Source organism: Urocitellus parryii, chromosome 2 (genome assembly GCF_045843805.1).
Source record: "Urocitellus parryii isolate mUroPar1 chromosome 2, mUroPar1.hap1, whole genome shotgun sequence".
Lineage (NCBI taxonomy): Eukaryota > Metazoa > Chordata > Mammalia > Rodentia > Sciuridae > Urocitellus > Urocitellus parryii.
The window spans coordinates 44838386-44966856 of NC_135532.1; the positions used below are offsets into that span (position 1 = coordinate 44838386).

General features: G+C 37.5%; 1 protein-coding gene across 2 annotated transcripts; it reads right to left on the minus strand.

Moving 5' to 3' along the window:
• Positions 1–10397: 10397 nt before the first annotated feature.
• Positions 10398–100872, minus strand: Epsti1 (epithelial stromal interaction 1). Of its 2 annotated transcripts, XM_077795202.1 has the most exons (13): positions 100634–100872; positions 83104–83162; positions 81146–81229; positions 77791–77864; positions 77014–77097; positions 66085–66158; positions 45900–45993; positions 39929–39961; positions 37942–38025; positions 33175–33348; positions 23729–23802; positions 17470–17569; positions 10398–10510 (listed from the first exon to the last, which is right to left on the minus strand). In XM_077795202.1, the coding sequence occupies exons 1-13, from the start codon at positions 100801–100803 to the stop codon at positions 10502–10504; spliced, it is 1113 nt and encodes a 370-aa protein (XP_077651328.1). In that variant the 5' UTR covers positions 100804–100872; the 3' UTR covers positions 10398–10501. The 2 variants fall into 2 exon arrangements, with proteins under 2 accessions (XP_077651328.1, XP_077651329.1); XM_077795203.1 differs by lacking the exons at positions 37942–38025; positions 39929–39961.
• Positions 100873–128471: the final 27599 nt, after the last annotated feature.

The window sequence follows — 128471 nt, forward strand, 5'->3', positions numbered from 1 at the left end:
GACTTGTGGGAGAGAAAAAAGGAAAACTGAAGGAAGTGGATGTTAAATGAATGTAACTGCCCACCACATACCATCCCATCCTCTGCCTCACTTCATTGGTCCATTAAACTCAGGGCTGAAATCTTTGGTCCCAATTTGTCAAGGAGGAAAAAAATTGACTTGAGAATATCATTCACTTAACAAAATTGGTTCTGATCCTATTAAGTATGCTAGTGAGAACTGGTCTACAGAGGTCAACTGAAGGTTCCCTCAGATTTATTAGTCATAAAATGCAACTTTGAAGAAAATTCAGATAATTTGGTTTAAAGATTTGACATAGCAAGACCACATTGAGGGGAAAACACATTCTTTAGAAAAATACAGTGACATGGTATTTTTGAGACAATTTTTTTTTAAATTAACTGATTTAAGGTGGTAATTGTTTTGATCTTATGTTCTAATTTCTACTTTTCAATATGCAGACATTTTAAAAGTTTATTTTGATGTACACAGATATGTTATCCCACTTTTTTAGAAAAATAATTTAAATTTTGAATTAGTGCTTGAATATAACCCTTCTATGAGTCCATTAATGTAAGGAAACTAACCTGTCAGTTAATAAATAAATATTTCAAAAACTAGTAATTTTTAGTACCTCCTTTCACTCTCAAAAGTGTCCTGGTTTGAAAGATAAATTCTTTTGTCATTCTAATTATAGGGGCATCAGATGCCCACACATGAAAGAAAATAACTGCTTCTAGTTCTTCTTTCTAGGATGTTATAGGATCAGAGGCTTCCAGCCTTGGTAAGGCTCTCAAAGAAAATGTGCATTAATCCTCCCTAAAGTTTTTAAATTTCAATGTATATGATGTTTTCTTGGGAGTTTATTATAATATAAATTCCTGGTCCTTGTAGGAGAGAAAAAAGGAAAACAGAAGGAAGTGGATGTTAAATGAATTCAACTGTCCATCACATACCATCCCATCCTCTGCCTCACTTCATTGGTCCATTGGGCTCAAGGCTGAAATCTTTGAATTTGTGGTACAAATTTGATTTTGATATAAATTTGATTTTAGATTTGTGATATAAATCCAGGGTGGGGTCCAGAGGTAGGTATATTTATCAAGACCTCCCCGTCTCTCCAAGAGATTCATTTGAGAAATATACCTGGTCAGTACTCAAATAACTTCTAAAAGCTTTTCCTGGAACAGAAGTCTCCTGAAGTACCATATGCCAGTACTAAGAGTCACATATACAATAGATTTCTTTTCCCCTGTGATGAACTTCTAAATAGGGGAGACAACTATCATCTGATTCCAAAGTTTCTTCTTTCAATTCTTCTTCAAAACACAATACAACACACACATGCACAGACTCATACAATGATGAGATTTAACAGGATTATGGCTTAAATGTGAGGTGCCTCCCCAACACTCATGTGTGAAACAATGCAAGAAAGTTTAAGAGGTAAAATGATGGGGTTATGAGAGCCTTCGATGCATTAATTCCCTGATAGGAATTAACTGGGTGGAAAGTGTAGGTAGGTGGGGTGTGGCTGGAGGAAGGTGGGTCCCTGAGGGCATGCCTTTGAGGTTTATATTTTGTCTGTGGTGAGGAAAGCTCCCTCTCTGCTTCCTAGTGGCCTTGTCCTGAGCTGCTTTCTTCCACCAACTCTTCTGCCATGATGCTCTGCCTCACCTTGAGCCCAGAACAATGGAGCCTAGGTCTATGGACAGAGTCTCACTCCATAGTTCAGTCTATGGATTGAGACCTCTGAAACCATGAGCTCCGGATAAACTTTTCTTCCTCTAAAATTTTTCTTGTCAGCTCTTTTGGTTACAGCAGCAAAAAAAAAAAAAAAAAAAAAAAAAAAACTGACTAAAACAGTATTCCAACAAATAAGGTGCATTAACTCTCTGTTGCCATGACAACATATCAGAGATAAATCAACTTAAAGGAGGAAAAGTATATTTCGGCTCACAGTTTCAGAGATTTCAATCTATGGTCAGATGACTCCATGTGCATCTGTGGAGAGGCATAAAGACAAGGTGAGATGCACAAAGTAGTACAAAGCTGCTCACCTCACATCAGCCAGGAAGAGAGGGAGAGAGTGGGATAAAGAGATATATCCTTCAAGGGCATGCACCCAGTGACCTAGTTCCTCCAGTGAGGCCCCACCTTGTAAGCTGTACCATGTCCCAGTAGCCCATGAATCCATAAATCTATAAATGGATTAATTCATTGAAGAGGTCGGAGCCCTTAGGCCCCACATCTGAACACTGTTGCATCAAAGACCAAGTCCTCAACATATGAGTTGGGTGGGGGGCAGATATTTCAGATCCAAACCATAACATAAAAAAAATAGAGTGAAAAAGTTCGAGAGCATTGTGTGTAGGAAAGCTTCGATATTTTAGCTGATGGTAAGCTCAATGAACCAACAGGATCACTCACGAAGAGTGGAGAAAAGGATAAGAGGAAAGAAAGGAGAGGAAAAGAAAGGACAAGAAAACATAAAAATCCCTATCGCTATCTATTGGCAGTTATCAAATGACATGATGTCAAATACACAGATTTCCCCTAATGTACCCTGCTGCCATTTCCACTCCTTTGATCAAATATCTTGTGCATCCTAGTTTACCAGCCCCATTCCTCCCCAAAGCAACCATTCTCAAAACCATTTATCTTTTAGGATTTATCTCAAGCATCCAATCCTAAAGTGCCCTGGAAGATTTACCCCTCTCTCCTTTGGGCATCCAAAAAGTTTACATATTTTATACATAATTGTTTACACATGCATTTTTCATTCTAACTTGCTGTGTTATTTTCTTAGGTTGTTTTATTGTTAGGTGTCTATGTTCCTAGAACATAAACTTCATAAGGACAGGATTTCTGTTTTATGTAATGCCTATCCCCAGTGTATGGAAGAGTACCTAGCACATAACGGTTACTGTTGGAGAAATATTGTTTAAAACAAAATCTTCCAACTCAGAAAACCTTTCCATAAAGGAAGAAGAGAAAGAAAACAATTTGATTATTGAATAATAATTAAACCATAAAGTGATACACATCACCGACAATCTGCTGAAGAGATTGTAAAAATAGACTGCTTTCTTTCTTTCTTTCTTTCTTTCTTTTTTTTTTTTTAATAGATACAGACTGTTATGTTGGGTAAGTTTAATGATCTGGATGCTGGTGACAGCTGAAGTCAGTTCTCTCCTCTCTTAGGAATTATAAATGGGAGTTAGATCCTTGTCTTCCATAATAGCCACATTTCAAGAGATGATTCTCAGGCCTAGGAGCAAACACTCCAGGCCAGAAACTTATTTCACCACTAAAAAGATTTACATACACAGAGAAGGACAGAGAAAAGAATTCTGAAGAGAGAAGGGGAAGTGTCTTCCCTTATTTTCAACAGGGAGAATTAAGACTTTCAATTCTATTTTAAGTTTGTATTTGCCCTTTCTTCACTTAATATTTGTTGAGTAAACAACTAAATTCCGATGTTTTCCCTGTAATTGTAAGCACCCAAGGGCAAGAAATATGTTGTATTTATTTTCCTACACAACACCGGCGTAGTATGCACTCAACAAATATTTGGGAAAAGAAAAGAGGAAAAAAGGAATGAATAATTTTGGCAGCTATAAAACAATCTCCACGTTAAAGACTCAGCATTAAGGAAGAGAATAAAATACTAACAGAGAACGCTGAGCCTGTCATATGAGTATTCTTGAATATCCATAAAAAAACACCTTTACATGTATATTTAATTATGCACCAGGTAAGGGTTGAACTAGATACCCAGGATCTTTTCCAAATATGGCACCTACAATTTCAGGGTCAGGGCATTTGCTTATCTCCCCTCCTCCATCATCAGGTCTCTCCGCTTAGATGAGTAAACCCATTCATACCTCTTTTTCAGAGCCCTTCTCTGTAATTCATTCTGAGCCAGAACCTTCGGCTCATTTACAGGGGATGCATGCTCTCGCATAATCTCTTCACCCATCTTGGGCTTCAATTTTCTCTTAACAATGTTCGCTGTACCCTATTCAGTCCAGAGATCACTCTCCTTGACAGAGAAGACAGGAGCAAATGGGAGGAAAGGAGTTCTGCTTTCTTCTTGCCATCCATCAACATCACACAGTTGGCCTCAAGCAGCAGGCCTCTTCCTTGTTCCTGCTCTACACTTAAAAGCCCTCTTATCTTAGCCTTTTCTTCCTCGTAAGCCTTGGTTCACTCTGCCCTTGGGTCCTCCTGATCTGTTCCTGGTCCTTGCTCTCACATACCTTGCCAACAGCCTCTCTTTCTACTTTTTGGCAGGTGTCCCTTCTGAGTGCCTTGGTGGGGATGCACGGCTACATGGACTCTTGATGTTGTCTTCTTGTCTTCGGCATGAACAACATCAGTGATGGCAAAGACAGAACTGTAATTTTGAAAGCTCAACAGATTCCTCTGAGTCCCCTGATCAGGAGTAGAACTGAGTCTTGAATTCCTTAATATTTGCTTTTCCAAGGGTGGAGCACCTATCTTAGCCTTCCAAGCCTTCTCTCTGCCGGGGCTGGCACAAATTCTAAAGTTAGTTACCTCCATCATACCATAGAAGTGAGGTCCAAGAGGCAGGACCACCAGGGAGTTTTTTCTGTCTTTAAAATATCCCAAGGCATGACATAAGGGTATAGCTGCTATAAATATTGTAGAAGAGGAATGCCTGCTAATCAATCAAGCAAGGATGAGAAAGAAAGAAGACTGATGGCTAGGTGATCTCAGAACCAGTGGCAGGGGAAGGGGGAAGAACTTTTTAATAATAAAGAGCATCGGTTGAGAAAGCATACTTTCATTTATTGTTAATTTAGCATTTCCCTGGCTGTTTTTCTACTTCTGATTTGTCTTTTAAGATCATTTACATCATTCAGTTTGTCACAAAAACCTCTTCTGAGAAGTAGATATAGAAGTATGAGAGATTTGTTCAAGGTTTCAACACTAATGGACGACAGGGCAAGACCCTCAGACCTCCCAGCACCCCAGTGGTTCCTCTTTCTCTTCCAGGCTGTTACTAAGTGTGGCTTTGCTAACCATCCACAGGAATTAAAGGATAGGCATTGACAACACTATTTTTATATCACAAGTGGGCAAAGCTAGTCTTTGTTCTATGCTAGCTATACTATGTGTCTTGCATTTTAAACTGTAGGGTATATTTCTTGGGGTAGTCATTGGTGCTATTTACAAATTTTCTAGATTTCTTCCTGAGAACATTGAAGAATTTTATTTCCAAATCCCCTGAAAGTTAGAGATGGCCACACGATTTGTTCTGGTCAATGAAATTGCCTGTGTCACTCCCTGGAGCAAGCACTTAATTCCCCTTTGTGAGATGCTCCTGTTATCTCCTCTTCTTTTTATAGGGGAAGTTCGAGAGGAGGAAAGAGTCTTCATCCTTGAGAGACTAAGGTAAGCAGAGCTTCTGGCTGTGCCTCAAGTGTCTCATGGGCAAGAAACAAATTACTAAAGCACGGAGATGTGGGCATCATTAATTGTGCTCACATGAGGTAGCCAGTGGCTGCCTTCTCTGAGCACATGCTGTATACCCTTATCCTTCTGTCTCTGTAGTGCTATATTCAAAATGGACTGGAATAGAAATAATGTATTTTAGTGTTGATTTCTGATTTTTTTCTTAATTCACAACGTCCAATTTCAAATGTCCCTGGCCTAGCTGCTTTTGCTCTCAGTACTAGAACACAATTTCTGCTTGTTTTAGTCCAACTATGGTATCTAAAATATAAAAATTAAAATTTTTTACCAAATCATAATGTGGTGTTGATTACACGAGTGACAATTTGTGCAGAATGAAATGTCATCTTTTGATGACTGACTTAACAATCCCTACAGCTCAGCTGTTGCTGGTGCTCTTTGGGGACGGAGGAAAGGGGGGCACTGGCACATGCCCTGCAGCTGAGCTGCAAAGCTAAGGGGCTGTAATAAATTAGCTGACTAGGGGATGTGCGTGCTGCAGTATAAGTCTCTCTGTCTCCTCTGTCCCAGCAGATGGCACAATAACATGCCAATAAATGTAATGAAAGTGTCTCTCCATTTGTCTTTATATGCCTTGAAATATCCCTCACTTTGGAGCATATAATTCTATGAGCAGAAAAAAAAAATCCTCTCTGATCCTTTTTAAACTCCATTGTAAAACAATGGAGTATTCAAAAAAGAAAAGAATCTCAAAAGCAGAGACTGTTTCTTAAAGATACACTATTTATTCTCTGCCATCCTTATGGTTACTCAAAAGGCCTGATTTTAATTTTCATGCAAATTTATCATACATCTCTCCAATCTTACTTCATGCGCATCAACACAGAGCTAGTTACTTTATGCACTAGTTCGTTAGCCTTCTGTTTTCTTCCACCTACTAACAGTTCTAACAATTCCTGTCACCTCCTCTGGCAGCTGCATTTCCAGACATGCCTTTTCACAGTAATAGGTCCAGCTAATCATGACCCATCTGCTTAATATCTGGAAACTGAAAATTAAGCAGGCAGGTATTGTTTCTATGATTATATGTTTTCCAAAATCAATTATAATGTTTAGCCCAAGTTATCACCAAACTTTGAATTTTGACTTGAAGTATTCATATTTATAAAGGTCAAGTGTTTTGTTTTGGGGGAAAATGCATCTATTTACTATAACTACAATGTAATTTCCTAAAGGAACTTTCTGAAAAACAACAAACTCCCCAACGTAAATATAAGCTTGTAGGCTTCTTAAAATGTTTAACAAAAGCAATCTGAAGGAAAAAATCCAATGCTTTCTTTTAACCTACACAGAGTATTTAGGGACCACAGGAGTAAAAACATAAGAGTGTTCTGGCCTCTGCTATGAAAGGAATGAACTCTCCTGTCCTTTGTTGCCCATAACTAAGCCCAAAGGTAGGGGAAGTTCTTTGTTTTGTGACTACGGGTCACCAGCCAGATTCGTGTGTTACACATTTTAAGATCTTACAACATAATATTAAGAAAAAACCACAAAGGAAAAGAGATTAATAAATCCAATACACAAATATTTACGACTTCAATTCAAATTAACACTTAAAGATATATAAAAATTAGTATATCTTTATACATAGAGAGCTCTTTCATAAATTTGCCACACACACACACACACAGAGCCTTTCCCTTGCAAAAGAGATGAAAGATAATAATGACCAGTGAACATATGGAAAAAAGAAGGGCTGACCTCTCCAATGACATGTGTAAGTCAGCATATGGGCAAAGATTTAAAAATCAGAAACAGTCACATGTAATCCTTTAATGTTAATTTTAAGAATGCTTTAAAGAAGAATTCTCTTGTTTGCTAGTTGCTGCCCCCCACTCATGTTAATTTATTAAACTTCACTGTGAAAACACTTTGATTTTCCAAGAGGAAGCTACCTTGTTCTTAAGCTCCGCAATGGAGACAGAGCTGCACTATGTCAAACTGAGAGCAGCTTTTCTTCCTCTCTGCTCATTTTGGGTTAACATGTTTAAGTAACTAGTGATGGCCCTTTGAGGTGTTTCAGGCACTGTTTCATACCTGCTCTTGAAGGTCACAGGACTGAATTACTCCAAATTCAGTTATGACCACATCATCATATCCTAGTTGTATTTACAGAACCAAAAAATAATGACTGTCATACAACCATTTTTAATCTTGGTGAAGGAGATTGAACCTGCTCAGGTACTATTTTATGGGATAAAGTCATCTTGATGAGAAAGAATTTAAACAATAGTTTATTTTGTTACCTACCAGAACAACTCTTATCTTGAATTTGTTTCTTTTGACAGTTCTACACAAAATTGTTTAATGTGTTAATAAATGTCTGCTTTGCTAAAAAAAAAAAATCAGGAATAATATTAGGTAGGGCATAGATAGGGACAAAAGCACTATTGTATTCTTTTGGTGGTCATAAATATTGGTGCTGTCCTTTGAGAATGTAATCTAACCAGATCTATCAAAACTCTATGCTATAGTCTGCATGTTTTTGTCCCCCCCCAAAAAAAATTCATCTGCTGAAATCCTCACTCCAAGATGAAGGCATTAGGAGATGGGGGACTTTGAGAGGTGATTAGATCATAAGGATGGACCCTCAGCAAGGGATTACTGCCCTCATAAAAGAGACGCAAGAGAAACCCTTTGCTTCTTCCACCATGTGAGGACACAGTCAAAAGGTACTATCAGCCTGAAAGTGGGCTCTCGCCAGATAATGGAATCTGTAGACATCTTGATCTTGGGATTCCAGCCTCCATAACTGTAGAAATAAGTTTATTGTTTACAGGCTACCCAGTCTGAGGCATTTTGTTACAGCAGCCTGAATGGACTAAGATACCCAACTGGTTTGTGTCCCCTCTAATCACCAATTCTAATTCTAGGTTGTTCATCCTCATCCAATCATTAGACAAGTGTCTATAAAGATTTTGACACACATGAATAGAAAAGAATCTGGAAGGATATGCACAAAAATATGATTATCTATGAATAAAACTTGAAAGATTTCTAGTTTGTTCATTACTTATCTGTATAGTCTCATGTTTCTATAACACATTACTTTAAAAATTATTCTTCTTGTTTTTATTTTCTTTTTCAGAAAAAGAAAGCACTGTAAAAGCATAGAAATGGTGCCTGGAACTTTGGGATTTCCTATCCAGAGTTACCTTCCTGTCAAATTTCATTCCAGTTGCTTCAAGAGGGCTGATTAAATGTGAAAAACATAGTAGTAAGCTCCTAAGGGTAACAACTCTTTGTTTCTTTCCTCTTTACTCCCGCCCACATAGAAATGGCTTAAGAAAGACATACAGCCTATAGCATATTCAGTTAGGAAGTCATAATTTTCCATAGCTACACAATGTTTTTTCCGTGGAACTAGATTCCTGAGCAAAATCTTTTTGTGGGAGTGCAAGATACACCAAGCGGTAGAAGAGAAATTGATGATGACTTCCCTGAGAAGCCTCCAAAGTGAAAAAGCATCCCTTTCTCCTACTCCTGGTTACACAGTGGGAAATGCAGCAAGAGAGGAACACCAATCCTTGAAACCAAAAACGAAACGTGACTTTAAGGTAGCCAGGCGGACAGGTGTGGGGTTGAAATGGCTGCTTGCCACCACAGTAAAAGGCCTGCGACAGCCTCACATTTACAATCCGTTTGGCGGTGTTTCCAACACAGGCTGAGGGATTTCATTTTTCCCATATAAGGCAACAACAAGGATTTCAAATGGACCAAACATTTTATATTAGTGTCAACAGCCCTAACACAGCTTCAGCTGGCAGAGAACAGGGAAATCAAGAATATCTGCATTTTTTATTCCAGAGAAACTGCCTGAACACCATCTGTTCTCAGCCACCCTTATTCCACCCAACGTGACCCTTTCTGCAGGACACCCTTGCCCCAGTCATGTGTCCTGACCCAAGAATTTTAAATCACAATGCTCCCCTGAATACAGAGATTTGGAAAGTTAATTTCAACACAACAATTACTGCAATAAATTTAAAAATAAATAAAAATAAAGACTTGCTCCTCCAACCTTTATTCTGAGAATACATGCCATGCTTTGCTTATAAATCATGGGGGTGGTGGCAGGATGGGGCTCAGGTTACACAGCATAGAAAAATCAATACTCTTTTACTCTAGGATCTATGAACAGGCTCAAGGTCACAGAAATTGAATAGGAAAGCCCACTGAATTAGCAACAGGAAATACGTTGCATAGAACAAAGACAAAACAAGTTTCCAACATACCTTCAAAACACTATGATGTCTATATTTGTTGTTAGTTGACTTTAATGAAAAATGGCCATTTACAAAATTAACTGTCTCACTCTGAAAATAAGGGGGAACCATTATTTAAATAAATATGGAACAAAGTAAGGCACAAATAGTGATTACATTAATATATTTGATCTTATGAACTCTAAAAAGGAATAAGATGATACCCTCTCAAAAGAGAAAAAGCCAAGAGCTTGTCATTAAAAATAAAAACAATCTACTGATATAGAAATAGAGCTTTATTTATAAATTTGTTAAAAGAATACAAAAAAATTGTTTCCTTCGTTCATATTGTTATTCTAGATTAAGAAACTGAATTGATTAAGATCTTAAAAGACCCCAAAGCTTCCCCAAACCTGTAATTTAGTTAAGAATTAGTCAGTTACAGAGACACAAGCCTGAAGCACCCATAGCTCTTGCTAACATGAAAAAAGTGATTCCCTCTTTTTCTGTCTTACTAACATTGCTCTAATTATTCTTCTAATAAGAGGCAAAACCAATTAGAAAAATAAAGTAACATTTTGCTGGCAGTAGAGATAAAATATGAGTTCAGTAATCAGCTCCTGCAAACATGCATAACTAATGACTGGAGAAATCGGCCATCCCGAACCACTCTGTTGAGTACATCGGCAGTTGAAGTTAAAGTAAAAAATAGTGAGGCTGAGCAAAACTACATGAAGAAGTAGTGGGGGTTTTTCAAGGTCAGTTGACGAGAGCCAGATGGAAATAAGTATTTCTCATATATCCTAGAAGGAAAAGGAAACAAAAATTACCAAAAGGAGCAAAATACAATTCAAAACCTTTGTAGTCCAAAATAAAATTCCTTCAAAGAATACTTTTACTGCATCAGGTAAGAAAGACCAGATTTTAATGATGAAAAGTACCAGTGAAATGGTTTAATTTTCAAGTCACACTGTATTTAGCTTACAACAGTCTCTGTCAAGAATGGAACAGCTTATCCAAGGACAGCTTGTTGGTTGTGTTCTTAGAGAGAGGCTAACACAGGCCCCAAATAATAGAGTTCACAAATGTTGTCACCCTCCTCCAAGGTTACATCAAGGACAGAAGGAACCCAATATGGAGCAATTTAAATGAAAGTGTATCAAGAGGAGGTATACTGCTCTATGCAGCAGGAAGATGACTTCCAAAGGGACTGGGAGGTAGGGAGATAAACTAATAAGTCCCCACCCTCACTGTGTGCAAGGGGTCAAGGAAATCTCCATCAAGACTTCCACAGCGCTAGGCCACTTAGAATACAGACAATTGCTGTTTTTTCTAACACTTTGGGAAACTAATCTCAGGTGACCTCATAGGTCATGGTAAGTGTTTAATTGTCCTTGGAGACATAGGATTTAGAGTTTCCACAGCATCCCTGAAGGTACTCCCTACTATTAACCAGAGAAAATATTTAAAGTGATAAAGTGCCCCACCCTAAAGAAACCTAATGGGGACTCTTGAAAAACCAAAATGCATTTATTAAAATATAAAGTCAATTTTAAAATTATTGAAAACTAAATGTATATATTAAGCAATATGAGAAGACTGGAATTTAATTTTTAAACAATTTAAAAAATGAAAACCAATCCAGTTTGTCTACACAACATATTCTTATTGGGGTCCTGCTGCTTAAGTGTCTACAAGACACTATTAAAAACAACTTCCGGGGTTTTCATCATAGTTGTATGTTTTATGTCTTTCTCCTTTTCATCTCTATCTTTGGCTTTCTACTGGTTTCAGTGTTTTCTCCAAGCCCCATCTGTGGTTTGGAACATAGCTCTCCTCCCACATTCCTTGGGTAAGAGAGAAGCCCAGTCTTCATCGATCAACTTCTAGATAAATGACACACAAGCAATATACTCTAAATACCAATCTATCCATTTGCTCTGTATAAAATAGATCCTGAATAAAAATATACTCCGTGGCTTCTCTTCTGACTTTTGCATGGTGTCCTTTGATGAGCAGATGTTTTAAATTTAAATGTAGATATTTTTATCATTTCTTTTTGGTTTATACTTTGAGTTTATACTGACCCAAGACTTTTAAATCACAATGCATCCTCGAATACAGAGATTTGGAAAGTTAATTTCAACACAAAAATTGCTGTGTTGAAATCCTTCCCTAGCTCCATTTTATTAGTTTGAATACTTATTTATTTATTTTTGTATTGGGCGCTTAATTACTGAGCTACATCTCCAGAGGCCCTTTCTTATTTTTTACTTTGAGACAGGGTCATGTTAAATTACTTAGGGCCTTGATAAGTTGCTGAGGCTAGCCTTGAACTTACAGTTCTCCTGCCTCAGCCTCTGGAGCCACTGGGATTACAGGTATGCACCACCTTGCCTGACTCCTAGCTCCATTTCATAAGTAGTTTCTTTTTCTTCTAAAATGTAAAAAAGTCTTCCTCTCTATTTGTAAGTTTTAATCTACCTGGAGTTTTCATGAATGGTTATCAGGAAGCACCTAATTTAAGGTGTGTTCAACAGCACATGTTGAAAAATCTATTTTCTCCCAGGGATGTGTTTTGCCTCTCAATCATAGATCAAAATCCCAGAAACAGTGTATCTGTATCTGAAAAATGCATACATATTAACTATGTAATTAATATCCCATATATATTTCTTTATCTTTAGAAGTGAGTTAGCTATTCCTGATTCTTTGCTTTGATTATAATTTAATTAAATCAATATATTACTTAGGAGAACTCAGTCCTATCTATTAACAAGGTATAGTTCTCCATGTATTTACTCCCTAGTGTCTTTAAAACTTGTATATATTTTTTTTAAAGTTCCTGATATCTTTGGTTGGACCTTTTTATTAGGTTTCTTGTTTATTCCCAATGTACATAAATGAAGTTAGTTTTTATATATTGATCCTATATCCATCAACACTGCCAAGTCCCTACTTATTCTAATAATCTAATTATAACTTTTCTTGGATTTTTGATGCAGATAATTGTATCATCTGTGATATAATAAATACTTTTTTCTTTTCAATCTTTAAATCTGATTTAAATGTTTTTGATGTATTTTCATTATAGAGTTATGATCCCTTTTTAGATAAATTTCCTTTCTATTCATAGATTGTTAGAAGTTTTTATTTTTTAGTACACATGAGTTTTAAAATTTATCAAGTTATTTCCCTGTATCTATTGAGATGATCATATGGAGGTTCTCCTATAATGTACTAGGCAACTTATCTTAGTAGTTCTTTATGTTTTGTTCATGATAAGCCAAGTTTGTGTTTCTGGGATTAATCCAATTTTATCAGGATATATTATGCCTTTCAAAATATTTGCTATTGACTTCATCAAAATTTCATGTTTTTTTTAAATCTATGTTTATGGGTGAATCTTTTTTATTTTCTGTATAGTTGTTGATTTTATTTCAAAGTTACATTCATCTAATCATTTTAGAAAATATGCCCTTCTTTTTCATTTTTCAGAAAAACATTACAGACACTTGAAGTAGTCATCCCTTGAAAAGTTTAATAAAATGTGAATAAAATGTGAAAGTTTAATAAAACTGTAACATGTCTAAGTCTGGTTTATATTTTATGGGAATATATGAACAAATGGATCTCGATAATGTATACATCACTTTTCATTTCTAGCAATAATGTATAAAGTACCTGTTGCCCCATAGCTTTGCAAACAGAATAAATTATTTATCTTTTGAGGTTTTTTTTAAACAAGTAATAAATAAGAAATAGTATTTCTTAATTTCTTTTATTATGATAAATTCATTGAGTTTCTTAATTTCAAATATTATGTCATTTATTTTCAGAGCTCTATTTTATTCTTTTAAAAGTTTTAGTTGTGTCTTTAACTGTCTGTTGGTTTTTTCCTCATTATTCCAAATCAAATTTTTATTTCATCAAATGTTTTATGCATAGCTGTTTTAAATTCAAGTATCAAATCATTTTAGTTTATCAAATCATTTGACTAAATCTCTTTGTTCTGTTTGTGATGTTCAATCACAACTACTTGTTTCCTTGTGTATACATGAATTTCCAATTATTGCTTTATGCTTGGGATACACTGTTAAAAAAAAAACAATTAAAGGAACCTATCCTTAAGAATATACATTACCATGTGGAAAAACTAAGAATTAGTAGCCAACAAAACATACAAATAAGTTGTGCTAGAAAATATGTTAGACGTTGAAGAGCACTATGGGAAAAGAAAGTGGAGTCATGGATAGGGAGATTGCAGGAGCCAGGAGAAGGCACAGGTGGCAGTCTTAAAATAGGATAGCCAAGATAACCCCACTGAGATGGTGGGATTAAGAAAGTACTTAAAAGGGAACAAACCATTTGGATATTCTGAAGAAGAGTACAAAAGGAGCAGCAGATACAAGGGCCCTGCTTGTAGGTGAGGACAGCCAGTGTCGAAACCATTCTAAGAAGTGCAAGAAAGCTAGCTAAGATGAAAAGGGAAAACGGAAGTAGGAGACAGCCAGAGGGGAGATGAAGTCCACATCGTGCAGCACCTTGGGAAGCCACCTTCAGGACTTTGGCTTTTACTCCAAGTGACTTGGAAATTATAAGACTCATGTAGGGTTTTAAACAGAGAAGGGACAGGAGTCAGATTCTCTCCTACTGAGAACAGATTCCAGACGGGTAAGTGTGGAAGCAAGAAAGTGACCTAGGAGACGACTACCAAGACCTGGATGAGCAGTGATAGAGGGCAGAAGCAAGGTGATGGTAGTGAAGGAGGTGAGATGCTGTTGGATTGGATCTGTTTGGAAGGAAGACTTGAGAGTATTTGCTGATGGATCTGCTGTAAGTGATGCGAGAAACAGGTTGTACCATGATGGAATCAGGGAAAACTTCGGTAGAGCACTAGGATGGGAGAAATCAAAAGTTTAAATTTTAGGTATGTTAAGGTTGGAAAGTCCGTTACACATCTAATTAGAGATGCTAAGTGAACAACTAGATGTGCTTGGGCTCTCTCTCCTCCAGCAAGGAGGTCCACAGAGCAGGATAGAGGAAAGTGTGGCTACAGAGTCACTAATCAGGACCTCCTGAGACTAAGCAGGAAGCAGGTCTGATTTTATTGTGCAGTTACCATGTATATATACTCATGCAGTAGCTAAGCAGATTACAGATGGCCATCAATACAATGTCTTGCTAACTATCCTTGCAGCGACCAACCAAGGAATGAAGGGGTCATGGACAAGCACAGGGACCACAACATGTGGCCTTGCTTCCAAGGCTGTGCCTATGGGGTAAACAGTTTGCCGCTCATGTGCCTAGCTCGAGGGGAGTGGCCTGCCACTCAGATGCCCTTAAGTATGCCTTGTATGCAGTACTCCATGCACTTGTCCCCACATAGATGGGCAAGTATGGAGTCTGTAGGAAGAACACAAACAGAAATTTGGGAATAATAAACATGAAGAAAGTATTTAATTTCATTAGAATGCATGAAAACACCAAGGTATTAGTAAAACAAAGCTTAAAACACGGATCCCTGGGGCAGTTCAGTGTCAAAGAGGACAGGCAGGTGCAGAGGATTCAGCAAAGCAGGATGGAAAGAAATGACCACTGAGACATGTGGAAACCCAGGAAATGTCCCAGAAGTCAAATAAAGGAAGAGGATGATTCATCATGACAAATGATGCTGATAGTCAAAGACAAAGACTGAAAAATAACCATTGGATTTTGCAAAGTGATGTTGCCAGTGACCATTAAAAAAAGAGCGTTTATTTATTTATTTATACTTTTAAGACTGGTAGAGTCTAAACCCTGATTTGAGTAAGTATAAGAAAAAAAAGGGATAAAAGAAACTAGAGGTGCAAGGATGGTCACACTTCTTGCAGTTGTGCTCTAAAGAGGAACAAAGAAACAGGGGTGAAGTGAGAGGAAAGTGGGGTATCAACAGAATTTATATTCATTTATATTTTATGTTGATGGAATTTTCTATTTGAGATGAAGCATCTGGTGATTCGGGAGAGGAGAGAGAGCATGATTAGAACAAAGTGTCTCCACAGGTTGAAGTGATAGAACATGGCCCATAAGGAAAAGCAAGCATGGAAGTCCAGCCATCTGTGGGTAAGAGGAGGTAGAGGTAGGAGCATGAGGAAGTTCTTATCTTTCTGTCACGGTTTCTTACAAGTATGGGAAGAGCCAACAACCACTTTGGACTTGGATATGCCTGTCATACTTAAAAAAAAATAAATAAACCCAACCAATCATCCTCACCATTACATCATAAGAAAATGGCAATACTCTGTCATCTGTTATGGAGTCTAGTAGAGATTTGTAGCTCACTCTCTAAGGCCTACTAATAGTCACCATTGAGCCAGGTAGCCAAATCCTCATTTCCTTAGCTGACTCCCATAGTGTATGCATTTACAGTCTTCATCATCATCTCCTCAAACCCAGGTATAACTCCATGTTGTTAAATAGTGAAGAAGTGACAAATCAAGTTCTGACCAAAATCTGAATTTCCATCACATTTCACAACCAAGTTATATGAACTAGGATAAAGCCTTCAATTCACAATGCCCCACTTTCCATAAGACTCCTACTCACATATTCTCATGAATAAGTCAATATTGTGTATATCATATTAAACAGCACAAAGACACTATGTTTTGATTATTTTCTCTCTCTCTTCCATGTTGTCCTTATTCTGAATGCCACAGCAAAGCAAATAAACATACATTATGGATAAAACAGACACATCCAAAATGCATTCTCTGCAAATTTTCCTTATGTTCAATTATCTTAGTATGTACCCTTATAAAATTCATCTATCAGTTTTAACGTCTAGATGCCTTCCCAGGAAACATGCATAGAAGATTTCTAATAGACTGATTTCTCAAAAATGATACAAAAACTTATTAAAGAGTAATCTGTAGCTTCCATTAACTCTTGATTATTTTGTTGAATTTTAATAGTTTAAAAATGCCTATCTGATATCTCTCTTGTGCGTGTGCATCTCTTTATAAATACATGCATATTTATATGCATATATCTATATGTATTTTTAGTACGTACCTGTGCATTTGGGCTTTAATCAATCTGTAAAACTTACTGTAGTTAGTTCTGATTCTATGCACAATACAATCTTCACAATCAGATACATGTCAGAGTTTGATGCTAGTTCAATAATATATTGTGCACAAAAAATACATTAAACACATATTACAATACAATTGCAAGGTTTCTGTCATGGAAATATGTAAGGGCATTTCATTTTCAAAGAGTGCCTTTTGCTGTAGGGTTTTTTAAAAAACCATTTTGTGGTGAAAAATTAAATACTAGTTTCTTTGATGTGCTAGTTTCACTGAAAAGAATATATTATTAGAGAAAATTGCTTACTATTTTTATAACCATATTTTACTTAAGATTTTCTCAGGGAAAAAAAATGTTCATTTGTTTTTGTAGTGGGTCTGAGAAAGGGGTGATAAAAAGCCTTATAGTCCAGGCAATCAAGCTGAGAACAAAGGGCAGGTGTCATTTTTTATTGTGATTGGTCAGAGCTAAAATCAGGACACTCTCTCCATCTCCCTCTTCCTCTCACCAGAAGCTGTTGTGGAATTTACAGTAATCACCCTGGCTGACTACCCAACACACTGCTGAACAGCACACCAAAAAAATAATATCTGGGGAGAGGGCCACAACATATTTTTTAAATTCTCATTGTTTTTATCCTTCAACTTGGAAAGATGATTTTTTTTTTAAGAGGAAAGAAAATACTCACCCAGCTGTTGCCGCAATTCGTATTCCAATAGCCTCCAGACTGCCCGAGGCCACCTGGTTGACTTTTGCCTTGGAGTCGGTCCAGAAAAGCATTATTTACCCTTTAAAACAATGAAAAATGTGTGTAAGTAGAAAGCTTGCTGCAGGGCTAAGAGATTTCTGAGAACCTAATGTGCTGTATGAACTGACTGTGGGGATTGCTTGCTCCCTTCAGCTTAGCAGAAATCTACAGAAACCACTTTCCACAGTCACCACATAGCATGCTGGTCACAGTCCTTTTCTGGAGCTGGTGCCAGTCTTGGCTCAAGCCAACGGGGGCACAGATACTTAAACTTGAGAATTTTATTCACCCATTTTGCACTAGTTCATCAAGAGTCTTGGCTATTCAAGCAACTGCAGTCCTTAGGGTTACGAAACCCAGAGGCTAAGGGAAAATGGAAATTTCAGCAGGAGGCAAAGCAAAAGAATTAAAAAAAATGGCTCTCCAGAGTACTCATGTTGCTCCACAGATGTGTACCCCATTGCCAGTCTTGCTAAATCACGAGTGAAAAGTAGGAAAAAAATGGGAAGTAAGTAGAGGAAAAGGGAAATATCAGAGGAGAGAGAAGCTCAAACTTTAGAAAAAAGGAATGGGTATATCTTTTTCTGATATTCTGTCATACTTGAAATGGCCCTTTCAGAAATTAAATCCTGATTAAGAAAATTATTATCATCAAGGCCAAGATAAAGGCGACCTGTACAGAGATGTTCATAGAGTCATCCCTCAAAATCCACAGGAGACTAGGTCCAGGATTCCCAGGGATACCTGAATCCACTCCTGCCCAAGTCCCTTATGTAAAATGACATAGTTATTTGCATATATCTGATGCACATCCTTCCATACACTTTATCAACTCTGATTTTATACAATACTTAATATAAGATCTATATCAAGGGTTGTTTTAGAGAATGACAAGAAAAAAGGGTCTGTAGATATTTCAGTAAAGGCACAATGCTTTTTCCAAATATTTTCAACACATATCTGGTTGAATCCATGGATATGAAACCTATAGATATGGAGAGCTGACTGTATTCTATTTCTGAAACTGGATATGTGGGGGTTCACTTTACAATCATCATTGTGTATTTTTATGGACTGTTCTGTTTCATATTATAGTTTTTAAAATTAAAAAATACATCATCATCAGCCTATGCACGGCTGAGTATGGTTAGGGTCTTGGAAGCTAGAGAAATAGCAATGGATGACTTAGGAACTGTGCAAATAAGACTAGAAGCTTCTAGGGAGCAGAAAAAGAACCTAGTGCACTACAACCACATGTATATGTAAAGAAGACAGGAAGCAGACATGGTAGACTCCTTTCCAGTCATAAGGACTGGTCATAGTGAGTGTCTGCAAGTCCTTTACTGTGGGAGATTTGGGCATTTTGAGGAAAATAATGGTTGAGTAGCAAAGTCAAAAGCTGGAGATTGTTTGTCTCTATGCTTGCTCAGTGCTAGCCAAGATGCCAACGGTGTTTTGACTCATTTTGACCTCTGAGTTACTGAGTTGCTGTTTCTGCACAACTCTGTCACATGGAGGTTCCATCTCAGCTGTGCTACAGCTTTTTCCCCTTCTGCCATGAAATCTACCCAAGTGCCAAACCCTGGTCAGCCTGGCTCACTGCAGGACTCAATGTGTAAGTCACCTTTTCTCAATCTCTCAGCAGACAGGTTGAACAGTATCTTACTGAGCTGAAGACTTGAAATATGAAGGAAGAGGAAACTGACCCAGACTCCCCTTAAGCAACACAACCAATGGAATTCTGGACTGCCTATAAGTCTGGGGCTGTTTAGATCTGGTTCTTTTGTTAGACAAAGGGACTTCCTCTCATTATCCCCCACCCATCTCACCCTACATCCAAACCAATAGAGGCCTTGTGTGCTTTCCCTACTGAATACACCCTGAATTCACTTGCTTCTTTCCATGGACTCCATTCTGGTTCTAATCTACATCACCTCTCCTGGATACTGCCCCACTCTCATCCTCTGGAATGCACTCTCCACACAACCACCTCCCTAAGTTATAAGGCTTGCTTCTACTTTAACCCTCCCATGACTTCCCATTGGCCCCTTAGGCCATCTTGTATTGCCTTACTCCTGCCTACTTTTTCTACCTCAATACAATAATCCAACCATTTGGGATTCAAAGTCCATTCCCATGTTAGAGCCTTGCAATTGCTCCTCTCTTGATCAAAAGGCACCATACAAGTACATGTTTCTGCCTGAATCTGTGTGTCTCTGACTGTCCCTTGTACTTGGAGGCCAGCTCTTCAATGAGGCCTTCTTCAGTCTATCACCTCTGATGGCTCATCACCTGTGATATCGTCCTCACAGTACTTATTTTTCCCCTTCTAAAATAATCCTGCAGTTTAATTGTTGCCTTCTGTTTCTCTCTTCCGGATTGCAGTGTCCAGGTGGTGTGATATCTTTTCTGCCTTATTTACCCCATTTTTTTTTGGGGGGGGCAGGGGTTACTGGGAATTTAACTCAGGGGCACTCGACCACTGAGCCACATCCCTAGTCCTATTTTGCATTTTATTTAGAGACAGAGTCTCACTGAGTTACTTAGTGCCTCACTTTTGCTGAGGCTGGCTTTGAACTCGCTATCCTCCTGCCTCAGGCTCCCGAGCTGCTGGGATTACAGAAATATGCCTCTGTGCCCAGCTTACCCCATTCTTGAACTTGAACAAAGCCTTGGCAGAGTGAGCCATGATAATGTACTTATTGAATAAATGAATTTTCTTGGCACTTGTCTGTTTCTGTGAAAACAGCTGCACTGTGAAAACCCCACTACTAGAAAGGATAACACGCAATACAGCTCACTGTCCACCATTCTCACTGCCTCATCAGGAAGCAAGGTACTATGTTCACTCCTGAGCATCAGTAACTAAGAGGGTCCTGGTGGTTGAGCTCTCCTTAATGCTTAGGAGTGTCTTCAATTGGGCTATCCACTGAAGAATGGGTCAACCAGAAATGGTGGGTGGTAAAGAGATTTTTTCTCTCTCAAACTCCTATCAAGAATACAAACAGGATACACACCCGTAATCCCAATGGCTCAGGAGGCTGACGCAGGAGGATCATGAGTTCAAAGCCAGCCTCAGCTACTTTAGTGAATCCCTAAGCAACTAAGTGAGACCCTTGTCTCTAAATAAAATATTTTTAAAGGGCTGAGGATGTGGCTCAGTGCTTAAGCACCCCTGGGTTCAATCTCAGGTACAAGAAAAAAAATTACAAGTAGGGTGGGGAGGAAGGAGAGAAGTAGTGTTAGGGAGTGATATTGGCCAAACAATATTGTACAAGTATATAACAACAAATCCCTCATTGTTTATAACTATAATACACCAATTTTTTAAAATGTGGGAAAAAATACTAATAGGAGCCAGGCTTCAAGGCACTTCCTATAATTCCTGCAACTCTGGAGGTTGAAGCAGAAGGACTGCAAGTTTGAGGCCAGCCTAGGCAACTTAATGACTGTCTCAAAATAAAAAGGGCTGTAGCTATAGCTCACTGGTAGAGTATCTCTGGGTTCAATTCCCAGTGTTGTAAAAACAAAACTAAAGAATACAAATAAGGGGAAGTTCCACTTTATATTTTTGTTATCTAGTTTGTTAGCTTTAGATTACATATATTAACATGTGTATTATAATATTACTATATGTTATGTTGCCAAACTTGCCCTCTAGGTTTTCTTCTGAGGGTTAATATGGATATTAATAAGAGATGGTTCAAATTTCAATACATCAATTTGATTCACTCTGGCATTCAACTTGTGGCCCAGATCCTTTCAAGGCTTTGACCACTACTTCCCCCTAAACCCTGGCTCCGTCTGTTCTCTCTGGAGTCCCTGCCTGTCTTCTCTTGCTCAAATAATTATACTGGGTCAGGTTCAAGGGCGGGGGCAAGTTCAAGCTCATTACAGGACTCATTGAAGAGCTCATGAGGAATCCCACCAACTTTCTGTTATAAAACTCAGGATAAAGTTTTATACTATGTGAACTTCTAAACAGGAGAAAGCATGTTGCCTTTTCAACTCAAAATTATGCCCTTGGAGAACACTAATCTAGGTCCCCTACACACATACTATATAGCTTTTGGTATGCTATTTGTTCATTAAGAGGATATTGAGTATTGAGTCTTCTCTTATGATACCATAGGGAAGCTCTCTACAAACTCTAGGGACAATCCAAAAGTAAGCACTTTTCAAAAACTGATTAAGAACATAAAAATTTGTGTTTAATATTTCAAAACTGATTTCTGAGTTTATTACCCAGAGACACTTCCTCATGGAATAAATTTTGATTTACTTTCATTAGAACCAATAAAAGAGAAAATAAGGTATCAAAAATAAACAGCCCCACCAATATTTAGGTATTCAGTGGTGTGGAAATTAAATCTACAGAATGAAGGCCAAGATTCTATAACAAAAATGTAATCCTTTCCACCTCTAATCAAATAACTTGTCTTTTATTGGGTGCTATGAAAGATAAGGTTTTTTTTTTTTTTTTTTTAAGCAATGGGGCCTGTTAAAGTGACACATCACTATTTTTAAAATGCTTAAAGCTTCCCAATCTAATCATTCCTCAGAAATCCAGAGAAATAATTGGCAAGTACTAGCAAATCAGTGTTATATAAACATAATACCATTTTTTAACAGAAGTTCTTGTAAACAGTAAATGAGCAAAACCAATAAAAAGGACTAAATTTATGGCCTATTTTATAATAAACAGATAACCATAAGGATCTCCTCCCCGCATCAGCTTACTCAACAAACAGCTAATATCTCAAAGTTTTCAGGTTTTCCTTAAGACCAGAGAAACACATAAATTCACATTTGAGATTTTAAAACTATTTTGATTGGACGATGGAGGCAGCATATCCATACTGCACTTAGCTAGTGTAATATTTCACTTTTGAAACTTTTACTTAAGTACTATTTGGATGTGAAATTATTTTCCTATGTAAGTACGTAGAAAAAATAATTGTGGCTTAGTCAAACAGAATAGCTCCATGAGTGAAAAACTGTCAGATTAAAAAGCCAATGTGCATGGTGGTCAAGAAATTAGACCAGGAGGTACAAGATACAGAGAGGAGAGCATGAGAGCCCTACCCATCATAAGTGGCACCATCAGAACAGGGAGTTTTGCTGGATACATTTTATGGTCTCTTATTTATAAAATGAAATCAACACAACTCAAAAATACACCTTAGTGGTAGCAGAAAGGTTAAATACAAAAGAAAAGCTATTACTTTCAAAAGAAGAATTTGCTGCTTTAAATCATGAAAGCCATTACGTTAAATTCTTCCCCTAACACACACAAGCACCCTCCAGTGAATTCAAATAGCCTAAGCGCCTCTGGGGAAAATCCTAGCACAGCAATGACAGACGACATGGCGGCCATTAGCACTGTCACACCATGCACATGATTTTACTGGGTACTCTCAAGTGCTTATACCAGGTATTACAAATAACAGAGAGTACTTACACTTCTAAAATTCACTTACTGGTTCTATCTTGAGGCATTTCCCCCCTATTTTCCATGTAAAATAGCTTTGACAAGCTTTAGTACTCAGGTACTACTTATTCTGAAGTAGCCTAGAAATGGTACAGCATCATTGCAAAGGATTATTATGATGTTCTATTCATGGAAGGCAAATTAAAAGTAACCTAATGTAAATAAATAAGAAAAAAAAGTAACCCAATGTGTTTATAATGCCATCTATCCAGGCAAATGGGATGTTGTATGTTAGAGTCTGTAAACAAGTCTGGATGGCGCCTGGCATTTTGCCAGAGGGAGTGGTTTGTGAAGTAATGTCATCTAGCCATTAAGTGTGGAGATTCCTTATTTGTTGACTGCTGTATCTAGTTTATGTTAATTAAGATAAGCTGTGTGGAATGTGTATATACCACTCCTGTCCTACAATAAACGGCTCCCACTCCTGCTGTATCAATGTACACAAGTTGTTCGTCACCCCCCGGTTATTTTGCTGCAGCCGGACTGCGGCAGTTGTGTGTCATGTATGTATATATGTACACATGTGCATATAGATATGTCACAGTTGACATATCTCATACATACACCATAACTCAATGACAAAGAGTTAAAGGCAATGAGTATCCCTAAACCATATTTAATATTATTACTGTAGTGTTTTCCTAAACACTGCAAAACTTAAAGGTAATTGATTTTACCAAGGATGCTTATTTTATTAGCCAGTTATACCTCCTGTGCTCGGCTTGAAGGATTCTGGCTCTTTCCTCTTCTTGCTGCTGTCGTTTAGGTTCCAGTAATTTATTCTAGGAACAATAAAAGTTTTAAAATATGGTTTTCAATTAACATGACTGTACAAAAGACATCCAAATCAATTTCATATTTAACCTTAGCTGGTGCAATATTTCACTTTTGAAACTTTTACTTAAGTACTATTTGGATGTGAAATTATTTTCCTGTATAAGTAGGTAGCAAAAATAATTGTGGCTTAGTCAAACAGAATAGCTCCATGAGTGAAAAACTGTCAGTTAAATAGCCAATGTGCAATGGTCAAGAAATTAGACCAGGAGGTACAAGATATGGAGAGGAAAATACAATGTGACTCAAACTCATCTGTGTCTTACAAAAAAAAAATCAAATTAGTTCCTTTCAGAGTATCACACAATGCTATTTCTTATTATTTCTATGGCACTTCTTTCCTAATAAATTCATAGCAACTTACAAATAAATATTGGGTTCACTTGATGCAATTCTATTGGTGAAGCATTTTCCTTCCTGGATAACAAGCACTTGTCTGTTATTGGTTAGATACTAGCAGAATTTTGAGTTCCCTCAAAGGAATACTTTGCTTCAAATAGATCACATTACTATAACTAAATCTCTAGCTTTCAACGTCCTGATTATCTCTTGAAAGAGGCAACTTCTTCCAGACTCAGTTACTACATTTATAGTCTCATTCCAAAGAACTAGGTGCCATGAGTTCTCTAGCCTTTAAACTTCCTGGAGAAAAGTCTAAAATAAACTTAAAATTCAGATTGACATTTTAAAAACTTTATTCAAAGGCCATCTATATTCCATAGTTCCCCAAATAAAAACACCTGTTACTTACACTGTGATTTTTTTTCAAATATGTCGCTTGTCTGATCAGTCCCTGATGTATAATAAATAATCCTAATTCTTATATAGCTCCAGAGCAAGGGAAAATTAGAACATTTTCAAAATAATTGAATAATACTTATTCATTCTTAATAAGCCTGAAGAACCTAGATGCCAAACCTTGTGCTAGGGTCTCACTATTCCATAATGGCCTGAAGTGTTCTGTTTAACTTTTATCACTTTAACATATGATATACCTTTAAAAGCCCACCAAGTATCAATACAATTTATTAACACTACCAAGACTTACACTAAAATAAAACCAGATCCTGTGCTCTCCTATTCCTCTACAACCACCTTCAACTCCTGTGTATGGTTTTATCTGTTAAAATTATCTCCTCAATAGCATGTAGATTCTTCTATTTATTCATTTTTAATGGCATTTTTTTACTTCCTACTGTAGAAAAAGATTTCTCTATTTCAACCTCTACCCCAACCCCAACTTCCCCTCCTGGTGTACCTCATTCTCAGCCTTACAACTTTTTTAATGTTCACTGTGGTGGTGGTGGTGGTGGAATCTATAGCTCCTGGCTTTAGGTTTCCAATTCATCCTCCTGTTTTCAGGTCCAGCTTACAGAGGTGCTGGGTACCTCCAACACCTGAACTTTAATCAACTTGTGTTTTACTGCTCCTTGCACAATAGTTCTGGCTTTTCCTGTTTCACTAATTATCTACTTCCACCTCTTACACTGACCATCTACTTTCCGCCATCAAAAATTTGGCTGTTTTGTTTCTTTTTTCTATAGTTTCTTTGTCTGTTCTTTTGTTCTTATAAGTTTATGCCTTTAAAAAAATTTCTGTATTGTTTTTTTCTTGGTGGAACATGTGGAGAGGAGAACTGGATATAAGGAAATAATGTATTTTTAAAGTATGATATTTAACTAGAAGATGTTATCATTTTCAAATAATTTTTTCCCCAAAATTCTGTTACTGGACCCTCACAAAAATTCTCAAAGGTAGGCAGGTAAACAAGTATTATTTGATAAGTGAAAAAGTAATATTAGGCTTGTATTCCAGATGAGAAAACAGGTTGAAGATACAGTTTAGGTTGTCAAAAGCTAAACAGCTTACTAGTAGCAAAATAAAACTGGGGCTTAGGTTTTCTTGTATCTAATCATTTTCTACAAGATGCATCCAAAATAAGCAATTAGGAATAAGGATAACTTCATAGCAGTTTATGGTACTCAAGTATGAACATCCATGTCCAGGATTTTGGGATCCATTCACACTTAAATGTATTAGCAGAACATATCTAACTGTGTCTAAGTCAAAATCCTTCTTGCCAAACGATGCTAATTCTTCTTATATCCATTAACCCATTTTATTTTTGAGAAACAACTTTAATAGCCAGTCCATTCTACATTTAATACCATGAAGACTGAACAAACTAAGCCCTGGAATGTGACACAAAGAACTATAAGACACTTATTATGTATTTATATATGCAAATATGCACATATATGTATGCATATAGTTACATTTTACTTTAAAATAATTTAAGATAATCTTTCACACTTGGTAAAAGGATTACATAATCTATCTCGAAAAACAAAAACAACTATGCAATTATAGCCATGAAAAATCCTGTAAAAGAAAATAAATGAGAAAGAACAGTTCCAGCAAATACTAAAACATCATGAAAGTTAGTAATTAAAACAGTTTGAGTCTAAAAATAGAAGTAACGCATGGAAATATAGCTTCTCCTTAAGTAGTTGTGTTGAACGAATGCAAAGAGGGATAGTCGGTAAATGATGGTAGATTAAGCAGCTACTGAAAGAAAATCGAAATTAGATCTCCTTTATTTGATGTATAAAAAAGAATTATAAAGGTCTTTAATATTTGGACCTAAAAGACTGAGCCATACATGTTTCCAAAGGATACAGAGGTATATACTTATAAATTTATAGTGATGAAGGTCCAGAAATCATAAATGAGAAAAGAATAATAAATCTGAATAAGAAAACCCAGCTGGGCATAATGGTGCACACTTTCAATCTCAGCTACTCCGGAGGCTGAGATAGGAGAATCACAAGTTTCAAAGCCAGCCTTGGCAACTTAATAAGACTCTGTCTCAAAACTTTTTAAAAAGGGCTGGGTGTATATCTCAATGGTAGAGTATTTGCCTAGCATCATGAGGCCCTGGGTTCAATCCCCAGCACCACCACCACCACCAACAACAACAACACACACACACACAAACACACACACCCACACACACAAATCATCATCATCATCATCATCCTTAGTTTTCATTTGGATAAAATAGCATAAACAAAATAAAAACATAAACTGTTAAGAAATATTTATGACACAGGTTCATTCATTTTTCTTTCATTCATTTGCTGAACAAATAGGAGACAGGCTTGGATCAATGGAATAGAGCTACAATGGTGAACAAGATAGATGAGATCCTTGCTTTGTTTATTTTATAAAGAAAAGAAACCCATAAACGATTGAGAAAAACATCCTATCATAAAGCTGGCAGGGCATTTAGGCACACTGATATGAGACTAGTGGCTCAGTGAGTATTTTAGGTTGAGGACCAAAGAAGAAGCTAAGACCTCATACAACCAATAAGGAAATGACGAACCAAGCAGAACAAGGGTCAAAAATAGGAACAGGCAGCTCTTGAATAAAAGGCAGATTACCATTCAAAATCATCATCATTTTTACTCAAAAAAATGAGTGATAAGATAAATATTTTTCTATCATTTTGGAAAAAAAATCAGAAAACTTTGACAGAAAATCAGATACATTCAAGTGTACCTAGATAAGTGAAAAAGATAAGCGAAAACTAATTCTGTTTGTGGAGAAAAAATTAGCAGTAACCATCAAAATTTAAAATGTGCACACTTTTTGCATAAGTGTTTTTAAAGTACATGTATATGATATAGTATATGGATATTGTCATTGAAACTGTAAATGTTCAGGGAAAAATGTTAATGTCCACAAATAAGGACAACTTAGACCATCCACACAATGGAATAGTATGAAACTGTTACAAAGAATAAGAGAGGTCTGGTTTGGGGAGAGGGGCAGAAAGGGCCTATGGAGAAATCTCTAAATTATATTAAGCCATCAAAGGTAAATCCAGAGCATTTTCTTGTGATCCCTCCATATAAGTAGAAAATATATGCATACATCTATTTCAACTTTTATATGTTGCCATATATTTTATTTAAAATGTTTTATGGGAAAATACACAAGAAAATGTTAGCTATAATTACCACCGAGCAGAGGAACTTGGAGGGCAGGGGAAGAAAGCTTTAATATCAGATACAGTTTTTGTTTGTTAATGTTACAACTTATTACTTCTTCATTCCATCACTAAAGATTTACTGCCCGGATACTGGCCAAATTATGTTGTTCTATTGTGTGCATCTATGAATATGTAACAACACATCCTATCATTATGTACAGCTACAATGCACCAATTAAAACAATGTGGAAAGAAAAAAAGGATGTCCTGCCCACGTGGAAGGCCATTTGTTTCTTTCTGCTCTCCTTTATTTAAAAATTCCAATATATATGTATCTTTTAATATTTAGAGATGTAAAAGAGGAAGACTATTGTTATAAAGCTAAGAACTGCTAGAAAGGAAGAAAAGAGGAAGGGAAGAGAAGAACAGACATCATCCCATTATGAGGCAGGGATGGGTGACAACAGATAAAAATCTGGTGGGAAAGGGGACAGGGTGCTGATGAGGCATCACCATGAAAGAACATTGCTGTAGATGGCAGAAGGGAGGTGCTGGCATAACCGCACTCAGGATTATTATAGCTAGCAAGGCATATTTACTAGGAAAAGGACAGTTTTTTGTACCAAAAAGGTTACTTTCAAAGATAATTTGATCCACTGAACTGACAGCCACCAAGGATGTATCTGCATGCCTTATAAGCGTATTCTTGGTTCATTTACTGGGTTCTCACATGAAAGTGCAGTATCTAGTTGGACAAATGCAAAATAAGTTGCTCTTGTTCCAAGGACTGAGCTGGAAACATTAAGAGAATCAAAACACTGTAGGCAGTGGGGAGATGACGTACAACATCGGAGACAGTGTTCCACTCACCACAAATTTGCTAAGCACCAACCACCTTCCAAACACTAGATTCGTGCTGAAGGCATGGATACAAATGAGACAGAGCTCTCCACAAAAGAAATCACATTATAATGAGGAAGGCAGACCCTGAGACAACTGTGATACGAAGCAAAAAGAAATGCATTGCTGAGCGTGAGTTCAAACAATGATGTGGAAATACAAAGACGCAAACAAGAGAAATGGGTGTTCAACATTTTATTTATATCCACCAACGCTCTCCAAGGAGAGGAAGCATGGCTTATCACTGTGCTACACAACTCTCTACATTCAGGCAGAGCTCTCTGCACAAAGATGGCACTTCAGTGAAACACCACCTTGGAGATGCCAAGAACAGAACTTCCTGTAAATGTTGTCCAGGTGATCTATGGTAAATGAGGACAACACTGCACACAGTGCCACTGCCTGCGCATGCCAGGGGAGGTGTGGGATAGCACCAAGGGTCTGTGCTTAGAGCCCAAGCTACCAGCAAGAAGTAGAGGGGTTGCCATTTCCCCATAGAGGTTGTGAGAATCAATGCTCTGGGCTCCAATTTGCTAGTAGTGCCCTGCTGTATCCAAGGGTCAGCTACACAACAGACAGGTGAGTACAAGTCTGACGGCTTGAGAAATCTGATGAGGCTAGAGTGAAAATCTTGCTCAAAAGCAACACTCTAGTATAGCAATTGAAGACGAAGATTGAGCCATTTTAAAATCATGTCTGAATCCCACTGGGGCATGTTCTGACATGGTTCAGCCTGACTGCTTCAAGTAAACATTAAAGTGCCATCGCCTGGCAGGACAAACTTCTCCCAGGAGAGGATGCTTTCTCAACTCAACAAGAGGAAAAGGATGGTGAAAGCAGGAGGGGAAAGGCCAAGAAGTTTAAAAAAAAAAAAAAAAAAAACTACTGCCTTTGAATGTTAAATCCAGAAGAACTTTTAGGGGAAGGAGAAACCTTAAAGAAACCCTGTTCTGAGGATCTTCACAGTGACACTCCCCAACCCCAAAGATGACCTTAGCTAGCAAGAATGAGAAGAAAACAGGGAAACACACTCAAAAATTAAGAGAAGACAAGCCAAATCAAAGGAAATAGATACTAATGGGTGAAGTAGGAAATTTTTTTAAAAATAGCACAAATATGTCATTTTAATGTAAATATAAATAAATGCACTCCAGCTACAATAATCACATGTGTAGTTCTGTATCTCCCACCAAGAAATAATCCCTATCAACTTTCTCCTCTTTAAAAAAAAAAAAAACTCTTTCATTAAAGTCATTTTTGATTTAGTGTGAAAAATGTAGCTACTACAGAAACTATCAAGAAAAACAAAATAGCTGGTACAGTGGTGCACCCCTGTAATCCTAGCCTCTTGGGAGGCCGAGGCAAGATGATCATGAGTTCAAAGCCAGCCTCAGCAATTTAGCAAGGCCCTAAGCAACACAGCAAGACCCTGTCTCTAAATAAAATACAAAAAAAAAAAAAAAATGGCTGAGGATGTGGCTCAGTGGTTAAGCATTGGGTTGAATCCCTGGTACCAAAGGAAAAAAAAAAAAAAAGAAAAAGAAAAACAAAACGATCACTCATAAAATTCCCCACACAGAGATAAGCTCCTTTAACATGCCAGTATATTTTCTTCTTGATTTACACACATAGATTATAACTTCTTATCACCTTGGGTCACATTTTCAGGCTTACCACGTGTTAGGCGTTAGGATAAATTCTACATGCTTTCTCTCATTTGATCCTAGAAACAATGTCATGAGGCAAATAACATCACTATCAGCTCTAACAGATGAGGCTTAGAGAAATGAAGTAATTTGCACAAAGTGCAATAAGAAAAGGAGGTAGGTTGTAACATTTGTCTGCACTCTGTTTTATAATCTATTTTCCATGTACGTGAGCATATTTCCATGTCATTAAAATATGGTAGTAACTGCTGCAAAGATTTCTCAACTCTTAAAAACTTCAAATCCTCTATCACTGAAAAATTGCTTCAAAGTTTCCATTAATCTCATTTTTAAAATGATCAAACTTGTACATCCATCTTGTATACATCTTTGCTTATTTCCTAAGAACTAATGTATACCTTTTAGAACTAACATTTTAACTTTGAGGAAACTTCAGAATTTGATATTGCCAAAGAGACTTCCAGTTTATTTTGTCCCTTGAGTTATTACTGGATGAGTTTGCAATAGTCTACATTAATAGCTACTAGTGTAAGTCCTTGCTCCAGAAAAGTGCACAAATGATTCACATTTTTTCTAGAGTTTCTTATTTAATTTCATAATTATTCTCCAGGTTAAAATTTAAAAATAATTTTTCAAACTAACTCAAGGTCCACTGAAAATTTTATTAGAATTGCATTAAATTCACCCTTAATTTGGACAGAACTATAATTACTGCAATATTGAGTTTTACCACTCAGGAGCATTAGCCATCTCTGCTGTATTCAAATTGATTTTTATGCATTCTAGGAAAGCTTTTGTTTTTCAGCTATTGAGCAATTTTTTACATAGTTGGTCTTTGATGGGATCTTTTTTATCCCATTATATTTTTCTAATTAATTTTGCTGGTATTTAAGAAAGCTGATTCATGTGTGTGTGTGTGTGTGTGTGTGTGTGTGTGTGTGTGTGTGTGTGTGTTTTACACATTTTGTAACCAAGTCTCCTTTATTGAACTCATTTTCTTCTACCATGTCTCAGCTAATTCTCCTGGCTTACAGGCAAATTGCTCTTGTTCATAAATATAATTCCAATTGAAAAACTGATTTTGAATTTTTGTTTCTTATCAAGCTGGCTAAAATAATCTCCAAACTTTGTTCCAGGCAATATTAATAGTCTTCCTCCAAATAACTTTGCATTAAGGGTTTCCCATCAAATACCTTTGAGAAGCACTAAGTTAGAACTTCCAGAATACGGATTCATGTAGGGATTGCAAACAACCTTATGTTTTTCACTGTTCTAGAACCTCTAAAGATAATGTTGGTTATTGCTTTGGAAAAATATGTATGTCAAGAATATCCTTTTTTTTCATAGTTCACTGAAGTGTTATGGGTGTTTTTTTGTGGTTTTTTTTTTGACAAAAGTTAAAATTTATCAATGTCTTTTTTGTTACTAAAGAGATGGCCAAACATTTTTTCTCTCAATTTTTTTTCCTATCGCAGTGATAAGATATCGTAAGTTATAGATGGCTAATTATCTTTGTATTCCTAGAATAAACTCTACTTTGCCTTGGTAAAATACTATTTCAGAGAAAAATTCCAGTAATTGAATTTTCTTTTTCTTTTTTTTTTTTTTTTTTTTTTTTGCGGGGGGCAGGTTACTGGGGATTGAACTCTGGGGTAATCGACCACTGAACCACATCCCCAGCCTTATTTTGTATTTTATTTAGAGACAGGGTCTCACTGTGTTGCTTAGGGTCTCACTAGTTGCTGAAGCTGGCTTTAAACTCAGGATCCTCCTACCTCAGCCTTCAGAGCCACTGGGATTACAGGCATGTGCCACTATGCCCAGCTGAATTTTCTTTCAGAACTCAATCTCTGTCCTTATGAGACCATGTATCTACAAGGGGTGTGTAGGGGGGGGCACACACATGCACATGTGCTTCGTTTATCAGACTGTAACATCATGGGGATGATAGTTAAATAAAATACTAAAGTGTTTCATCTTTTCCTTAGTCTGAAACATTTATAAAGCACACACGAAAAAAAAAAAGTCTGTTCTTGAACATTTGAAAGAACTTGCTTCTAAAATTATCCAAGTTCAGTCCACTGGGGAAAGTAATTCTCAGAAAACTTTCCAAATCGTGTATTTTCATTAGCCTTTGCGTATTTTAATTCTTTGAGTCATTTTATAGTTATATTTTCCTGGAAAAAAAATTCACATAATCCAGATTTTCAGTATATTAGCACACCATTACCTGTAGGAATTTATATGTAATCTTTTCCAAATCTATGGTTCCAGTTCTTTACTTATAATGTTGTGTATTTGCTAATCTCTTCTCAATTAGACTTCCTGCAGATTTATTTTGACTTTATCAAAAAGTAAGTGGCTGGATTTTTACAACAGCTATTTCTTCAAGTTTTATTATTAATTTCTGTTCTTATCATAATTACTTCCTTCAGTATCATTTAATATTCTTTCTCTAAATTCTTGGATTGGATGCTTAATTCATTTCTTTCCTTTTTTAGTACTGAATGGATTAAAGTTTTAGTTTTCTTTCTCTGAGCACAGCTTTGATGCATTCCCCATAAAATGTTTTTACTAAAATTTTTTATGGGTTCCTCAAAAATTTTGTCACCCAAAATATTTTCTGATTTTTTTTTGGTGTTTTGCTTTCTAAACAACTATAAAATTAATAACCATGCAAAAATCAATAAGTGCAATCAGCCTATCAGAGATTTTAAGAAATTCCTGAAAGGTAAAGGGAAGATAGAATAAGTTACCTGGGAAAGCACATGCGTAGGATCAACTGGAGCTGAGTTGGCAGTGCTTCTGAAGGAGCTCTCAGAGGGAATGCTGGGGTGACCAACTGGAGATCTGTATTGACAGCAGCCTGGTGGTGGGCTCTGTCCCCTCCCACTCTTCTGCTGCACAGCAGGAAGCACCGACACAACTCTCTGGGTAAGCAGGAAAAGGGTCAGGAGAGATGGTCTCAGAGGAAAAGGGTAAGGTCCCTAGAACCCACTGGCCACAGGAAAAAAGAGGAGCTACCACACCCAGAAGACAAGCTCCCCATTCACCACACTTAGCAACATGTCCAAATAAACATGAGAAGAATCACCAAACATTTGAGGCACAAAATCACGGGCAATAAAAAATTTAAAAGGAAAAACAAAAAAATATACAGTTAGTGTATTAAATATAAAACTTTAATGTTTGTATAGTTACCATCAATGGCGAAATGAGAAAGAATATTGTAATCCGAAAGCAGAACCCTGCTATGAAAAAGTAAATCAGTTATCTTGGTGAGTAAACAGATTTTTCAATACAGGTGCCAAATAAGTATGGCAGAGTTTTGAAATAATCTACTGAGTAGGATGACCTAGCTAAGGACTTCTACCAGAATAAAAGGAAAAAAAGGGAAGAGAGGAAATATAAGAAACAATGAAGAGATATGGAGAAGAGATCTGGAATGTCTGAAATCCATTTGATAGATGTCCCGAGAATGGCAAGCAGGGACAGTGCAGGGGAATAAACATAAAAGGGAAAAGGAAAACTGAAGAGATACGCATATGTTCCGATTAAGAGAGACAACCAAAGGCTAGGCAAGATTAAAAACAAAAACACACACCGTAAAATTTCTGGTCGCAGAGAAAGGGAGGGAGAAAAACTGAAAGAGAGGCAATAAATAAATGGAACCAGAGAAAATGCAACCAGAGAGTCAGAAAAATAAAGTATCATTAATGAAAAGTAAATTATGCGACAAGAATACAAACGTGAAATTACACTAGCAACCATAATAAATAAGAACAAATCAAATCTACCTTTACTATAAAACTGAATAAAAGGAAAACCATCCATTTTGGTCACTAGAAATCTATTTTAAACCAGGTGACACAGGTTAAAATTAAATGAGAAAAGAAAATGCCACATAAATGATAACAACAAAAACAAAAAACAGGTACAGGAAATATCAGAATGAGAAAATAGACAAAAAAAAAGGAATCAAGCTGAAAAATCATTAAATGGAAAGAACAGAATACTTGAAATCAATAAAAAATCTATTCTGAAAGACTTTTGCCTTAGTCTCAATACAGTTCATGTCCATAGGAGAACCCATCACAATCTAGGAGAAAGGAACTCCTGCGAACCACTTGAGACTGAATCCTAGGGCTGGGATGGAGTCCCTTTTCTCTCACACACAGACTGTGCAAAGTGGGATAGATGCCTGAAAAAAAAACAGGGTTGTAGGAGAGAAAGAGGCAATTAACATTATTATAGCTCCCTGAAGTCATCACTACCCATAATTCATTTCCTTACAACATTAATTACTATACAGAGGTGAATCACTATAAAACAAAATGTGCAATGTTTTCTTTCTTTGCCTCATTTTAATTGCTATCTCCTCCATTAAAATGTAAATTTCAGGAGGGCCAGGACCTTGTCTATATTGTTCTTTTTTAAATTATTATTTTACTTTATCGATGATCTTTATTAAGTGGAGAAGGCTTCTATTTCTTTTATTAAATCAATTTTAACTGACACAAAAGAACATAAAAATTGTGCACATTAACAAGGCATCATGTGACATTTTAATGAATGTGTACATTATATAATGTTTAAAGCAAGCTAAACACATCTATCTCCTCAAACACTTTATGGTTAAAGTGTTTCTTTATGGTTAAAGTGTTTACATTTCTTTATGGTTGAAACTTCAGTCCTTTTCCTCTATGTTTCTGAAATTCAGAGTATACTACTGGTGTGTATAGTCAACATCCTGTTCATAACCAGGTGACACAGGTTAAAATAAACTAACTATAACTTAGTATCTGATGATCAACATTTCCCCCTCCCGCCACCCCCAGCTTATTCTGTTTTTAATTGTAGCTTCAGCATCTTGTGCAAAGTTCAACACATAATAGGAATTCGAGTTGACAGAATGAATGAATGAACAAATACTGAGATGGATTACTCTGAGGTAGATCAACCAGAAGAGCACAGTTTTGTTTTGTTTTGTTTTTTAAGTCAGAAAAAGAAACCTTTAAAGGTTATCACATAGTGTTACAGAGTTATAGAGAGATAGGTATTGCAAAAAAGACCACTGAATTGTATATTCAGAAGCTACTTTACCTTTAGAGAGCAATTTCAGTAAAAGCATTTGTGAATATGAACCAGATCATAAGGAATTAAGAATAAAATGCATAATAAACAAGTGGTTGCAGTAAGATTTTGTCTTTCTTCTCCCTTGTAAAAACAGAAGAAGGGGTTACTCTGAGGATAGCAGAATCAAGGAAGGAGTGAGTTGGTTGGTTTATTTTAGAATGGTAGGAGAGAGCATACTCACTGACAAGAAAAAAAAAACAGTCAGTGAAGAAGAATATATAGAAGGGATAGGAAAAAAGAAAATTCTAAATAAATATCTAGAAGAGGGAACTGAATCAAATTAAAATACTAAGAGGTTAACCTTAAGGATAAACCTATTGTCCTCAGAGGCCAAGAAGAACATGAAAGTCAGAGATGCCTAGAGCTAAATAAATGTATTGAGACCTTAATTTAATTTAAATTATCTCTCTCTGAATTACTCCATAGCATGCATTCAATGCATGTTTGTTGAATGAAAGTAATGAATAAACAGGAATAGTTGCAATGACACAAATGTATTGTTTTATCTCTCTCCTTACCATAAACATGATATTATTGCTTTCTTAGGGTAAATCACTGAGTGATAAGAAAGGAGAGAGTCTACCCATTGGGAAATGCCTTCAGTGGATACTTCCCAATGACAGATTGAGCAAGGAGGGAGGAGAAGCAAAAATAAAGTAGAACAGATGGGTAAATATCCTTATATATTTTACTGTTATAAGTCCCTAAAGAAGGAATTATCTAGGTACTAAATTTATTCATTTCACTGACAGCCATATCCAATAATCTAGATAAAAGGAGAGGTAATAAAAATGTGTTCAATCAATAACCAGAAAACACATATGTCCCAAAATTTGTCTAAATCTAGACTAAAAACAAGATTAAGAAATAAAATGTTTAATTTTCAGTGTTCAAGAGCTCAATCTGAAAATGAAATCTGATTTTCTAAAGTCTTTAGTATTCACCTTGTGAAATGTTCTACTTTTAGTAGTTTTCATGTCCCAAATATATAACCAAACTTTATAAAACACTACTTAAAATCCACAAGAAGTTCCTTTAGAGGAAATCATGCCTACAACTGACTACAGTCTCCTTAGTAACTAAGTACCTCAGAACATGATATTAAGTTGGAAGCTCACATTAAGAGTCAAACAATTTCACATCATTTGTCAGACATTATTGAAAATACAATATGAATATACACCAGATTTAGCTTCTACTTAACAATTATTAGAATCTTGCTATAATGCTGTTTATTTAACTGGGGATTTTAAGATGAAGAGATTGTCAAAACAAAAAGATAGTCGCTTACTAAAAAATACTAAGAGGTAAAAATGTTTCATTGTTCTTTATTACTTACATAGTAGCTTAATCACTAAATTTTCAACTCAATGTTATTTTTCTCAATGGTTTAATGACCACCCACAAGGTACAATATGATCACTAAAGTCATTTATACTGCCTGCTTCATGAAACATGAGTGAGGAAGGGGTTGACCACTATTAGGACGACTGTGGCACTTAAAAGGATCAAATTACTTCACAACGTGATTTTTACATCTAATGGCTATAATAAATATCCTTGTGAAGCAAATGACATAACTAAAAATAAATTCAACCAAGGAAATCAGAATGAGAGTTAGAATTCTAGTTAATTGTATAATTGGAAAAAAACAGGTTTGAGAGATGTTCTAGAAGAAGGTTTTTATCAACCACCAATATAGCAAGAAGAATATTAGGACAGGAGAATACGCTATTCATCTGATGGCTGGTCTTCCTCAGCATTCTCATCTCATGCTAAAGAGCTTCTGACCCTCTGAACCTATTCATCAAAGGTGAGAGCCACCATCGTTTGCATTCGAGAAATTTCATTTGGTTGATGTGAATGGGCCCTTCAGCACTTGGAGATATCTAATTTATTTCACTTATTTTTATTGCTTAAACTATTTGTAAAGCCTCACATTATTTGTGTACATATGTAGTATATCTTTATGCATTGTTTTAGGTGAATACTGAAGCCAGTTTCATAACTCTGTATGCCTACTTTGCTATGTATCATAGTATTCTTTGGCCACCATCTATAATTTCACATAAAATGTCAGTGATGTTGGCTATGTTTTATTTTGCAGATCAGAAGTCCACATTTGCTCCATGGTCTTTTCCATGAATTGCCATCACCAGCTGTGTAGCACACCGCAGCCTGCAATGGAGGCTAGGTATGCCAATGATGTTGACCAGAAGGATCCATCCCTATACTCTTAAAATATGCCTAGAATTCACCTCTTATTGATGCTTGTGTTATTTTTTCAAAATTTTCATGTATCTAAATATTTCTGCTTAGAAGCCCTTAAAAAATACCCACTACTTCAAGCAAACAATTAGCAATAACTAGTAGGGTCTCGTAAATACCTTCTGCTTTTGTTCATCTTTTATCTTTTGCAATCGTTGGTTTTCCTTCTCTCTTAGAGAATCTTTATAAGCTCGGTTACCAGCCTGTAAAGATACAGTGGGGAAAAGTCCATAGGAAAAACATCACCACAGTACATCAATCTGCTCACGATGGACTGGTGCTAATAATTCAACCTCTGTACTGAGCAAACACTAAGCTCTCCACATACACTGGCTTATTGAGTGATTTATGCATGCATCTGAAGACATCCCTTGGGATATATAAAAAGAAGGCTAGTATAAGCACAATCATCCAGCACATTTTAAAGGATGATTTAACTGTTTGTTTAATTAAGCTTTAAAATTTTCCCCTCAGAGATAACCAACATAATTTATTCCTTCTGGTAGAAGTTGAAGATATTTTCAAGAATATCCAACTAGCTGATGAGTCCCTATCAGAGACAGGCAATAGTGGCACTGACATTAGAATCAATGACATGTCCACTGCTCATTAATGATCTCCTATTAAATTTGTCAACTGGCAATTGATACCATATAATTCCAACGATGCTTTTTTTTTCTGAATTTTTGCAACCCTAATCTGTACCTGAAGCACATTTCTAGTTCTGAGAGGGAAAGCAAAGCCTGTTCTGGAGCACAGGAGCCTCAGGAGAGCCAGGACCTGCTGTAGGATGTCCTTCTGTCATTCTGACCCACCAACCACATCAGGGTTCCACACATCTAGTGACCACATATTCTGAAATGTATGAGATTTCAATTACAGAGGGTCCCTGATTTACAATGGTTCGACTTGTGATTTTTCAAGTCCATAATGGTGCAAAAGCAGTACACATTCTAGAGAAATTGTATTTCAAAGTTTCATCTTTTCCCAGGCTAGCAATATGCAGTAAAATACTATCTCTACATGCTTAGCAGGGGCAGTGAGCTGCAGCTCCCGTCAGACCCACGATCACAAGGATAAACCACTGGCACTCTACACTGTGTGTGTTGCTAAGCTAGGCTGTTCAATGGAACAGAAGTATTAAATGAATTTTCAATCTTGTGATATTTTCAACTTAGGGTGGGTTTATTGGGATATAACCCCATCAAGAACATCTGTATTCTATTCATTTGTCATGTACTTCTTCTCCCTCACATTGATTTGTAGGCCCAGCTCCTGAAAGGCAGAGAGGCCAGCCTAAAATCCAATCCTTAGGAAATTCTACTCTTCTCATAAAACTCCCAGCAGCACCATGGCATCAAGCTACATATTTCAGGCCTCGTTCTCTGAACTAATAATCCATAAAGTTCATGTAGGCTGTTTCCCCCTTTTTCCTTACTGTAATTTTTCTCAAGCACTTCTTAGTTCATTCTCCCATTCCTGTCACTATAAAAACCCATATATCATCAAACAGTAAGAACCACTTTCCAGTGAGAGAGAGAAGCTTTTGGAATTGTACCATCTCCAGGAATACCAATGAGAATAGAGGAGCTCCATGTGTTCAGAAATCCCTCATATCTCCAAAGTCTACTACATCAGATAGGTAAAACTACAAACTATGATTGTCTTTTATCCATATGCAAACACAAGGGGACTGTGAAAAGCTACTGAAGGTAGGGAGTAGCTCTCTGATGACCCCTTCTTTTTTATATTACAGAAGGTGAATCTTCATCGCAAATATTTTACATAAGATTCGGCAAGCAGGCAAGAAAGGAAACTGAGGGAAGAAGACAGTTTCTGTTTAGGAAATTCAAAACCAGAGTATTATATATCATTAAAGTAAATATTATGACTTAAGCAAAGAATTGAAATTCTATTTGAATACCTTCCTTTTAAACTTACTGCTTTGTTCTTATATCAGAATATGGGTCCTAGTTTTTTATTGAGAAATATAATGGTTATTAGACATAAAAGGTATCATTTAAAAGGCCACAGAAACTAGGAAGTCACATGGTGCCTTTAGATATGGAGTGTTTAAAGTCACTTGCAGTCTTAATGCATGCTTACCCAGCTGTAATCTGTAGGCAGGGCAGGAAGTTTCTGTTCAAAAATAATAAGAGGGGAGAGAAAAAACTTTTGATCTCTATTTTTCTTAGTTCTTAATACCAGAAATGTCTAAGTTACTATATCAACAAAATTTTTCTAGCATTAAATATTCATTTAATATAATATTTATGCTCAACTTTTGTCATTCAACAAAATACATTTTGCTCATCTTCCCCCAAAGCTATGCTGATGATACATTTATTCAATAAACAATATTTAAGTGTCTCATCTGCAAGCACTGTATCAAGACACAATCCTGGGGCCTCAAGCAGTTAGAGCCTCCTGTGGAAGTCAGACAAAGAGAGCAAGCATTTCAGTACTGTAATACTATACTGTCACAATACAGGAAAACATTTAATTAAACTAGATCAAGGACATCTTCTCCAAGTGGGTGAAACTAAGCTGTGTTTAAAAAAATAAGTAGGAATCAGACTAAGAATGGAAAATACCACCAAAGCAATAAATGGAAATTAACACTGTAAGAGTTTGCTAGGGAAAGAGAGAGAGCCAGCAAGACAGCACTCGAGAGAGTTTGCTAGGGCTTCCAGAACAAAGTGCCACAGACTTGTATCTTAAAGATCAAAAATTTACTATCTCATGACTCTGGAGGATAGAAATAAAAAATCGAGGTTTCTTCAGGTTGATTGCTTCTGTGAGGGGAGGATCTATCTGTTCCAGGCCTTTCTCCTTGACTTGTAGATGGCCATCTTTACCCTGTCTCTCCACATCATGTTCTTTTTATGCATGTCTCTAGGTCCAACTAGCTCTTTTTATAAGGATCCCTTTCATCCTCATTAGAATCTACCCTAATGGACTCATTTTAATTTAATTACCTATATGAAGATCCAATCTCCAAATAAGGTCACATTCTGAGATGCTGGGGGTTAGCCCTCAAACATATAAACTGAGATGGGGGCACAAGGCAGCCCATGATAACTGTTACATTCTCAAGACGGAGTAAGCAGAGTTTTGTTCTTTTCTTCTCCCAGAAATTACCCTGAAGAGAGGAGAAAATGAACACAAACTCTATCTTCAAAACCCAAGAGACATCTGTATTCACAGGTGAAAATCTGTGAAGACACAGAAGATGAAGAGATAGTATAAAATCCAGGTGGTCTGGAATTTGAATTATCGGAATTCCATAAAGAGAAAATGAAGGTTAATAAATCGAAGAAAAAACACAAATCATCTAGAACTACTGATTAATTTCTAGATTGAAAGTGAATTTTTAAAGACCCCCCAGACTAAGCTACATCATTACAGAGTATCAGAAAAATAAATGGAGATATTAACATATTTTCAGGAGAAGCAGAGAGAAACCCTCATATAAGAGCTAAAATTCAGCTGAACTTGGAGTTCTCATGAACCAACCTTTCCTTCTCCAAAACTAGAAGAGTAATGTCTTCAAAATTCTGAGGGAAAATTACTTCCAAATTGGAAGAGTTACCAGTTAAATTTCAAGCAAAATATAAGGGCTCAATAAAGATAATTTCAGATATGGAAGGACCTGAACATGTTTGCCTTCCATACATCTTCTCTGGGGAAGCTACTAAATAATATGTTCCACCAAAACAAGGAAATAAAGCAGGAAAATAAAAGAAATGAGGTCCAGAAATTGGAAGATTCAAGATAAGAAAGCAATAAAAGAAATTCCCAGGATGGCTTCAAGGCAGTGATTCTCAACCTTGGCTGCACTTTAGAACCACCTGGGGAGCTTTTCAAAATCCTGAGACCTAGACCACAATATGGCAGGATCCCTGGGGGTGAGACCCAGGCAGCGGCAATTTTTAAAGCTCCCCAGGTTAGTCCACTGTGCAGAGGAGACTGAGGACCATTATGTTCAGGGAAAGTCCCAAAATAATATCTGTGTAGCAGCACTATAGAAAAACCAATGCAGTTTAGAGGGGGTGGTAAGAGGAACCCAACTGGGAGGGGAGGGCAGAATTGACAAGCTATCTGGCATAAAATGAAAAATCTTACAGAAATTTCAATCGATTGAAAAGTCACAAAAGCCAAAGACAGTCAGATATGCAAAGGAAACTAAGAAAATGTAAAAAATAAAGGAAAACACTTAAAAAGTTCAAAAGAAAGAAAATGTAACCAGAATATACTAACTGGCCAGGTAGCAAGAAAAGGGAAATCATGAAATACTGAAAAATTACACTGGGAGAATGAGAAGAAAAAAATGAATTAATAAGGTTTAAAATGGATCAGAGATAGCAATTTACATGTTCATAGACACTGAGCACCAAATAACAAAAGAAACAACTAGGAGAGTGAGGTGGGATAAATAATGCTACCTCCCAAAGATGTTCCCAGGCAAAAGGGATTCTGTAGAAATTAAAGATCTTGGGATGGGGAGATGGGCTTGGATTGTCCTGATGGACCCAGTGTAATCAATATGATCCTTATAGCAGGAAGACAAAAGGTCAAAGAATAGAGAGAAGATGACATGAAGCAGAAGCAGAGATTAGAGCATTGAAGCCATGGGACAAGAAGCCAAGGAATGCCTGACACCAAGAGAGGCAAGGAACAGATGCCCCAGAAGAAGCCACCAGCAGGTACTCTGCTAACCACTTGATTTTAGTTAGCACCCTAAGACTCATTCCAAATTTCTGGGCCCCAGAAATTAAAGTGAATAAATTTATGTTGAATTAAATCACTAAGTTTGTGATAATTAGTTATACAGCAATAGGAAATACAAAGAGTCTGAAGTATTGGAGGAGAAGTAGAATCAAAGGGGTGCAAGAGGGACATAGATATTTGAGTGTCATTTGCAATCTTGAAAGAAAGAATACATGACACATGAATTAAAATAACCAAATTGCATAGAGTGTGCAGGGCAGTATGAGAGCATGAGTACAGGACAGTCTCTGAAACACTAATGTGCACCCAGATCACCCATGGATGGTGTTAAAAATGCAGGTTCTGACTCAGGGGTCTAGAGTGGGGCCTATGATTTGTTTGTATTTCCATAAGTTCTCAGGTGATGGCCATGTGACTGGTCCAAGGACCACATTTAAAGGAGCAAAGATCTAGACTGGAGGCCAGTCCTCCAGGCCCTAGAAGACTGAGGAGAAGCAGGCGGCGGAGGGGGAGGGATAGGGAGGGAGGGAATGAGAATATATCAAGAAGCAGGTAGGTAATGAAGGAGGGAGAAAAGGAGAGGCAAGACAGGGACAAGAGGAGGGACAGAGAGTAGAAAGCAGATATATAAGCTAAGGCATTTTGATCTTATCCTTGAAGATATAGGGAGCCACTCAATGATCTGGGGAAGTGGAACAAGAAGATACATTAAAAAAAAAAAAAGAAGAAATGGCTATTCTTTGTAGAAGAAAAAGAAGATACAACCCAGGAATTGGAAACCATTTATTATGCAACTGGAAATATTCAGTGATGATGACTGAGGAAGGTATGATCTTCTGCCCCTCACACACACACAATACAGAGAAGTCCATCAATACGCATGTAAGTGAGCTCTGTAAATACCTGTGGTCTGAAGTCCTAAACTTGAAGGACTTTTTCATCAACATAACAATATAGTATTAATTAAACTCCCATCTGCCAATGTCAGATCCACATTTAAATAAAAAAAAGAATTTTTTTATTTTATTAATTTTTTAAATATATGATAGCAGAATGCATTATAATTCATACTATGCATATAGAGCACAATTTTTTATATTTCTGGTTGTATACAAAGTATTTTCATAGCAATTCATGTCTTAAGAAGAAAAATTTTCTCAGAAAAATTGTGTTAGGTAGTATAATTAAAATTAGCAAAAAGAAAAGCAAATCCTCCCAGCTACTCATATCCCATAGAGATGGGAATCACACATTTTCCACACTATACATTAACCACAGCTAAGGCAAACCCCAAGTGCCCTCTTTTAACAGAGAAGAAATGCTCTTCACAGAAGTGCAATGTACATATTTGATTTTCCTAAAGCATTAGAAATGGTTCCACAAAGCATTCTCAGAAGAATTCTATGCATATGGATTAGACAGAATAAGAAGAGTAAAATATGGGTAAAAAGTCAGCTAAATATATTGAACACCAAAAACTTATTAATAGTTTGGTGTCAAAATGAGAGCAGCTATTGCAAGCAGTTCATAAGGAACCATCCTGGGGCCAATCCTGCTCTATATTTTCCATTGATAGCTCTGAGGATTGTGTGACAAATGCACTAATCAATCCACAGAATATGCAGCTCTGGGAGCACTGCTAATGCTTTGGATGATAATATTAAAATTCAGGATGATCTTGTTAAATTGAAGAAATAAGCCAAGATCAATAGAGCAAGCTCACGCAGTTCTGCCAGGTGTTGCAAAGCACAGGATTCAGAAGCTCTCAAACAGAAAGCAAAACCACCCTGGCAAACAAAACCCCAGCTGGTAGAGCCCCCCAACTCCTGTCACCCTCCACTCCCTTTCAGCCACAAGGATATCCAGATAGATGACGAAGAGTGTCATCTACACATGATTTAACCCCATTACCTACAGCTTCTCAATTCTTTCCCCAGATCCTGCAATGAGGGGACAGAAATGAGGGATTTCAATTGATATGACTCATGGAAGAGCCACACTGGCAAATTTAGACTTTGAAACACCACATCAGAGACAGTGGCAGGAGGAGGGGACACATAAAACTTTGTAGGAAGGAGTACCATGAACTTTTTCTAAGGTGTCATAATGTCCTCGTAACATTCTAAAACATGGTTCCTAATGAGAAAGGGATGGGGATGGGGGAAGATGAAGATCAAGTTTCTCTAATGACATAAGTTTTCCAGGTTTGGGGCAGATCAATATTAAGACTTTTTGAAACTTATATCCATATTTTCCTTTCCAGGGGCATCCTTAGTGACATTTATTTTCTTATCCCTGATTAGCTGGTCAATAACCAAGCCCTAGCTGCTTTCATCTTCTAAGCTCTCTTTCCTTTCCTTTGCATCCCTTCACCTGCTGTCCTAGTTGACATCTTCATCACTCCTCACCCAGACTGGGGCAGAAGCCTTAGCGACTTCCTTCTCTCTCTATTCCTTTAGATCCATCCTCTACACAGTTATCAGCGTGATGCAGTCAAAACTCTTAAATCTGACCTTGAGCCCTCCTGGTTTACAACATTTCTGTACTCACAGAATGAGGTGCAAGTCCTCCAACGTGGCATACAAACATCTTCAGGGGGTTTTCTACCAGCAACTCCATCAGCTTCTTGTGTGGGGATTTCTAAATGCCTCAATGTCTGGGTGGTGCTATTAATATTTTGTGCCCATGGGCCATGGATGCCCTTGAGACTCTATAGGATAAACTCTCCCACACAAGTAGCTACTGGTACCCTAATTGAGCAAAGCCTCTTATGGCTCCTGATTGCTTCTGCAGCCTTCTAGTTCCCTTCTCCTCTGCAGCTCCTCCTCTTCTTCCCCAAATGAGCCATGCTTTTTTTCTTGCCTTTATACCTGTTTTTGCTTCTGTGTCTTAATTAACTCTGATACCTGGAGTGATTCTTGGCTTTACTAACTCACCTTTAAAACATCAGCTCAGGTGTCCCTTTACTAGGAAATGTCCCTACACACACAGTCTGACACAAATGCTTCTTCCTGACCAAGCAATGGTGCTTTCTGACTGTTTTTCTCCCTCATTCTACTAGAGTGCTCTGTGCACACAGTAGACTTTAAGTTGACATAAGAATTTGAGGGAAAGATGGGTGATGACTGGGCGAGGACAATGACTTTACAGATGACCGTTGTGTAGGTAATAAATATCTGCATGATTTTTTAGCTCATTGAGCAGTTGAGGTCAAAGTTTCAGATCAGGCCATCTGCCTTTACTTCCAGAGTTCTATGCTGTCCCCGTCACTCAATGACCTTAACCACAGTCTCTATACAGTTCTTTGGAAGATGCCAAACAGCACTCCACCTGATGTTCTACTTACCTGTGTAGAGAACTGCAGGTCACGAGGAGCAGTTTGGCAGGCACTTCTGTTTGGCAACTCTGCATCCAGTTTGCTCAAGAATGCAGCAGTTGTGCTACCAGAAACACAAATAGGTGTTAGTGCCTTCATAAAAATAGAGATCCTGTTGTTTATTGTGGCTTTGGATACTAACCTAGACTTTCATTGGGAGATGACTGAAAGTATCCCAGGGAAAACAAAAGGTTAGGTGGAGAGCAAGTTACAGTCTAAAATCAAAACAAAACTGCATTCTTGAAGAACATTAGTTTGAAAAATAGAAAAATAGGTTTGTGAAATGCGAACCTATGATTTCATTTTTCCCACTCTGTGTTACTGATGTGGAGATGACACTCTCTCAGACTCCACAGTACAGGGCCTAATTTCCTATGTGAACATTTTAAGTCAAACACCAAACTCCAGTATGGCACTGTGCAACATGAATCCCCTACAACACCTCATTTCACACCATTCTTACGTTAAGCCCTTCACCCACCAGGAGTCTTTCTCCCCATCTTCCTCATGGCTTTGACTACCTACAGGATATATGTACCCTCTATTTCAGCAGCTCTTTCCCATCTATTGAGATTCTGAAAGTAGAAATGAACCCTCTGTCTCCAGACACACACTCAGATGTGCATTTGAGTCAAGGCATGCAGAGAACTTCCATCCGCAGAGGTTAAAAAGTGATGCTGATTCTGGCCTGCATTTCTGACATTTCCTTAGAGCTCTGAAAGGTTGACCTAGAAATTTCTTTAGTGAGAAATTTCTTCTTATTAATGAGAAGTTCTTTGTTTTTCCTTTAATCCAAGCCACCACCCCGATTTCTCCTCTCACCTAATGTCAGTCACAGACCATTAAAATTAGTTCCCATTCCTTTCTGTAATGACTGCTCCATTCTGTTTGGGTTATTTTCTACTCCCTTGTCCTTTTCCCATGTAATTTATGGGATTTTTTTAACCTCTTATTCCACATTTATAACCAAACACCTCATTGAGGCCTGATTTATATTGTGGTAGACTCTTGCAGCCTGCTCCCATCTCCTTCCTGATGTCCTGCTGTTTCTGTACTGCTAAGATCAGAGTCACCAAGTACTTAGGAAGTGAGCACGAAACACAAGGGGTTCAGTAAGAACCAATATCATCCAGTGCGGGGTGGGGGAATCAACAAGAGGAATTAGAAATTTTTTAAAAAGACAGATACCAATACCCCCATTGAACAATTCCTTAGGTAGAACCTGGCATTTAAATCAGCTTAGCGGGTTGCTGGAAAGAAGGATCTAAAAGTGAAACAAAACACAAACCCTGAGAAGTGTAAGACTTCCGCAGTTGAGACACACAGGCCTTCCATTTATCTAGGATTACTTATCTCACCCAGATTAAGACAAGGAGACTAATGAAGTCACACAGCCTGGAAGCCACCCCACTGTCTGGAGTTTTAGGAAGTCATCAGTCAAAAGTGTAAAAAGAAGAGTTGCCAGAAGTTTGGATGAGATTTTTGAATATTGTTAGTGGAGTGCAGACAGGGGAAAAAGTAGGGACAAAGAAACTCAGTGCTATGGAAGGAACTGCAGACCTCGTTGACTGACAGGGGCTCACTGTGCACTGCCCACTGCTTCTTTCCTGCTAATGCCAAGCACAAACTGGGTGGGTGCAGGGCCACCAGCCACACTGTCCCACCCAGACTGCAAGAGTAAAGCATGGTGACAGACCTGGGACTGACATAGAAATATAAATAGGGGACTAAGGAGGATGTGGATTATTTCCAAGCAATGAACAATACAAACAAGGAAAGCCTTGAGTTACTAAGCTAAGTGGTGTTTTTCTACTATTGGCACAGTGCCTGGTAGATAATAGAATTCCCATATACTAAACTGAATTGGGATCCCTGTAGGTAACTGTGGTCATCAGTTCTAAAAATAAAATAACCTTGTTGAAGAACAAACACAGGAAAATGGCCTTGAGGGGAAATCCAACTAGACTAAGAATCTAAACTCTGGGCACCCTGAGCCAGCTTTCCCTTGGTGTTCCTGCTATCTATTGCAGGTGGTTGGTCCTCTCATACTTTATCACTCTGACCCATGCATGAATAAAGGACTTCTTTTACTCTCCACAGAGCAACTGGTTAGACTGGTTTTGGAGATTTAGTTTACAGGTCCAACTTTGATCTTCAAGGATCCTTCCTGCTTGTTCTTGGGATGATTCCTATGGCTTATTCCTAAAGTTTCATCAGGATTGCTTCTCCTCAATATCTCACAGCTGCAGCAGGGATGCTAAACATTCACCAAAACTTACGTTCTCCTCTTATCCTGGTCATACTCCGTTACAGTATTTCCTAGCCTCCCTGACAGCAAAGATTGGCAATATACTTGAATCTTGTCCAATGAATGTGAGATGAGATATGCACGCCATTTCCAGGACTGGAGTTTATTTTAAATTTCCCAGGTACATGCTTCCATACATTTTGGCCAAATGCTTGTGTGAAAAGGGTTAACTTATAGATGAACTTTGGAGATTATATAGTGAAGTTGGTAGAGTTTCTGTCCATTTTTGTACTTAAGTACCTGATGGGAGGGAGCCTAATCTCAAACCTGTTCACTCATATCTTAAATGAGCAAGATAAAAACCACAGATAACACTCAAACACTATATATTTTGGGGCCTGTTTAAGACAGCAATTAGCTTATCCTGAAAATACAACATAAATAAATATGTAAAGAGAATAATTTCTCACTTCCAAAAGTACATTCTTATGTCTTCTTAGACAAGAAGAGCTGAAGAATAGGAAAAAGAATTTTCAAGGATTCCATTTGGCTTCTCAGTCATTTCAGAACTTTAGGATGAAAAGGGAATGCTGGGAAAGGGGGGGGAGATTACTCATCCTTGAGATGTCTGTGTTTCATATCTAGGAACTACCTAGACCCATAGTATAAAAATTAGCATTAATTTATCCTAAAATCACTAAAACTTTGTCTAGATTGAAGAAGATAGGTAGGGTTTTGAGGAAATTCACTTTGAAAAAATTAGGGAAGGACAAGAAAATGGCTTGTTATATTGTAGTATGATGGAATATTTAAAATCTATCAATGAAGAGTCATCAGTAACAAAATTTGACCCCAATAAAATGACCAAAAAAATAACTAGGAAAGGCCACAGAGAGTGAAGTTTACCTTTGAATAGCCCAGAATTGCAAAAGACAATTTCTGTATTTATTTGATTTGAGAATTAGAAAACTGGGATTTTCAATAGTCAAAAAAAAAAATGTTGGACCTAGAGTTGTAGTTCAGTGGTAGAACACTCACCTAGGACATGTGAGGCACTGGGTTCAATCCTTAGCACCACATAAAAATAAATAACTAAAGGCATTGTGTCCATATACAATTTAAAAATAATGTGCTAAAAAAAAGAACAAAAATTAACATGGACACGTAGAAGTTGATGAGTCAAGAGACTAATATCAGGGCTACAAGGTATTAAGCAACTTTCCCTACCTAGTTTCCCATATCTGCCAACTACAAATTATAAGGATATATAAGGATATTCTTATCAAAATGTTAAATTACAATTATAAACAGTCATAATGGGGAAGGTACTCCTGTTGAAAAATAACTAACAAACGTCTCTCCTGGTACTTTTTATGTTGCTGGGGAGTAAATGGAGCAGTGCTACTTTCCCTCACCTTCTGTTAGCTTCCACACAAACTCAAATGACTACAGGGCTCAGACAAATGAGTGAGGGAAACAGGAGCTCAGACCTGGTGATAAATGACAATTGCCACTGAGGTCAATGATAGAGGCCAGAGAGTGTGTCAGGGATTTTGACAAACTAGAGAGTGAGCTTCCACATAAAGGGATCAGCTACTTCTTAGCTCCAGACTGTTGTTGTCCATGGGAGCCCAGGCCAGCATGCCAGATGTTCCAGTTTTCACTGTCATAACAACATGCTGAAATTTTTAATGTGAAATGATTTGGCAACTAATTAAAAAAAAATTGGAACACTGAGGGCCAATGCTGTGTGATCAAATACAAACACACCAAAGAAAACATCTACTTGCTGGGTGCAGTGGCACACATCTGTAATCCCAGCCACTCAGGAGGCTGAGGCAGGAGGATCAAGAATTCAAAGCCAGCCTCAGCAACAGTAAGGCTCTAAGCAACTCATTTAGAGACCCTGTCTCTAAATAAAATATAAAATAGGGCTGGGGATATGGCTCAGTAGCCAAGTGCCCCTAAGTTCAATTCCCGGTACTAAAAAAAAAAGAAGAAAAAGAAAACATCTACTTTTCAGATGTGCCCTCAAAGTCCTCCTAATTCTGACAGGCTGATTTTGTTTCTGCCTGTTTGGGTTGGCACTGTTGACAATGCATTTTTAACTATATATGCTTTATGTTTATTTAAAAATAAAGAATAAGCAAGGCTGAATTCTATTATTAAAGAAAGGGCAGAGAAATAGTGGCTTTGCAGTTTTATGTCCATCATCTAACAGTTGGAGAGAGAAGGGTATCAGACAATATTTCATATTTATGCCTCATACTAAGGTATAGCACTTCATTTAGAGTTTATAACTCTACATCTTTCTGTTAATATAAGAAAAGCAAGTACTACACATAAGATGAAAAAAATGAACCATGAAAAATATTTATAGCCAAGGAAAAAAATAATAAAAAGAGTAAATGTGCAAAATATATAAAGAATGCTAACAAATCAAATTACACAAACAGCCCAATAGAAAATTGGGCAAAAAATAGAAACACACACTTCATATAGGAAAAATGATTAACAACAACAATTAGAAGAGCAACAGCTCAGGGCACATATAGTATTTATTATGTGTCGGGCCACACTAAAAAACTTTATATACATTCCTTCTATGACAACCTTGCAAGAATTCCATTGTCATCTCCAGTTCCTAGAAGTAACTTGCTCAAGGTCATACAGCTAGTAACTGTCAAAACCTGGGCTCAGACACAGGCAGCCTGGCTCTAGAGACCATACGTGCAGCCACTGTGCCTGACTGCTTCTCATGAGAATACCCATGAGAAAAGATGGTCAATCTCACTAATAATTGGGAATATGGAAATTAAAACAAGACACCATTACACATCTGCCAAATTGGCAAGAAAAAAATTAAAAAGTATGAAAACCTTGTCTCATACTACAGAGGGTGTTTGGCAGAACTGGTCCTCTTAGGAATTGCTGATAGAAGAGCAAATTGGTCTCACTGCTGTGGAGAGCAACTTGGCAATACCTGGTGGAGCTGAGTATGTGCACAAAGTCTAAATGTTTACACTAGAGAAACTCTGGCACAGGTAGATAAGGAGAATCTAGAAAGGACACGTAATGCAGCACTATTTGTAAGAGCCTCGGGGGAGAGAGAGAGAAAGAAGAAGATGGAAGGTAAAAAAGTGGGAGGAAGAAAAGGGATGGAAGAAGGGAATGGGTTAATTTATATCATGAATCAATGTAGTTGTGTCTCAAAACAATTCTGTAAAGAAATAAAAACAATTGTGAAAATCATGATACAGTAATATTATAAAAACCCAGCAGTTGTGAATTCATACACAGATAGTAAAATTAGAAAACCTTAAATTGTGAGAAGGAAGAGGAAGAGCTTCTGACATCCAGGAATTGATCTAGAGTTCAGTGTTATTACTGAACCCTACAAAGTTAAGACTTGTTCTACTGTTGGACATAAATTCACACAAGGTCATCATGCAATCCACATATTACAAACATCCATCCCTCTAACAGAGCGAATAACTGCTACTTCTTACAACTTTACAACTTACAACTTTACCCTCATTCTAGTCTGTTCTATCGATGAAATTTAGCAAGATACTTAATCATAAAATTGTCTCCACTATCTGATAGCATTCAATCCAATCCAAGGCAACCTCTGTTTCCCTAGGTCCTTTGCAAAATTACCCAACCCAAGCCCAAATCTTATAATAGGTTCTAACACTTTCTTACTGAGATAACCCACTGTTCCCTATGGTATGCATTTACTTTGCTGTGACAATAAACCCAACTTGTTCAATTACAGGTGTGTCCCTGGTGTTTTTGGCTGAAGGCCACTGACAATTCCAGGATAGTGGTTACTGCTATGGAAAACAGGAGGAAGAAAGGGTAAGGGGAAAGGATAAAACTTAACAGTCTCTACTGTTCAATTTCTTTTTAAAAATTAAGCAAATAAAAGTAGAATCTTAATAATATGCCCTTGGTGGTTGATACATATTTCCTGTATATTTGAAATATTTCTCAAAGAGAAAAAGCACACACACTTGGGTGGTGTTTACTAGGGCAAGACTTGGCAGATGCCATAATAGTTTCCAAAATGCCAGTGAGAAGACCTGTGTGGTGCTGGCTACAGGAGCCTCGAGCCTCGTTGATGGTGCTTCTGAGAAATTACTGGACTCAAGTCTTTGACTTTGTAGCCTGTCTAGAGTGGAATCTGGGAATCTGTTTTTTAAAAGCACCCCTGGTGATCTTAAGAACTACTATAGTAATACAGATGGATATTTAATATGCATAATTATCTTAGGTCCACATGATTCAGACCTATGAATAATTCATGTTATATAACACATTTGGAAACAAAATCTCAGTGTGTCTTAGGAACTGTCTATGCAAGCGCTGTCTAGCCCTGCATTCCACCCACACTTTGCAACAGCTTCACAAACTTGAACTTTGCCACCACGAGGTTCAGGAGAGTTAGCAGTCACTCTTATATTCCCACATGTATGTATTCAACACAGACAACAGGTATTTCCCAAGCCTCTGCTATGGTCTTAGTACTATGGGTTATAAGGCAATCTGAAGAGGTATTATTTTGCCTGAGTCAGTTTCGTATAACTGAGTGTGAACACAAGACATTCACATACTTATAAGCACACATGGAGCCTAGGGAAGTAAGAGGGTGGGAGAAAATCTACTGGCAAATGCACAATTCTCTACTTAAGAGATCACAAAAATAAGACATATAAAACAAAACATAAATGTGAGTAGTAACTCTGGGAGAACTAGAATTTGCACTTACTCATAGTAACCAAACTATCTCATATACTTTAAACAATACTTTCTCCTGGTTTAACTGGTCTTTAAAGCTTTAAATCATTAACCACAAAAGTGATATGTGAATATTATATGAAAATAGGATGTTATGAGTCAGGCTATATGGGCAATGACCAAATCAACTCCATTTAACCCTGAGACTCTACGAGTAAGAAATACTTCTCCCATGGGAAAGCCCTGCCTCTGTACTCATCAGTAGTTGCTTAGCATAGCATGTTTGGCAACACAAAATGGCAATTCTTATCAATGTAAAAGTATTCTCCTTTTGGTTCCCATTTTTCTTGGACAATGCACCCTGTCAGAGATTGATTGTGTAGATGTTAGTCACCATTCTTTAACTTGTACTCAACTAGGGACATTTTGGCCTACTCCCTGCTCATGATTTTAGATCTCATGACATTTGTTTATGGTTTTGAATCATAACAACAGCCACTTACAATTTTGGACTATAAAATGTATGTTTTTGGACAATATGGTTTTGGATTATAATAGATGTACTCAAACCCTAGGAGGGGGTCGAAGGATATACACTTGCAGCCTACCCCTTGGCCCTCCAGCTGGTGAATTCAGAATGCTGGTTGGTGAATGAAGTTTCCATCTCCTGCTTTAAGATCAACTTGGTGATTTATTGCAATCTCACCTTATCAAGGAAAATTTTAAATAACAAAAAACAAAAGTCCTGCTTAATACTCCTCTCAACCTTACCCTTTTCCCCAAAATTCAACATCATCATGAGTTGTCTCATATGAATCCTCCTGGACTATTTTCCATTTAGTGGTAAATATCTGCTTAGGATGATAACCGATGAATAGAAGCTTACTTCACAGAGGGTGATTAGGATAAACAGACCACCAGCTCTTCTCTAAATGTGTTTTTCTGCTTCTTGGACACAGAGTTAGACTATACAGCCACATCTAATTGCAGCTCCCATGCAATTAGATGTGGCTGTATATCCGAGTTCTGGACAATGAAATGTAAGCAAGGTCCAGTCCTGAAGTGACACGCATCAATAATTTCCCACCTGACTCAGTACTCTTTCCTTCTCCTATTTGATGGTAGTGCTCCAAAAGAGCTTGGAAGGCCCCTGACTTCATGCTGGAGACTGAGTGTCCTAATGCCAAGTGACAAAACCCGCTGACTCCTACACTGGCCCAGACACTCAACAAGAAAGACACGTACATTCTCATCCCTTTGAAATTTGTGTGTCCATTTTTCGTTCCATAGATTTTCCTATCCTAAATAGATTTTTCCCCCTTAAGAGGGACACTATAAAATTTTGTTTTAAATATTGACTTATTTTCATTTAACATTCTTCAAATTTCTTTCCATATTAATGCTGATATGTCTAACTTCACTCTTTTGGTCTCTGAGTAGCATGCTACAATATAGACATTACATAATGCATTTAGCAGTCTTACTGATAGATATTTATGTTGTTCCACTGAATATCCTGCTATATCTGTCTTGTACATATAAATATTTTTTTCTAGAATATTTACCTAGAAATAGAATTAATTTCTAGTATAAGTTTCTATAAGTGAATATGCGTGCTTGAATCTTAATTTTGCCAAACTGCTCTATGCAGATTTACAGTCTGAACAAAAATTAATTGCATGAAAGTGGCAATGTAGAACCATGGCTTATCGCTCCTAAGTACTAATTCCATTCTGTCTCACACATTCTATTTATCTCAGTCACCTCCAAGTGCTTCATTCCTTAATCATTGCTATAGTTTGTACATTAAACGTTCTGCAAGATCCATGTGTTAAAGGATCGGTACGCAGGGTGACACGATTGAGAGGATCGGTACACAGGGTGACATGATTGGGAGGTGGTGATATGATACTTCAAGACTACTGTGAGATCATTGGCGGTTTTCTCTTAAAGGAGATTGTGGGATCCCAGTCTTTTCCCTTTCCTCTTTTGCCTCCTGGCTATAAGGTGAGCAGTTTTGTACTGCCACACACTCCTGCAGTGATGTGCTAATTTGCCATGAGCCCAAAGCAATGGGACACATTAATCATGGACTGGAACCTCTAAAACTATGAGCTAAAATAAACCTTTTATCTTTATAAGATGATCATCTCAGGTATTTTGTTATAATGATGGAAGACGACTAATACACCCATCATCCATCATTAATCAATCCCATACTGCCCAACATACCTACCATTTAAGCCCCCACCCCTCCATTTAGCCTCCCTAGCTTTTCGATATGCAATAAATTTTTTATCTTTAACCAAGAACCAATCCTTTATATCTTTAATCTCATGTCAAAAAGTTTCCCTCTAATACAATATCACTATTAGGCACACATCAAGGTAAGATCCACTTACGGATGATGAAATCGGTGCGCGAAAGTTGGAGGATAACAGAATATTAGCATAATTTTAAAATATCTTTCCCAAGAGATATACCAGTTATAAAGGGGGAAAACAGTCCCTTTACCAAATGACCACAATAACCAAATGCTCACTGGTGATGTCATGTACCCTCTTATATGATTCACTGAGAATATATGGCATCATTTTTGTAGTATTTTTATTAAAAGAACCTCAATCTAATCATGAGAAAATATTAGGCAAATAAAAATTGGGGGATATTGTAAGTGACTACCAGTACCCACTGAAAGTGTTAAGTTTATGAAAAGAAAAAGAAAAAATGAGGTACTAACAGATAGGAGGGAATTAAGGAATCACGATGAGTAGATGTTTTATGTGGTCTTAAATTGGATCCTGAAATTGAAAGTGGGCACTGGAGGGAAACTGATGAAATGTCAATAATGTCTACAAGTTTAGTTAATAGTATTGTACCAATGTTAATTTCCTGGTTTTGATAATTGTGCTATGATTGCATGAGAGACTAACAATAGCTAGATGAAGGTTTTACTGAAAAGCATACTATTTTTTTGTATCTTTTCTCTAAATTCACTTTACTTAATTTTTTCTAAATCTGCATAAAACTTTTCTGCATTACCTAAAACCTGACTATCTCTTGAGAAAGTACTTCTTTCTGAGCCACCTAAATGAGGCATTTTATTTCTCATGTGCATATTCCTCAGTGCCTGAAGGATGGAGCAGGCATCTTCTTTACTTCCTACACAACTTCCAGAGCATTACTTCTCCACCATTTGCAAAAATTCCATTTCTGTAGAGCTCTTGATATCAGATTACATCATCCTCTTTCCATTGTCACCATTCAGCCTTCTGGTCAACCAGCTCTCATTTGTTCAAGACTTTGGACTTCCTCCCTATGTTGACTATTTTCATCAACAGAGGTGTCCTGTATACTTTCCCCACCTCTCATCATCACTGGACCTATTGTTTGACTTCTCATCTCAGTAGCTTTTTACCATTTGATTTCGGCTACATTCCTAGGGTCATATCCTAGACATCACTGCCATTGATAAATGCACACTCTCTAAACTGCCAGATGAAAGATCCCACTCTTGTATACAACTATCACTCCATGTTCTTTCAAACGCTTTCATATAACAATTTTCCAATTTCTTTGGAATTTCCAAACTATTGCTTTCACCTCTTTCTCACCATTAGCTCTGATCTATCTTTACTTCCTGTATAGCTTAGATACTATAGTCCATTAAAAAAAAATCTTCGATTACAAATACCTTTAACTTTCTTTCTCCTCTCTCTTTCCTTCATGTTTGTCTGAAAAAAGATATATCAGATTCAGATAAAATCTGCCTTTTCTGGTCTATACCAGAGCAGGTGAATCAAACTTGGGAAATTATAACAGGTGTTTTGGAGATAGAAAGCATGAAGTAGAACAGAGTGATGGGGTAGACTAGCTTCACAGGAAATTCATGAATTTTAGCCTTATTCAGTAATTCTACTCAATTTCATTCATTCATCTTCTTCCACATTTTATCTGTTTTCCCTCAAACATTGCTCTCACATGAAAAATCTCTTCATACTTTTTTAAGAACAGAAAAACTCCTTCATTGTTTTAGTCAGATATTTTGCCTCTGTGAATAAAAGATCCAACCAGAACAATTTTAGGGAAGGAAAAGTTTATTAGAGGGCACACAATTTCAGAAGTCCCAGTCCATAGAAGCACAGCTCCATTCCTCAAGGCTCAAGGCGAGGGAGGACATCATGGCAGAAGAGTGTGGCAAAAAGAAACAGCTCCCATAATGATGAGAAGCAGAGAAAGATTCCACTTTCCCCATACAAAATATATACCCCATGGCCACACCCCCAATTAACCACTTCCTCCAGCCACGCCCCACCTGCCTCCAGCCACCACTCAGATAATCCCATCAAGGATCGATTCGCTGATTAGGTTAAGGCTATGATCCAATAATCTCTCCTCCAAACCTTCTTGCATTGTCTCACATGTGAGTTTGGGGGGAACACCACATCCAAACCATAACATTCAACTTCCCCAACACCAAATCTTCAGTTCCATACATCTGCATCTTTTCTCCTTTAAACAAATCATTTTAGGCTGGAGAAGTATATTAGTGGTAGACCCACTTGCTCTGCATGAAGCCCTGGGTTCAATCCCCAGAACAGAAAGAAAAAATTTTAAGTACTTCCTCAATTATACTAGAAATAATCTTTTTAATCATTGATTAATCCACTGGTTATACATGTTGAGGAACCTATCCATATATGCCTTCTCAAGGACTTTATTTCTTCTGTCATACCCTTTTCATCCAGTCTCTCCTCTGCTGTACTGGATTTTTTTCTGTCTTTACACAAACATGACTCTCCCTTGATCCCTCAACTTTATCCTGTTATGTCTCATTTCATTGCTCTCCTTCTCAAATAACTCAAGAGCTGATAAATGCCATCACTATTTCCAAATCTCTATTTATTCTCAAGTCCAATCCAATCAGGCTGCATCCCCCCATCATACCCAAATCAATCCTGTCAGGATCACAGATGACTTCCTTTAGCCATCTCCACTGAGCTTCTTCTCATTCAACCTTTCTGTCTTGATTTCTGGGACATCACACTTGTTGACTTACCCTGCCTCTCAATGTTCTTTCACCTCCAGTTAAATTCTAAAAGATAGAATTCCTCCATATTTAATCCTGGGCTACTCCTCAAATCTATAATTTAAATGATTTTATCTATTTACATGCTAATAATTTTAAAATTTTTACCTCACACACATACTTGCTTGCAAAGACCAAATTTTTATGTACAATTTCCCATTTGTTATCTCTCAGATATCTCCAATTTATCACATTTAAAGTTAAACTTTTGAGAAAAAAAATAATTTAACAAATTAATAAATAAAAAATAAAATTAAACTTTTGATACTTTTCTACCCAAACTTTGGTCCTCTCCTAACAGTTCCCATCTTGGTGCTTGGCATCACTATACATTCAGTAGATCAAGTCAGCTGGGAACCATCCTTATTTCTTCCTCCTTCCTCATCCCTCAAACCAACATGGTCTATTGATTTTTCCATACAATATGTATATTTTTTTCTCTGACTTGACATCACCCAAATCAACCTTTAACTGGACCATGTCAGTAACATCTTCAATAGTCTTTCCATTTCTACTCTTGCTTCCTCAAATCTACTCTCAACACAGCAATCAGAGTAGTCACTTCCTCAAAATGAAAATATATATATATATATATATATAAGAAGCTTCTTATGCTTCTCCTCTGTGACTGGAATAAAATCCAGATTCTATGCAACAGCCTGCGTGATCCGCCTTTTCTGTCTGGCTGCTGTCCCTCTTGTCAACCTCATGATTTCTTCTCCTTTATTTACATTAACCCAAATACACCAGCATCCTTTCAGATTATTGAAATACTACATGCTGATCCTTGAGTCAAGAACTTTCTTCCTTGGCTTTCAGCATAGCTGGGTTCTTCTTGTCACTTTAGTTCAATGCGATTTTATCTATAAATCAGGTATTTCCTCTCATACTAAATATACTTTCCCTTCCCAATCTATTCATTCTTAATCTTTTTATCCTACCTTTACCACTATGTTCCTGTCAGAATTATTAGAGTCTGTTGTCCAACATAGTTCTTTGTCACATTAACATCTGAATTTCCATATTTGGTCCTGGAGCCACATTTGCTCTCTTCATATTATATACTCAGAACCTGCATAGTGCCTAGACACACTGAGTGCTCATTATTCAATTAATAAATAAAAGCACCTTTCCTCATGCTAGGTAGTCTCAATACATTGATTTCTTGCCTGTGTAATAAATTGCATTTATGTTCCTCTGAATATTTTCATCGATTCATATTTGTGCCCTTTTAACTTCTTGTTCAAGTATTTTGCCAATTTTTCTAGATTTGTCTTTTTCTTATTATTTGGTAAAGAGTTCTTTGTGAAATTGAGTCATTATTCATTATGTCTCAGGCAAATGTTTTCTCTTGGATTATCACTTATTGGTAAATTTCTTTTCTCTGTGTTTTCCATCATAAATCTAAAAATATTTCATGTACTTAAGTCCATTTGCTGAGATTTGTGTATTGCTTACAAAGGAGTTGCTATCCTAAAATTATAAGATCATTGCTCATCACATTCTAATTATGCTGATTCAATACAATTTGCCAAATTGTCCATCCTGTTAACATTGAGTTGAAAAGTCCTAAGTGCTAAGTTCCCAAATAATAATGGATCTACTTATAGACTGTAACATTCATTGAACCTATTTAAATATTGGTTATAATGGCAAAAATGCTTTGTTACACCTACCACAGCTTTAAAGGTTTTATTCTTTTATATCAAAGAAATTTAAATTTTGGTTTCAAATTTTTTCCTGCTAGTCTTTTAAATGGGTATCTAAATTGTTTAAGTGGATAGACTTTAAAATGTCTTATTGCTTAATTTCTAATTTTATTTCATTTTTCTCAGGGACTGTGACTTTCTAGAATTCAGGGGGATTTAGGGGAATTTACTGACAGTATTTGAGGCTTTGTCATGGCCACTGTTGTGGTAATTAAGTTGGTATGAAGTAGATTTTTTTCATATACTGGGTACAATATTTCATAACTATGTCTATATAATCATGCATAGTTATTATTTTTCAGTTCCTTTAATCCTTATGTCATTTTTTGGTTCACTTGATCTGTTCATTTCTATTGAGAATTAACTAAATAAAAGAAAAAAATTGGCAAATGCATAGTGTACACTGGAGACTTGACAGTTTTTGTCTAATTTTTGTCCTATATATTTCAAATCTATGTTGGTAAAGACTTATGATTCATATTGTCTTTTGAATTATGCATTTTATCTTAATAAAATATACTTTATCTTTCTGAATGCTTTTCACCTTGAATTAAATTTACCTTGTATTAATATTGCTACATCTGCTCTATTTTATTAGAATTTATATATATTTTTTTCCAATGCCTTTGTTTTTAATTCTCATTTTATAAATATGTTTTGTGATACCATACTTATTTGCTTGTTTTTAATACAGTGTAAGAGCTTGTCTTTTAGTAAGGAAACCTAGCTTACATACCTTAATTGTAAGTGTTAATTTGTTGAATTTAATGTTTTGCTTTCTTCTTAATATTTTATTATAAAAATTTCACTTTGGGCTGGGGATGTGGTTCAAGTGGAAGCACGCTTGCCTGGCATGCTCGGGGCGCTGGGTTCGATCCTCAGCACCACATAAAAATAAAATAAAGATGTTGTGTCCACCAAAAAATAAAAAATATTTAAAAATTCTCTCTCTCAAAAAAAAATTTCACTTCATGTCTTTTGTTATAATGATCAAATTTGCATGTTATTTTTCTCATGTTTTATGTAATATATCCTATTATTACATATAGTTAACATATAATTAAACATATTACAATATAATTATTTTTCTATTAATATTTAGAATTTACAAGACTTCTTCATGCAACAAAGGAAGAATACTATTGAGAATTAGCTAACGAATGTAGTTCATAACCTTCTCTCTTCTTTGTGGCTCTTCTAGTTTCAACATCCTCCATGATTTTAACATGACCCTGTTGATTCTTATTTTAAAGAAGGAAAACTAATCACATTTTTTAAAATAAATATCACTATCTTTTTGTTCAAAATAATTCTGGCATCTCGTGTCTTCCTAAATCTTGGGTTATCTGTTAGGCTACAGTTTTTTCTCTGTTAACTTTTTTTTTTTCAATAAGGCTTATAGAACCCACATAGGAGCAATAAAGTTGGCTGTGCTGGTGGCTTAACTCTGAGATGGGACCACACACTCACCCAGGTGTGATATGTTTACCAGGAGCACTTTCTGGCCCCAGGGCTGCCTTAGTGAATCTCTTGTCTCAAAAAGAGATTCTCACAGTATATGCTTTGGGGCAAAGGCCAAAGTCACCTCTTCTCTTTACTTCCTCCTTTGCTGTCCTGGGAGTTTACTAGGTTCAGCATCTCTCTGAGTGCTATGCTCAGTCTCTTATGTGAACTGTATCAGTCAGTCTTAGGAATTAGCAGCTACTACTCCCCACACCATGCTACACATGAGGAAAAAGGCTCCAAGAGGTTTAAAAGAGTTCTTCAACTAATAAGGAAAAAAGTGTTTGAACCCAGACAGTCTAGCCCCAGATCCCCTGCCCTTCCAAGAGGAAACTTTCAATGGTACTAAGTTCCTGTGACAAGATAATTAGAACAAAATATTGTACAAATAAGATACTGGTCAACTTTCATCTCTTATTAGTTATAATTACATGCTGAGAAAGATGAGAACTGATCTGGCACTCATGGCTCTTATTAAAAGTGAGCAATGACACATGACATCAACCTCAGAAGAGGTCACTATGTGACTGATGAATTATGACAAAAGAAAGACCACTCTATAACATGTCTAAATGTGGAAAAGCATACGAACCTTCTGCAAACCACAATGGTGACCAAATAGCCCCAAATGCTGGCTACTGGGAGTGACTACTGCTGCTTTATCAATGACAGCAGAAGTCTCACTTCAGTATTCCCCCATTTTAAATAAAGATTGATTTTAAGATACATAGCCATATAATGATCCCTATTTGCAGATAACATCCAACCAAGGGCAAAGCTCTGCTTCCTTAAACCCTCCCCCAAGCCACCTGACCCAGATCCATAGCTTTAAATCCCCTCTGACCTCTTCCTAAGATGCTTCATGTTTCCCCAAAGTGTGGCCCAGGAATTTGTAATTTATTTAAGAGGCAACAGGAATAGTAAATAATCAAGTATTTTGGAACAAGGGAATGACATGACCAAACTGTGTTTTAGAGTATTAGACCTGAACAAAAACATGAGGTGATGAAGAGAAGAGACTGATGACAAAGATAGCAACCATTGCAGTAGTCTAGGGGTTTGACCAGGAAACACAGAGACACAGACCACAATTCCAAGTGGCATGTGACAAATGCCAACACAAGGGTGGTGCCAGAGGGAATGAAATGAGTTAACATTAACATTAGAATATCTGCAAGAAGAATTGACAGTGGGTGGAAATTTTGATATGATCTTAACAGGCAACCTTATTTAACATTCAATAGTTAGGGATTTCCTTGGACCAAATTTCTCATAAGCTGTTCAGCCTCATCCTGAACAAAATAGATATGGGATTTTTATATCTATAAGTTTGCTTCATTAGCATAAGCTACAAAGTTATGAATAGGATGACTTTCTGTTCACCTTGCTTAAATTATGAAAGTCAAGGTTGGATTTAAGCTTACCATATGGATAAGGGAGCGATTTAGCTCTTAAGTGTCTTCCAGAAGTTCCCACGAAGGGCATTAGAAGTTTTGTGAGCATATTAGAAAGCAAACTTGGGGCCAAAGTGTGCATATTCAGCAGACCTGTCTGGATTCTCCGCTCTAAGAAACTAAAATAGATGAAGATGTGCCTCTGAGGAACGAAGCACACAATTATTCAAGTGAAAGTAAAAGAGATAGATGGTTCTGATGGCAGAAAAAGTCCCAACATTACATTCCATGGGCTGAGCTGGAGGGGGCGGGGTGGGGGGGTGGGGGTGGGGTTGGCAGTTCAGAAATATGAAGTTCCTGTTTAGGAATGGGCTTGATTCCAAGAGTTTTCCCAACTAAGGTTTTAAGAACTGAGTCCCTTATCTCCCAGAAACAATGCTGGAAACTGTACTCGGGAGAAGAGTATACCTAAGAGAAGTTATGAAAGCCCATCCATCCTCCAGGAAGATTAATAGTGATACTAACCCAGGGTTGAGACTGGGCAGAGGACCACATTTCTATGTGATGAATGAAGAGGAAATAGACTTATTTCCTCAGCCTCTCTTTTTGCTTAATGTACACAAAATTTAGATTTTGGTGGGGAAAAAACAGAAGCCAACTTTGCCAATCTTTCTCTCTGAGTTGACCTACCCTCTCCAGTAGTTCTCACCACAGGTACCCCTGTTGACAGTGCTCCTCACCCCCAACTTATGCTTGGTAATTGACCTTCAAAATATAACACACCCCTAAATTATCTATTTTCCCCAATTCCCCAAATCTCAGGATCTGATTTGACTGCATCACTTACTATCTCTGACTTTGGAAATATCTGATTACCCAAACCTCCCCCTGTAACATAGGGATGATACATGTCTAATGGGGTTGATCTGAAAATTAAATGAAAAAAAAAAGTCTACATGATTACTGCTGAGCTTGACATTCTGCATGTTCTCAGTTATATAGCAGCTTTTTTTATTACTTGGATTTAAAAGAGCCAAATACTTTGTACTTTTAACTTAGATAAATGTAGAATCTATTATGTTAAATGGTTATTAGATATGAACTACAATTTTAAATGCTTAAACAATCAAATCTGATTCCTCCAGAAAATTCTTAAAAGAATACCATTTTCCCTAACACTTGTATGTAAATTGCATCTATACAATCCTACATCCTACCGGAGCCCCATCACTCAAGATCCAAACACATCTAACATGAATCCAAAAGCACACAATCAGAAAGATGACCACACCCCTACAAGCAAATTGCCATTTAAAAATTTAAATGCTGGGATTTATTTTACCCAATATTTTAAATAACCTGGGTCACATCTTCTCTTTGATTTAAAAAAAAAAAGAAGTTTATCAACTATTACCTCAGATTTTTTGCATCTACCAATAATATTGACTAATAAGGAACACCATCCTGAAAAAACATCACATTTGAATTTTTCTAAGTGGTAAATAGGTACAGAGATGAAAAATCATGGTGAAAACTGTACCAAGGTTAAATGCCCCTTCCTACCCTCTGCTCTCAGGCTCAAGCATCCTAGAACTAATTCTGAATTGTGATATCGAATCTGTCCCCAGTCGGAATGGCAGACTTAATGCATCATTAATCTGGTCCGCTCTCAGCCGCCAATTGAAATAGTCACAGTCATTCGATTTTTAAGGAAAAGACAGTGCTGCAGAAGTACATTCCAGAGGTCTTTTCATAAAAACCATCCTGTGTGCTCCATCTGCATGTGCAATCTGCTTGTGTATTTTCAGCCAGCTTGCATGGGCAGATTAATGTGTACAATTAGAAAGCAACCTCACAGGCATTCAATAAACTGCCTTCATTATTACACTCAGGAGAGTCCCTTTGGATGTCAATAAAAGCCTAGTTTTCTGCCTGTTAGCTAAATAATTGACAACACTAAAAATAATCAGAAGCAAATGAACGGAGTCAGGAACAAGGTGTGAAGAAAGAGCACATTAAGATTCTCCTGGTGGTGCCCCAGGTGGCCATCATGTGCTTTTTCTCCAGCAACTTGGATTTACAGTCTACTCAAGTCCATGGTTGCCTTCTCTACAGGAAAAACACACCGTTCCTGGTCTGCTGTTTGAACCACACATCACAGCATGCTGAAACTAGCAGGGTATTGACTCGTTTGAAAGAATTTCTTATTTGGGTTTCTATTTTGTGTTCTTTCATTTGACAGCTTCAGGAGAATCTAACCTGGGAGTGGAGGGCAGATAGTCTAGTTGGTCTGGTGAAATCTTTGTGCTGTTAAAATTCTAACAGCTTTCCTAGATTTTTTTTTTCCCCACCATTAACTGGTTCTAAGAAATTGTGATAAAGACTTGCTACAGGGAGGCTCCACCTATTCTAAGAAGTCCCTTTCATATTGGTAGCTATGTAATGGTCATTCATTTCATGAGCTATTGGCCTTTTAATTTCAAAAGTAATTCAAAACACAATGCTCTTAAAAGAAAAAAAAACTCACACATATATTCCTCTTCTTGTGTTTCTCAATAGCCTTTAAAAATCAATTTGAGATACTTCTCATTTTTAGCCAGCTTCTCTTCTTCCTGGTTAACTGGGGCTTTCACGATAAGCAGAAGAAAGAGCAAGAGTGAAATGTGCGTATAATTGAATTCAACTCCACTGATAGTGTGGGAGGTGGCTGAGGGCAAAACTTTTTTTCTTCTTTACAGAAAAAGGGCGACTGATCTTTAGTGTTTAGTGAAACACAAACTCAAAAAGCTAGAAGATCATGAAAGAAAGGAGGCTGGACAGCACAACCCCCAATATTTGAAAATTCCAAGAATCTTTCATCCTTCACCTTGCCCTGATTCAAATTCTCCAGACAGAGGATTCATTCAACTTCCCAGTCCTCTACTTAAGACCCCTCACTGGTAAGCAGGTCATCCCTTTTCCAGTGAAAACTAGTTTGGTATAATAAAAAATTATTTTGATATATGACCACCAATTGGGAGTTTTGACAATAATTGCTAAATGACTGCAGTTTCTGAGTAGACAACATGCAATAGTATAATAAGCCTCAGTCCACTGGATAAATCCCTAGTTAGTTTAGATTCTACTTCAGCATTTCATTTCAAACAGCTCCGTCCCTGTATCAATACATTGGAAGTCAATATAATTAGAAGCACGCTGGATCACCAAAGAAACAGACCTTCCAAGACACTTTTAGTCGTGAATTTTTCAAATTTGGTAGTATTAATGCTAAGTGACTCCTAGAACACACTCTGATGAATATAGATGTCTCCAATCTTAGATCATCACATGATGACAGAGTTCAATTACATAATATTAGCAGCCATTAATCCAATGCCAGGTGTTTGCAAAGTTACCAACACCTAGAACTTAAAAGCTAAATGAATGAATGATATGCCTATAAATGTACAAAGTTCTGAAAACATAAACTTACTATTGGTGATGTTCTCTGAATGCTTCTCTTCTGAGTTTTTCTTGAACTTGCTTTTTCTCCTCTAGCTTATTGCTCTGAAATTGCAAAGATCAAAATATAATCTATTAAGGAAGATGTAGGTAGAATATAATGTTGAAATTATCCAAGGTCCAAAATCCTTAGGTCCCAGTGACCCAACAGTCCAATGTGGTCTAATTTGGTTCCCTTCCAGAAGCTCCAAAATTATCCCCTCCCAGAACCCACAGCCACTTCACAGAAAGCCAGGATCCCTAAGTTCTTCCACAGCTCCCCTCTCCCAACTGAATGATCACAGAATCATCATTGCACATTTTTATTTTAGTTCAAATGATAGCAACATTTTTAAGCAGTGTTTTCAAAATATTCTAATGAAAACATAAAATTTCCATACCAACTATGTTTACTTAAGATTATAATAAATGGTTAAATAGTTCATTCAAAATTTATGCGTACACCCACTTTCTACTAACGCATTCAGGAAAAGATTTTCAATAAGCCAACTCAACTCCCTTCTGACTTAGAATCAAACACTTAAAGCTGTTGAGAGACTGAACAGAACATGTCCTTAAAAAGCCATCCACTTGCATAAAAAGAGTTCTTTTATTTTTTTAATTAGCTGTTTAGAGAGCCTAGAGAGAAAAGAACTTCATATTTGATATTACTGCTACCATGGCTCTGGCACATTATAATCCAATTTAAATAACCCAGAACATTTGCTTTTTGTTCACCATGACACAGCTGTCATTTTTTTTACCTTGCCTAAGAAAAATAAGTAAAAGTCTTAGACAACAAATTTAATAGGGAGTTGAAACAAGTTTACAACACAGGAGAAATGTGAAATTTTACATGAATCCAAGAGAGCAAGCAGCTGGGTTTAATTTTTTAAAAAATAGATTTGCCCAGAGGAAGACCCTTAAAAAGACAATAATGGAAATCATCACTCTTAAACTCTAAGTTTGGCTCCATCTTTCAAAGAGAGGGAAAACTGTTCATATTGTTCATTTCCATGAAGGTCTTCATTCACACAGAACTTTGCCATTTTGACAGGCAAAATGAGAACCGCATTAGTTTTAGGAACTAAAACTTAGTTTTAGGAACTAAGTAGGAAATTTACTAGAGTTAAAGGGAAGCAATTATAATGGAAGCAATTGGATTGTTAATGAAACAATTCTAGGAAAATAACTAATGGAAAATTATAAAACCAAGTAAACATGATTTCAGTCTGGAAAAAGTCCTCGATCATGAGAACAAAGGTGGTCACTTAATGACAAGATCCCTGCATCCCCTACAGGAAAATAATTGAAAGTGTGAAGGACAGCAAGCAAGCAGTAGGTGCTGATGAAACCAATGTTAGGCACACTCCTTTGAGAACAATGAGAAAGTCACACAAGTGTCTAGAGACAAAGGCTGGGTTCCTTCAGCAAGGTCAGGAATTGAGAAAACTGTTTTTATTCTCTTCGCCAGTAGATTCCAACTCACAAAACTGTTGGATGGTAGCTAAATTTTATCCAAGGAAAGTCTGTCTGTCCCTCATCAGAATAGAAAGATTTTGCAAAACCCTGGAGTATTTGAGAATCTGTATTCAGTACCTACCAACCTAGGCACTGATTTTACTATACTAATCCAAATACTTAGATTTAGCCAGGTTGTTTATTGCTTTCCATTTAAGTCCTCATCCAAACATACTTATGCACATATACAAATGCAAAATAAGCCATTTGAGAGCATGAGATCCAAATGAAGAAAAGATGGAATCATGTTTTCTCCAGTTCACCATCACTGAGTGAATTTAAGCAAATCATTTAATGTCACTGAATCTCATTTATTCAACAAACATTTATTTAATGCCTATTATATGCTTTGTGCTGTTAGATGCTAGTAATGCAGCTATGAAAAAGCTGTGACTACCCTGGAAATTTCAAAATCTAGCTCAGGATATGGACAAGAAAGCAACGAAGGAAGTATGTTAAGTATATTAGGGAAAGCAGTTTGCAAGTGAAGTAATATGAACACATGGAAAAAATACAAAAGCAGATGGTCAGGAAATACTCACTGTTTCCATGTTCACTCTGAGCCTACTAAGTGGCAAGTTCCATCCCAGACACAAGAGCCAAGAACAACATTCAGAATGTGGCTTCTAAGCTCAGGTTCATGACTGAAGTTCACCTAGGAGAATGTCTTTTTTATGGAGACTGTACTTAGAACTTTCTTTAGATTTTCTAAGGTGCTGATGGCAAGATCAAAGGACAAAACCCTTAGGTATAAGGAGAAATAAAAAATCATAGGTAGAGACCAATCTTAAAACAAGCAACAGTTTTCCAAGAGTGAGAAGAAGATGGTGCAAACCTTCACTTCATTGCACACCTGTTGTCCACTACTCCAGAGGGTTCCAGCAGAGGGGCCAGAAAGCCAAAAAGAAAGCTAGCATTTAGCTCATCGGGACTTGCTCCCCAGCAAGGGCCTGCTTCAACACTAAGGATGTGTCTTTCTTTGTCTCATAAAGTTGCCATTTATCACCAGTCTGAGCACCCACAAAACGGACCACCTGGATTGAAGAACCAGGTTTTTTTGTTGTTGTTGTTGTTTTTGTTTGTTTGTTTTTGTTTTTTGTACAAAGGCAATGATGGGCCAACAATGTCCCTGGATAAGAAAAGCACAATCCCAGAATTTACAGTGTCTTCAAGACATCAGAGAATATGCCAGTTCAGGGAATTCCAAGAAGTTCAAGGATAAATTGAAAGGTGTTTGTGAAGAGACGGGTGGAAGATATGGCTGGGAAAGTAAGAAGGGGCAAATGATGAAGGAATTTATATGTTCAGCAAAGGAGTCTGGACTTCACCAAAGGCAGTGGTAAGCCATTAAATTATTGTAAGCAGCACAGTAAGCCACTCACTCAGGTAGCAACCCGGAAGATAAGCTGCAGAAAGGACTACCAATGTGAGAGGACACAAGTGGTTCTCACCACTATCCAAGTCAGAAATTATGAGAGACCCCAATTAGGGCAGCAGGGATGGAGAAGAAAAAAACAGTAGAGAAAAATGGTAGGGACAGAAGTAACAGGTACTGTTGTAGGTGGGATGAGTAAGAAAAGGGGAAGACAATCATGTAGAGAATCAACACAAAGGCTTGAGTTCAATTTGAATCCAAAGGCTCTGAGGCACAGGTGTGAACATCTAGGCAGAAATCCCAAATATGTACTATGATATATGGTTCTGGGATTCAGATATATGTTCTGGCCTGAAGACATGAACCTCAGAAACCATCAGCATGAGCAATGGCTAAAGCCTTAAACGTGGGAGCTTTCACCTAAGGATAAGAGGTGTAGGCACAGAGATATCAGAGACCAATAGAGATATCTGAGACCAACAATGGAGCTCTTGAAATATCCATAGAGGGAAAACAAGTGGATAAAAAAAATCCAGAGAAAATAGAGAGGGGTAGATTAAAGGACAGAATATTTAATAATTAATAGCTACAAACTGTTAAGTATCTCCACTGGATTTTTCAATTAAGAACATCATGGTGATTTTGGCTAGATCTATATTAGATATAGAAGCCAAATTCAGCCCACTAAGGAACAAATAAAGAAGTCAGAGAAGTTGAGTTCATAAGCCAGCTAAGGACAGCATCAACCTAGGAAATACGTTCCTAAAACAGAATCCTTGGTTCCAGTGACTGAAAAAGAGTGAGTCTACAAACTGACATTTGGAAACAAAATTTGGTGGTAGAGAAGTCTTTTAAGACATTGTGACCCATGGCATTTGGGACATAGAAGTTGAAAGTGGATTAGAATAGAGAGATGCTATTTGTTAAGGTCCGAGAGACCCAAGTATGAATAAATACTGAGAGAGGAAAAACAAACAAGAAAAAGGGCTAAATTAAGAGATGCAAGGTATCTGGGGAGATGAGAGGAAAGAGGAGATGGTGAACAAAAGGTGGAATAATCCATCTTTTCCTTCCTTTAAGAAGGAAAAACACCTTCTTAAAATGGGAATGGGGATAGAAGCAGCAAAGAATAAGGGAACAAGCAATGTACGGTGGCACACGTCTGTAATCCCAGAGCCTCAAGAGGCTGAGGCAGGAGGATCGAGAGTTCAAAGCCAGCCTCAGCAAAAGTAAGAAGCTAAGCAATTCAGTGAGACCCTGTCTCTAACTAAAATACAAAATAGGGCTGGGGATGTGGCTCAGTGCCCCTGAGTTCAATCTCTGGTACCAAAACAAAACAAACGAACAAAAAGGAGTAAGGGAACAGAAAGAAAAGAAAAGACATTAAAGGCCTAATGGGCCTTTCTTTCCTATGAAGTGGTCAATGAAGCCATGTGCTGAAAATAAAGGAGAGAAGACGAAGAAGGTAAAGTGAGCAAAGATCTTGGTAACTAAGGCTGGGCCTAGAATACAAAGGAAAAATGCTAGACTTTGGACATTGTTAAACACCTAGCTGAGATGGAAGCCCAGAAATCTAGAGTGACCAAAAAAGGCTCTGTGGATTTTTTCCCAGCAACCTCATTCATGTGGATTTAACAGAAATGAAGAAATTGAGCCAGGCTTGGTGACACACCCCTGTAATGCCAGTTACTGGGGGGCCAGGGCAGGAGGATCATAAATTTGAGGCCACCCTTGGCAACTTAGACCCAATCTCAAAGTAAAATAAAATTTTTGAAGGGCTGTGGATTTAACTTACAGGAAGAGTGCTTACCTACCATGCATGAGGCCCTGGGCCCAATCCCCAGTACTGTAAACAAATAAATAATTGAACCCATCCAATTAAAGTATTAAATAAGAATTATCTTCTTTACTCCTTCCTTCCAAGAGGTCAATATACTAGATTGAAATGAGATAGTGTTAAAGCACTTCTTCACTTTTATAATTAGGTTACAACATATTATTAAGTGCTCACTAAGTGCTCGGCATTGTACTAAGAGCTTTGTGTATTTTGCAACCTTTAATTCTATTGCTATACTCATTTTTAAAAAGAGGAAAGTAAAGAACAGAGAAGCTAGCAGCCTATACTCTTGGTACCACATCTGCATTTGAGAGTTCCCGTTCCATCCTCATGGATTTACTTACTGCATTTCAACAACCAAAGACTTCATGCCTCCACCAATTCATCCACCAAAAATCCCCATAGAATGTAGGAAACATATTTCTTGAAAACACTGGTGTTCCTTGAATTTTCAGAAATGAAAACATTTCCCAGGTTATACAAACAATATTGAAATGATTTCCTCAATGTTGAGTTTACCCCTAGAGTTGTTCTTAAACCATTCGCCCTTGCTACTACTTGCTTCCTAGAAATAAGAAAGCAACATGTATGATTTCCTAAAAATATGTATATGTGGTCATCTTTGCATCAATTATGAATTGCTAATATTCTGCTCATTAGTTTCAATGCTATACAATAAGGTAGAAACTAGCAATGTTTCTCAGTGTCTATGTAAAGCACAATGACTTCCAGGGCTCCCAAAGACTTGGGGAGCCGTAGCTCTCAGGAAGAACAAGAGGTTTTGGAAGCTACTCAAATCTCTTGCTGGTTTCTTATACTTTCTGAGGTTATGATATCCCAAGAGGTTGAGAGAATCAAATAGGAGTATTTGGAAATGACATAGAACTGTATTATATAATTTTAAACATAAGGAGATGGGAGCAGAATAAGGTAAATCCAGGAGGTAGGGAAGGTCTTTGACATGGACAAGGAGGTTTTCATTTTTTAGGTTTGTGATATTATGAAAGCCTAGAAAAATCAAATTATTACTTCATTCATTAATGTGATTATTAGGGGAAACTATGGTGGAGGTTTACTCCCATAGCACTAAATTTGGATGAAATCTTGCTGTGAGAATTTGCAAAAACCTGTCTACTTATGGGCAAGATCCACTGGCAAAGAAAGTACCTGCTTCTGGTACATTGTCTTCATTTTTAATGACTTTCTTTTACTCTGCCCTAATATTTTAGAAACATTGTCTCTGCTTTATAGATTTAAGGGAAAAGACATTTATACATAATTATAAAACCATGAGTTGTAGTAGTTTCCGATGGTTGTTATATTAAAAAAAATTTTAACACAATCTTAACTGTTTAAACAACACAGATGTATTACCTTGCATTTCTAGAGGTCAGCCACCCAAAATGAGTCTTGCCAGACTAACATTAAGGTGCATTCCTTGTAGGCACTCCAGGGGAAAATCAGTTTCCTTGCTTTTCTCCTCCTCTAGAGGCCTCCCACAGTCCTTTGCCAATGAACCCTTCCACTTTCAAAAGCCAGAAAGACTGACTTTCTCAGTCTGTCATCTCTCCTTTCTCCTCTACCTGCCTCATTCAATTTCAAGGACTCTTGTGACCATATTGGTCCTGCCTAAAGGTTGCAGAAAAGTCTCCCTATGTAAGGTCAGTTGATTAACAACCTTAATTCCATCTGTGAACTTAATTCCTCTTTGCCATGTAATATAACATATTCCTATGTTCTAGGGATTAGAATTTTTTAAATTTTTTATTTAATTTGTTATATATGGCAGCAGAATGTATTACAATTCATATTACACATATAGAGCACAATTTTTCTTATCTCTGGTTGTATACAAAGTATATTCATACCATTCCTGTCTTCATACATGTACTTAGGGTACATTTTACCCCCTTGCCCTCTCCCTTCCCCTCCCTCCCCTTTGTCCTACCTAGAGTTCATCTAATCTTAAATGTTCAAAATCTCTAGCAATTAGATAAATGCAAATCAAAACTACTCTAAGATTTCATCTCACTCCAGTAAGAATGGCAGCTATTATGCAACAGCAATAAGTGTCGGCGAGGATGTGGGGGAAAAAGCACACTCATACATTGCTGGTGGGACCACAAAATGGTGCAGCCAATACGGAAAGCAGAATGGAGATTCCTTGGAAAACTGGGAATGGAACCACCTTTTGGCCCAGCTATCCCACTCCTTGGTCTATACCCCAAGGACTTAAAAACAGCCACATCAATGTTAATAGCAGCACAATTCACAATAGCTAAATTGTGGAACCAACCTAGATGCCCTTCAGTAGATGAATAGATAAAGAAAACGTGGTATATATACACAATGGAATATTACTCAGCAATAAAAGAGAATAAAATCATGTCATTTGCAGGTAAATGGATGGAGTTGAAGAATATAATGCTAAGTGAAGTTAGCCAAACCCGGAAAACCAAATGCCCAATGTTTTCTCTTATAAGAGGAGGCTGATTCATAGTGGGGTTGGTAGGGATTATAATTTGAAGGAGGGATAAGGGGGCATTACTCTGCCTGCCACATGAATTATAATCTATTTGTAAGTCAATAAATATCAGGCACAATATGCCAGGTACTTCATAAAAGCATTTCCCTCCCTTGCTCTCTGAGGCTTTGGAACATGTGAGGAGATGGGAGGATAAGAGAACATTGCTTTCCTTCAGTGTGATGCATTGCATGCTGATCAACCCTTCAAAACCAGCTCTAGCAGAAACAAAAAGAGCAGGTTGATTTGTAGCATTTGCTCATTTCTGTAGTGTAAATATTCCCACCATAGTCAGTTTCAAGCTACCATGAAGACAACTAACTCATAAAAATCTTGAAAATGTAACAATCCATTCTCATGAACCAGTCTGAGGTGGCTCTAACACACTACCAAAAGTATATAACACCATATCCTCTGGTTTAGGGAATGCATATTTAAGCAAAGCATCCCAGTGTCCATTCCAAATGTTTCCCTCACCCATAGAATTAGCTCTCCCTTCATTAAGGATCAAAGGACAGCCACAAATACAATGATCCAGTTCACTCTCACCTCTATTACACACACAGATAGTGACCCATCAGAAGGAGATCCAGTGTCCCCTGTGACCCTTCCTGAGAGAGAGGGAAAATTGAAGGGCAAGATGGTAGGGAGGTTAAAATCAGAGCCCAGGCTAGAGGCTCTTGGGTGGTGATAGCTGCCTGGCTCCTTGCCTTAGGCTTCCCAGGAGCCACCATTCTGCCTGGGGAGGAGGACAGTAGACTGCAGCCTGGAATCCATGTGCATATTTGTTGTGCATTTTAAAGAATGAGTGCTCCATAAGCACAGTCATTACCATCTCCTTTGGCCATTTTCACACTGGCAATGTGAAATATGCCACTTCTGGGTAGCTAATGTCTACTTTTCTACCTGACGCCAGCTACTAAAATAGGTTTATGTTTCATATGAAAAGCCACAGATTTATATGCAACAGAAAGGGATCGGTCACTGTGGCAGTGCAGGCCCATCAGCCACAGAGATTAAGTCCACAGAAGGACAAGGGCAGGTGGTTTCTTATTTTGTAAGGTCATTTAAATTAATGTTCCCTATACTTGCATATGCACAAAGAATCACTCAGAGAGCTTGTTAAAATGCAGATTCTGATGTGGTAGGTCTGAGGTGGGCTTGAGAGTCTGAACCTCAGCAAACTCCAGGGATGCTGATGCTGCCCATCACATGAAGAGTCTAGTATAGGCCTCTCTCTTCCTCCATCTCTTTCCAGCAAATTTATGCCAGTAATCAGTATAGTTGGTCATTTCAGAAAAGCCAATCCAATTGAGATCACTGTATTTAATGACTGCTATAGGTCAGTGTTACGGTATAACTTGGAAAGGGGGAAATACTGCTTTGACTCAGTGTTGAAGAAGAGAGTCTCAGCCATTAACACTTGTTATCTGGGGCTGGGATTGTGGCTCAATGGTAGAGTGCTTGACTAGCATGTGTGATGCACTGGGTTTGATTCTCAGCATCACATATAAGTAAATAAAATACAGATCCATTGACAACTAAAAAAATTTTTTTAAAAAGAGTATGTTATCAATCCTGTGAAGAAATGAGCCATAAACAAACCACAAGATGACCAATTATGGGTGTTAAAAATGACCTTTAGAATAAAAGCCTACAACATAATAATTCTTTTTTTTCTAGAGAGAGAGAGAGAGAGAGAGAGAGAGAGAGAATTTTTTAATATTTATTGTTTAGTCTTTATTTGTATGTGGTGCTGAGGATCAAACCCAGCGCCACACACATGCCAGGCAAGCGCGCTACCGCTTGAGCCACATCCCCAGCCCAACATAATAATTCTTTAAGGTCTGCAAGCCTCTTAATTCAGTTCCTGATCATGATTTTATCAGTTTTGCCTGAAATGCAGGCAGAGTATATAAAGGGGACAAGATTCCATTCACAATCACAAACCAAACAATGGGAGGGGAAAAGATGGATAAAGAACAGAAGAGTGGGGAATAGAGACACATAGAGAAAGAAGTCAATAAAATTAAGTTATGGCAAAAAAAAAATCTTGTCAACAAAGATGACTTGGAAATGGATTGCTGAATAAAATTTAAAAACAAAGTTCCTACATTCGTCTTCTTATACCTTCAGCATTTTATTATAGTTCCTGATGTGCAAGACCAGTCTTATCTCCACCTACAGAGCCCACATGTCTACAGCAATGGGATGCTCTTGAACTTAAGAGAAGAGGTGGTGCTTACAGACTCATTTTATTGGCAGAGTTCAGAGAAGGTTGGGGGCCTGCCCCAGGTCAAACAGCACAGAAGACAACTTCCAAGGAAGACCAGTTTACTCCCAGCCAAGAAGAGAATTCCTCAAGGGAGGGGAAGACTCTTTCTCTCCTGTATTCCATCAGCCATCAGCTTTTAGCTTCATTAACTGTAACTGGTTAAAACATCTGTGGCTTGATAATCAGGTTTAAATTTTGACCAATACTCAAACCTTAAAAGAAAAAAAGACAAAGAGGGAAGGAAAGAAAGACAGGTGGACATCAGGAAAAGATTGTGTTTCCTTAACATATACCTACAAAAGGTGTCACATATGGTTGCATCATGTGTCACTCCCCTGCCGGAAAAACTCCAATGCTTTGCTTAAAACCTATTGCAACTCAAGACCGTGAGAAGAATGGGAGCAGGTAGAAGGGGTAGAGATGGAAGAATGCTACATTCTTCATTTTTCTCTAGCAGATGATCTCTTCTTCTTCTTTCTTTCTTTCTTTTTTTTTCTTTTTCTTTCTTTCTTTCTTTCTTTCTTTTTTTTTTTTTGTGGTGCTAGGAACCAGTTTATAGTATAGCTGCATGCATTAGGCAAGTACTCTCCTAAACTACATGCCACCACCCCATCCCAAATAAACATTTTTAAGAGATTTTCCCAAACCACAGAAATTATAACTACTATAACATCACTTTGAGATTTAGAACAGATCATATAACTAATACTGAAATATAAATGACTCCTTCCCGCTACTCCGACAGTACTGGGATTGACTCTAGGACCTTGCACTTACTAGGTAAGCACTCTGTCACTGAGCTATATCCCCAGCCCTTTTTTTATTTTATTTTGAGACAGGGTCTTTCTAAGTGGCCCAGGCTGGACTTGAACTTGTGAACCTCCTGCCTCAGTAGCTGGATTATAGGTGTGCACCACCACAACCAGCCAATGTGCTTTTCTTTCTTTTTTTTTTTTCTTAATCAGTAAGACAGACATGCCAGCCTATATCACATTCACATGGAAAAATCAGTAAAACTCAGCATTTGAATACAACTATGAGAGTGTACCATTGATTGCTACTATTACTAGTTGCTTCGCCTTCTGGATAAATATACAATTAATAGCTTGGTCACTCACCTAAGAGGTGAGACAGTGTGGTGATTCAGAATCCGAGCTCTGGGGCCAGTCTGCCAGGATATGGATCCTAGTTCTTCTAATTACTGACTGTGGCCCATGGGCAAGTTATCTTCCCTCTCTTTGTCAGTTCCTCATTTGCAAAATTGGATAATATCTATCTCATCCGATTACTGTAAGGATTAAATGAGTTAATATAGGGACAGCCTCTACAAGAGAACCTGGCCCAAAGCCCTCAGTGAATGCTAGCAAATCATCCTCTCCACCTTCTTACCTTCTCTCTTTGAATTGCCTTCATTTTTTGGAGCTCAGCTTCTTCAGCTTCCTTCCTGATTCTAACAGATTCTTGTCTTTTTAGCTAAATTATGTTGCGATTACGGAGGGAAAAAAAAAGAAAAAAGAAAAGCAGTTAGCCATTTTTCATTCTGAACTTCTGGAACTCAAAATTATGATGAAAGGCAAATTATAGTATTGTTTTGCTCTACCTCACCATGATTATAGGTTGTTTCTTCAAGCTACTTAGATCACAGAGAATGGCCAGGCTACATCTGCCTGAGAAATTGGTGTGTTTCTTCATTGGGATGTGTGTATGTGTGTCCATCTATCTTTATCTTCCTTTCCCTTGCTGTGTGTGTGTGGAGGGGCAAGGGCAGATAATGTCTCCTGATGATAAAACATGTAGTGTTCATTGTAGAATCACTGGGTATCTTAAATCTTTCTTTGTACCATTTCCATAATAGACTTTGGAACTAAAACATTGTAGACTTAAACTATAGTGAACACATAAATTTAACTAGGAAAAAAAATCCCCTTAATTAAAGGTCATGCTAATACATATATGGCTTAGATAAGAATTCTAGATATTTTTCTTTAGTTCTCATTTCTTGGCCTCTTTGAATTTTGAGAGTTGCCTTTTGCAATTGGCTTAAAAGTTTTATGCTTTAGTAAAGTTACTGTGTTATTTCATGAAAGTGCTAGTACTTGAAATTACTTGAAAGTGCTAGTACTCAAATTCCTTGCCAAAATTAAACAAAAAGAGATGGATTCTGACCTTTTGCTGGTATTTATTTTGCTTCAGTTGGAGTTGTTGTTTCTGCCTGACTTCAGTCTCCGACTGGCTTCCCCCTAACAGAGGAGGAAAAGCCATGAAGGTAAAACATGAATATTAAGCTGAAATGTCAGCCACCAAGGACTAATTAATACAGGAGCAGTCTACAACATAAGTTGCTTTAGTATTTTTCATTCCCCCCAGAAATAGAAACATTACCAGTTATCCTAACAAGACCTTAAAAAATGGTAATTACTTAGAAGAAAAGCAGCTTGACAGAAAGATGAGGCCATATTTCAACTGGACCATCCTACTAAAAATTTTCAATTAGCAGGTAAAGTTTTAACTCAGATTAAAATCATAACTGAAGGGCCATACTTAACAATAAGATATACTGCCTATTCTGGAAATTCTAGAACATTCTTCCTGATTGAGTGCAACCAATAAAAATAATGACCAATGATGCTTCAACTACTTTTCTTGTTTTACTTCTGATGACCTAGTTCAAGTAGATAAACTCAAGAACCCCTCAGGGCTTTGTCACTAGATAAGTGAGAGGTCTTTATAACTTACTCTTTCAAACTATAATGGAAATATCTCACTGGTAACTGATTCTCAATCCATGATATTTATTGTTCTTTCTTCAGATATTCAAGAAGAAAAAAAAACATGGATATAAGATTATTGGCTTGCTCTCTCTAAGCCAAAAATGATCTGGGGCCAGAAATATTTACAGTTTTACATTATCCAAGAACTTTCATTTCTCCAGTGTTTAGGCAGACTAGATGTACATATCAGAAAGATTTCTTAGAAATAGTTCTCTGGTGCTTTGGTCACTAAAAATGTCATTTCTATGATAGATTCACTATCCCAGAAAATACATTAAAATAATTTGCAATCATGATAGTTTTTATAATTGAACTGATAAAGATATCATAGAGAGATATCTTCTGATTTTCAAAAAATATACAAAGCCTATTTGACTTGGGCCCTTCAATCAATATTGAGGGCAATGGGAAAGAAACAGTGAGTAATATTGAAGCTTTTTATCTATTGTTCCAAGAACTTTCAGTACCTCCTACAATTTTAATATTTTAAGTGGTAGAGAAATGGGGAAAGAGTTGAGAATTAGAAAAAAAATGGAGAAAAATCAAATATCTAAGTACTTACAGATTTTGTTCAAAACTCATCTTAAAATTTAAAACATTCTAGAATTTTCTCTTTTTTTTTTTTTTTGCCCCCAGTCATCCCCTACACACACCTATTTCTAGATACTTCATACAACAGAAAGTTAAAAATGAGAATCTTGCTCATTTTCATGCTAAGATGAAAGATACTAGGTACTAACTGCTTCAAATTCCAAAAGGAGGTGTCTGGCCCCCAAGGAAATATCTGCAAGGATGTTACTGAAAACCAGTTTGGAGAATCTTCAATGGCAACTACTTTCCACCTATAAAAGAAGTTGAATTTGTGAAAGGAAGACAGAAATCTGAGGAGCAATGTCTTTCTTAACCATGTCTTTCTTTCCTGTTTGTTATTGAGGAAGGAAAAATCTTCACATTAAGATGATCAGAGATTTAATGAAAATCACTTAGAAGCTTCAATTTGCATCCCTAGGTGTAAGAAAAAATGCCTAGAAAAGTCAGGAACCTAAAGGCACAAGGCTTCTGTTGGCTGACTACTCACACGGGTCCTCAAGAACAGATAGTTAGAACATGAGTGGCCTGAATCTACAGAATATGGGGGAAGAAAGCATGAACAATTCGTCCCTTACTTCCGATGTGGGCTTCACGAGAGAAGAAGTCAATCCAAAGCCTTCTCAGAGGGACTTGCCTGTGAGCATCCCTTAGAGAACAATGGGCCCTACAAAGAGTTTACCAAACGCCAACAGTGAGGCCAAGCACTGCCAGTGGGAGACTATATGGTCTCTTGTCAGAAAATTCAGGTAAGAGGTGAGTGACTAGGAAGGAGGGATGCTGAACTCAAAAAGCAGGAGGGAGAATGAGCAGTCCTCATGCACCTGGGCTCTGTATACTTCCTCACCTCTTTCATCTTCCATTCCCCCTTTGGCCCTAGAGGAGTGAGAATCTGGGAACAGAGCATTCAGTAGAGGAAAGTCCAGCCACACCACCCCACTTCACTTGCTAGTTTCCTCCCTGGAATAGCCCTGGCCTGAGACAGTGGGAGCAGGGGATAGCGGGGTGTCCTCCATTAGTAAAAGAGTTTGGACTCTAGGACCAAGCACAGGACTGGAAGCTCAGTGATAAAGCACTCACCTGACAGGCATGAAGCCCTGGATTTGATCCCCAGTGCCAGAAAAAGACAAGAAGAAAAAGAAAGGAGTAAGCATTAATTACTGAAAGGAGACTCATGCCCAGAAATAGCTTAATATCTCTTTAAGGAAGACCAAAAATACCCAATTTCTCACTCCATCCAAAGGACATGGGAAAGGCTAGGCTAGTCTCCCACATCTGGTTGGAGGGGACAGGTTAGAAAGAACTATTTTCTGATTATATCCCTCATGACTTATTCAACATAAAGATGATACATGAACTTAACCCTTTTCATGAAAAACAGAGGGATGTGGGATCACATCATCCAGTGATTTCCAAATTAGCCTGTTTTTACCTAGATCCAAGAAAACAAAAATATGTCTCTCAGACTATCCAACAGTAAGTGGCCCCTGACTCCAGACATGTTTGTTAACTATCTGTGGAAACTGTATCCAGCCCTTTAAGTTCTCAGCTGCTGGTGGTAGAGAAATGGGAAGAAAGGAAGTGAATGATTCACATTAGGTGGCATCCCCTCTGATGATCCAAACACCAGCAGAGGTAGACCAGACAATTCATCACCCTGGCAGTGTGGCTCCAGCAGCCCAAAGGTCTCTATCCATAGAATGAAAGCCCAGGTGACATTTGTCTTTTCACCCACCACTGGGTTCCCAGCTCTCTTTCATCTTGCCTTTGAAACTGACTCCTCCCTTATTTTCTTCACATTAGCATTTAGCTGCCATGATTAATATGCTGTGATAGCTTTTCCTCTTATCCTGACTAGTGCTATGACAGGGCATATGCAGCGCCCCAGGTAAGCTTTCTTCAGAACTGAGCATCTAAGAGAGCTCTAAATTATTTGTCAATTAAGCCATCACTTTATTCCCACAGAGCTGGGGCATCACACATTTGCTACTTGCAGAAAGACAGAAACAACCATATATACTTAATTTGTTCCAGCATTAAACGCACTCCATCCCAAGCGGCACAGCCACCAATCTCTATTGCAGAAAGAGGCATACATAGGTGCTTGTAGGACCCATGGGTGGCCCTGCCTCCCACTTTAGACAACTGGTTTGCTCGCTTACCCAGCAGTGTTGGCACCACATACACTGGTTTAGCTCTATTCTGCTCCTTCCACTTTTCCAGGTTGGACAGTTCTTGCGCAGCAACTGAGCCAGGTGAGAAATAACAGATCGTCAGTTTTTAAGATTTGAAACCTGATCATTTCAAAGTATAAGAAGCAACCATCAGATGACAATTAATCACATGCTAGCATGAGTGGACAAGATGCCCCCCCCAAAAAAAAACATATCCTATCCTAACCCCTTGTGGCTCACTCTGGGGACACTTTCTCTCCAAGTACCTGCACAGAGAAACAAAACAAAGGAGCATAGTGCATAGTTTTTCCTTCCATTCTGGCTTTTTTTTTTTTTTCAGTGCTGGGGATTTAACATAGAGCTTTGCACACAGAAGGCAAGTGCTCTACCACTGAGCTGTAATCCCAGCCCTTCTTATTTTAAGAGAGTCTCTATTACCCAGGCTAGTCTCAAACTTGTGATACTCCTGTCTGAGCCTTCCTAGTAGCTGGGATTACAGGCATGTGCAACCACACCCAGATCCATTCCAGTATTCTTAAAATGTCCAATTAATTTTAAAGGTTTCTTATAGAAAATGTTTATAAAACTAGAATCCATGTCAATAAAAATGGTTCACACACAGGTAAACATATTCCCAGAGAATTCTGATGCCCATATTCACTTTATTTTAAATGTTCCCCAAGTTCATTGCAACTCAGGGCAGTGAGGATCCTGCAACTGTAGCTGGGAACCCCTGCTCTGGTTGCTGGTATTAGGGACCAGCTAGCTACCTGGGGAGCAGGGCTCATTACCCAAATATTCATTCTTTTTGACAGCAGGGGGCACCAGGAGATACCAGTTCTACTGCTCCAGTACATGCCCTGGTCTCCAGGTTAGACCCAATTAGTTGCAAATGTCAATTTATACAAATTTTCAATAGAAAAGAAGAAAAAAAGAAAAATTCTGAAACATTTCAAAATCCAGACGACACTGAGATTTAAATTCCTGTTTAGTATTTAAATAAAAAGCTTGCAAGATGCCGGAACTTAGGAGGTTCTGTTGGTCAACTGCCTGCAGTTTCCATAGTCACTGCAAAGCTGTGATTATCATATGGTATTCTGTATTGACCCATTATTGTTCCACACAGGGGGCTATTTCTCTGGTGGGGTCAGGTGCTTTCTTGTCATGTCCTTAAGCCTATCATTATTCACAAAATTAAATTACCTACTAATGATCTAAAAAAGGAGAGCATAGCATTTCAACATTAGCACCATAGCCTGACTTTGAGCATGTCTCAGAACTTCATTGTGAACTGAAAAAACTTGAGCTCCCCTTGCAACTACTAAAAGATACCTTTAAATGGCCCCATTTATATTTACTAAATGTCAGTTAAACATGTTATAAACATGCTTAGTACAAGGAGCACAAAAATAAGTAATGTAGTCTCTGCCCTCAAGGAGAAGAATCTGGAGAAGAAAACCAAATTGCACAAATAAAAACAGCCAAGGGTAGGCTGGACATCTACAAAATTATGGAGCACAGAAGCTAAAGCAAAATTCCATTGAGGAGGATGGGATAAAACAAGAATAATAAAGATTGTTTCATGATCTATTTAGTATTTAGTTTGTTAATTTCAAAAATATTAGCTGCCAACTCAACTATTTAGGAACAAGACTGGTCTATTGGTAATAGATGTAGTTGTTTAAGCCCCACAGAAATCCAAGGTTTACAATCATGTCATGAGGTTTTTTTTTTTTTTTTTTTACTAATGAAGAGAAACAAATTTAGAAGTGTTCACAAATAGAATAATTTTAAAGGTATAATTAAAACTGCTAAAATTCAAAAAGAAAATCCTTCTTGAGATCCAGTTCAGCTAAACATATCAGAAAAGATAAATACTTCAGGCCAAAACAAACCAATTGTAAAGAAAATAAGAACCTTTCTGAATGTTAAATAAATATACATACTCCTCTGTATCTGATGTCTCCGGCTTTCATTTGGTGCAATCATGGTATATGCACCTGTGCTAGAATGAAGAGGAAAAAATGGTTAATGGCATGAGAAACTACTAAGCCATCATTATGTAATACACTAACATACTGTACTAGTTAGTAATCATCACCAACAGATGAGAATTATGGAAGATAAATTTCTTAAGATCCAGGTCTGTACTCCAGGGTCTTGAACTCTGGTTGTCAGAGTAAGATAAATATATGGAATCAAATATGGAAACATAAAACGGTGGATGAAGAGACAAGGTCTTGTTAGAACTGCTTCACCAAAGGTTCTTGGTACTGATACTGTAGGGCTCTATTGTTCCTCTAGGTGGCGCTTGTGGGTAAATCCTTTTAAGATTGGCAGTCTCCTTAAGAAAGTTCTTTAGCAAAATAAGCCAAACTCAAAGGTCAAGGGTTGTATGTTTTCTTCCATATGTGGAAGCTAGAGAGAAAAAAAGAAAAAGGTTGGAGAGGAGGTGGATCTCATAAAAATCAAAGGGAGAACAATAGATCAAAAGAAAGGAATTGGGGGAGGGAAGAAGGGAGAGAAAAGGGAAATACTAGAGAATGATACTGGCCAAATCACATTGTTATACTGTGTGTATGTACAACTACATGGAAACAAATCCCACCTTTATATACAATAATACACCAATTAAGAAAAGGAAAAAATAAATAAAAAGGGGGAAAAATCCAGATTGATGTTCTCCTCCATGTGACCCACATTAAAAGAACAGGAAACAGAGTTGAGTTCTTGTTCCCATAAACTGAGAATACAGTCCATTTGCAATGCAGACAACTTCTCTGGATGACCCATCTGAGTAGCCAATTGGCCATAGCCTTGTGCTTTTCACTTTGACCTTTATTAAGTCTGGGTCCACTGGGTTCCTCATTCTCCCAACAATATGAGTTGAACATAATCAGAAATTCAGAGAAGCAAAGAAGGATGTCAAACAGAAGGATCAAGGAAGATTTCACTTAAGCAAATATATTCAACCATGAGTTACCAGAAAGCTGTTAAAATATTGTGAGCTTTGAGAAAGAAACTGGTTGATTGATGTGTGTTCCTGATCTGACACAGTGCCTGGCACAATGTAGCTGTGTGATAAATTGTGAGCTGAATTAAAATAAAATGATGGCTCAAATCCAGTCTGTGAGTCTATGCTTGGGTTGGCTCATTCTTGATCTGATGCACATGGTCCCACAAGAGCACGAATACTTCATAAAGCAAAAATACAGCACAGCAACAGACCGCAGTATAATTGTGGGTACAGTTTTAAAGGGAATACTATGGATAATCACAACCAGCTCATAACGGTAGTTTTTTTTTTTTTTCCTTAAACCCTAGATACTCTTAGAATTCTCTCTCTTCAACCTGGAATATACAATTTCAAAGGGCAAATTAGCACAGACTGAACAGTAGAGGCCAAAAGTGCTGATTAACAGAAGCCATTTCTTCCTTATCTCATTATTTTCCTAGCTGTGAACCTTCAGCCAGCTCCAAACTGGGCTTTAATTTTAAACTTGTAAATGTGAGGTGTGCAACCACCTTTGCATGCAAATGGGGCTGCTGGATGCCCAATTACCTAATGTATATCAGCAGACTTTGCATGTGTAGCCTAGCATGCATACAACGTTATGAATACAAAATTAGGATACTGCCACTGGAAATTAATCCCTTATCCGTTACATAGTCTTTGTTCACCCTAAGAAAGATTTTTCACTCCTCAAATGGCAGTGCTTTATAGGAGCTTGGGAACTGCAATTCTGTGTGTAGTACCTGGAAACCTGAATATGGGGCAATATTGAGCCATTCCATGGAGTCTTAAAGCTGAAACACGAGAGAGTGGATTTAAATGCCAACCATGAAATTACTGCACAATCTTCAATGTCTGCTAAGACGGTGGTGTAGAGCTTCTCACTATACCAGGGATTTGCCTACACTGCAGATCAGCAGTCCTTAACCTTTATCATGCATCAGAATTACCCCGAGGGCTTGTTGGCAGGCTTGTTAAAGGGCAGAGTTTCTAATTCAGTAACTCTGGGGCGACTTTCAACAAGATTCATTTTTAACACGTTCCCAGGTGATACTGATATTCTTGACCTGGGTACCCGTACTTGGAGAGTCACTCTATAGATCAATCAGGCTGTCTGCTATGGTTCAAAGGTTTGTGCCCACCAAGACTCATGTTGACACTTGGTCCCCAATGTAATGGTGTTGAGAGGAGGTGGGACCTATAAGAGGCATTGTGGGTCATGGTAGCACCATCCTCAGAAGGGATTAATGTCCATCTCACAGGAGTGTGTTAGATCTCATAAGACTGGATTAGTTGAAAGTATTGTTATAAAGCAAAGTCATCCATGTGCTTGGTCTTACACATGCCCTCTTCCCCTTCTGCTTCTCTGCCATTTTATGATACAGCCAAGGGGCCCTTACAAGATGTTAAGTGTCAAGCTGTCTTGACTTTCTAGCCACCAGATTTGTGAGCTTAAAAAAAAAAAAAAAAAAAAAACTCTTTTTAAAACACATTACCAATCATCAGATATTCTGTTACAGCAGCACAAAAGGACTAAGACACTGTCTTAGGATATTTTAGCTAAAAGAGAATTTGGGGATTAATAAACCTTTGATAAAGACAGAGAGGTTAAATCAGGTACTAAAGATCACAAGGTTAATTAAGCAATAGGGCTGAGACTCAAACCCAGAACTTTTGACATAGATCAGTTAACTATCTGCATCTAACTTTTCAATTCAATACAGAAAGCCTAAAATATGAGTTTCCTTGAACTTCAGCCACTTGATAGACTTTGGAATGATGCAAACACTTAACTGAGCACAAATTATGGACTTAATATGTTAGGGACTTATGGGGAGATACCAAAACCCTTATTCAGGCCACTTTAACAGAACTAGTACTTCAGTTAGGAACAATTCAAGAAACCATAGGGCACTCCACAAAGATATCCAAATAAGTATTAAAGTGGGATAATATAGGTAGTCAAAAATCAAGACAAAGGAGATTCACAGAGACCACAGAGGAGTAAAAATTCTTTAGGGAAAAAGAATGGTTGGAAAATAGAAAGTTGAGCCTTCAAGGACAGGCTCTGAAATGGCACAAGGTTTCCTTGCCAGGAGTTTGCTAAGAATGAATTTTCCATGGAAATTTTGGAAAAGATTTGGAAACAAATATCAATCTGTTTATCCAAGACTCTATTCTGTAATATCAAATCTACTTAAGTATACTACCTATGACACATTAATATCTTTAGTCTTAGGCTATAGCATACAATCTCTGTCCCTTGTGTGTAGGACACAGGCAGCCATACACAGTACAGGTACAGGAAAAAAGAGGGAAAAAATTTCCTAGCCCTGGATTTAAGAGTTTTTAATCAAAAGCAATCTCAGCATAACCCCAACAGTGCTCCTAGTAATGCACATTTTATGTTAAGAGAATTTCTGGGTAACACTTGCAGCAATATTTTATTGACTGAACATGCCAAATCTAAAACATTTAAAGTATACACAAGAAAGCCATGCCAAGTAATTTAGCTTTTATTCCTCATTCTTGCAATAAGAAAAAGGAGCTTTAGACTAAGGATATGCTTTTTACTTTTTAATATCATGTGGAAGAGTGTAATGCTTGGTAGATAAAAATATTCATCCCTTCTCATAGCTTTTTTCTGGACATTAATATCAAGTATGATTTATTAATGTTTTCAACCAATTAGTTTCCACCCGCAGCAAAGGCCTTTGCTGTTTTCAACCTCAGTGGCATTTCTTTTCAACAGGCTGACTCCTGAGCTGTCGATCTGTACAAGACTAAGCTACCTAGATTTAGCATTCTGCTCATTTCCTGATTAAGCAACATTTAAGCCACTGAAACAAATATATATTTTTGAAAATGAGTTCCCTCAATTATCTCATTGAAATTTAATGAAATGTCTCAATTGGTGAGATTGCTTTCACTTCCCGACAGCACACATCTGTGAGACAGACTAAAGGGGGAACATCTGAAAGACTAGCCCAAGACAAAGAAAAATATCTTTCTGTGCCATAGAGGAAAAAAATAGGAGGAAAGACATTTTCCTTGTGAGATCTCTCTTGGTTACACAACTGCATCTCACGTGTACATTCTTGCACAATTTTTTTAATAACATCTCATCAATAAGCGCTCTATGAAAAAGAAGTTACATTGAATTTATGAAAAGTATCTTGGCTGACTAAGAGTATTACATAAATATATCCCCTGGTGTGTACAAACTGCACCAGATGTAATTTAAATTTCTAATTAGGAACAACAGTAGTTTGACTGAAAAAGTAATGTAGCCAAAAGTAAAAATTTAGAAAGAGGTAGATAACTAAGTTGCAGATAATTTCAAGAAGAATAGTAGACATATAAAGTCTACTATCCTACAAAAAAATTGGCTTGATTTTTTTCATAGTTCATTAATATCTTATCCTTAGGTATGTATAAATTGAGAAAAAATTTGAGATATCAGGCATTGGATATTTTTCTACATATGGGATTCCATATTGATTTTTGTAACATGATTTTCAATGCAGGAATCTGAAATTTACAGTTTTTAACCAACATGAGCCAAAAATTTTAAGGCATTAGGTTTTCCTAAAGTTCTTTTTTGAACAGACTAAATATACCCACCCATACCCCAAAACAAATCAAATTAAGATCAGGCTGGGCAAATCATCCTTGATCCCAAGCCTGTTACACCACCCCGATCCAAGATTCCACATCTTGCAGGTTAAGAGGGCTCATGAATCCTCTTTGGAAACTACAGAGCCTAAAAACATGATCTGCATACCCAAGAAGGTGATGTGAAGTTGCTTAGTTTTTCATCAGTATAACTAACAGCCTCTGTTAGAAGATCAAAATAGACACTCAGAAGGTAAGGATAAATAAGCAAGCAAGAGATTATCAAGGCTTTCATTTTATAGGATGCCTTTATGGAAATAAAGAAAGAGGGACATATGCATACACACAATCCAGGCATTCCCCATCTTAGTACGATACCAAAAATTTATGTGAATCAGAAATTTGTGTCCTTCTTTCAAGTGGAAGTAACCCCATAGTGGGGCACATAGCTTAGTATATATTTCAGTTATCAATTTTCACCTTAGCTGGGCAAGTCTGTGCAGTTATCAATCTGCGTAACTGTACAATGTGGACCTGTGTTATTGTATTTCTTCACTTAAAAACATATCCAAATAAATATAGATGAAAAAAAGTTAACAAGAAGGATTTGCACTAAACATACCAAAAAAAAAAAATATATATATATATATGATCCCTATGATCCCAGCTGCTCAGGAGGCTGAGACAGGAGAATCACTAGTTCAAAACCAGCCCCAGCAAAAGCAAGGTACTAAGCAACTCAGTGAGAGCCTGTATCTAAATACAATAGAAAATGGGGCTGGGGATGTGGCTCAGTGGTTGAGTGCCCCTGAGTTGAATCCTCAGTACCAAAAAAAAAAAAGTATATGAAATACAATACTGCAGACAACCACCATTTTTAAGAGGTCCCAAACCAAGGATAGTAGTAGAGATGGGGATCAGTTGGTAGCTATACTTGCAATATATCTAAAATAGCTTCCTCAATAAAAGTGTCTATAAGGAAATCATATTTTCAGAACACAAAGGTGTCAGGTCTAGGATTTGATTTGATTTGACTTTCAAGTGAATAAATTAACCCATTACTGTTTCATGGATGCTGGCAGAAGACAAGAGACTCCTAGGTCAGAGATGAAGACTTGATCACTCACGGCACAACAAGCAATAAGACCATCAGTTTATTTACATCCGTTTTCTGTGGCCCAAGGTCTTATGGGGGCAACATAATGAATGCTACATACATGCTATTTGTACTAATAAATCTCAGTACTGAGAAACATTAAGTTTGGGGAACCACCAATTTTATAGCAAGTAATAAGCAAGCCTGGTGTTTTGTCTTAGGGAGAGTAAACCTCATCTCTCAAGGTTGCCAGCTAGGTAAACAACCCTAAGGGATAACTAAGGTTAAAGAGTGGTAGGACTGACATATTCAGCAAAAGAATGTAAGAAGCCCAAGAAGGACTGCCTTTTCAAAGAGGAGAATAGTAAGGATTAACATTCCTTTTGGAATAGCTTAGAGGAGATGGTAGAATGCTTGCCTACCAAGACCTAGTACTGGAGGGTGGGGGGAAGCATAGCTTAATGATAAGAAAATTGGTATTTGCATAAAAACCATCCATCAATAGGGCTATTGTATCCTCTTTTATAATTAATAACAAATTTTGAGGAAGGGTACTAGGGAATGAAACTATGAACTGTCTACCACTGAGCTACATCCCCTGTCCTTTTTATTTTTTATTTTTGCCTTGAACTTGCTATCCTCCTGCCTCAGGCTCCTGAGTAGTTGGGATTACAGGTGTGTGCCACTGTAAACTGATTCTGTCCATGTCTTAATCTATTGCTCCTCAAGTTATCTATGACTTAAGAGAAAACCAGAAATGCAAGAGTGATATATATATATATATATATATATATATATATATTCTTTTATAATTAAAATATATAAATAAATTATATACACACATATATAGATATAGATATCAAACTGTGCATTTAAAAATGAATTTTTCATTTCAAATTTTGAAAGAAATATAGAAGAAAATGCAAAAACATTTTTTTGAACATTTAAGTCACTCATAATCTCACCTCATAAATTATGGTTTTATTTGGGCAAATTTCCAACCAATCGATGTTTCTACATAGTATATTAGTTTGCAATCATATTTTAAGTAAATTGCATATCTTGCTTCCATTTGTAAGTGGTTTCTCTAATTATACATATAACACGCTTAATACTAAATGGCAATATGGTGTTTCACAATATGTATGTACTATAATATAACCCATTTCAGTTGTTTCAAATATTCACTATTATTAATACTCCTGCAGGATGTACAAAGCAAAAAGCTTTGCACAGACCATTATCCATAAGAAAATTCTTATAGTTCTCCGAAGCTATTCAGGGAGTATGAACTGCATTTAAATTTTTCTTCCTTAGATATCCCATTTGCATTTCCAAAGTCCAAAAGATAGCTTGATCACATTATTTATTTCACTTATGCCTGACTCTCCTCAATTCTTAAACTAGAAGAGATGCTAATCCTTTCCAAAATTCCTTCTCACTTCCTCCTACTAACAGCACTCCTGTATTACTCAGGCTGATGATGTGCCCAATTAAAAGACTGTAACAGTCTTCAATCTTTATAGCTAGGTGTAAAAATGTGGTTAAGTTTAGGACACTAAGATGTAAGTGGAAGCCATTAAAAGGGATTTATTAAAAAGTCCCTTTAAATGAAGATAGATAAGAAAAGCTTTTTTGTTGTTTTCCCCCTTCTTGGAAGGCTAAAGTGGTAACTAAGTTCTCAAACAGCTATCTTGGTCAATGTGGCATCTTGAATATGGGAAGTTATACATAGGGATATCAGCAGAGAAAGAAGAAGTCTGGCCCTCTGTAAAATCACCTATTAATGCTAATCTATGCCACACTGCCTGGCTTCAAACCCTAATTCTCCTACTTCCTAACTACATAGTTTTGAACAAATTAATTTTTCTATTTTTCAACTGTAAGATGGGGATAACAACTATCTACTTAACAAGGTATGCATATAAAGTGCTTAGAACAATACTGTAAAATAACAAATGTTCTGTTATGATTGCCTATTATTTGTACTATATCACCCCTGTACTATCTAACTTCAGATTTATTTTATAAGGAGGACATAAAGCCTGTCTAAGATGACTACAGAGAACATCTACTTTATATTGTAATGATGACACCTATTTTACTGTATATAATAGAATCATTAGTACATCTTTTCATGCTTGATTTAATCACTTTACTTCATCTTTACATATATATAAATGTATACATGTATATGTGTACATGTGCATCTATATATGTGTATATATGTTTTTTAGTTTTTCCTATTTTAGAGACAGAAGGGGGGCAGAGAGAGGGGGAAGGGGGGGAGAGAGAGAGAGAGAGAGAGAGAGAGAGAGAGAGAGAGAGAATCTTTTTCTTTTTCTTTTTTTTTTTTTTTGTAGATGGACACAACACAATACCTTTATTTTTATGTGATGCTGAGAACCAAACACGGGTCCCGCCTGTGCTAAGCGAGTGCTCTACCACTGAGCCACAATCCCAGCCCCATTTTTTTTTTTTTACATATATCCATGGTTCTGACTCTTCCCTCTATCATCAAAATCCTGCTCTTCTCTAAATTCAGTATCCTGATTCCTAAGTCTTGCCCTATGTCACAGGAGTAATAAGACCTAGTCCATGAAACAAAATGATATTGATAAATATCTCTTTTAAAGAGCTATCCTTCCTTTTCAAATGGTAGCATAATTCTGAGTCCAGACTTTATACCTACAGTGAAGGAAGCATTCAGCTCCATGACAAAACTTGTTTTAAGTTTTCCAGTTTCCAAAAGAGAAAATGAAAAAAGCGGGCAGAGGCACAATGAGCTTCAGGATATTACCCAGAACTATTTTTTTCTCCAACTTTGTAATCTTAAATTTTAAGCCTAACAAGCAAAATTTAAATATTAGTAAACTGAATAGCCATTAACTAGTATTGACTTGTATTTACCAATTGTTAATGTCTTACACATTTTTTTCTCACCTAATTTTTTTTCTGAACTATATGAAAGTAAGTTTAGGATCATAACATATTGTTCCCAAATACTTTGGCCTGTATTTCCAAGGAGCAAAGACATTCTCCTACTTATCCATAATAACATTATCATACCCAAAGAACTTAATATTAATACAGCATTACCTTCTTATGTTCAAATTTCCAAATCCTTTCAATTTCAATATTCCTCACTATGCCCACCTCATAATGGATCCCATTGTGGGTTATGCATGTCTGTACACTCATGATCTAAGACAATTTCTTTGATTTTTTTTCTTCCTTTCATGACTGACATTTTGGAAGGGTCCTGCTAAATCATCTTCTAGAATGCCTCACAATCTGGATTTAAAGAAATTCTTTTTCCTCATGATTAGTTTAAACATTTTTAGAAGGATGACATAGGAGACATTATCCAAGATTCCACTGTAAGGACAAGGGTTGTTTCCTTGTACAACTAAGAAATAAAGCAATGTGAAAAACAGTTATCTGCCTATGTGGTAGATAGCAATAACATTTTAAAATAAAGATTAGAAAGAATGTCTTCTGCATATCACTTTCTCTTGGCTGTAGAAACCAAAGGACATAAGGGGTCTAAGATTTTCTACTTGGCTTAAGGAGTCAAAGAAAGCAACCTACACCTAAAAATAAAGATCTCTTTATACTAAAAAGGATTTAAACACTTCAAGTGTAAATAGCCTTTAAAATGTTTATTTCTAGTCAGAATTACAGGGAACTTTCACGTTCTATATTATTTTGGTCATGTTTGAGATTTTTAACAAGCAGGTATTTTACATTCAAATATGTTCTGTTATAATCAGGAAAAAGTAGTTCAAAGATTTTTGAAGTAAGTATTTCTTAAGAAAGGGGCTCAGATATTCTTACAAGATTAGGTAGCATGATGTTTCTGCTCTCACTAATACCTTATTAAAACAAACACTGGACAGTACTAGCCCTTGAATTTTAATGATGGTAAATGTCTTCAGTTTTTCTATAGGACTTTAATGGATTGCCTTTTAAGTCTTCATATTTGGTGTGTGGATGTGTGGGGAGATTACAAACATTACAGAACAAAGAAAACATCATCAGCTGATGCTCTAATGTAAAACAGACTCTTCAAAGGCAGTCTTCTCCCTTTGATTATTTTTCTTTTCTCTTAAGCTTTTGTTTCAGATTCAAATACGTTCTGAGTAGATGCAATTAACCTTAACAATATGTATAACCTTACAGCACTCTGCTGACTTTGAAGTAAGTAACCTTACTGTGTAATTGAACTAAGTCTCATTTTTTCCCTCATTTCTTCCCTGCTTCTACTGATCATTATAGGTATTATGTATTTTCAAGCTTTCATCATCCTGTTGATTTATTGTTTCACTGTTTCAGCTGTCAAAGACTTTTTGAAAAATGTCCATTCATTTTTGATGATACTGTATTTGAACAAAAATGATTGCTCCCCAAGACTTGGCAGACTGCAAATGCATACCATACTGGGGAGCAGAAAAGTTGAAAATTCATTCTAAACAGGACCATAATTTCTACCCTCCTGCATAAACAGGAAGGCAAATTTGATTTAATCAAACTAAAATGTCTTTTCTCTCCATCCACTCAATCTCTTCTGCCATGTATAGAACTATGCTTTTCAAACTGTAGGTGGTAACCCACTAATGGGTTATGAAATCAATTCAATAGATTTATTTTTAATGAACAACAATAGAAAATGTCAGAGTACATCACATGTACCAAGAGTGAGAATTGTTTTGTGAAATTTCTTTGCAGTTATATATACCCTCATATATACTCAAGCACGTACTAGGTCATGATGTCAAATGAATTGCTCACAGTAGGCTATGGTCAGGAGTCTGAAAAATTACTGCAAGATACTATGTGGTTGAGGTTGCTCAGAAACAGTGACAGTGAAAGAACTGATCAAGCAGGAGCTCTCTGTTATTTGTGGGAAATAGCAGAAAAGAAGATCCCCACAGAAACTTAGCTCTTGCAAGCTACTTCTCTATTGAAATCATTTTAAAGCTGCATTGGCACCTTGGCTTTTGAGCACACAGCAGAGACAGGAAGATCTCTCTGACCTTCCCCATCACTCATCCCTTGAAGGGGGCCAGAATGTCAGAATTCTCTGACATTTCTCTAAAGCCGGTCATTTCAGAGCAAGCCTCCCTATACCCAGAGGAAAAGAGGAAAGGAATGAAGGCAGAGAGACATAAAGAAGAATCTGACAAATAGGCTTGCTGAGATTCCCCAGTTTATTACCATTAAACAAAAGGAAGTTATTATTTTATCCCCTTTGACCAATCATACCTCTACATGAGAGTCAACCTTTCATCAGTTCCAAGCATAAAAAAAAGGTTTATATGTTTCTTTGGGTCTTCATTTCTGAAGGCTCCCAGCTCATACAAAATTTACATTAGGGGCTGGGGTGTGGCTCAGTGGTAGAGTGTTCGCCTAGCACGTGTGAGACGACACTGGGTTCAATCCTCAACATCATATAAAAACAAATAAATAAAATAGTTATTGTATCTATCTACAATTTTAAAAAATTTAAAAATTGACATTAAATAAATGTGTCTGCTTTCCACTTGTTAATTTGTCTTTTGTTGTAGAGTCTCAAACATGATGCTAGGGATGAATGAAGAAAGAGATCTTTTTTCCCCTACAGTCATTAATAAACTTCATATTACTGTTCCTATATTAACACTCTCTTTCTCTTTTTGATGTGAAAATAAAACAATAAGACATCAGCTAGCTACAGTATCACTCCTTCCTCCAGCTCTAACAGACATGAACAAGACTTTGGTAGACAGAGTTAGGTTTGAGTACTGACTATGAATAAGAAAAGCAATGAGAACGATTTCTCTTCCACAACTCATGTGAAATGGCAAAGTGTTTACTGTAAAGATAAAATTCAATAATATATATAACATACTTAGCCCAGGGTCTAGTACATAGTTAAACATTTGAGATACATGAAGTACTGATTGCTATTTTGTTTATTTTGGATTTTCAGAGATCCTCATTTTAACTATTCTAAGCACAACTAATTTACTTTATGCTACCACAGTATTACAATGCTTTGTTACATTTATCATTTCAAAAACAAGTTAAATAGGCAGGGCACTACTAATTAGTTAGGTATTAGATTTGGTAATTGTCAAAACACCTACTCAGTTTATAGAACCATATCATTATATCATTAGGGGTTAAATACTATCTGTTGTTACTTCACAAAACTTCCTGAATGCTTATGAGCCTTGTCTAGGGATTGAGTTAAATAATTCCCCGGTGAAAAACCACCTATATTGAGCCATCAGGAAGATTACTCATTAGCATCAATCACAGATCTTCTCTTCCGATGTACTATTATTTCATAACACTGAAAGGAATGCCAGCATTATCCAGTTCTTCATCTCCAGGAAGGAGTAATAAGCTGATGCTTTCATGCCATTTAGCATCTATGGGCAAAAGCCCATTTCCTCATAATCATATGGAGAGAGGAAATTGAAATCTGGAGTGCTGCGGAGAGGAAGAAATAGTGAAAGCAGTTCTCATGGATACAAATAACTTTGCAAAAACTTGCACTTGATTTAACCCATTAAGTCCCAAGTTTTCAATTCTGTGACTATTTCAATGAAACTAACACAAGTGCATTAAAATGGGTTGGAAGTCATAATTTATAGCTTATATATTAACTAATATTATTATACAGTTGTATATTATACACCATATTTAAGTTTTATAGGAGTTCCACATCTGGGGCCATGAGACAAAATGGGCTAAGATGATTTTTCCATAACAAGTTCAGATTTAACAAGATGAGTCAAAAATAATTTAAGTTCTGTCTTAGATGGAAAAAAACATACTTCAATGTTTCAATATATAAAAAATGAATATTAAAACTTAATGACTTCATTAACATATATCCCACCTTATATTTCATCTTACAAAATGCAAAACAAACACAATGCTTTTTAAAGACAGAAAAAGAGAAATAAGGAATTGGCCATTCATAAGTGCTCTTACCAAGCTGTCCTTTAATCTCCTCCTCATCTCCTTTGAAAGTTTGGGAATAAAGGGGAAGGAAAAGTTTCAGTTACATGGGTTATTTCCTTCCCCCCAAGCAGAGCTGGGGAATATCCCCTAGTCCCCAAGGGAAGAAATGAAAAAAAAAAAAAAAGAGTGGGTTTCCTGAATATGCACAGACAGTATGCCAACAACGGACATAGAGAGTCCACACTATTGTGATTTGGATATAGTGTATCCCAGAGACTGTGCCACTTTAAGTCCTGTGAGGAGGTGACACCAAGATGGGGTTAGACAAGCAAGAGATGGACTAGAGGAGTTCCTGTGGAGGATAAAAGGGGAAGAAGCAGGAGTAGGCAGGAAAGCCTGAGAACAAGAGAAGGGCTGAGAGGAAGGAAGAAAGGGTGAATAGAAAGAGCCTCAGAGTGCTACACAGTTCTCAGAAAGTCTTGGCTGGGTCAGGCATGGTGGTGCTCTCCTGTAATCCCAGCAGCTTGGTAGGCTGAGGCAGGAGGATCGCAAGGTCAAAGCCAGCCTCAACAAAGGCAAGGTCCTGAGAAACTCAGTGAGACCCTGTCTCTAAATAAAATAGAAAATAGGGCTAGGGATGTGGCTCAGTGGTCAAGTCCCCTTGAGTTCAATCCCCAGTACCAAAAAGAAAGAAAGAAAGTGTTGGCTGGGTTAGAGGGGAGTCAGGCTGGCACTAGAACCTGTGATGCCCAGACCTGGCTGGGAAGATGGCAGCATAAGTAAACACTGGAGCCAAGGGTGTGACAGAGGCAAAAGGGCAGCAGCTGGGGCTGTCAACTGACTCTATTCCCCACAGTTAAGTTCTCTTGAAGGAGAAAATCTGAATGACACGTTTCTCTGACTGCCACAGAGGCCATATAAACTCCTATTTTAAAAAAATACATAATCATTGTCCCTGGGCCAGCATCAAGCTCCCTAAACCCTCAGAATTCTGAGTGACCATTAATTTTTGTATGCTAATGAAAGGACTCATGATGGGGATCCCTGGATATTTTGAGGATGGAGGCTGGTGGCCAGGAAAACCAACTATGTGATTAAACGGTTAAAACTTCCAGCCCCTAGCCCAATCTCTGAGCAGGTAACAGGGGTAGAGATTGAGTTCAGCCACTAATGGCCAGTGATTTGGGTAATTACACCTATATAATGAAGATTCTACAACTCTTGGGAGCCCATGTTTGGGGAGCTCCCAGTTGGTAAATGCATCAAGGTGCTGGGAGGGTGGCCTACCCAGACTGGGCACAGTCACCATCTGCACAGCACCCTTCATCTTTGCCTCTGGTACCTTGCCCTATCTATCTCTTCCACTTGGCCATTTCTCAGTTGGATCCTTTATAATGAAACTGTAATTCTAAGTCTAGTGGTTTCTGTGAGCTCTGATTCATTTTAGTGAATTAGCAAACCTGGGGGAGGGGAAAGGTTATGGGAAATCCCCAAATTTGCATTCTATCGGGCTGACAACCGCATTTGCAGCTGGTGTCTGAAGTCTGAATTGGGGACAGTCTTGTGGGCTGAACCCTAAGTTTGTGGAAACTGCACTAACACTGGGCAGTTGAGGTCAGAATTGGATAGAACTATAGGACACACAGTGGTGCCAGAATTTAGCTGGTGTTGTAATGACATATTTGGTCACACACACACACACACACACACACACACACACATTCTCATCCTGTAGGTTGCAGCTCAGGCATGACTTCTTAGGAAAGAATTTCCTGCTGCCAAGTCTAGTTCAGACCCTGGCTTTCCTTTATACCACACAAAAAGATTATTCATGTAATTACCTTATAAATGTCTGCCCCATCAATTAGACAGCGAGTTTCATAAGGTCTTTTTTGTTGAATGGTTATTTATTCCTATGCTTAAAATTATCGAGAGCGAAAGATCCTCTTATTATAGGGCTGTTGTGAGGACTGAGTATGTGAAATGCATCATTACACAGTAAGCACTACATAAGGATTTGCTGCTATTATGGCTCATCTTTAAGTCTCTACAGTACTCCATATAAAGCCAGCCACAAATATGTTAAGGTAAACTAAATCTGTATATAAATTATGTTAAAGGTAACTGCAGTAAAATTCTACATTATGGGTTCATTTTCAAAATACCTTTTTATTTCCTTCAGACAACATCAAGCTAAAGGACCACATCCTGCTATGATAATAGACAAGTATTGGAATGAAGTCAAACCTCTATTATTAGGACAGGCAAGAGCCTATTGCCCAGAATGGGGTAAAAATCAAGTTAAAACCCCATGTCTCTGACTCTATCTAGATGTGATGAGTGAAAGATATATACAAGCAAGCAAAATATTAGAGGGGAAGATAAATGATCACTTTGAGTTAGAAGTTTATATAAGCTTCTTTTCTCTAAATCTGTGTGAATATAAAATTTAGGGACACAATTATCAGGTAAAAATAACTGGAAAAGAGAATATGAATTAGTAAGTACTTATAATTACTTAAATTCAAATATCATCAAGAACTCAAGCTTGCCTGATAGTCTACCAGAGGTCCTCAGGAATCATCAATTTTAATAGACTGCCATCAGTTTTTGTATATATATTCTAAATGGGTGTTGTTTTTTTCAAAACACAATCATTCTATTTAAGGGTGACAGCATAGTACTTTAGTACTTGGTCAAAAAACATCTGTCAAGGCTATAAGCTCCTAATATTTACTGAACATTTTCTTGAAGGTTGGTGTTATTTCAAGTAATGAGAAAACTGAGGCATAAAGCATCTATTCACCTCAGAAAGCAAATAATGACAGAATCAGAACTTGAACCCAAAGTCACCTAGCATCAAAGCCCATGTTACTAATCCCGACATGGGGCTCCTCAAATGAATGCATACAAGACTAAATTTCAACCCACTGTCATCAAAGTAAGTTCATACTGTGGATGAACTGAATTTAAAGCACTTTATCCTCTCTAAATTGCTTCTGATTTCTCTCTTACCCCAAAATAAAACCCTAACTTTTTACTGTTGTTGATTTTACTGAGATGTTATTTGTCACTCAACTATTCTCCTTTATTTCCCACTTCCATTAAAGGAGTCAACTAATAAAATAGATATAAGTAAGTAATGGAGACATAAGAAATATTCAGAGTGGCCCAAACAGGATTTTAGATACTAAGCACCTAAAAACGAATGTACCCTGTCATGCTGTGCTTACCGCAACTAAGTCACATGGAAAAAGAAAAAATTGAGAGATAATTGAAGTCTTCCAGGAATTTCTCTAATGGTCTATTTGCAAATCATCTTAGAAATAGTCTGCAATGAAGTCTTCAGGGTACTGAATCCTGGATAACTAATCAGAAAATTGCCCCTTTCTGAGCAATTTGGTCCAGCAAGATTCTGAAGTAAATCAAATAAGAAAACAGCTACAACTGCTACTGCTTATAAGATGATACAAGCATACAAATGCTTGTATCTAAATCGATACTTTTTAATAGAAAAATATCATGTAAATTATTTTATCATTAACCATTCATGGACATGAGACTACGTATCCATGACCTCAACTGATATTAAATGTGGCAGCTCATAGTCAGTAGGTTACATATAATTAATGAGCTTCTATTATAACAAGATGCCAATTATCCTGAGAAGAGAAATTCAGCAATCTCTAGTTGATTTACAGATGATCCACCCCATCTTGGGTAACCCTAAGCTGGATAATGCTAAAGCCCTGATACTTTCAGAATTCAAGGGATGAAAGAAATTCTACTATTTATTGGTCATAAGGTTATAACTACTCCTTAGCAACCAGTGTCTGTCTTTCATGTGACAAAGAAGTAACTGAAAAGGAAGAAACTGCACATGAGACTGAACAGTTACAATTCAGAGGCAGCACTTCAAAGATAGATGTATTTACAAACTGTAGGGTAGTGTGAAAGGAGCTCCCTCCATTGGGTGGAAGAAGAGGATAGATGACCCCCCAGCATACTAAACGTGTCCAGGATCTTGCAGGCCCTGAACCAAAGACTAAGAATAAATGTCACTTATCTGTTCCTGCTCAGGGTACATTTCACAATCCTCACTCTTAGCCCCACTCTTCTGCTCCCAGGAGGCTCCTCTATGTGGGCATCTGGTTGGAATGCAAGCTTGCTCCCCAGGGCAACATCTGGATCCTCTCTCTGCTCTATATCACAGACCTTCCTGGCCCTTACCCTGACATCTGACTGGTGATTCCATTTACAGCACAATAGTTTTACACAATTAGGGGAAACTTATTTTCATACCTAGTTGGAGTATAAATACTTAGACAATTGAAAAATTAATAAGAGATTTCTCCACACCCATCCCTTTCAACTCTGTAGCCAGTCACAAACAGTAAAATCGTGTCTATGTCTTTTTATTTTGGGTTTTGGTTTTTAGTAATGGGGATGGGGGAGGGGAGGTGCGCTCTCCCACTGAGCTACATCCCCAGCCCATTTTATGTCATTTTAATTTATCATAGTAAGACAGGGTTTCTGCTAGGTTGCTGAGGCTGGCCTAAAAGGATGTTCTTAAAAGAAGAGTGGGGCGGGGATGGGATATTCAGTAAAGGACCACAAACTGGCTGATTGGAGTAGGATAAGGTAATTCCTGGATGTTTTCATTTATGCAAATGTTTTTTCATTCTCTCAAAAACTCTGTTATTGGGCCCCTATGCTTTTCAGCTCCAAAGACTAAGAAGGTGCCTGCTAGCACGCTTGCCGGGGTCCCACCCGCCAACACAGGTGGTTAAATACTTACCTCCCCTGGCCCGCGTGGCCCAGGCTCTCCCGCCAAGGGGCCCCAGGGGCCTCCTCCACACCCTGTCTCTGGCTTTGCAAGGGATCCAGCTTCCCGCGCCCCCTACTGGGGTCCTGGGAGGCAGGGGTGGCGCCGAGCTTGGAGCCCACCACTTTACTGCGGGTGTACATGGTTCAGAGCCCGCGGTCCTGGTCCCCGGGGCCGCCGTCGCTGCGGGAGGGACGCAGGCTGGGACGCTGGGCGAGTCTCGAGAGGGGATTCCAAAGAGCAGAGGCAGCGGTTTTAACAGCTGAGTTTCGATTTCTCCCTACTAGCCACTGGTTGCGCCCGCCCCGGAGAATTTCCCCATTTATGCTCCTCCCAGGCACCCTCTGACCCTAGTACAGGTTTAACAGCTGGGCGCGACCCCACCCCAACACGCCCTCAGGGATGTCGCGCTGAGCTAACTGTCCCAGCTGCAGGTGAGTTGGCTTAAGGTCTCACAACCACCTGAGAGCTGAGAAGGATCCTTAGGATCCGCCCGACACTGGTGAGGAAGGAGCCTCAAAGCGACTGGATACTTTAGGAAGGTTTTCACAGGTAACCCTAATTGAGGTCAATGTTAGATGTTTGAGACTGTGAGCAATATTACCTTGAGATTCCAGTTACAACTGCTGTTTGGTTGTTGCAAGGAAGGTCCTTTCTAGTTAGAGGAAATGGAAAGTGAAATCAAAAGAAAACTGGTAATAAAACCCATGGAGCTAAAGAAGCAAGCTGAGGACTACATAGAGTTGATTCTCTAGATAACCTTGTTAAGTAAGAAATTGACCAGATGGTCAAAAAAATATTAATTAAACATTTGCTCTGTGCTGGACAGTATGCAATGATTTAACTATGGTGTGGCATTTTTAAAAAATATGGATTTGTAAGACTGTTTTTGTAAGTCTGGGCCTACAAAACATTTTTAAAGATGCCCAGATGATTCCAATCTGTGCCAGGCTGATCACCATGGTCACAATGCTGGCTATACATATACACAATGCTTCCTATATATAGGAAGGCTCTTCCTATATTCTAGGACACTGGTAAATAAATACTAATGCCACCAGGGAGTAAATGAATTGTGGGCAGAAGTGTTAAGCTAGACAGAGGAAAAAACTAATTTAAGAAAAGGGACAATTAAGAGTGAGCCACAAAAGGCATGGAAGTTCACAAGAGCTGCTATGGTAGGCGCTTGTGGCTTAAAATGCCATGGTATGTAGTTAATTCTGCATGGTATGGTATGGTGGGAGTACCCTAGGCCTGGTCACCAAGCCCCTTAGGAGCTGGACTCTCTTGCTTCATTATTGATGCTTAGAACAGAAAGGCAAATAGATCTTTGATAGCTAATGAAAGAAAGAAGAAGAAAAGGTAGTGGTAAGGGACATGGTGGGAAGAGAATCAGGTTTTCTATTTCCTAAAGTGTTAGAGCTCTATCAGGGGGACAGAGGTTCTCAAATTGCAGTGAGCCTCAGTGTGTTAAAACTGGAATCTGGGCACCAAACCTAGGAGTTTCTGACTCAATAGATCTGTAGTGAGGCCCAAGGACTGGCAATCCAGCAAATTTCCAGGTGAGACCAATGCTGCTCATCCCAGGAACTCCCTTTGGAACCCCTGCTATAGGTAATGTGGAAGGCAAAGGAGGATTTTCAAAAGGGCAGTTATATAATAATATCTACTTGAGAAAGTTAACTCCTAGCATTGTGAAAAGAAAATTGAAAGATAAGACTGAAATCAGGGAGATAAACTAAGAGCCTCATATCATTTAGATAAGTAATACATATCTGAGCATAGGCAGTTGCACAGGAAATAGAAAGCAGGGTGTCCTGCAGGGGCTCTGATTCAGGAAACGGATTTGGGTTTCAGCAGGTAGAAGAAGATGCCAGATGCAGTTAGGATAGTAGACATGCTTTATTCAGTGGTGGCCACAGTCATTAGCCAGCCCTCAGCTTCAGCTTCAGCTTCCAGCCAGTTCCACCTTAGCCCACTTCCACAGGCCCTTTTTATATGCATGTCAAACAAAGAAGGCACATTGCCAACAGGTTAGTTAAGGGATGGGAGCACAAGCTCACAAGTTAAGGTTTATGACCTTGAGTTCTATAGCTGAATCATAGTGTTTCCGGCCTTGACTAACCATAACATAGTCAGTTCCCCACCCTGGCTGCATATTAAAAATGTAACAGCTGGGGTTGTAGCTTAGTGGCAGAACGCTTGCCTCACACATGTGAAGCACTGGGTTGAATCCTCAGCACCACATAAAATAAACAAACAAACAAACAAAATAAAGATATTTTTAAAGAATGTAACAGCCTCCCAGAAGTCTCAGCCAGGAAGCCTAACTACAGTCATGTTGGGACTTTTCCAAATGAAAGATTCACACAGACAAAAAAAAAAAAAGAAAAGAAAAGAAAAGAAAAACAAGATGCAAGGGATAATTGAGCATCAGAGGCAGAAGAGGAAATGGGATACACCTTTTCTAGTACTTTGAGACCAATTCTACCAGGTATGACTCTTTTATTTCTTCAGAAGTCCATCTGTACAATGTGACACAAAGTTACAGTACTCTCACCTTATAGTATATATGAACAATAAAGAGATAATTCACAGTGGTTCTCAAAAGGAGTTGACTTTGCCACCAGCGACATTGAGCAATGCCTGGAGTCATTTTTTTATTGTAAAGCCTGCAAGGAGGTGGGTCTACTGGCATCTAGTGGGTAGGGGCCAGGAATGCTGCCAAACATCTTACAATGCACAGGACAGCCCCCCATAACAGATGTTATTCAGCCCCAAATATCAACACTGCTAAGGTTGAAAAATACTGACCTACATGATGGGTTTATCTTACAGTCCCAATAATTGAATGGTGGTGGTTTTTATGGTGACTTTATGGTTTTAATTTTGTGACAGCTCAGGTGGCCAGATCATTTAACCATTAACCCAAAAAAGGAGCAACTTGTAGGGAAGGTGAAAGAATTTGTTTAGGGACTGTTGGGTTTCAAGGTACCTGAGGGGAGAGAAGTACACATCTAAAGCCCAACAAAAGAGGACCAGTGAGGTCTTTATGGATGCCATCTTCTTCAAAATCATTTATGCTGTGAAAAATACCACTGGGACATTTGTTTCAGAGGAGAAAAAAAAATATTTTGGTGGTTGAATTAAATTTGAATAAGGGAAAACCCAAGTTAGGGAAAAAACAGTTCTTCTAATGGATATAGTAGTAGCTGACCATGTTTATCATACAACACAACCATGTTCTACACTGAAGTTCCAAACGTGAGATGCAAGTAGAAGATAAGAGGCAAAATATAAATTTCTAATTCTGTTCACTCCTTGTTTTATCACATTCTCAATGTGTTTAAAAACAAACAAACAAACAAAAACTACAGCCAGGCACGATGGTGCATGCCTGGAATCGCAGTAGCTTTTGAGACTGAGGCAAGAAGATCTCAAGTTTAAAACCATCCTCAGCAACTAGTGAGGCCCTAAGCAACTCAATGGGACCCTGTCTCTAGATAAAATACCAAAAAGGGCTGGGGATGTTGCTCAGTGGTTCAATCCCCAGTACCAAAAACAAAAACAAAACCCAAGTGCACGTGACACATTGTTGCAATAGAAATCTATAGGCTCCTTTAGGATACACAAGGATGGGCAATCTATTTGTGTAGTGCCCATTTTCTCACCTTACATGTGCGCATTTGTGTGAGAATATGGTCTGGATTCCTCTTTTTTTTTTTTTTTTTTTTTTTTAACCACTAAACTACATGCCCAGTCTTTTTTTTATTTTGAGACACAGTCTCACCAAGTTGCTGAGGGTGTCTCTAAGTTGCTGAAGCTGCCCTAGAACTTGCAATCTTGCTGCCTTAGCCTCCTGAGCTGCTGGGAATACGGGTTTGTGCCACTACACCTGGCTTTGGCTGACTTTTTACCAAGGCTGTTATAGGATGTGTACTACTGCAGAGATGTCTGGTGGAGGGATGCAGGGGTGAGTGGGAAAGGTTTGGGTTTCCCATCCCTGCTTTAACCTAGCACTTTAACCTCTTATCTCTTCTTCTACATACTAATTTTCCTTTCTGTAGGAGTTCTGTGGCTTTTTAGTTTTGGAAAATCATGGTGCTAGACAGTTACCTAGGAATATGTTTTAAGGGACATGAAAAAGATCTGAAATCTAATGAGATTTCATTATATTGCCTGAAATTTGGCCAATTTGAGATTTATTTAGGAAATGGTTTTCATTTAAAATGCAACTGCCTCAGGGAAATAATTGTTTATTCATTCCTTTAGGAAAATGAGCAAAAGATTTTTGGTTGGGAAAGAGAGAAGCTGTGTGAAAAGAAAAGAACGATTAAAAAAAAAATCTGTGTAAACAAAAGTGTAAAATGAGGTATTTTGGGGGAGTGAAGAGTCAGGAATAAGATGAGCAATTTTAGCAGCTGGTGTGCTTTAAGAGATAAGATCAAAAAAAAAAAAACTTCCATCAGTTTAGCCTACTGCTAACATATCTTTACTTTGCAAGGACATAAATGGAAACAATATTTGATTTTAAATTAGTTACCTTAGATTGCTCCTTCATTAGCATGTATGAATAAAGAGATAAAGACACATAATCTCTAAGCCTTTTCTTTTCAAAAAGTGTCTCAATGAAAAATCTGTTTCTGAAAATTCTAAGTCATTCTTCCCTAAATTTGATTATTCACTGGGAAGTTAGATTAATCCAATAAATGTAGGATAGCAATTATTCTAAAGTATTTTTTTTCTATTCTACCAAAGGAATTATGTAAAACTCACCTAATACTGGGCAACTCTTCATTTTGTGTGTGTGTATGTATGTGTTTGCTTGTGTGCACATTCACACACATACATGTTTATATTATGACAATTTCTGATTTTTTAGAATATTTTCAAACTTTTCTACCACAAAACTGTGGGATGCTGCAATGGTAAGTCACCATAAGTTCATGCAAGATATATTTAGAGAATGATAAGCATATACCACTTACTGTGTGAGACTCTGAAGCTGTTATTAACAAGTAGAACTCTGCTATTCTAGCTTCATGTTTGAGATCATCTAACTACTTCATTTTAAACACAAGAAAAAAGGAACTAAGAGAAGGCAAGTGACTTTCCAGGCCATGTACAAATTCGTGGCTGAGCCACAGCTTGAATTTAGGCCTCCCAAATCTAGCATTTTTATATTTTGGAAGACAATTATGATAAAATATATTTTGGCAAAATTCAGAATTTGAAATATTTCCACTTACAATTTTCCCAGTGTGCAGCTGTGTATTATTTTCAAAAACAAAAATTTGTAAAAGTTCCTAAACCTATTACAATTGACACTAATAAAAACCTTAACATTCTCCTTGGTCAACCCTATAATCACATGATCAAATGATCTCTACAATGATTGTATTTTATAAAACTTGTCCAAATTTCATGACTAGTATTAGATTTGAGTTAAACTGCCTATTTTCTGTTTTATTTTAGTTTGAGTTTTGGCTTTTTGTTTGTTTTGCAGTACGGGGGAATGAACCAAGGGAAACTATACCACTGTGCTTCATCCCACTCCCCCTACCTCTTTTTCTGAGATAGGGTCTCACTGAATTGCCCAGCCTGGCCTTGAATTTGAGATCCTCCTGCTTCAGCCTCCCAGGTCACTGAAATCAGAGACATGTGCCACCACACATGACTTAAAATGTCTATAGCTAAAATAGTTAGCTTCAGAGTATAGTACAGAGTATAGAGTTCTGCTTAAGAATGGAAAGATACACATTGTTTTTTTCTGTTTTTCAGATGATGTTGAATACTGTCACTTGGGTAAAAAGTGAAATGTAGAATGTGCATTAAATAATATTTCCTACCTTTTGGTGGAAACTTCCTTGCTTGTAGGGGGCTGAATTCCCTCTGTAAATTTAGATCTGAGGAATAGATAGCAGCTGCCATCTCTGGGTTCCCACTCTGTGGCTGTATAGTAGCTGTCATGAGATCTCTGCTGGCTGCACCATGGAAGGAATTTCCCTTAACTTTGGGGAAATTTCAGTACACTCTATCAGCAACATTAGCATGGAGATTCCCTGAAGGATTTCTTTTACTATGATAAATGAATCCAACAAAATTCCCCACAGGGCTGTCCATTTTTTACCCAACATGCATGACTTTTCAAAAAAAAAAAAAATTCCCCTCCTTAGGGAAGTCCTAATTTTTCTGATGTTTTAACTCCAAGCTAACAGTTTGGTGAGCTTCACCATCCCTTGAAAATATCACCAAGCATTTCATACAACATGTGGTACACGGAAAAGAGTAGTAGACACAGAGGTAGAAGACCTGTACTCGAAACCTGGCAAAGACATTTGACTTTGGGACCTCTGCACTTCGGTTGCTTCATTTGTAGGATGGGAATATTGATCATAATCACCCCACCTGTCTTATGTTTTAGGGGTTTTTAAAGGCCAAATGAGATAACATATGTGAAAATGGCTCATAAATTGCATTTTGATGCAGTATAAATGGATGTTATTATTTTAAAGCTGTCCAAGAGAGAGATTTGTATTGTTTTGCTAATACTTAAATTGTCCTCAAAAAGTTCTTAATTCAATTCCCATGCCTTTTTGACTTTCAATTTCTAAAATATTACAACGCCCTATCAATAGTGTGTTTTATCTCAAAACCACTTTCAGAATACAAATAAAGCAGTACTTATAGATTTATCTACCAATGCCTGGCACAGTAGTAGTTTCCCACAAAGTCAAAAATCTTGTTATAACTGGAAGGCAGTGAGTCCTCCATAGACATTTGGTGACAGTGTTGAAGTCTAACAACTTCTGGACACTAATCATAGTTCCATTGCTGTGGATAATACCCAGGGTTCTTCTTAGCTTAATTTATAGTAGAAATCCCCAAGACCTTTGAATGCTTCTGTGTTTGTAATTTGGGGTTGGGATTCCCCCCAGGCATACCACATAGTTTAGAGTTCAAGACTCCTCTGAGTAGTTCACAGCAGCCCAACAACCATATGTCTCCTTTCTTTATATTTCCAGTAAGAATCCCTGGCAATGGAGGGTGGGGTGAGGGGATTTGATAAGAAATGGTTAGGAAAATGAAGTTATATGCAGTCAAAAAAGCAAATGACTCCTAGCTTATCTACCAATGAGGGTCAGTTCTCTGGGTGGTCTTGCACCTAACCAGTTCTCCCCTTTTTCTTACATACAGTTCTCAAAAATAACTATAATATGCTGGAAATGAAATATCCCTAACCAGCCTAGGCCTTGTTCCTGTCCTTCCTAAGAAGGTAATACCTCAAATAAGGAAAGAACTGTGTAGGACAGCCCAGAACTTGTTCCTCTCTTCCCTAAAATTACAATGTCCTTCAAAGCTTTACCCAAGGAGTCATATGGATCAGAAACATATAACCCAGGACAGACTATCTTTTGTGGTCCCTCAGCTATGGTGCAAATTAGGGCATACACAGTCAAGACACCATTCACCCTCTGGCAGGTTTCTTGAGCTTTGAAGGACCAGTTGACAAGGGAGCTGAGATTTCTATCCTTTGCTATCTACACATCTGTAAGTATTAAGCCCACCTTGCATCACTTGCTATATGGTAGTGTGTTCACCAGACTCCGGCAAATAGGGAACCAGTACATGGTGGACCTAAGCAATAACCAGGATACAATGGGTGCAAGTATAGAGTGGTTGACATAGTGATGATCTTTGCTAGACTCCACACAGGGGGAGGCCCCTTTGGAGATTAGTAATTAGAGATACTGATTCACAACCAAGACCTTCTCCCTCAAACTGCTGGCTTTGCCAGATTAGTCCTACATTTATATCTTGGCTTAACTACTTGCAAATGAGAGATTTGGGAAAATTACTGAACATCTCAGGTCATCAGTTTCTTCAACTATAAAATGGGAATATAGACAGCTCCCAACTTGCAATGGTTCAATTTATGAGTTTTCAACTTTATGATGGTACAAAAGCCATACACATCTGAAGAAATCAACTTCGAATGTTGATCTTTTCCCAGGCCATTCGTAATGCAGTATGATGATCTCTTTTGATGTTGGGCAGTAGCAGCAGTGAGCTGAGGGAAAACAATTGTACTCTATAGTATACAATAACATTTGGTAGGTTAAGTATAACAAATACATTTTCAACAGGATATTTTCAACTTATGATGGGTTTATTGGGGGTAACCCCATCCAAAGTTGAGAAGCATCTATAATGGTCACAAACTTTACTGAATAGTGTTGTTTGACATATTAGTAAGTACAAAGTGCTTCATATCATTTATCTGACAATGTACACTCAATGTATGTAATGATCATTATTATTATTGAAACTCGGTAAAATGAGCTGCCCAATATACTTGAGCTAAGCACTTTATACACACACACACACAAAGATAAACAAATGGCTAGTAAATTTATTTAAAATAACTCTATTTTTTATGGTGAAAATACAAATTAACATTATAATGAGGGATAGGGGTATAGCTCAGTGATAGAATACTTCTCTAGTATTCACAAATTGTTGCATGAGAAATTATGGTGGCTTAAGCCAGTATGATAGCAGTAGAAGTAGTGAAATGGGGCAAGATTCTGAATATCTTTTAAAAGTATAATGAACAGAATTTTGAAAGTGTGATGAACAGGATCAGATTGGATATGAGTTTTAAAGAGAGGAATTGAATTGAGGATGATATAAAAATGTTGAGCCTTAATAGCTAGGAGAATGGTCTTGCCATCAGCCACACTGAAGGAGGCTATGAAGGTTATTTCTGGTAACATTGATAAGAAGAGGTGCTCTTAAGAGCTCACTTTTGGATATGTTTCAAAAACCTGCTAAATAGACATTCAAGTGCAAGAAGTTGATGAGGTATAAGCACCAGTACAGAGAAGATATCCAGATTGAAGATATAAATGTGGATCTCATCACAGAGTATATTTAAAGCCAGAGAATGGGATGAGATTACCTAGGTCGTAAGATTAGACTGAAAAGAAAGTTTGGGTGAACTTGTTCCTAATTTTAGCTTGTAGAAGCAACTTTATCACTAAGAAGTAGAGAAGCATAGAGGCTGGAGGGTTAGCACTTGTGGCTGGTAGGGAACTTGACATGCACACATGATTTGAGCTGAAGGAGGAAGAGAAGGAGGAGGATTAAAATTAAAGATATCACAGATATAATCTCGTTTTAGAATTCTCACCCTGCTCCAGGCTGGTCAGTTGGTAAGAATCCATGGGTTTCCATTGGGGTAAGCATAAGGGAGCCAGGCCACATCCCAAAACTACACAGGTGGACATGCAAATCTCAGGTCAATCAAGAACATTGTCAAAGCCAGAGAGGAGAAACTGGAAAGCCAGCTTTTTTTGTTATAGTTCAGTGGTTATCAGTCTTGATGAAGCTTTGGGATCATATGGGAGTGTTTTCAGCATCTTTGAGGCTTGAGTCTCACCCCAGGGTTTAGCTGGTCTGGGATGTAGCCCTGACTCTGGGAGTTTACAATATTCCCCTGAGGGATTCCATGTCAGTCAAGATTGAAAACCATTGCTGTTCCTGAAGAACACTATAGTTAGTAAGTCATCACTATCAGTACTTTTAGAGCAACTCTGCTTTTTGCTCAGAAAGACATTACAGCAAAGTTACTAAACTGGAACAGAAGGACAACTCGGGAGATTTGTAGAAAGGAGGATTGAATGACTATTTTAAATTGATTTCTAGCAGATCATTGTTTGTCCCACCGAATCCAAGGCTGCAGTCACCCCCAAAGGAACAACAGGGAATTTCCATAAGGAAGTACCCCAAACCATCTATATATGGAGCTAGTTGGGCTTTCAAAGAAGCACTAAATACCACAATGACCAAGCATTTATTAGGGGAACTTATAGAATCCTACAGTGTATCCTCTGGACAGACAATGAGAAAAGAGATGTGTATGGTGAAGGGATTGGGATATGGACTTTATCCGAGGGTTTAGCAAATCTGGCATATTTCTTTTAGTGTTTTAAGCAACCACCTCAATACCTTTATCAGTGTCTGGAAATATTCAAGACCCTGGCTTAAGCTCAAGCCTTCAGGAAAACCCTGTATTGGCTGGGTGATAGCACAGTGAAGACACACTGATTTTCAGTCAGAATACAGAAAGAAAGCAGAGAGGATTGGGGGAACCCTGCTGTCACATCTCAAAACAATAGACTAAAACCACAAAGATGTGTGCAGGCAGAACACCAAGTTGGATGTCTGTTGTAGTTTGTGTTAGTGTAGGTGGTGTACAATACCATCAGTGTCACCAGCTGGTCTACAAGGAAAGGATAATGAAATATGTGTGCAAAGTGTACTAAAATGTAGGCCTATAGGAGTGAATGCTTGACATTTTTCAAAAGAATGTGAAAAAGTAAAAACATAAAAATTATTTATTGATGTGAAAACTTTCTAGCTTTAGGCAGTGCTTTCATAACTCCTTCAACATATTTCTGGTATGTTTGTTTGCCAAGAGTATAGTTCCATTTGAATTCCATGCAGCTGACCCTCCAAAGTTCACATTGTTCTTGTGGCCAGAGAACAAGGACATAGCATGGAGGAAAGGGGTTTTGTGGTGCAGTGTTGTGGAAAAATACAAGTATTTTGAAGAACAAATTCATATCGCCCTATAATGTAGGAAGTACAAGTAAAATGCTAGAAAAGCTGTACAGTTTGTACTGTGTCAGCCTTAACTAGTGGTTTTGGCTTTTTTTAGATTAAGACCATCCGGCAGACTTTGTCTCCAAAACCTCACATATTCATGAAGAATCTGGCTACAAAAATAGGGTCAAGACCCAAACAAAAACACAATGTTTTCTGTTTTCTAGTTGTGCTTGTCAGCAATGCTTTTTCTGAGGCAGAATCCCCTGGATCATCATTCTGTTTTTCCTTTTTCAGGGTATATTTAGTCCAAGAAAAACATGCTTCTGGATTATGGAATGCTAAGGTGGACTTTTAAACCCACCTGGGAAACAAATGGAGTAATTCAGTGTATCCTGTCATCAACGGCAATAAGTTGATTAGGTCTTGGGTACCATCAAAAACCTGCACTTCAAACCAGATGTTTAATTCTGTCTGGAATGCTAAGCTGTGTTCTGAAGAGATAACTGACATCAGTATTTTTGTAATTTCAAATAAGAAATCCCCCATTTTGTGTCTTCTTAAAAGCTACATGAACCTAAACTCAGTTTCCTTCTCTGCAAAACCACTCTTACCCATTTACTTCTATATGAGTTGGGGGTGAGATGTGATTATTCCATGTGGAAAATTACAAAATACTATTCAACTCAACTGTTGTTACTCAACAGCTGAAATTGCATACTGATCAATCTGAATATGTAATTAGTAACATAGCATGCATTAGTGAGAGTCTGAGGAAATCTCCAGAAGTAAAGGAGATCTTCATACAGAAGATTCTTGAACAAGTGGAAGAAATGAATTTAAGGACACATCAGGTATGAATAATACCAAGAGATTCATTATAAAGGGGAAAGTACACCCTCAAAAATGATAGTGCAGGTGATCTGAGAGAGAGAGGCACCTCATCTTGCTCTGGGGTTTTAACATTTATGGAGAGACAGTAATTGGGAGCTAAACTAGAGGTAGAGTAGGGTGAAGCTACAGAACTTCACTTCATTGCCCTTGCATGTTCTAATAATGCTATTTCCTACATCACATGTCTCATTGGCATCTTAAATCTCCCCCTGTGGTGTGTGTTTCACCATTGTAACCAGGCTAGTTTCATTTCTTGGTCACCCAGTCTCTAATGAACACGTTCTCTAAAGGACTGGTTCCTCCAGATATATTTTGGTTATCTTGTGACTTTGTTGGTTTTCCATCAGCCAATCAACCAGCTGCAGACAAGGACATGGGCACAAGGACATAGCCTGAGTTGCTCAAAATTGATTGTTCTATATTTCAGTGTTTTGTGGGAATTTTTCTTTTGAGACTAGTGTTCTCTTGTATCCCCAAATTTCTATTTCAGTAACATTTTTAGAGATAATATATGTTCTCAACAGGAGAGCCTAGAGATTAAAGAGAACTTTTGTATTTGTTGTCTTATTATTTATCCTGTTATGAGCTGTGAAGATTGTTTTTTCTCAATTTTAATGATAATGAAACAGCTCAAAATTATTGTGTTATAATTTATAAGCAAGCATGTGTTTACATACGTATTTACTGGATTACTTCTGTGAGTCAGACATTGTTAGGTATTTTTACCCATGTTGTGTCATTTCTAAATCCAGACACTGAATATAATTCACTAAACTCCCTACTGCTCTCTCTACCACCTATCTCTCTGTCTTATCATATTGGGCATTATAAAGGTGAGCAAAGAAGTGAGAATTAAGAGGTGTAGCAATATCATTTTATAAGGCTCCTATAGGTATGTAGATTAAAGATATGTGCACATAAAAATAAGAAAATATTTCTTGTAAGTTCATGGCACTACATTCTTACAAATTTCATATAGTTGATCTTGTAAAATTATGAAGTTCAGAAAATCATACACATAAGAAACTGAAGAGTTTATAATAGTTTCTCAGGGCTACCATAGCCAAGTACCAAAAACTGGATATCTTAAAACAACAGAAATTCTCTGACAGCTCTGGAGACTAGAATTTCAAAATCAAGGTGTTTGGTGGGGTTGGTTCCTTCTGGGGTGTCTAGATTCTGCTGTTCAACAGAAATCCTTTGGCATTCCTTGGCTACCAGCTGCATTACTACAATCTCTGCCTCTACCAATGCATGGCCTTCTTCCCTATGTCTGTCTCTAAATCATTGTCTCCTTAGAAAAACACAAGTCAGATGGAAATTGAAGAGATTCAAGATGGGAAGTTTAGAGTAATTCTGCATAGGCAGTTGCCCCATTGCTTGAGATTCAAACAGCAGGAGTATTGCTTCTCAGCAAGGTGCTGAGAAACTTCTGGTAAAAAAAAAAACAAGTTCACAGAGTGGAGATTGCTACTGAGCTAAACCCAGACAAGAGACTATGCACCTTGTTCCACACACAAATTAACCATGCTTAGGGCTGGGGATGTAGCTCAGTTGGTAGAGTGCTTGCCTTGCATGCACAAGGCCTTGGGTTCAATCTCCAGCACCACACACACAAAAAAATTAAATTAAAAAATTAACCATGCTCAAATGCTCAAACTTCAACAATACTTTAATACAACGAATAGAAGAAACAAAACCCCCCAAACTATCAGGCCGTAAGTAGGAAAAGCTGTATGTGGGGGGTGCTCCTCAGGACCCACTCATGGACATCTACACCTACACCAAAAACAGAGAATTAACATGAAGAATATGGATACTACACTGATAAAGGATCTCAATTTAGATCATTCCCATATCCTGCAGAAAATTTAGAGTTGTTAAGAAGAGCAGTGACAGAGGGGGTACTCCACATATTCTGCTGTATACAACACAATTGCCAAATCTCTAAGATGGACCCCATGTTTTTGAGAACTACAAGGAAAGTGGAACCCTCAAGCCTTGAAACAATATAACATGATGGAAATACACTAACTCACCAAAAAGCATTGGCAAGTAAACTATACTACAAAGCCCACTTGGAAATATATTGAAAAATTCACAACCTGAGATCCAAGAATGCTTTGGCAAGAGAAGGATGAGCCCTAAAATTGCCCACACAAGAGTAAACAAAACATCCCAACACATGCATAAAACCCAACACAGGAATACAAGCAATACATAAAAACAAGGTTACAAGATGCCTTTTAAAGTTCACAATTTACCAAAGGTACTGAAGTGGATGAAATTCCAGATAAAGAATTCAAAATAATGATTATGAAAATGATCAACAAATACCAAGAGAATGTAGAAAAACAAATGAATGAATTAAGGAAGTCAATAGAGCATATGAGTGAAAAATTCAGTAAAGAGGTAGAGATATTAAAAAAGAGCCAAACAGAATTTTGGAAAAAAAGACACAATATATCAAAATGTTCAGTTAAAAGTCTCTCTAGGGCTAGGGTTGTAGCTCAGCAGTAGAGCACTCATCTAGCACGTGCAAAGCCCTGGGTTCGATCCTCAGCACCACATAAAAATAAATAAAATAAAGGTATTGTGTACAACTAAAAATTAAAAAAAAAAAAAAAAAAGTCTCTCTAAACCAGGCATAGTGACCGTGCCTGTAATCCCAGCAACTCAGAAAGTTGAGACGGGAGGATTACAAGTTTGATTCCAGCCTCAGCAACTTAGCAAGACATTATGTAACTCAGTGAGATCCTGTCTCAAAATAAAAATGGCTGAGTAGATAGCTTGGTGGTAAAGCATCTCTGGGTTCAATTCCCAGTACCAAGAAGAAGAAGAAAAGTATCTGTAATATTATATAACATGTTTAAGAGAGAATCTCAGAGTTGGAAGACAAAGTGACAAGCCTTGAACACTAATACAGTATTAAAGAAAATAAGTAACCATGACCAGAATATAGGAAAGTAAAAAAGTCAAATTATCACTGTTTGCAGATGATATGATCCTATACTTAAAAGATCCAATGAGCTCCACCAGAAGACTGCTACAGCTAATAAACAAATTCAGCAAAGTAGTAGGTTACAGCAGGGCTTGGTGACAATGCCTGTAATCACAGCAACTCAAGAATTATGTCATTTGAAGAAAAATGCATGGAACTTGAGAACATTATGTTAAGTGAAATAAGCCATACACAGAAAATCAGGGGTTGTGTGTTTTCTCTCAATATGGAAGCTAGAGAGGAAAAAGGAAAAGAAAGTAGGTGGTGGACCTCATAAATATGGAAGAGAAATCAGTAGAGGACCAGCAGGAAGGAAATGGAGAGAGAAAAGGGAAATACTGGGAAGTGATATTGGCCAAATTATATTGTTGATTGTGTGCATGTATGAATATGGAAAAACAAACCCCACCATTATTTATAATTATACTTCACCAAAAAAAAAATGCAAAAATAAGTAAAAGAATAGAAAAAGAAAAAAAAGAACATAGATTATCTAATATTGATTTGACCTCAGCTCAACTTGATTATGTCTGCTAAGGCACCATTTCCTCCCCTCCCCACTCAGTGGTCCCATTTCTAACCAGGCACTATGGCACAGCCTGTAATCTCAGATACTCAGGAGACTGAAGCAGGAGGAAGGTGCAAGTTTGAAGCCAGCCTGAGCAAGTTAACAAGACCCTGTATCAAAATAAAAAAACAAAAATGGCTGCTGATGTAGCCCAGTGGTACGGCATGCCTGAGTTTACTTCCTGGTACCATAGAAACAAAACAAACAAATAACCTGTCCTTCACAGGGACCAACGTTAGGTCTTCAACATATCTTTAGGGAAGGCACAATTCAACCCACAGAAGATATTCATTTAAAAAAAAAAAAAACATTGGAGTATAAGTTGTAGACACCTTGCCCATTACTACCAAATACTTCAGTGTATAGTTTCTAAAAATCAGGACACCCTTCTACATAGCCACCATAAACCAAAAAAAGAATCAACATTGATACATATTACCATCTAACCCATGGGTTCCATTCAAATGTTGCAAATTGTCCTAATAAATCCTTTATAATAAAAAAAGCATAGTCTTCCTTTTTTCACCTATCATAAATGTTCTAATACCAAATCTAGGACTATTTGGTTGTTGTGTCTCTTTTTTGTTTTCAATCTGGAAGAGTTCCCAGTTTTCTCTTGTCTCTAATGATTTTGATGTTTTTTGAAGAGTACAGTCTAGTAACTTTGCAGAGTGTCCTTTACTTTGGGTTTGTCTGATGTTTCCTCAAGACTCAAATAAAGTGATGCATTTTTGCAGGAATTCCACAGAAGAGATGAAGTGTTTTTTTTTTTTTTCTGTACATCACATCAGGAAACTCACGATGCTGTTTTGTCCCGTTATTGGCTGTGTTGGCTACCATCGCTTGGCTAAGATGGTACATGATGGGTTTCTTCACTGTGTGGTTACTGAATAATTAATAAGCCGTTGATATCCAATTTGTGGATAGATGCTTTGAGGCTATGTAAATATCCAGCTTCTCATCAAACTTTTACCCACTGGTTTTAGCATCTATGGATGTTGTGAGCCTGAATCATTTATGAGTATGAAACTGTATTTCTAACTCTATCATTCCTTGTACACCTATTAACTGGAATTCTGCTAAAAGGAAGAGATTTCCATTCCCTGGTGTAAGAATTTATACAAATAGGGATTCATGAATATTTATTTTATTCAATGGGTTATAATCCATCACTAACATTATTTATTTATTTATTTATTTATTTATTTATTTATTTAGTAACAGGGATTAAAACCAGGGGCACTTAACCACTGAGCCACATTCCCAGCCCTTTTTTATTCTTTATTTTGAGAAAGGGTCTCCCTAAGTTGCTTAGGCCTTAAATTTGTGATTCTTCTGCCTCAGCCTTCTGAGTTGCTGGGTCACAGGCATGTACTACTACCCCTATGAACATTATTTATTTTGATGATCACATTTGGCCTGTGAAAGTCCTTTCATGCAGTCCCTCATATCCTTTTTACATGTCCTTTCCATTCTTTGAAGACTTTCTTACTTTCTGGTACAAGAAGATATTTCAGACTTACCTTATATTTTCCCCGCCTCAGACACGAAATTATCCATTTCTCCAAAGAACCGTGTTTTCTTTTAGTAAACAACAATATCTGGAAAACAAGATTTGGAAGCAAGGTATATTCATTTGTACTGGGATGTATCTATTTTTTTCTGGGCCTTTTCAGAAGACAAACCTAGGAAATATGTATTATGTATAAACACATTCATGTATGATACATATGCTCTAATATGTATCCATATAAATATTGATCCATAAATCATAAGCAGAATATGGTAGACATAATTCTAAAGGTGGCCTCCATAAAGTTCTTGTTTCCTGGTTGTTCAATCTAGCATTAAATACTACTGCAAAGGCATTTTGCAAATGTAATTAAACCCTAAAGTCATTTGAATTTAAGATTTTTTGGTAGGCTAAACTTATTTAGGACCTTTTAAAACACAGAGTCTCTCCAGCTGAGATTGTCATCGAAAGAGGTCTGAAAAGATCCCAAAGAGGGGGACCTCAACTCAGGATGAAAGAGTCCTTGACAAGCAATGCAAAAAGGAATTTCAACATGTGAAAATTAGAGGCACAAGAATGAGATTTACTCAGGAAAGCAAAGAGCACGCATTCAAGGGAGAATGCAGTCTATCTCAAGCACTTTTGGCATCTCAGGCTCTTCTTTCAAAGGAAATTTCGTGAGGAGTGGGCAAGGAAAGGTATGTGGGGATGATATCAGTCTGGTGATATTACATTTTAATTATAATAGACAAAATATACAAAGAACTTGTTTTGCAGTCTAGTAGAAAAAAACCTCCTTCCTCAACTGTAAATTTGGCCGAGAGACAAGGACAAAATAATTATATATTCACCTCTGTCTTTCAATGAAGATAGAAATAGCTTTCCATTTCAAATTTGTTTTGTTTTGTACCGCATGTGGGTTAATTAGATAAAACCATGTCATGTGCCAGATTCAATCAGCCTGAAAATAATCAGAAAACCAGGTTTGGCATTGTTTGTGCTGTTTTGGCTCCAATAGACAAAAGCACAAAATGCAAATTGGCTTCAGAAAACAACATACGTGTATCGGTGCCAGCTCTTCTTTCATGGGATTATCTCTAGCTGGCACCTGAGCAGCAGATGCTGCTCTGGGTGACCATTACACAAATCTACATGATGTAGATGCCCATTTCCCCCCATTAGACAGTGGACACCTCCATGAAGGGCACTTGTTTTATTGCCTTTGACACAGGCTAAAACTAGCTTGACAGTGGCTGTCAGTCAACTGAAATTACATGTGGAAGTTCTAAAATGAATGCACGTTTTTGTTTGCTTTATACCCTCATGCCTTCCATTAGGTTCATTTCTTATTGTTTTCATTGCCTGTAAAATTAAAAATAAATCCCTGAAACCACCTCTCAACTCTCTGTCCTTGTTATAGGTAGTTGAGAGAAAAATGAAAGGAAAAAGGCAGGGAGTTTACCATATTTGTACTTTAATGTGGTACCAGTAGTGTCCTAATGAATAAACTAGCTCATATTTTAGCAAATACCCAAGTAATCGTAAGGCAAAAAATAGTTGTTTTTTAAAAATCTAATGAATGATGATAAAATCCAGATGAGTTAGTTTTTTTTTTTCTTTTTGTTGTATAAACTGTCTGACTTCAATACACAGAGGACTAAGACTACACATATTTCTTGTACTTTTTAAAAGAATATTTCCTTGAATACTCTAGAATGGGGAATGGCTGGTGATAATTATCTCTCTAGTGTGACTGAAATGCCTCTTGTTCAGATCTCCAGTGACAACCTAGTTGATAAATCTAATGGGAAAATTTTATCCTGATCTTACTTGCCCTTGTGGATACATGAGGTTTGTTACTCTTGCATCCTTTTTGAAACTTTGCTTGGTTTCTGTGACACCCCACAAACCCCAGCTTCTTTTATTTCTCTGGCTTCTTATTTGTAGTTTCTGTTGCCCTGACCCCCACTGTTTACTCATTTAGTCTTGGGGTCCTGGGGTCCATATGGTCTGTTCCTCACTGTTTTAGGATTAGACTATATTTATTGTTATGAGCTCAATAGTCACCAGTGGAAGACCTCTAAGAATCAGTTTGGAATCTCCTCTTTTCCTTATCTTCCTAGTTGCCCAATCCTGTCTTCTTAATGCCACCTGTGTGTGTGTGTGTGTGTGTGTGTGTGTGTGTGTGTGTGTGTGTGTGGTGGGGGCAGTACTTGGTATTGAACCCAGAGGTGCTTTACCACTGGGCTACATCTCCAGTCCTCTTTATTTTTTATGTTGCTTAGGACCTTGCTGAGGCTAGCCTCAAACTTGTAATCCTCCTGCCTCATCCTTCAAGCCATTGGAATTACAGGTGTGCACCACCACACACAGCTTGATGCCATCAAGTTCACCTGTGTTGGTCAGCTTTCTATCACTATGACAAAATAATTGAGAGAATCAACTTAAAAGGAAGAAAAGTTTACTTTGGCTCATGTTTTCATAGGTTTTGATTCAAGGTTGCTTTGCCCTGTTGCTTTGTGCCTATGGTAGCATGGTATATCAAGGCAGTAGTGCAGTGTGGAAGAAATTGTTCACCTCACTGTAGCCAAGAAGCAAAGAAAGAAAGGAGGATGGGTCAGGGTCTCTATGTCTCCTTTGGAAGCATCTCCCAGCAAGCTCACTTCCTTCCACTAGGCCCCCACTCTTAAAAGTTCCACCATCTCCTAATAATACTATGGACTGGGGACAGATTTTCAACACATTGGTCTTGGGGGGACATTTAAGACCCAAACTATAGCAATCTACTTGCATCACTTAGCACACTTTGGTTGCAAATACAGAAAACACAATTAACATGTGACTTAAAAATAAGGTAAGAGTTTTCTCAGCAGTTATTGGCATTTCAAAAGGCCCCAAGGGATTTTTCTTGGTTAAATGAGATGTGTGCCCGTAGCTGCCTCAGCCTCCTCATCTTGTTCTAACAAAAAATAAATAAATAAAATAAATGAGATGTGTGGTATAATCATCTACAGCTGGGTGTGAACTTCATTTAGATCTGAACATGAGCAACTTCTCTATTCACAAGTTTTTGTAGCAATCAAGGTAATTGGGATATGAACTGGGTATTAGATGATACAACAGGTTATCGATGACTTAGTTAAGTGTAACAGTGGGTGTGGGAAATGTCCGTATGTAGCAGGAAATATCTTTAAATTACTTTGTTAGGAAAAAGAAAATAGATGAAGCATTGTAGTATATAAAATCTACGATTGATGAATCTGGATTTGGGGGATGTAAAGATTCATTATGTTATGGGGGTATCCAAGATGGTGGGCCAGAGGGAGGCAGCATTCTGTGTAGCTCCATGACCCAGGTCTCAACTAATAGGAATACTGCTTCTCTGAGAGTGATAGAGGACCCCTACGCAGCTGCTGTTATTCAGAAATCACCAGCGCTATGGCCATGTGCAGGGCTCCGGGCCTCAGCATTAGAGCAGGACTCCTGGCTCCTGACACTCAACTCCTGACTACTAGCCCACACAGGGTTCATGAGCCCCTTAGCAGGCTCACCGCATCATCACTGGCACAGAACTCCCAGACACTGCTCTGCTCCCATGCAGAGCACTCAGCTGCTACCCACCCACAGGAACTCCACCCACCACTCCCCTGTGGACTCCCATCTACCAACGTGGTGCTTCCCAGTTGCTTCCATCTTGCAACCTGGCAGCTACAGCCATAGTCCCCTATGTGTGGTAGTCTGCCTGCACCTTGGGACATCCCCACAGGCACTGAAGACAGCCAAAAACCACCATATTGCATGCCACAGAGCTCATCTCTGAACCTATTGTACAACACCATCGCCCGGCTCCCCCACCCAATCTGACACCCTGGCACTGGAAGCACCATGCCTCCATCTTGGGACACCTTCCTTGCCATCTTTGGTGGAGGTAGCTTCCAGATTGGAACTCCAGATGACCAGGTTTCCAACTCCACCTTCTCCCCAGTGGCTGGTAACCCTGCACAGTAACTGCCCAACACAAAACAGCCCTCAGTGGGGTGGGTTCGCAGTGTAATCAGGGCACTGCCCATGGGAGGCCCTGTGAGAGAGTTCCCTTAATTGGGAACTAGTAAGGGAGAGGGAGAGAGTTCAACAGTTTGGAGACTAATAGAGAGACCAGGAATTGGGAAATCTTCAGGCAAGAAAGGGAGATAGGACCAGGAGCTTAACTCAATCGAGCGGACCCAAAAAGAGACTCTTGAGGTGCAGTCTCCCTGCAGGGACTGGTGGGTGCCAGCTTCACTTCCAGGAGCCTTGCACCAAGACCAGCCTTCCCACCCTAATTATCATCACCATCCAGAGGGCAAAGATACCAGCTAACAATAACAACCCCACCTGTTGGATGAGAAGGGAAGTAAGAAATATACTGATCTCCAACCAAAACAATTAACAATCCTACTTCTTCCTTTTTTTTTCTTTTTCTTCTCTCCTAATATTCTCCTGCCCTTACATCCCCCAACATATGTGAAACCAAGTCCTTTGCATAAGTTAGGATTTTGAGGCAGGGACATCTGAATAGTATGTTATAGTTGTGTTGTATATGCCTTCTCCCCCCCTCCAATTTTTACTATTTTAACATTCTTTATTTTCCTTAATACCTATGTGTGTTTGTTTTATGTACTCTAGTGTCTTCCCACATATTGGTCTACCCCAAATTACTCCCTGTCTATTCTTCTTCTAACCCTATTCATTAGATTTCTCTTCACACTTTCTGAGATATACTAACTCTATATCCTCACATCCTGCCTCCTCAGCACATTATCCTACACCTCACCTGCAAGGAGTTTCTATCCTCATATTAAATAAAGTAGATTTCAAGCTAAAGTTAATCAAAAAGGATAAAGAAGGACACTACATACTGCTCAAGGGAACCATACACCAACAAGACATAACAATTATAAATAATATGCCTCAAACAATGGAGCATATATGTTCATCAAATTCTTCTCAAGTTCAAGAGTCAAATTGACCACAACACAATAATCTTGGGTAACTTTAACACATCTCTCTCACCACTGGATAGATCACCCAAACAAAATCTGAACAAAGAACCTATAGAATTCAATAATGCAATCAATAACTTAGACTTAACTGACATAAATAGAATATTGCATCCTTCAACAAGCGAGTATACTTTCTTCTCAGCAGCACATGGGTCCTTCCCTAAAATAGATCATATATTATACCACAAAGTAACTCTTAGCAAATACAAAAAAGTAGAAATACTACCCTGCATTTTATCAGATCATAATGGAATGAAATTAGAAATCAATGACAAAATAAAAAATAAAAATTACTCCAACACCTGGAGACTAAGTAATATGCTACTGAATGAACAATGGGTTGCAAAAGACATCAAGGAGGAGATTAAAAAATTCTTGGAGGTAAATGAGAACACTGACACGACATATTGAAATCTCTGGGACACTATGAAAGCAGTACTAAGAGGAAAGTTCATTGCATGGAGTTCATTCCTTAAAAGAAGGAAAAAGTCAACAAATAAATGACCTAACATTACATCCTAAAGCCCTAGAGAAAGAAGAACAAATCAACACCAAAAGCAGAAGATAGGAAATAATTAAAATTAGAGCTGAAATCAATGAAATCAAAACAAAAGAAACAATTGAAAAAATTGACAAAACAAAAAGTTGATTCTTTGAAAAAATAAATAAAATTGACCGACCCTTAACCATGTTAATGAAGAGAAGGAGAGAAAAAAACTCAAAATTACTAACATACATGATGAAAAAGGTAATATCACAGTAGACACTACAGAAATACAAAAGATAATTAGAAATTATTTTGAAAACTTGTAGTCCAATAAAATAGAAGATATAAAAGACATCAACAAGTTGCTAGAGTCATATAATTTGCCTAAATTGAATCAGGAAGATATATACAATTTAAACAGATCAATTTCAAGTGACAAAATAGAAGATGCCATCAAAAGTCTACCAATAAAGAAAAAGCCCAGGAATTAAGAATTAATAAATGGGATGGATTCAAACTAAAAAGTTTCTTCTCAGCAAAAGAGGTAAATAGAGAGCCTACATCTTAGGAGCAAATTTTTATCCCTCACACATTAGATAGAGAACTAATCTGTAGGGTATATAAAGAACTCAAAAATCTTAACACCAAAAACAAACAAACAAACAAACAAACAAAAAACCCCAAGTAACCCAATCAATAAATGGGCCAAGAGCTTGAACAGACACCTCTCAGAAGATGATATACAATCAATCAACAAATATATAAAAAAAATGCACATCATCTTTAGCAATTAGAGAAATGCAAATCAAAACTATTCTGATTTCATCTCACTCCAGTCAGAATAGCAGCTATTGAGAATACAAACAACAATAAGTGTTGGTGAGGATGTGGGGAAATAGACACACTCATGCATTGGTGATGGGATTACAAATTGGTTCAACCAATATGAAAAGCGGTATGGAGATTCCTTGGAAAACTGGGAATGTAACCACCATTTGACCCAGGTAACCCCCTCCCTGATCTATACCCAAAGGACTTAAAAATAGCATACTACAGGGAGAGCCACATCAACGTTTACAGCAGCACAATTCACAATAGCTGAGTTGTGGAACCAACCTAGATGCCCTTCAGTGGTATATAGATATGTGGTATATATACACAATAGTATATTATTCAGCAATAAAAGAGAATAAAATCATGTTATTTGCATGTGAATGGATGGAGTTGGAATATATAATTGTAAGTGATGTTAGCCAATTTCAAAAAAACAAATGTTTTCTCTGATATAAGGAGGCTGATTCATTGTGAAGTAGGGAGGGGGAGCATGGGGGGAATAGCCAAACTCTAGATAGGTCAAAAGGGTGGGAGGAGAAGGGAGGGGGCATGGGGTTAGAAATGATGTTGGAATGAGATGGACGTCATTATCCAAAGTACATTTATAATGACACGAATGGTGTGAATATACTTTGTATACAACCAGATATATGAAAAATTGTGCTTTATATGTGTAATATGAATTGTAATGCATTCTGCTGCCATATATAACAAATTAGAATTTAAAAATTTTTTAAATTTTTTCATTATGTTATTTGTTGTAATTTTTAAATGCTTAAACCTTAAAGTACAAAATTAAAGGGAGTTTTTCCCTTATAACTAAAATGTTCAGAGACTGGGTCAACTTTGTGTGACATTTATGTAATAATAGCAAAGAGTATCACCAAGGATCCAGATTCTTTTTAATTTATTCCTGGCTTTCAGTGTTTGCTTCATCGTAAAACCACCTCTTTTGAATGGTAGGGGATCACATATGCTGGCTTAATGAACAGTCCCTGTTACATATATTTTCCTAAAAGAATTATTTATAGTATGATTTTTTCCCCTCAATTGTGAACTGGTTTTTGATGATAAATGAATCTGTCACTTTAGTTCATGGCTGTCCAACAACTGCCAACCACAGTTAGGACTTCATGCTTCTTTTTTCATGTCCAGCTAAAGAGAGAAGAAGCTGCTTTTTCAGAAGCATTTAGTAAACCTTTTCTGTACTCCCTATATCCCAGAAGGACAAAGTGTCAATCCATGGACAAACAACATGTCTAGAGTGATGGTGTGCATTGGTTGGCTTAGGTCAATCAGAGCCTACTCAGAGGTTAAGTGGTACAATCAATGCTAAGCTCCAGGTTGGCAACAGTCAATGGGAATTTAATGTGAGGAAGAAACCAATAAAAGTCACTTTCCATGTTCCCTGTCACTGCTCTGGTTCAGGCCTCAACATCTCTTAGACAATGATGGTAACTTTCTTGCTGATCTTCGTCCTTAGTTTGGGCCCATCACTACAGTACTACTAGAATGATCTTCCTAGTATGTAGATCTGATCATGTCACTATTGGATTCAACATCTTTTTGATGTCCTGTCTTGTAAAATAAAATTCTGAATGCCTTTGCTTATTATATAAAGCCGTTCAATATCTGGCCTTTGGTTATCTGTTCACCTTCATCCATCTTGATTCTCTTCTTTACAATTCAAGGTTTAGCAAAACTGAAAGACGCATAGTACTGTTCTCACACATTGCTTTCTTGAACCTCCCTCCAAGCCTGCCTCATTCTCACCAGTGCAGCAAACCTGTGTCATCCTTCCATTGTCATCTGAGTGCCAGTTTTTCTCACTCCTCCTTTAAGCATCCCAGACACCTTCTCCTTTGTGTCCACTATAATCCAGACTCTTCCCTGACCAGTGGTTGGTGAGTTAATTGAAAAAAAAATTTTAAAGTTAAATCTGTTTATAATACTAAATCAAGTATCATTTTTATCAGTATGTATAAATCAATTTCTCAAGTTTTGTTTTCATTATCTTCTCCAAAGAGGTTTTTTGTTTGTTTGTTTGTTTTTGTTGTTTAGGGTACTAGGGATATGAACCACCCAGGGCTTTGTGCATGCAAGGCAAGCATTCTACCAACTGAGCTATATCCCCAGCCCTCCAGAGAGTTTTTTTAAGACATTTTTTCCCTAATAACTGTCTTCCTACCTCAGTGACACATTAATACATAAAACAGTGTGTACTACTACCACAGATACATTGTCTATCTATTCATGCACTCTTTATTTGCAGGGTCAAAGACTTTTATGTGGATGTGGGTCCCCTGATTCAGCTTTGCCCTTTTCTGCAATCAAAACCCCTCCTCAAGGATTCCTAATTAGGGTTTATTTAAAATGAAGAAGGAACAAGGGGAAACTGAATGTAGAGTCAGATTCAATTTTTGTGATTTCCTTCCCATGCCCCCTTATGCCACAGCTTTCTCGATTTTATCAGGCCTTTCCAAGATATTTGATTTCATTTTTATACTAACTCCCATATGTACAGTTTATCACTACTTAATGTTATATCAAATTTTATAATTTCAAATTTTATAATGTTCAACTGCTGGTGGAGGTAGAATGATTAGAAGAAAAATAAATAATGAAAGAGGTAGTATAAAGAAAATAGTAACTGTTACTTTAGTAGAACTTCTGAGGGGGCTGGGGTGGTGGTTCAGTGGTAGCTGAGCACTTGCCTAGCATGTGTGAGGCACTGGGTTTGATTCTCAACACCACACATAAATAAATAAAATAAAGATCCATTGACAACTAAAAAAAAAAAATCTAAAAAAAGAACTTACTGAGATCAGGCACTGTTCCAACAGCTTACAAAGTCAACTCATTTAATCTTCCCAAGGGAGGTTCTATTGCTATGCTTTTGACTGATAAGGAAACTGAGGCATAGAGAGGTGGAGTTTTTTGTTTGTTTATTTACTAAAACAGCAAAATATTAAAACACTTTTTAAAACCAGTGACTCAGGAAGCTGAGTCGAGAGCCAAAAAAACTGATTTGTATATGATGTTAAAAATAATATTTAATGTTGTAGTGGCAACCCCCTCCTCCACAGAAAATTTTAATTAAGTTTCTCCAGAGACCCTTGCCATAATTTTTTTTAGACTCTCAGCAAAACTTCTGCAAAAGAATTTTCAGGTGGTGGGGGGGTATGCTTGCAGAGGCAGAGTCCAAAAGAAAGACTAGCCCAAGGCCTTCACAGAGGCATTGGCCAGGAAGCCAGCAACAAGAAAGGAGGTGGAGAACTCTTCCTTTTCATGGCACTGATTTTCAGAGTGTCCTTGGCCTGAATTGGTTGCCCAGAACAGTAGGAAAAAAAAAAAAAAAAAAACCTTACTGTTATGTGTCCTTCTGTGGATTATGAGCCTTTGAGCCCCTCTCCCTTCATACTGGGTATAAAGTTCTAAAACTTTCTGAACTCAGGGTTCAGAGGGATTGATTGACTGTGGTGAAAGCCCGCCTTCTGAACCAGCCAATAAACTGCTTCCTGCTAATTCCTGGTTGTCCAGACTCCTCTACCCCCACAACAATGTATTATTAGTATCATGAACCCTGACAAGTTCAAAGTCAACCTTGACAACTTAGTGAGACCCTGTCTCAAAATAAAAAATTTAAAAGGGATTGGGGATGTAGCTCAGTGGTTAGAGTGCCTCTAGTTTCAAGTCCTAGAACCACAATAAATAATAAATACTTTTTCTTTAATAAAATCTATTGAACATAATATAATCTGTCTTTGAGACGAAATGGTACAATTAATAAAAATAAGCCAATGAAAATTTAATAGGGCCTCCCCTTTGAATTTCACAAAAAGCATTTGTCCTCATTCTCAAGGAACCAGAAAAGTGAGTGTAGCTAAATTAGGGAGAGATCCTTTTAGACTTCATTGCTCTTTTGTCTATCTTCTCTTTGCTAGTAAAGGTGAGCCTTTCAAAGAACCAAAGATTAAGGGATGAGATTTGTGGAGGAGATTTTCTTTAAAAATGGGCTACTTCTGTAAGATACCTGAGGCTGCAGTAGAATGGGGTCAGTGAAGTTGAGAAGCAGCCAACAATAACTCTGACCTCTCAGCTAGGGGTCTGACCTGAGATTCAACCCTGCTGAGCCCACCTTCTAACTCTGACCTTGCTATTCTCTCTGAAGCTTAGTTCTCCCTGTTATGGGGAGATACCTCAGAGAGCACTCTAAGTCCAAATTTCAAATCAAAAGAGATCTTTATTTATCCGGCCAGGGATTGTCACCCACTCCAGAGACTCAAGCTCTGTGGGAGGACAGCAGCTTCCTGGCCCACCCAAAGAGAATATAAGCACAAAAACCACAATTCAGTGACTTGCTTATCATCATTTAAGCTAGCCAATCAGAGAAATTAAAACATTAATAAGTGGAACTTGTGGGCTCCAGGCAGGACTGGAATTTTCCAGTCAGCAAGCAAGCAATAAATGGAAGCTTTGCACTTCAGTTGACCACAGTCCTGGGTTCAAGCAGGTGCTAGACACTCGCATCCTGAATTTGGGTGGGGGTCTGTGGGGCAAGAATTTACTTCAAAGTCCTGTAGACCCACAAGGGCCTTCACACCCAGGATGCAGCTCACCATAACCACCACTGCATCCTGAATAGGGTAAATTTCTGTACAAAGTACAGAAAGACATTTTTTTTAAATAGGAAAACAGCTTTCATTTCAGTTTCTCAGAAATAGCTCTTGTAACAGTTTTTTATAGAAGGCAGCAAAATGGAGTCTTAGGCCTATCTATGACAGTTTCTGCTTTATAATTCTTATCTCACTTATCAAAATCTTATATTTATAATCTATATATTTTTTACTAATGTATAACCTAT

What these genes read in the sequence shown, in the direction of transcription:
- Epsti1 (XM_077795202.1), bottom strand. Translation starts at nt 100,803, where the DNA reads ATGTACACCCGCAGTAAAGTGGTGGGCTCCAAGCTCGGCGCCACCCCT. An exon ending in GGCCACGCGGGCCAGGGGAG is followed by an intron (nt 83,163 to 100,633) that starts GTAAGTATTTAA and finishes TCTTCATTCTAG; the next exon opens with CACAGGTGCATATACCATGA. An exon ending in AGGCAATTCAAAGAGAGAAG is followed by an intron (nt 66,159 to 77,013) that starts GTAAGAAGGTGG and finishes TTGCAATTTCAG; the next exon opens with AGCAATAAGCTAGAGGAGAA.